The sequence below is a fragment of the Marmota marmota genome, unplaced genomic scaffold (assembly GCF_001458135.2).
Source record: "Marmota marmota marmota unplaced genomic scaffold, marMar, whole genome shotgun sequence".
In the NCBI taxonomy this organism is placed as follows: Eukaryota; Metazoa; Chordata; class Mammalia; order Rodentia; family Sciuridae; genus Marmota; species Marmota marmota.
Genome location: NW_026000037.1, coordinates 49,592,136 through 49,696,187, shown reverse-complemented (window position 1 = coordinate 49,696,187; position 104,052 = coordinate 49,592,136). Strand labels below are relative to the sequence as shown.

General features: G+C 35.1%; 2 protein-coding genes across 3 annotated transcripts in view; one reads left to right on the top strand and one right to left on the bottom strand.

Annotated features, from left to right (window-relative positions):
* Gca (grancalcin) overlaps positions 1-9,168 on the bottom strand; it is an 18,886-nt gene extending 9,718 nt beyond the window's left edge. The window contains exons 1-3 of the mRNA XM_015479257.2: positions 9,012-9,168; positions 5,813-5,968; positions 1,378-1,447 (exon numbers count right to left, since the gene is read on the bottom strand). Of these exons, the coding sequence (XP_015334743.1) occupies positions 1,378-1,447; positions 5,813-5,968; positions 9,012-9,038 (253 nt within the window). The 5' untranslated portion in view covers positions 9,039-9,168. The remainder of the gene's footprint in view (positions 1-1,377; positions 1,448-5,812; positions 5,969-9,011) is intronic.
* An 18,032-nt stretch (positions 9,169-27,200) lies between these two features.
* Positions 27,201-82,689, top strand: Ifih1 (interferon induced with helicase C domain 1). 2 transcript variants are annotated; one of them, XM_015479255.2, is made up of 17 exons: positions 27,208-28,335; positions 35,803-35,971; positions 42,493-42,639; positions 43,244-43,390; positions 54,944-55,048; positions 60,816-61,036; positions 66,398-66,608; positions 67,487-67,704; positions 68,776-68,892; positions 70,565-70,688; positions 71,195-71,473; positions 71,922-72,181; positions 75,943-76,092; positions 77,363-77,524; positions 79,689-79,879; positions 80,400-80,490; positions 80,590-82,689. In XM_015479255.2, the coding sequence occupies exons 1-17, from the start codon at positions 27,883-27,885 to the stop codon at positions 80,767-80,769; spliced, it is 3,225 nt and encodes a 1,074-aa protein (XP_015334741.1). In that variant the 5' UTR covers positions 27,208-27,882; the 3' UTR covers positions 80,770-82,689. The 2 variants fall into 2 exon arrangements, with proteins under 2 accessions (XP_015334742.1, XP_015334741.1); XM_015479256.2 differs by lacking the exon at positions 43,244-43,390 and having other exon boundaries at positions 27,201-28,335.
* Positions 82,690-104,052: the final 21,363 nt, after the last annotated feature.

The following is a 104,052-nucleotide window of genomic DNA, read 5'->3' as shown; positions in this document are numbered from 1 at the left end:
TCAAAAGGTACTTCATTTACCCTTTTTGGGTAGACTTTCAGCTTTTGATATCCTTTGAAAGAAAACTATGAGGAATTAAAGGCCGGTCAGTCACCAGAGCCTTTTTTCTCCAACCAAGGGGTGAAAAAAAAAAAAAATCTATTATTTTTAACCAAAAGGAACATGGTTAGCAACTCTCAGCTGCGTAGTTTTCTTTTACCCTGGGACATACCTAAGTATGCCTTAAGCACATAAGGACAATCCCCAGCACACATACAACACACACACACACACCAAAAAAAAAAAAAAAAAAAAGAATAAGTAGAAAACCTAGTTCAAATAACATGCAATATAGAAAGAGAAAACATCAGTGAAGAAAATTACCCATAACTAAAGTAAATAAGTTTCCAGAGTAAGCACACATGCACTGAGTTCCCCACAGAATACCACTAAGTAAAGCATTATGGAATTTCTGAATACTAGGAACAAAGAGAAGATCTCCCAAGCTTCTGGAGAACAAAAGCAAATCACATATGGGCCAGAAGTGAAAAGATAGAACAACAATGGAAGCTGAAAACAATTAAGTAATACCTCTAAAATTCAATATGAAAATGATTTGTAACCCAGGACTCTATACCTGACCTAAAATCCCTTCATTCTGAAGACAGAATTAAATCTTTTTAATATACATAAGGTCACCAAAATTTACCACTTTTATTTTACCTAATGATAAATTTCATTGAAATAAGAGATTGTATTTTTTTTTAAGTGGAAAGCAAGATGTCAGGAGATTGAGTGAAGAGGCCAACCAACTGGAGAAAACAAAGACAGCTCCAGAATGAAGGTGAAAGAATGCCAGTATGAGAATCACACACAAAAAACAGAGCACACTGGAAAGTTCCAGGTTGATAAGAAAGATAGAATACTTAACCTTATTAATTTCAAGAAAAGCAAAAAGTTATATAAAAAGGAAAAGTAATCATATATTGTCACAAGACAAAGTTATAAACAGTATGTACATACCAAAAAAAACTACTGATTACCTAACCAAAATTACCATACCACCATATTGTACTATGGGAGACTGGGAAGTATTCCTGTGTGAAGGGAAGGGACAGGGTTACCTCAAGGTTGAAAGAGAATTTAATCCTCTCAATTCGAAAAGAATCAGCTAAAAAGAAGCCTCTTATATAAGTGATTAATGTTGGGAAGAAAGGAATGTACAAGGAACAGATTATATTCATAACTGAACCATTTGGCTGAACCATCTCTTTAAACCATGTGCATGTATAACTGCTATGAAATTTTTAAATATGTACTCTAATTATGGGGATACAAAAAACTAGAAAATGAATATCCTATTCCAATTTCAACAAAAGGGGGTGGGGAAGATCTTACGAGAATAAGTTCCACTGATTCCAGACTGTGTCAAACATTTCTGAAGTTCCTCAGCATCCACTTCACCATCCTGTTAAAACAATAATGATAACCTTATTTAATGTTTAGTTATATATATAAAAGCATATTAAAATGTTAATTAACTATGGTAGCTCAATCAAGAAATATGCATTTCTCAGAATACTGGTATCAACTTCAAAATTCTAAAAAGAATTATCAACCGCAAAAGCATATTACAGAACATAATGCAATGAATCATTTCCTCTACTTCTGAAAAAAACAGCACATTGACTCTGTTCTATCACAATTCAAAACAAAATATTGTGAAAGTCATTGAATCTCTAATTAAAATAGAAAAATCCATAAAACGTTTTTAAAAAGTTCTCACAAACATTCCCAGTCATGGTCATTTTTGGAAGGAACTATGTCTAAAGAAAAACTTCATATTGAATGTTTTACTGGCAGGGAAACATATCCTTTTCGATCTAACAATTACCTCTAGTGAAATTTTATAGTCCTCTGTATTGTGTAGCTATTCTGATTAGTGTCCAAACATTCCTGTTTGAATTTATTGGAAATGACAATGGAAATGAAACAGAGTATTCTCCTTACGTTTCAGTACCTAATCCTATTTTCTACACAAATATACAGTAAGGTAATTCACTTGGAAATATCACATACATTGGTACAGATGCAAAACAAGAGCTATGAGAAAAGATTAAAAAGGTAAATTTAAGACACATGCTTCATAAAAAAAAGAAATGAACAAATACTTTAGAAAAAACTTCTAAGAAGTATTTAGATAGTCACATTCTACTAGATCTTTAACAATGAACCTGCAAACACAATTCCAGTGGTTCTAATAGAAATTTAAAAATACTGAGTAATATTCTTCTCAATGAAGCATCCTTACAGTCGTCTCTGCTTAGAATATCTGAGTGCTCCTTCCTAGGTCCTACATACTTTGGGGATCTTTATTAAATTTTAAATTCTATAGTAATAAAATTATACCTTAAAAAATACCTATTTCCTTAGACTTGTAGCTATATTACAAATACTTTCTTCCAGTTATAGGAACTTTAGAAGAACTTTGGGGCACGTTTTATTTAACCAACATTTATCCACCTCCCTATTAGAAGTCCCGAAGCAACTGTTTCAAATGATTATTATATTACAAACCTCTTTCAAAAACTTCATGTTCTGAGCAAAAAGTCATTAGTAAAACACTCTACTAATTAATTTGGAGAGCTGCCATTGTCAATACCATTTCCGTGAAATAACACACAAATGCCATGCTACTGTCAATGATGGCACACTAAATTTAAAAAGACTCTTTTACAAACCATTAGAAGAGGCAAAGGAAGAAAATGACTTACCTTTCTTTTTGATTTTTTAAAAAAATGTCTTTTAGCACACAAAAAGTGATGTAGTCATAAATTATCTTTTCTTAAACTCTTCTTAAGTGGAAAAATGCCATTCTACTTGATGATTAAATTAATGAGAAGTTACTGAGCCTCATGAATTTTTTCCCATTTATAAAAACAGTGTATCACGTAGAAAGCACAAGAATGCAAAGAATGGAATGTACAGACCACACAAACATGAAGTTTTCAAGAAAAATGTAAGGGTACTGAAAATCTACACCAATCCAATTAAAATGAAGAGCAACAAATCCTACATGTCAGATGATATTTTCTGTTCAAGCATCAGTCTATTCCGTAACATTTCACACAAAAGTTTCTCACCAGCCTCTTCCGTAATATTTCACACCTTTCCCAAACTGGGTATTTCTCTAAATTCTACACTTCTAGACAATGAAGAAGGAACCAAAAGGTGTGGAGGTTCTTTACGATGAAAGAACATTTATGGAAAAAGCAGACTTGGAAAAGATAGTTGAAAAGATACAAAACAAAATTTATTGCAAATTTTAGTTGAAACACATAAAAGTTATTTTAGGATCTTTCTTATGAATGAAATGAAAACTACAAAACAGCTCACTATTTCCTCTCCCACAAAATAAAACAGCTTTAAACTCTGTGTGCCACATTTCCATGTGCTCATTTATCTGCAAAGGCCTAAGCTCCCCTCACCCACTGCTCTGCCTAGAAGGATACACTGTAGATAAAAGTCAATTATATGTCTTGTTCTTCAGAAGTGAAGGTGTACTCTTCCTAAGAAAAACAATATTTACTATTTTACCAGGGTTAAGAATCAGATGCTATAAAATGTAGGATATCATCCATTAATTGCCTCAAGAAGTCCCATACAGTGGGACTCTGATTTTTTTTTTTCTTTAGACTTCCTTTGGAATTAGGGTGTACTACTTTCGTGGCACATCAATAGGTGAACAAGAACCTTCACATGTTCAGCTATATAGAAGTTCTCTGAACCCCGTCTTTTCGGGTTCAGATTTCATAGCATCAGCATGATTGCTAATAGACTAGGTAAGAAAATCCAGCAAGGCCTAAAATTCAGACTCTACTTGGCCTCTGTGTAGCATTCCTTCCTCCAGGGTTTGGGAGAGAACTCCTCTGGAATAAGAGTCTTATGACCTCCTGTCAGGTAAGGTAAATCAGAGAATAAAGAAAATTATGGCCATATAAGAACAGGGAAAAGTTTCTGTGACTTCCTTGGGGAAGAGAAATTCTAGTTTCTATGCCCTATATCCTGCCTCAGGGAAGGCATTATGAGCTAGGAACCATGGAAAAAAATATACAAAAATATAAATAAATATATAACACATATAAATATCAAAATGTGTGTATATGTTATCACACTTATATATGTAAATATACAAATATGTATCGCAATTATATTCTTTCCTATCTTCAATACTCAACAATTCTCTTATTAAAAAATGCAACTGATATCTCATAAAAATGGATGTGATACATACTTCCATTAAGACCACTTGAACTTTCACAAGATAATGAATATAAAATTACTTTAAAAGGAATAAATTGTGGTATAATAAACAGTAGTTGCAATAGAAATAAAGAAAAAAAACTTTGCCTGACCACATAATTACTTATTATCACTAAAACTTTGCATGCGAAACTCACGTACCTGAATTGGCAGGTTCATACTTCCCAATTGGTCATAATAAAGCCTGCCTTCTACATACTTATTCAAATTTATTAGAGAGTAATAACATACTAATACTATAATATATCATTAAGATAATAATTTCTGTAATATTTTGTTAAAAATAGAAAAATATGCCCTAATATGATTATATAGATAATCTTTTTGAAAGACTGGACAGTCATATAAATTAAAAAAATCACTAAAAATGACATAAATCCTTCTGTGGAAAAAATGTAATTGCTCAACTTGAATAAATTTATGATATTTTGAGGTGATTTCCTATTTATAATACTGTTTGACATACTTGGGTTTCAAATTACACACACACACACACACACAAACACATACACACAAACACATACACACAAACACTTCTTTTTAATGGAATGAATGGCAAAGTTAAAATATTGTTCCCTAGACTAAATACTAATTGCTGTAAATATCTCTTACCTTCCCTTAAATTTATAATAGTCATCCTTGTTTGCTATAAAAGGATGTTCAGACTAAATGTAATTAGCTTTAGATTATCAATCTCTCCAAGGGAATAGAATTCTTCTCATTGTCAAACATAGGGAAGATATTAAGACGATTAAGTGAGAGATAAGATAGTTCAAAATAAGAAAACATCTAAGTACTATAATACTTATGTTTTGATGATGTACTTAACTACTAGTAACAAAATCCCTTTGTCAAATAATGTCAGCAAGAAAAGTGTTGGTCTATTTTCTGCAGCTATATAACTGAGGCTGTGTAACTTCTAAAGAAAAGAGGTTTGGTTTTGCTTATATTTCTGGAAGCTAGGTAAAGCACAGGCATCAGCTTTTCTTTGTAAGGACCAGGTGTGAAGACCAGAGACAAATGTGTGAGAGAGAAAAATGGGAGGTGACTGACTCACTTCAAAACAATCCACTCCAATGTGAAATAACTAACCCACTCTTTCAAGAATCACCTTTATCCTCTGATGAAGATGGAGCCCACATGACCTAAAGGCCTCTTAAAGGCACTACTACCTCTCAGTACCACTGCACTGGCATGTAAATTTCAACATGAGTTTTGGTGATGACAAACAACATCAAACCTTAGAAGACATCCTACTATGTAAGGAAGAATTAGATTTTTCTACTTTGAAAATCTTTCCTCTTTCAATTGATTTAAAGTGACTTTTTAAAATAAAATAATTATGACTGCCCTCATCTCAGGTCTCAAGAACAAAACCAGCCTAGAAAAAATTTAAACATAAGTTCCATATGCATTTAAACTGATATACTAAGTGAAATACTTGACATTTCTTTTGAATACCAATCATTTTTTTTAAACTAACACTTGTGCAATAATTTTAGCACCTTACCTGTCCAGCAACAGCAGTGAAATAACTCCACATAGCATCATCAGCTGAAGAATAATTGTCTGAATATGCTGGGTACCCAGAGTAACCACCAGGGAGCATGTTTGGACCTGTTCCTGGCATTTGCATTCCTGGCATCTGACCACTAAAATTTCCAAACTACAAGAGTAAAAGAGAAGAAAATAAATAATACAAAAATTATCCATTAAAGTGGCTTCAAATAAAATATGTATTGAAAGTCCACTGAAAAGTAAAAATATAGTTACCAAAAGCTCCCAAACATAATTATCACAAAAGCTTAAGCTACATAATACTAGGTAACTAACATTAAGACAGAGTTCATTAGTATTTGTTATTCAGCATTAAAAGTAGTTAAGAGCTAGAGGTATAGCTCAATGGTAGAGAGCTTGTCTAACATGTGTGAGGCACTGGGTTCAATCCTCAGCACCACATAATAATAAATAAATAAAGGTATTGTGTCCATCTACAAGTAAAAAAATTTTAAAAAGTAGTTAAAAAGAAAAAATACATCAGCCACTAAGAACTTAATTCAACAAAAGAATATAAGGTATAATTTTTAAAGTTTACCATCATCATCAGTGAAATAAATGAAAGTAAAACGTAAGATTTCACATATAGTGAAACTCAGAATTATACCTCAAGACACATACTTAGAAAAAAATGTGGTCAATACAATGAAACTGGGACCTAATCATGGGAAACTGCTTATAGCTCAAATATCCTCTCCACCATAAAAGATTTATTTTTTAAAAAATTAAGATGACAAGAAAAAAATACAGTGACAACTCTAATAGTCCACTCCAATACTAATAAGAAAAATAATAATACCAATGAAATAATAATATTAGGCAGTTAATATTTATTGAGGGCTTTTTATATGCCATGTACCACTCTAAGTACTTCCATTGATTATTTCATTAAATTTTCACAACTCCATGAGATATAAAAGTATTTTGTTCTTTTTGCAGTTGAGGTTCTGAAACTTCAAGATCTCCTGACCTGGTCAAGGTCAAATAGCTAGTAAGAAGTAGACCATGTATTCAAATATACTTACCCTCAGAGACATGTGGATAAACCCTATCCACATTTATTTCATGCTATGGCTATGGTTTCTCTCTTATTTACTGTTCATTTTGGGACATGGCATATGCTTTTAATACCTTAGAAAAACATTTTGCTCAGAATTTTTGTGAGTCCAGAGAGAAAGAAGTAGTAGATTATAAACTCATTCCATTAAATAAAAATCTTGACCTGAAGGCTGAAAAGAGGTTGCCATAAGACAGAAAGAAAAAAGAATTTCAAGTAGAAGGAAGAAAAAAAAATATAATGAAAATATGTATAAATTAAAATTTTAAATTTTTTTTCCTGTGAAAATTTTTATTATAAAATTAGTATAATGAAAATAATACAATTTTGATTAAAAAAACTCTTACTAAACAAGTAAAAAAGTATTAGAAAAGCATTTAAAAAGATGAATCATTTACTGGGTCAGATAAAAGTATACTTTCAAAAAGGTCTAACAGCTACCATTTTATATTTTGTTAAATATAAAAATATTAATTTAGGTCTATATTGACTATAGTTAATATGTTTCATAAAACAATTTTAACTTATAAATATATTCCAAATAAAGAAATAATGCACATTTTACCCTTGGATTTTATTCAATGTATCTTAAAAGAGTTCCACTGAAAAGTATTAATTTTACTAATCTATATTGCTTTCTTTGTTTGAGGGTATTTTTGTCCTAGCTACTAATAAGGAGTTGGAGAATAGATGTGAAGAGCTGTTTTTATTAGGATAAGCAGAAAAAAAGCATTTAAATGTTTAAAATATGTTCAGATGTTTCCTTCCATTAAACACAAGCACTCTGATAAAAATGGGGGTAAGGAAGTAGCAAATCCTTTCAATTAATATGTTATTACAGATGTTTCCTTCCATTAAACACAAGCACTCTGATAAAAATGGGGGTAAGGAAGTAGCAAATCCTTTCAATTAATATGTTATTACTATCACCATCATCTCTACCACATACATGAAATTAGGATATCCAACTAGGAGTAAAAGTAACATATTTCTAACAGGGACTGCAATCTAATTAAAATATGTAGAAGGTAATGAAATTTAAACTGCCTCATGGATTCATGCTATTTTGACTAATTTTGAAAGAGATTTTACCTTCCTTAGGCACCTTAAACTTCCTTAGTAACTTAAGGACTGAAAGTAGACATTAGAAAGTAGAAGATGCCAGAGGGAATTCAGGCACGTTTTCAAGCAACTCAGTTTAGGAACAAGTATGTGTCAGAGTTGAGAGCCTGGAAATCCATTACCTTAAAAAATGATTCTCCCTTAGTTCCAAGGATTAGAATTAATTCCTTTGAACACCACTACTATACACTAGTGTCAATATCTGGATTAAAATTAATAAAGCATAATTTCCATTTTTAGGTTTAAAAAAGTTAAAATAAAAATAGAAAACAGGCTACCTTCTGCCTGCACCCTAGTGGACCATCCCACACTCTTTGTAAATAAAAAGTATGCTCCAGGCACTTTGAAAATTACTGATAAAAAGGTTGAAGACTTGGAATTCCTTTCCAAAAGGAAGGTACTAGCCACAGGATACTACAATTAAGAATTCTAACTCCAAAGGTGATGTAGAAAAAACAATTACATGAGAAAGAATAATCTTCACAACTTCAAAAACAAAGTCTAGAAAAACAGATTGTCTTTGCTCTGACAAAAGGTATCGGGGGCATTTAGAGTTCATCTTAACGTATTTGTAAGGAGTTTTAAAAATGAGAAGTGGTAAAAATAATTTCAGAAAGAGGATCTGTAACAAAACTGCGTGGAGCAGGGGTGAGAACCCTATAAGATTATTACAAAAGGAGAAGGATGTTTTATTCCTCGGTTCCAAGAAAAGAAATTTCAAAAACACAATTCACATGGCAACGTCACACTGAGGGTCGACACTTAAGGGTCCTCAAGGATCGGAACACCTGCAGTTCCATTTTAGCCCGCCCAGCCCCTGTTTCCAGCACTACTCAGAGTTCTGTTTCAGGCCCTCTAGTACCAGTCACCAGAGAAGGACGCGGAGGCAGTGGGCGGACCCGCACGGTGGCACCGCCCGTCGGGCCACACACCCAGCGAGGACCGAGGCCACGAAAAAGTAACCAGGACTCACCCCTCCTCCATATCCCGGGTAGGCCATGAAGAGCCGACCAAGTGTCACCCAATAGTCACTCTTGAGTTGGCGTTCGCCCTGGTGAGAAAAGCGAGGAAGTGCAGGTGCAGCTCAGGCCGAAAGCCACCCAATCCCCGCGCGTCGCGTTCGCGCGTTCAAGCCCGCCCCCTGAATCCAGCCCCGCCCTACCTAGTTCCGATTGGCTGAGTCCTGCCTTTCACGACCACACTGCGGGAGCCCGCCCCTTCTCGGAGTCTAGCCTCACTCTCCTCAGTTCTGATTGGCTATCAGGTCTCTTGGCTCAGAGAACCTGTTTGTTCAGCTCTTATTGGCTCACTCAAGTTCTTAACCAACTCACTCCAGATTCTCTAAGCTATTGTTTCCTAAAGTTTCTTTTCTCCCTAGAAAATCAAAACCGGGCAGCACACTTCTACTCTTAGACTCTTCTGCGCTTAGACTTAGTCATCTTTGAATTTCAAATTTTGCAGTTACTAATCTTTGCTTTTGTGTAGTATTGATGTCACATCAGAACTTTGAAGTTGTGCCCCAAGGAGAGTACTTCTGCATTAAACCCCAATTGACTCCAAATTTAGGAGTCTGGCCACAACTGTCAAACGTAACAAATAAAAACATAGGATATCTAGTTAAATTTGATTTTCAAGTAAATAATTAGGGTAAGTCTCAAATATTATACACACGTACACTTATATTTAGAATTTTTTGCTGTTTATAGGTCAGTAATGCACAGTGTCCTGTATATTATTATATTATCTGGCAATCCTACCAGTGACTCAACCTTTGGAAAACCCTTATTAAATATTATCTATACCAAAGAATATTTTGCTCTTTAAGAGTTAATTTTTAATTTTGATTTTTAAGTAATTGACAAGTCTGCTTTTATCTAGAATACAAATGAAATTTATAGCTCTGAGTTTAAAAGAACAAAATAGTCATAGTTTCAGTTTTAAGACAAAACAAAGATGATATTATTTCAAGTTATCACTGAAGAATAAGAGAGGAGCTATTTCAAAAATAAGGATGTTAAAAAGAAGTGTTAACTATTAGCAGATGAAATCAGTCTTGCAAAGCTTAACTATTGTTTAGCTACACCACAGAGGAATATCTTGGACCTTGTGAAACAGTTTTACCAGGAAGAGACAGAGAGAAAGGAAGCTTGAAAATGTACAAGCTATTCTTGAGAAAGTGTCAGTTCCTCTGACACAATAAGAAATACTTTACCAATAAAGTTAAATTACTGGGATAAATAAATAAGTAGAAAAAATGGCAAATTCTACTTGGTAGCAGAAAAGAATGTATGACTCATTAAGGTATCAAGTGATAATAGAAAGCTGAACAAATTGTTGCCAAGTTAATACACAGAATTAACTATATATTCAAATAAATACTTAGGGAAAGATTGTCCACATTTACTATGTTAGTCTAAATCTAGGATCTGAACTTTGGGGTATCTTCATTACAATGATCATACTGATTGATGCATTACATTTGGGCATACCAGGTGTCAAATCTCCATGGGTCTCTTACATTTCTGCACGTGTAATTTTTTTTAATATTCATTTTTTACTTGTAGTTGGATACAATACCTTTATTTTATTCATTTATTTTTTTATGTGGTACTGAGGATTGAACCCAGGGCCTTGCACTTGCTAGTTGAGCACTCTACACTCTACCGCTGAGCCACAACTCCAGACTTATGCACATGTAATTTTTAAGATAATATTTTCCTCCAGGACAAAGTTTGGGTAGGTTTGTTATTAGCCCTTTTAAAAGACAGGACTTTCCAAAGTATGTAGTTTCCTAAGCAGCCTGGTAACAAACCCACTGAATTGCATCACCCTCCTGACAGTTCCACTTTGCCCTGGGGGACTTTGCTCAAGCTGCTTTTGTGCTTTGAGTAATAAAGTCCTTTATCTCTGAATCAGAAATCTCATGCCTTCTGCCAATTTCTCTGAAACTTTATTAGCTTGCAAGTGGGGTAAAATATTAGATCCTTTATAGATCCTGACAGTGTATCTCTTCCTTAGAGAAAGGGTTGCACAGGAAAGTTCCTATCATGAAGATAGACACAGAGAAGACTTTGAAAACCACATTCTGCAGCATCAGCATCTCACTCCCTAAACTTAGTATTTGTAATTATAATGTTTCAAAAATAAAAAATTCAGATGATCCTTGATTTTTTTAAAAAATAAAAGTGATGATAATTTGTCTCAATGAATCAGTTTACACTGTATGAACAACAGCATTTTATGAAAATGTAATGCACAAAAAATTTAAAATCATATACTTTTATTTCAGAAAATACTTCAATATTTTGTAAAATAGCTATTTCTAGAGTGAATGCTATGTAGTAGGCATTGTTGATTGTGAGGTGCTATTCCTCAAAACAACCCTATGTGGCATGTACTATTATTAATCCTATTTTGCTAATGCAATAAGTAAGGTAGTAAATTGTATTTCACTTGCCCATGGTTGTGTAGTAGCAAAGCAGAGATTAGAACTCAAACAGTTAGGCAACAGAACATAATCTCTTAATGCATTTCCCTTTCCCTGCCTACCTCCAACTTTAGTACTTCAAATTTAATAAAAATTATTTATTATTTACACAGGGGAAAAGGGGGGCTAAAAGAGTAGAAAATGAATAGTAGAAAAACATTTAGAGAAATAGACAGGAAGATGCATTATTTTGACCAAGGTTAACCAATTGATTCACTTCTCTTACAAAGCATACATGCTTTCTGGTGATCACAAGCCTCACATGATGATGTCCACCTGTGAATTTCTTCTGAATCATGATGGCTTAATCATAAATTTAGATATTCAATTAACCAACACAATTACCAATACATTGTAAACACTAAATTAATTCTGGTTTTCTTCCCCATCTATTGTCACCGCATTTTCTCTTTCCTCCTATATGAATGAAGAGTGGGGACACAGGAGAAATAAGTGTGTATGAGGCAAACTTTAGTTGCAGTCAAAGCCTACTTCTTTCATATAAGTCAAATTATACTAAACACCACAAATAAGCCCCATCAGCTAATTGAAAACCAAAATTAATGGAGTTTACTTTCTATCACCAAGAAGCTTCATAATTCATTTATTCAACAATGATTTGTTGAACACATATAAAGTAATGCTATTTTAAACGGGGAAAAGTATAGCAATGGGAGGTAACAAATGTCCATGACCTTGAAGAGTTTACATTCAAGCAAGTAGAAAAGACAATGGTGAATAAAGAAAATAAGAAAAGGAAGGAGTATATGAGGAGATGATGGTAAGTGCTATTAGATTAAAAATGGAAACTAAAGCAAAGTTCAGGGGAGGAAGAAGACAGAATAGGTTGCAGTACTTAAGAGTGCTCAGGTTAGCCTCCTTACAAAGATGAGATTTGAGCAAAAACTTAAAGGACATGAGCAACTTAAGACATGTGGGTATCAGTTGGAAGAGTATTCTAGGGCAACACTAAAGCTAAGGTCCTCAAGCAAAGGCCTGCCTAACCTCTTTGAGTAACAGCAAGGAGGGCGGTGAACCTTGAGTAGATGGAAACAGAGGTAGGAGTGGTTACAGAGCAGACATCTAAGTCTTATAGACCATTTTGAAGACTCCTTCATGGTCTGGCTGAGAGAGGGAGCTGAAAGTTGGAACCTAAGTGGGATATGATATGACTTCAACTGGAGGTCATATCATGTCCCCTTTCAGCTGTGTTGATGATAGACTGAGACAAGTCTGTTGACACTCTAGAGTTGATGGTGATATCAGTGTAGTAGTTGAGATGGTGAGGTATTGTTCTATTTTAAGGTGAAACTTCAGGGATTTACAGATGTTTTCAGATTTGCCTTTAATGACATGGTACTATTTGGTATGAGATCAAAAATTAATACTGGGCCTATTAAGTTTGAGATTAAATAATGAGATCAGGTATGGTGTTGATTTTAGGAGCTTCTGGAAGTTAACAGCTTGACTGATAAGGGTACCTTCCAACCACCCAGCGTCTGCATCTTAATGGAGGGTGTTATTCTCTACTTCTAGAAATGGTAACAAAATATTTTTTAAGGCATGGGAGATTTTTCCAAAACGACCCTAAAATGAGGACTAACCGTTAATGCTACAAGTGAAAGTGAAAAGGGCCTAAGAAATTAATACTTCTTTGGTATCACTAAAAATTGATTAATTTTAATTAGTTAATTGATTTATTTGGCCCATAAAAATTAGTAAATAATAGAAATAACTTTATGACTTAATGGATTGAAGATAACAGTCAATTGAATATGCAAAATAATTCTGGCAAGTTCTAAATCTATTTAGCACTTGAGAAAGTGTACAAAAGGTACCTCAGTCAGCTCAGGTGACCAGAACAAAATGCCACAATTTGGGTGCCTTAAAAAAAAAGGAATTTATTTCTCACTGTTCTAGAAAGTGGAAGCTTAAGATCAAGGTACTTTCAGGGTCAGTCCTTGGGTTGCAGATAGCTGCCTTCTTCCTGTGTTCTAACATCACCTTTTGCTTGTGTAAGTGAGGATTGAGAAAGAGGAAGCAAGTTAAATTCTGTTAGCTCTCTTCTTATAAGGGCATTAATCTCATCAGAAGGACCCCATCCTTAGTACCTCATCTAGACCAAATTATCTCTTAAGGGCCTCATGTCTAAATCCCATCACATTGGGTTTTAAGGTTTAAACAACAACAACAAAAAATTGTGGGCTGAGTGCAGTGTCGCACACCTGTAATCTCAGGAGCTCAGGAGGCTGAAGTAGGAGGATGGAGAGTTCAAAGCCAGCCTTGGCAACTTATAAAGGTCCTAAGCAACTTAACCTGTCCCTAAATAAAAATATAAAAAAGGTTGGGATGTGGCCCAGTTGTTGAGCACTCCTGGATTCAATCCCCCACACCACAAACAAACAAACAAAAAAAGAATTTGTGGAAGGATACAATTCAGTCCACAACACACAAAACCTGAAAGGTGAGGAAGAATAGACACTTAGTCACAATGTCCTGTGTTATAATGTCACCTTGGATCCAGCCTAGTATTTATTTATCTGTATCATGCTAAAATGTATTATATAAATTTATTTAACTGATATACAATAATTATCAAACTTAGTCCAGAAATTATTCATTGTCTTTTAACATGGTATAATGGAAGCTTATATATGTGCTATTTGCATAATGCATAAAAATATGACATTATAAAATGAAGCCATTTATTTCATTATAAAATGATATTTTCATATAAACCCACAATAGTTTTCATCAATTACACAAAGGTTACTGTCCAACAGTAAAGACAAAGAGAAAAGAATAAGCTTTTCAAATAAGACAAAAATAAATACTCTTCACCATTATTACCTTAACCAAATGACAAAATTACCTTTCTTTACCTAAGCTTAAACAAGTTTTCTGGTTTTATTTCTAGTAATATAAATTAGTCTTTTGGCAGAAGCACAAACTTTACAGCAATTTAATAAATAGTGCACATATGAAGAGTGTCTACAGAGCTCTTCAAAAGGTTCCTGAACATACACATCCTCACTTTGATTATTAAGTCTTATTAAGCAATTGTATTACATGAAGACTTCTTGAGAAATGTTGATCACAATGTGTGTCCACAAATAATACTTAATAAGAGTAGAACACTATAGTTAATAACCTCAATAAAGTAAAGTGCTACTCAGGCAACATTGGAAAAATGTCTATCTTAAATTTTAAATCTAAGTTTCATGCTCATGAATATGTTTTAGATTACATATACATAAGATGGGTTGATAAACTCACAAAACTGACTTTAGAAATATATAAACTAAATGTTAAATGGATGCTTTTTTGGTGCTTATTGCTTTTATTAGTAACTTGCTTAAGTATAATGTGAATCAAGTGAGATAATGCCTTTTACAAAAAATTAAAAATAGTTTCATTAAAAAGAAAAGTGACCCAGTTCTTCAGTAGGTTTTAGACTGGATGAAAGCTGAGATCAACACATTTTCATATTAATCCTCAGGTGTTTTATATATGTGTGAAATAAGACACTCCCAAATTTCTAAAAATATTTGTTCAAATGAGACCTGTAATAAGAATGAACAAATTACAATTGGTGTATTTATATAGCACATAGCACGGGATATCTTTCACAGACAATTTTGCACATTATCACATTTGATCTTCATAACAATCTTGGGAAATAAGTAGCATCAATTACATTTTAAGAGAAAACTAGGATAGTAATAAGTTAAACTTTTAAGGTGGATATAGACCAAAACAATTGCAAAATGTTTTTCAAACAAAACATAACCTGGTCATTTTTCATGTTAAAATAATGACCCACAGTGCTTGTGCAGTTTTGAATGAATGATGAGTGAACAAGTAAAGTCCCATTCTTAGAGCTTTTGTAGCTACTTAAATCTGAGAATTAACTGATTTAAAACTTAATATTTTTAATTAGAAACTAAATCAAAATGAAAAGAATAATCTTGGAATCTTCCTTATAAAGTCCCTAATAGGAATTAAGATGTTTACTGACATAGATGAAGACCTGTGATCTGCAATGGTGCCAAGAGAACCCAGAGTGGGTACAACAAGCCCAGTAAACACACCACATGAGATCCACTCAACCAAGCTCACCTTGTGATACCGCTGGTTACAGAGTTCTGCTCCCTCAAATGTTAAAGTACAACACTAGAGAAGCATGCCAAGGCAAGCATATAAAGCAAGGTTTATTTAAAAAGGGGGAATATAGACTTCTCCTGAGAAGGAGAAGGGGGCCATAGCTGGTATCCTGGTATCCAAAGAAGTGAGGGATTTGTCTTTTTAAATATGTCCTAGGCTTCCTTTGTTCTCCTGCCCTCTTTCCCTTATCTCTTTCTTTCCTGCATATGTGACTAGGCCCAGGAGATGCTCAATGAGATGGCCAAAAGTTAAGAAGCAGTTAGGCTGGAGGAGCCAAGAAGGAAGGAAAAATTCCTGGGACAAGTAATCTCAGCAACAGGTTGGAGCAGGAGAAGGTTATCTTGATTAGGGTGGAGGAAGAGCTCTGAAGGCATTAGGATTTAAATACCCCCTCCAACTTCCTGGACCCAAATTGGCCTCTATAATCCTACCCGACTGGATTTACCTATCTATACTGACTGTATCTATACTGACTGCATCTTTTAATTCTGGCTTCACTTGGACACATGTCTTGCTTTCTGGTCTTTAACTATAATGCTTAGCTGCTGCCATTAAAAAAAAAAATGATGATGGCACGTTCAAAACACAACAATAAAAGGGTTGTCATACAGTCACTATTTACAAAGTTATCCACATAGGTAAGAGACACTGATAAGGGATGAAAAAGCATTCTCTTAAAACACTGAGGCACTAGTACCACCCTTGGGCTGATGGTACAAGAAGACAAGGGTGCAGTTACTGAAACCTGGATAAACTTGTTATATGAAGAGTCTCCATGATATATGACCTTTAATGCAGAGATACAGGCTGAGCCAGATGACATGAATTTGAGAGAAGAAATTCCAAAACCTCACCCTTCTCCCTGCCTTTGATCTCCTGTCAGTGCTTCTGTTGGCTAAGCCTGATCAGAAACCAGAGGAAAAGGAAGTAGTTGATAAAAAGGTCAGTCTCTCAGGGCACAGAGCAATGTAGAGAAAGATGAAGAACAGATCTTCAAGGGCGATTGAAAAATATCAAGTATATTGAAGAAAAAAGAAGTTCTGAAACTTACCTTACAACTCTGCCCCAATTTAACAACTCTTTTAATTAGAGTCTCAACCTATGTAATTATTCTGTAAGGAAAGAAAAGATCCAAATAAATTGCATAAGGTAATATTTATAGAATAATTATATTAAATAGTGCATCAAAATACATGACTGAGCAACTAGGCTATCTAGGAGAGAAAGAGAAGAAAAAAAAACTAGATTTTTATCAGCTACCATTGGATTACATACTTGGGCCACATATTACAAGAGAATTAGGCAACCAGCCCAGGAGAAAGGAGGATGTTACCTAGTAACAGAATCTTTATGCAAGAGTTTCCTATAAATTGTCTAATAAAATCATAGTTAATGATATCCAAAAATATAATCAAATGGAAAGGTACAAAAAAGGGTTCAGTTGGAATGTAGGAGGTGAAGGGAAAGCAAGGAATGAGAGACAGGTAAGCAAGAATGAAAGATCAGGCAGAAATACACAGGAGAACTTATTTGACAGAGCTGACAAATAAAGGCCATCTTTCTATAGCCTCTATAGCAAAGAAAGGCAAAACAGACTTGGGTTCCGGGACTTTAAGGGGCAGGCCCAGGAATCAGAGCCCACCAAGTCCTAATGCGGGTAGTTAGGGGTTGGGTTGGTATGAGGGAGTGGTGTGCCTTCTAAGAAAGACCCTTGGGCTGGAAAGCACAACTTTTTCATTAAAATGGCGGCTGTCACTTAAGATTGCCATCCAGATGCTAAGCAAGGACCTTATAGGAGGAAAATATTGGGCATAAGAATAAGAAAGATCAAATAATAATTTACATTAAATTTCCTCAGTAAAGTATTCCTCTGCATATTATTTTAAATAAATCTTTACATAAGTTGAGAAAGGCTTTGAGGAAAACAAGAGTGATAGCTATTGGAAAGGCATGAGCCTAAAATATGTATATCAGATTTTAACCATATCATGAAGATAATAAATTAGTATCAATGCCAGAGTTGGAACGAATTTTACTGATTATTTTAAACTTTATTAATACAGATTTTATTAATTCACATACACAGTCTGACTTCAAGAGAAGTCAGATTGATTCTAGTTATTCTCTTGAAGGAATCATAAAACAAGCATATTCTGGACTGAAACTGATTCCAACTTTATCTATTGATTTTGAAACATTAGTAACTCAGTTTGAATCTCAGTTTCTCCTGTGAAAAAGGGAGATATTCCCCATTAGTTCAGTTAATCTTTATGTTGTGAAGAAAGCCCAACTCAACATATCTAAACAAGAAAATATATTGACTCATATGACTCACCAGTCTTGGATTCAGATTAGGCTTCTTCTGGTATATCAACAGTTTCTGTCCCTCTCCCTCTTCCTTAGGACAGGAGGGAGGCCCCCTCTCAACCCTTGATTCACAAATAGCTCGGGGAATTTCCACTTTATCTCTTTGGTTCTAATTGGGGTGCATGACCATCCCTTACTTAATCACCATAACTAGAAGGTGGGGTATATTGATTAGATTAGATTAAAACTGGCCCCAACCCTATAGTTTTCCCCTTCTAAGGAAAAAGGATTTTCCAAAGAAAGTCGATTCATTGAGTGCTGCTTCTGTGTGAGGCTCTACTGCTGATGAGAGGATTCAGAAAGGATGAAGATATGTTTCCTGGCCCTGTGGAGCTTACAGCTTACTGGGAATGGCGGATAAGTCAAATAGAAGTTTCAAAAAAGTGAGGCAAGTGCTGTACCTGTAGGAAAACCCAGGACACCAGGAGATCACATAAGGAAGGTCAGGAAGGTATAAGGTGGGTGTAGTCAAAGTAGTCCTACACAGTCTCGATGCATGTTACCCTGTGCCCTACATATAGGTGCTTCCCTTCTTACCCTCTGACTTTGTAGCAGAAGTACCCTGGGTCCTGAGCAGCTTAATTTAAAATGAATTTCTTTCCAAGATTGGGCAGAGGATTAGAAGCACAGATAATGAGGGAGAAGGTTACCTTCTTTGCTTTTATTTTAAAAAATAACACTTTAAATTATATTTAGGGGAAGCCACTAAAAATATAGATTATCACTTTTCTATTAACTGCCAAAAATTCTATAATTGTACATAGCTACAATTTTGCTTAGTTGATATCAGCTTAATCACTACTAATATAGTTAAGATTTGATAAAGCCCCACAAGGTGGCGGCAGAGGAAGATTCATGTATGGGTAGTAGTACAGAGAAGGCTCAGGAAGGAAACCTCAGAAGGGGATCCCACTTAACTACCTTTCTGATAAGGCTTGAATACAACCAAGATAAAGATTTGGCCTTGACTGCTTGTGTCCACCAGCTCTTCAGAGAAGACATCTTGTTATTCAGATTTCTGTGCATATAATGAGCCTTAGGTAGTTCTCAGCCCCATCAGAGAAATTTATTCAACCTCCAGAAGTCATTTCTTGTTTCTTTTTCTTTTTCTTTCTTTTTTTTTGTGTGTGTGTGAGAAAAGTTTCACTTGAAACATTTTTATAAGTTTCACGATATAAAATGTTAATATAACTCTTAATTCTTAATGAACAGCATGCACCACATTTGTGAGCATATACCATTTTGAAATGACTAAAGCAGTTCTGAGGCATATACTAGATATCACTAACAGTCCATGCCTGCAGCCTTATTTACTTTTGTTTTTCTATTAAAACTATAAGTCATTCATCTTAAAGTACTTTTTATTGATTGATTGATTGATTCCTTTCTTTTTCAGACCCAGGAATTGAACTCAGGGCCTCATTTGTGCTAAGCACATACTCTGTCACTGAGCTCCAGCCCCCACAGTATTACTAAATAGATCATTTGAAGCAATAGAATAATTTAGACAACTTTGTCACTTTCACATAGTGTAAATATTTCCCCATTGAAGTTCTTCCTGCATTCGAGGGAGAAAACAATGAACAAAATGAAATCATCAGTGCTAAAGAAGTTCTAAAAATTTCGACCAAGTTCTAGGAATTAGAAAGGACTATACAAGCTCTGGGGGCCTTTAAATTTAAGTATTCTCAACACAAATACCCATGTAAGCAAATAAGACACATACATATTAATTAGGGAGACAGAGAAGAAAAAAATAATTATTTTAGGAGTAAGCAGGAAATATTTTTATAGTGCAGTATAATTTCACGTTGTAAAACATGGCATAATTTGTGACCTCAATAACTAAATGCAGCATCACTTCACTCATTTACCAACATTATCCATACACTCTCATTTACCACAATAGCAGCACAATATTATTGAAACCCCTTTCCCTCACTCTACAAAATGGTAAACAGGTTTCAGAGCCTGTTGGTAAAGCCAGGATCCTGTCTGGAACCCATCTTGCTACTTGTCAAGTGTGTGTGTGTGTGTGTGTGTGTGTGTGTGTGTAAGTCCAAGAAGGCTCTGATTCAATATTTCTATTTTTATAAGAATTCTTTAGACATCATGTTTTGATCTTTCTATACAGAGATTTTCAAACACCTTTTCAAAAATACATAAACCCCAAAGTTTTTAAAAATGAGAGAGAGATTTGCTTTCTTTGGAATAGGGGGCATGACCCAAAGCTTCACCAACTGAGTTTCTGTCCATCACCCTATAAGTTATCTAGCATTAAGGCACACTGAATCTTCTCAGTTTGAACATTGTTCATCTACAGCATAAAAATTTGCAGCAAAATAACTACATTATTTTGGTATGAAATTTGAATTTCTTAATAGTATCCTTAACTTCCCACTTTGTGGTTGGTAAAAGTATAAAAAACTACAGTTACCTACCCAAACAAGAGATGAGTTGCTTCTTCTGTCCCTTGTCTCTTTCCTAAACCTGTAGGCTGAAGAACAACAAAGGGTGTAGGCACAATATGACTTGAGGTAAGCAAGCATTCTTCCAAAGTACCTGAATTATATTCCTTGTACTTGCTACTTTCTCTCTAGTTCATAGACATTAGGTGGCTTTTTCAGTTTAATTATATGTAATCCATTTTTTTTGCATTCCATTTTTTCCAAATACTAGATACAAATTTATACTTGAAGAGCTCAAAGTGCTACTGCAATGAATCTACATATTTTATATAATATATAATAGGTTTTATTTGTTCCTAAGCAAATATGTGACATTGTCCAGGTCAATGGACTTGGTGGATGAATGCTCCAAACTACAGCATGTTCCTTAATAAATTTCTGAAAATACATGTCCATTTAATTCACAGCATTAGCAATACTGAATTATAAATAATTCAGAAATATGTCTACAAAACACAATCCAGTTTTTCAAATAACCCTGGTTAGGCCCTATGTATGTATGTTTGTGTGTATGTGTTTGCCTACACATACAGTTTTTCTCAGTTACTGATGATAAAAAATATGCCTAAGACTGGGTAATTTATAGAGAAGAGACATCAATTGCCTCACAGTTATGGAGGACAGAAAGCCCAAGATCAAGATGCTAACAACTTCTGTGTTTGGTGAGGGCCCCATTTCTGCTTTCAAGATGATGTCTTGAATGATGGTCCTAATATGTTAGATAGAAGGACAAAAGGGACCAATCTCAATTCCTTATGGCCTTTATAAGGAAACAGGTCCCACACATGAAAGCAAAGCCCTTGTGGTCTAATCAACTCCTTATAGACCCCACCTCTAAAAGTTGTAATCCTAAAATCCATACTTGTGATATATTTCCAGTCTTTTGCAAACGCATATAGAACAAAAGAAACATTGAATCACCCAACCCATGTACTCCCAACTGAGGTCAAATAAACCAAGGTTCTGCTTTCTTGTCTCAGCCTCACACTACAGCAAGTGACCTTTTAGCAGGTTTGTGTGTGTGTGTGTGTGTGTGTGTGTGTGTGTGTGAGAGAGAGAGAGAGAGAGAGAGAGAGAGAGAGAGAGAGAGAGTTTGTGTGTGTGTATGCTTTGTTGGTGTTTGACTGTTTGAGATGCCTTTCAGGCCCAGAGCTAAAGTACTGTCTAATGCTCCTAAACATAGAAAGGCTTCCATGTGCCTTACAGAGAAAATAAATATGTTAGATAAGTTTTGTTCAGGCTTAAGTTATAGCATTAGTCATGAATAATTTGCTGTTGATGAATTAACAATATATATTAATAAGGCATCTTTAAACAGAAATACATACAAGCCAAGGTAAATGTGACCAGAGGCTCAAAATAACAGAACCCCCAAGGAGAGTGATGGCTCAGTATTCACAATGAACTATTTGGCACAATGGTACAGAACATAACTACTCACTTTCAAGAATATTCTCCATAGGCTAGCAGAAGCTGTAATCCCTGGTTCTCACCTCAGGCTGGACAGTGAGATCACAAGTGGGTTTGAAGGGAAAATTAACTGATGCTAAAGTTTCAAATCATGGAGCTTTTGGTGCAAGGGTTAAACATCTTTCCATGTGAGGCTATTTTGAAGATAGGGCTGAGAAAAAATTTCCTGTAATGTCACCTGGCTCACTTTGTGACCACAAAAAGGGAATCAAGTGTGCTGTTTTGTGCTTCCTCTTGGGAAATACTCTTCAAAAGCAATGTGTATATTAGGAAGATAAAGAAACTGGGAAACAAATTTTCTAGAATTCTTAGGGTCATATTCCAATAAAATGCCTGAAGATCCTGTAGCATTTGTTTACTATCAAAAATCAGAATGTTTTGCTCCTTGTCATTTAAAATAGTTGCACATGAGCTGGGAACAATGCCTGTAATTTCAGGTACTAGGGAGACTAAGTTAGGAAGATAGCAAGTTTGAGGCCAGCCTGAGCAACTTAGCATGATCCTGTCTCAAATCAGAAAATGGAAAGGGCTAGAATGTAGCTCAGTAAGAGAACACTTACCTAGAATGTGCAAGGCCCTGCTTTCAATCCCTAGTACTGAAAAAACAAATGAATATTTGAATACAGACTCCTATGAATATAGATGCACTTATTGAAAAAAAAGCACTTATATGTACAACTATAATATTATAAAATACAACCAAAAACTAAAAAGTAAAGAATCAGGTGAATGAAATAAGATTTTTTTGAATGCAATTTATATAATCTTGTGCATTAATGATAAGCAATATTTTGAAGTTTAAAATGTTTCATTTTTAAATTTTTTAGTGTAATTTTTTGTTATTTAGCAATTCTGAAATTTGTTTCAATGTATTTCTATATTTTATTTCAATAGCTCATTCTATAGACCTAATATTCCTAGTCCTACTTTAAGACTATCAGTTGTAAAATTAGCAGGAGAGGAGTAAAAAATATTTAACAATTTGTATACAGCGGGCATGAAGCAATTAAAACTTCCACTTCTCAATGTCTAACCCCACAGTGACCATTGCAGGGTGAAGAAAATGGCAGTCTAATTACATTTGACAAGAGATTGCTCCTAAGCATTTCATTTATTTGTTAATTTGATACTGAAGATTGAACTCAGAGGTGCTTTACCACTGAGCCATCTCCTTGGCCCTTTTGTTTTTCATTTTCAGACAAGGACTCACTATGTCACTTAAGGTCTTGCTAAGCTCAACCTTGTGATCCTCCTGCCTCAGTATCCCATGTCATTGGGAACACATTTGTGCAACACTGTGCCTAGCCAGCATTTAAAATAAAGTAAAAGATGGATAGAGAGAAAGGATGGGAGAGGAGGGGAGAAGTAGGGGGGATAGGAAGGGCAGCAGAATAGAATAGACATTATGATTGATGTATGTACATTTCATGTATGTATTATATGTCAAAATACATTCTACTGTCATGTATGACTAAAAAAAATAAATCGTATGGTAAAAAAAAAAAATAAAATAAAGATGTTATGTCCACCGAAAAACTGAAAAATAAATATTAAAAAATTTTAAAAAATAAAGTAAAAGAAACAAAATCTATGCCTTTGAGGTGAAGTTACCATTTTAACAAAAACACCTGAAAGAAATTGTTTTCAAAAGACTTAAGCTATGGTGGAAGAATTTGAAAAATGAATGTTTGAAAAATTACCCACTGAAATATGATTTGTTTGCCAAAACTGTTTGTTATGTAAAAAACAAAACAAACTTTTAATGTGAACACTAGAAACTACAATGTTAACTGAATTGGTAGAAGTAACTAGGAAATAATTATCAAAATCAAGTAAACTTAACTAAAACTTTTTTTCCCCTATTATGGGACCATTAATGGTTTGAAATTGAAAGTTAAAATCAGTGTTACTTATTTTTTTTTAAGTATAGTGAATTTTTTTTTAGAGAGCGAGAGAGAGAGAGAGAGAGAGAGAGAGAGAGAATTTTAATATTTATTAATTCTTTTTTTAGTTCTCTGTGGACACAACATCTTTGTTTTGTATGTGGTGCTGAGGATCGAACCTGGGCCAGGCGAGCGCGCTACCGCTTGAGCCACATCCCCAGCCCCTAAAATCAGTGTTACTTAATAATAAACATTCCTGATAAATAAGCCTATAAATTTCTTGCAAAAATAAAAGACACTGAGTATAGACTACTTATTATATACAAATTATATACATTGGCTACTTATTATATACAAAACTAAATTATTTCCTTTATAGAATGTACTTTGTTTGAAAGTTGGTACAATCTCTTTTCTTTTATTTCTGTAAGCATATTGGGCTGCCGTCACTTTCTAGGCACATAAACATTTCAAGTCTAGTGATAAGTGCTTTTCGGTCCATGCTTAGAATAGAATAACTTTATGACATGGTATTGGCATTATTATTTTACAACTGAAGTATATTAGGTGATTCTCTTAATCATACAATAATTAGATCGTGCTAACTGTGAACCCTACACTCTGGGCTCAGTCTCTGTGCTTAGCCACAACTCCATACTGCTAGGGTAAAAGCATTTAACACTTTAAGTCACATAGAATTGCTCTTTATTGATATATTTTAGTAAACAAATGAAGGACTATCTAAAAATTCTTAAAGATTTTCTCATTAAATTAAATTCATTGTCAATTTCTTTGGAAAAAAATATTACTGCTTCACGTGATCATTATATTCTCATGACAACTGTGATTGTTCCTGTTACTTAAATGTAAAAAATTAAAATGAAAAGTTGGACAATAATGAGAATCAGTTATTCAGGATCTTCCTGAACTACCACAGAAAGAACAAAACACTAAACAGTGTTTTAAAACTGATGGAGGCTGGAAATTATTTTGGTGGAGGAGGCAGGGTATAAACAACAGGCAGGTCCAGAAAAAAAAGGGAAAGACATAGATCAGCAGCCTTTCCTATCTCAAAAGAGAAAGGAAACTGAAATTCACATTGGGAAAATAAAAAATGAAAGTGAAAGATATTAGAAGAAACCAGACAGAGGAAAATACCCAAAGAAAAGGCAGAAAATAAACTAAATCACCATGCAAAAATATACATGAAGAAAAAAGATTCTTTTTGAGAGACAGGGGCTTGGTTTTTGTTTCTTCAACCTTTCTCCATAAGCGGCCCTATCAAAATAATGGCAGATTCCTGAAAGAGAGATTCCTTTCTATTTCCTTTACTGTTCCTAACACACTCAGTCCACATCACTCAATCCTTATTCAACAACTTCAACTGAGAATGACTATGGATTATTGTTGGTATTATCATGTGATGTTGATAATGACAGGTAAGCAAGGACAGTTATACATGGAAAACCAGACAGAAAAACTGTAGTGTGTATTTTCATCTAGCTCTTAACCATAGTCCTCATAGCATTTATCCTTATCTGACACATTGGATATTTGTTGGTTGCTATTAATTATCTGTCTTTCCACTCCCATTTAGTATGTGGGTTCTATAAAAATAGAAACTTTTAAATATATTATTATTTATTTATTTATTTTGTATTTTTCATTTTATTAACTGCATTTAGAACAGAGCTGATCATAAAGTATTAGTAAATATTTCTTGAGCAAGTGAATGAATGATATAATTTGAATAACAAACACTTAAGCATTTAATTTTGACCCTTTCTCCACCAGGACAACAATTTGCTGGTTAAGAAAATGACACTATCTGTTTCCCCATAGAAAATAACCAATCCCTTCTCTTTCTCCAGTGTTTAGAACCAAAATATAGAAGGATAGGTGCCAGGGAACAGAATGGCTTTTGGTTGATTGGTCAATTTGTGCTTCAACATATTGAATTAAACCCACAGGTAGCTGGCAGGGGTGGGAAGGCATTGGGAGATACATTTTTGCAATAGCCCAAAATGAGATCTTTGTAGACCTAATCACTAAAATTAGTAAGCTGAATACTTCTGTAGAAACATCAAATTTGATTCTCTTTTATCTAATTACAAAGTCAACTCCCAAAACAAGAAATAATAGAAAATAAAGAACTCCACAGGGCCAAAGTTCCATTCACTTCAATAATTCTGTGTGCTAGACATCAGGCCAGCTATTAGCTAACTCAATATTCCCATTCAGAGGTGAAATCATCAAGGGCCTCCTATTCATATAGCATTTTACTGGCCACTATACATATGTCCCTTCTTCCATGAGCTTACAGTTCTTTGAAAGAGAATCTTAGTCATATACTATAATTCTAGAATAAAATAAGACAATATGCTGTAAATTGCTTATTTGTGTATTGTGTATGCCTCAGTAAATAAACCTAAAGACTCTGAAATTCCCAAGGTCCAAAGAACCACCAGGCTTCAGTGTACTATCCACATGTCACTGAATATGCTTTGCTAACATTAATTTTCCTAAATATATCTTTGATGGCCTAAATGACTCCTCCATCTACCATGTAATTCCAAACCATGAAGTTATAATCATACTACTACAACCACAGTTGCCCAGGGCTGCAGAATGCCTTCTAGTGAGCCGCAACCTGAAGCACTTGTGTTTTTGTGGCTTCTGTACTGAAATGAAGCTGCCATTTTTCAGTGTGAATGTCTTTTTTTTTTTTTCTCTCATTACATAGACAAATGTTGATGTTTACTACAAGTTGGTACATTAGTTGCTAATTAAGTTCCTAGTTGCTTCAGCCAAAACTTGCTGTATCGAATCCAAGAAAAGAATGGCAGCTATATCAAAAATAAGTTGTTGGGGATTTTGTTTTGTTTTGTTTTGTTTTATTAAAAGAAAGTTATCTATTAAAGAATATGGAGGAACTCACATGCTGGGAAATAGGAAACCTTCAGTCTTGGCTTCCTCCTGAACTGAGTTAGTGGTTAAAGTACTTCTGCATCTGTCATCAGGCCCTGGTCAAGGATATATAAATACTAGCAATCTAGGCCTGAGGAAATCAGGCTATAACTGTTTATTATTACTTATTTTTTTTTTCCCATACTCACACCCAAATTCTTGGCGGAACAAATTAGTTCTTGGGAGTCCAGAGGTCAGGTTTATTTTAGGAAGGGTGCAAAGGTAACTTCCTTCTGGGGTTCTGGGGTTCCTGGATTTTGGAACCCTGTTTTTCTTAGCTTCATCTCCTGGCCAGATCCTTGCAATTTCACCCTCTGGCTGGATCAGACTTAAGTGCCTTCACTAGCAAAGGGTAATTCCTTTCTGCTCACATCAGGGTCTGGGGCAGTCTCTCTTCATTTTCCACATGGGAAGTCCCAAATCTCACACTTTTCTGCTCTCTACATTTTAGCTGACAAAGGATCTAATTGTTGAGGCAGAACCCTGCTGAGAAGCCAAAACACAGGCCCCGGGGAAGTTTGCCATTGCTTTGCTGTTTTAATGGATCCAAGAAAATTCGCTCTCCTTTGCTATTTCCCATAGTGACCTCTACCGAAGCCGTCTCCTAACCCGCAGCGACCAAAGGGTGGCTCCTCCCGGGAAACACACTGCCGGCCCTGGGGCCCTGGAGATTACGTATGAAAAGTCTTTCGAGAAGAGAATCGAAACAGAAACCAGTCCAGCTAACCACAACAACTGCCTGGTGGAAAACAGGACTCAGCGAAGGTATAAGTGTCGCCCTGCTAGAGCCAAAGCAACACGCCTGTCAGTCGGAACCTGCCGCGTCCGCGACCGGGACACCGCGCGCGCTGCCCACCTGCCTGCCCACCTGCTCAGGCGCCACCGCGCTCTCCTGCCCCGGCCCCGGGTCCCGCAGGCCACCGTGTCGTTGGGCACAGAGCAGAAGACCCTGCCACCTCAAAGCAGCTGACAGCGATACAAACACTCAACTGTGGACCGTCTAGTTGGGAGAATCCTCTCCCTCTCTGAGAAAGAAAGATGTCGAATGGGTTCTCTGCAGACAAGAACTTTCGCTATCTCATCTCTTGCTTCAGGGTCAGATTGAAAAGTTACATCCAGGTAGAGCCTGTCCTGGACTACTTGACCTTTCTGACTAATGAAGTGAAGGAGCAGATTCGCAGGACCGTGGCCACTTCTGGTAACATGCGCGCAGTTGAATTGCTCCTGAACACCTTGGAGAAGGAAGTCTGGTCCCCTGGCTGGACTCGGGAATTTGTGGTGGCCCTCCAGAGAACCGGCAACACCTTAGCGGCCCGTTATGTGAACCCGGATCTCACAGACTTGCCCTCCCCATCTTTTGAGAAGGCTCATGATGAATGTCTCCAACTGCTGAACCTCCTTCAGCCCACTCTGGTGGACAAGCTTCTGGTTAAAGATGTCTTGGATAAATGCATGGAGAAGGAACTGTTGACACTTGAAGACAGAAATCGGGTAGGTGTCAGTTCAGAGGGAGCTGGGCTTTAAGAAAGATTTTTGCGAAGTGGGGATTGCAAATTTTTTTTTTTTTTTTAACTTCTGTGGGCAAATCTCGTTCCCTCCTTCTTTAAAAAGAGACGATGTGGGCGCTGGAAAACATAATTTTGAAATTTTAAACACAAAAGAATTAACTTTCTTATCTTTTCACTGAAATAAACTAAAGAACTAACATTAAAGCAGGAATTTGTATTGATAAATACTGTTAATTGAACACTTACTATGTACAATTATAGTAATTTTATATTTGAAATAACCCATGAAGAGTCGTAATAGAATTGTTTCTTTTCTACAGAAAACTGAGGTAAGTTAATTTGCTCAACTTCTTCCAGGAAGAACAGTGCAGAGCTAGATTCATCAAATCCTGATAGTACTGAATTTTAGTTCTTATTTAATGTGGTTACATGGAACAGAGGCGAGCAAACCATAGCCCCAAATCTAAATCCAGTCTGCTACTCATATTTGCAGGCCCAGAAGCTAAGAATGGTCTTTGGGTTTTTGAATTTTTTTTTTAATTTTCTGTGTTTATAAAGTTTTATTAGAACACAGTTGTGCTCATTTGTTTACATATGTTTTATGACTGCTTTTCACAGTTGAACAGAGACCATATGGCCTGTAAAGTCTAAAATATTTATTATCTGCCCCTTTAGAGTAAAAGCTTTCCAATTTCTGCCCTATATTATTTATTATACCATTTAATCTTGGTTCAAATGAGGAAATTATATAACACACACACACACACACACTTTTTTTTTTCTTTATTTAACCGAAGTTTCCATGTTCTTTGGAATAAAAATTTGGAGATAATTCACTTGAAGAAATATGTTGCCAGTTGCAGCTTTTCATATTAGGAAAGGAATAGCAGATTTTCATAAAGGTAGCATTTTGATAGGATGAATTTGACAGGTGATGTTACAAAACTTAATGTAATGTTCATTGTTTTTCAATGAATGAAAATATACTATGAAGTATACAAATACTGGCCTACTTGAATGCTGAATTTGTATACTTGAAGTATACAAATGCTGCCTTATTCATGGTTGTAAGTCAAAAGTGTATTTTAAAAGCTTTGTAGATAAATCACCACAAGTCAAGGGTTTTTGTCTATACTATGTTATTATTTTGACATTTTCCTTTTTCTGTTTGATTCATTAATTATGTGTATCTTCTTTACAATGTTCTGGGTATCAGACTAGTTGGCTTTAGCCTGTATTATGAGTTGGTCTTTAGTAACTAAAGTTAATGGTCCTTCATAGACTCAACAGCTACAGGGCCTATCCAAAGACTCAACATGCGTTGAATTGTGATGGCCAGTTTTCCCAACGAAGTAAATTACTTTACACTGTTGTCTGTAGCGTTTATGTCATTTTGTGTATTGAGCACCAACTAGAACGCATTATAGTAGTCCAGCTGGATATGACAAATGTGTACATCACTGTAGCAGAATCTTAATTTGGAAGAAAGTATGCAGCCTTCAAGCCAGCTGGAGATGGAAGATGGCATTTCCAGCCACAGTAGCTGTTAGGAAGTCCAGAAGCAACAGAGTCCAGTAACACCACAAAGCTGTTTATGTTTGGTGGGTATGATGTCCCGATTGCCAGTGAAACAGCACTTCTTCTTATTTACTCTAAATACTTCTGCCTATCAGCATCACTTTTGTCTTGCCTGGATTGAATTTCCGCCAGCTACATTTTATCCAAGTTCTTGATTCTGGCAAGCTTGGAGGCAGCTAGCAGTATTGCAAGGGATTTGACACAAAGAAGACTGGGAGTAAAGGGACTTTTGTGTAATGATGGCAGTTGAGGCCAAAGCAGCCCAAACTTTGCCTCAGATTCACATTTCAAAGGAGACTGGAAAGAATGAGGAGCTATTTATTTGAGACTAGGAGTAATAGGGACTCTGTGAGAGACTAATAATTGTGTGTGTGTGTGTGTGTGTGTGTGTGTGTGTGTGTACATTATCATTTCCAAAATTAAGCTATGGAAACAAGGAGAAGGAAACATTATACTTGGAAGAATCTCTAGTGATGTGGAAATCATCCATGATGTTTATCCAATAGCAGAAAGTATGATGAGACAGTCATGAGAGTTTATAATGGGAAGATGTGGATTTGGGGCTATATTTGCTTTTTACTACATAGACAACTTTGGGAAGCTATTTAAGTTTTCTAATCCTAAATTGATCCAATGAAAACGAACATTGTATCATTTCTTTTTTCATAGTGTTTTAGTCAACATCAAATGAAAAATAGTGTTTAGGAAAGAACTTACTATTTTGATATAATTATATTGATTTTATTAACACTCATCTGGTTACATTTCCATATAAAGTTTAAGCTTCAGGGATTTAGGTAAATCTCATGTTGAAATTGATATCTGCTTCTAAAAGTCCCTAGATTAAACTGATTTGAAGGGGAAAATACATCTTTCATTTCCCAAAACCTAGCCAGGACTAGGTATAGGGTTAGTATTTAATAAATACTGATTACTTGATTAATTGCTTGAATTCATTTCCAAAAAATTCTCTGGAATGAGTTGAAAACACATGATGTGTTAGATTGCCTTGTGAGGCATTGGAGAATGAATGGGTGATGTGCATTAGATTTCTAAATGTAATTTTTGACAGTTTAGAAAAAGATACCAAAAGTTAAGCTCAGCTTAACTAAGTAATCAGGACTTCTAAAAATTGATCTTTTATTTTTATTCTTTACTTGTGTTCCAGTAGACATTTCCTACTTGGACTGTGATTTTAGTTTAGGATTCCTACCTCCATATGCCAGCCCCTTCCCCCAATTAAAGCAGGGATTCTGAAAACGATCTGTGACTTAGTTTTGTGTCCAATAAGTACCCAACAAACCTATTTAGTTTATTGATTTATTCATTCATTTATTGAATTTGTTGAGTGGCATATTTGTGCCAGACAACAAGCTAGTGGAAAGATAAAGAGAAAACCAGAGACAATGATTGTGCTAACCTGGAGTTCAAGTTGCAATGTTAGAGTTCATCCTTCCTACCAATAGCTAAGGAACACCTACTGTACTCAAGGCACTATCCTAAATGCTGGAGACACAGCAGTAAACACTAGTTCTTTTACAGATCATTACAACTGAACCATCCCTGTAAGGGAGTGTCCCTGTACTGCCCTGCTTCTTTTAGGGTGCATTGTGACAACTTGGCATACCCATTGATTTAGACAGCTGTGGACTCTGTAACAGAAGTGATCATCTAAACATTTCCACAGAATCTTAATGTAAATCTGAACAACCCAAGAGAGGTACATGTTTCAACCCTGCTCAAAAGAATTCGACACATGTAGTCTTCGTCACTCCATACACCTTTTGTTTATTTGGGAAAAACAGAAGTACTAAGACTAGTCCAGCTAGAAGCTAAGTCCTATTTTCCTCAAATGAAATGAGTGTCTCAGTCAGTTTTCTCCTCATTTATTGTATTGTCAAGCAAATTAGGAAAAACAAGAGGAAAAAAAGAAATATGAATAAACTTAGCTGTCAGTTTGATATTAAACACTTATGTGATTAAAACATGAACAAATTATATGCTTTAACATAATTTTGCTTCCTAATTTACTGTTATCTAATAGTTTAACTCTACTGGATTAAAAAAAAACATTATATTTAAATAGAAATCTGAGATTATTATACAAGAAGAAAAAACATTTTTCATTAACTGTACATCATGTGGGCAAGCCAGTGCTTAATGAAAATATCTTTGGCTTTTTCACTACTTTCTTTTGGAAAGAAAAACAAAAACTAGCAGAAAATTTAGAAGTTGCTTTACCCACAAATTTTACCATATTTATTTGTTTTATATTGGTGCATTACAATGATACAGAATAGTGGGATTCATTTTGACATATTCATATGGGCACATAGTATAATTTGATTAATTTCATACCCAGTATCCCCTTCACCTCCCATCCTCCTTCCCCCTGATCCTCTTCCTCTACTCTATTGGCCTCTCTGCTGATTCCATGAGTTCTTTTTTAAATTTATTTTTTCCTCTCTAGCTTCAACATGTGAGAACATGACCCTTAACTTTATGTTTCTGGTTTATTTCAGTCACCATGATGCTTTCCAATTCCATCTTTTTTACTGTAAATGACAATTATGTTCTTCTTTATAGCTGAGGGAAACTACTCCACTGAAATTCACCTATATTTTATGTTCCATAAATTAGTTAGCAATGTTGCCATGGACATTGTTAAATTCATAGAGAAAACTTGCAGTAGGGGAGGGAATCATTCTATATCAATCTCAAGTTTAAATATTCCCCTTCTAGGAATTTCTGTTATTGTGTTTATATATTGGGGTCTAACATCTTTATAATATTATAGGAGAATAGATTAAGAAAAATGTGTGTGTATGTGTGTGTGTGTGTGTGTGTGTGTAAAATTACTTCAAAGGGAACTGATGTACTTTCCAGCACCCAAATGGGGATGATTTCTTAAAAATTCAGAATCTTGATGAAGCTACTAAAATTACACAGATGTTATATATATTTCTGCATTCAAATAGTACAAATAAATGTAGAAAACAAAAGCATTATAATATGCAAATGCCTGGGATCAATAAAGGCAAAGAAAATGTGACATATGTGTTTCCAGAGTAAAAATCCACTTAACAGATTGATAGTCAAAGAAAATTTAGTGAGTAGAAAATGCTTAGATTCTTAATAAAAGTATTCATTACAGTGCCCATTAATTCTTTTTAGAGAAATACTTTCTTATTACTTCCTTCAAGTATATTTAAAGCTGATTAAAAATGGGATAATAAAAATGGAAATGATTGAAGCCAGACATGGTGGTGCACTCCTGTAATCCAGCTATTCAGGAGGCTGAAGCAGCAATATTGTAAGTTAAAGGCCAGCCTCAGCAACCTAGCAAAACCCTGTCTCAAAATAAAAAGTAAAGGGCTGGGGTTGAGGCTCAGTGGTAGAGCACTCACCTAGCACTTGCAAAGCCCTGGGTTCAATCCTTAGCAGCTCATAAAAATAAATAAATAAAATAAATATATTGACAACTACAACTAAAAAATAAATATTAAAAAATAATAAAATAAAAAGTAAAAATTCTGGAGATGTAACTCAGTGATAAAGTACCCCCTAAGTTCAATGTTTAATCCTAGTATCAGGAAAAAAAAAAGGAAGGGTTGAGTTAAAATGAGGTGCTGAAACCAGTGTAATTTGTGTCAATAGCAATTACTTCTCCAATTAGTAGGAAATAATAAAACTCTTACAAATACCAGAGAAGTCAAAAAATTTCCATTAGGAGATTAATGAAGTTAGAGAAAAAGTAGGAAATGAGCAAGAAATTGCTTAGACAATGGTTTGTGAGAGATGGCCTGAAATCACTTAAAATTTCATAAGTTTAATTTTTAAGTGCAAATAATCACTTTTTGACAAAAAATAAAATTGAAGAAAATTTTTAGCTATGATTATAGCTCAAGAAGTCAGGTTTTAGCCTCTAAAGTCAATTACCTGTATGAAATTCTACCTCTGCCATTTACTAGATTTTTGACCTTGGAGAGAGAGCCAAACATCTTTGTGCCTCTTGGCCTTCTGATCTATGAAAGGGGTTTATGTTGGTACTTACTTCAGGGTTGCTAGCTTAATATATGAAAAGCCCTAGAACAGTATAATTACCTATTAGCTAATAGGACTAAAATGACCTTTGAGTAGAGGTCATGTAGAACAATTTTTTTTATACTAAGTAGTGTCTGCTAGTGAAATGTTTGTAAAAGACCAGGCATGGTGGCCCATGCCTGTAATCCCATTGGCTTGGAAGGCTGAGACAGGAGCCTGATCATGAGTTCAAAGCCAGGGCTGGGGATATGGCTCAGTGGTTGAGTGCCTCTGAGTTCAATTCCTGGTAGAAAGAAAGGAATTAAGGAATTAAGGAAGGAAGGAAGGAAGGGAGGGAAGGAGGAAAGAAGAAAGAAAGAAATGTTTATAAAAGTAAATACTTTCCTAGGTCATCCATAATAATAGATAATACTAAATTTGTAGAAAACATTATTTGAAAAAAGGTTAACAAATCCTTGACATTAAAAGGTCTTGGAATATATTTAAAGGACTAGAAAACACATTTTGTAAGAACAAACTAGTCTAAACAGCCGAAATTATAGATATAGAAGATTCATAGATATTGAGAAAGAACCTTGAGAATATCTATATCAGTGTTTCTCAATTAGGAGGCTGGTAAAAATCACATGAGATGCTTAAAAAAATGTTTGAAAAATGTTCTGTGTCCCCAACATAGACAAAATAAACCAGAATCCTTTGGGACAGATGCTAAACATTAGCATTTTTTAAAGTCTCCACAGGTGTTTCTTATGTGCAATCAGGATGGAGTAACACTCGAATCTCCATGGTGGCCTCAGTTTCCACATGTGGAAATGGAAGCTTAGGGAGATGAAGTAGCTTCCTTGATGCCACAGAAAGCTAATGATGGCGTCATTTCTTTCTGATCTAACATGATTTGTGTTAGTCTTTTCTCCAAATGTCAGTTACTCTATTAGAACCTATTTTAGGAAGATGCATTGTGATAATAATTATACAAATGATCCACATTACAAAAAGATTCACTAGGTTAAGCCCTGCAGCTCGAGAGTCTGAAACAAGAGGATCGTGAGTTCAAAGCCTCAACAAAAGCGAGACACTAAGCAACTCAGTGAACCTCTAAATAAAAAATACAAAATAGTGCTGGGGATGTGGCTCAGTGGTCAAGTGCCACTGAGTTCAATCCCGGGTACCCAAAATAAATAAATAAATAAATGGGAAAGAAAATGAAGACTAAATATTACAATGACTGGATATGAAATAAGTCTACTTCATACTTTACAAAAGGAATAGATATAGAAAAAAATGTCATAATATTAAATAAACAAAATTTTGGAAAATTTTATTATAGTAATTATAAATAATGCAAATATTAAATAAACAAAAATATGAATCTGTGGTTGTAATTACTTGTTTCCATGGTAGTAATAGTGAAGAAAGAGAAGTTGGATAAAAAATATTTTATTTCCCATTTACAAATTTCTTGTGTTGAACGGAAATAGCAAGCCATAGATATATAGAAAGAAATTGGTAAAAAAAGATAAAATATGGTTATTGATGAAAGATGCTTTCTTATGTTCTTCTTATTCAGAATGAGGTAAAACATGTATTTCTAAGCATCAGGTTTGGGCATCAAAATGGCTTAAAAATTACATGTTTCAAAGGGTGTTTGATTCAGAGATATTTTTCCTGGTAGACTCCAAAATTGCTGCATGTAGCATTGCTGTTTTCCTTAGAATCTGAATATAAATTTTTTAAAAATACTTACGCTTAATTGCTCAGTTTTCCTAACAGATATTTCCTGTTTAAATTTATTGATATGTTGAATTTATTTCTACTTTTCTCTTAACAGATTACTGCTGCAGAAAATAATGCAAATGAATCAGGTGTAAGAGAGTTGCTCAGCAGGATTGTGCAGAAAGAAAACTGGTTTTCTACATTTCTGAACATTCTTCGAGAAACAGGAAATAACAGACTTGCCCAGGAGTTAACAGGTGTTGCTTGCTCAGAAAGCAATGCAGGTATTTCTTATTTTACTAGGGATGATTTTCCACATTTTGCCCAATAATTGAAAGTTTAATGAAACCTATAGACATATTGCCAAACACCAAGATTTTTTTTTTAAATAGCAGTTTTCAAATGGGAAGGGATTTGGTAGATTATTTATTATACAAACAAAGAAATTAGTGCCTGAGAAAAAAATTAAATTATCAGAGCCCGCAGAATTCATCAAGCTGGACTAGAATATTGGTGGTTGACTCAAAGTCCAACCAACATTCCACTATTAGTCTTATTTTGAAAGCATGAGAATGACTTGGAATTTTTAACAAGGTACTTTTCGCATTAAAAAGATGCAAATAAATTGTGCAAAATTATTTTAGTGGTTATTAAAACTCTGCTGCATACACTTCTGAATATTTTCATAAATGTTAAGTAGTTTGAAAATTTGATGACGGGTTTGTAATTACAACACATCTCAACTTCATGTAATATAAATTTTAAAAAATAGTTAATAACAATTTTTGTAGCCCTTTTACATATATTATTTTATATCTAATTAAAACTTCCAACTTATTTTTCTTTCCTTAATATATTCTCTATGCTTTCAAAAATATCATTTATAAAACAAGTTAAAAGTTAATTGCCAACAAATTAATAATCATTGCATGCTGACTTCACCTCTTTTCTTCACTCATTCACTCATTCATTCATTCAGTGAACATGTAGTGAGTGCCAGATGTGGTGGGCTGTTCCTGGTGCTGAGGATATGGGGTTAAATGACATGTAAAGTCCTTCTTCCCATACACCATAATTTTTAGTGGAACAAGGTACAGAGTAGGCAATTTTCTGAAGTACATATGCAAAACAAAAACAGATAAATATGAGTGATAAAGTAAAATTGCTAAATTATTAAAGAAACAGCATGTTATGTTTTATATTATTTTATGAAATAGCTTTATTTTTGCCTGGCAATTTAAAATATATAACTATATAAAACTATTCGTTTCACTCTTTAAAAGTGGTCAATCTAGGACGGGTATGGTGGTGCACACCTGTAATTCAAACAGCTTGGGAGGCTAAGGCAGGAGGATCACAAGTTCAAACCAGTCTCAGCAACTCAGCAGCAACTTAGTGAGGACCTAAGCAACTTAGCAAGGTGCTGTCTCAAAATAAAACATAAAAAGGGCCAGGGCTGTACCTCAGTGGTGAAGCATCCTTGAGTTCAATCCCTGGTGCCAAAAATAAATAAATAAAAGTGGTCAAACCAGCTTTCAAAAATCAGACTTTCAAAAGTCCCATGGTCTGTTTGTCAGCAACTTCCAGGGGTTCTACTGTCATTACTTCTATGAAGTATGTATCTGTACCAATATCTATATATATATGTAGAGAGAGAAACAGACAGACAGACAGACACACATACACATACACTCAGAGTGAGACAGACAATGGGATAAAAATGGAGCAATAGACAGAGTCAACTTTCTTTACCATGGGGTGTTTACAAGCTCTAAAGAATTATGAAGTGGCATTAGTACAGCATCACATCTTTAAGACGAACTTAAAGTTCAAAAGGCCTTGAAACTGTTCTTTCTCTGAAATTATTTAAAAATTTGGGGGATTATTCAAGAATGATCAATTAGATAAGCAATTCCATGATGCATTCACCAGCAAGTTCCATGATTTCTGTTTAGACCACAAAATTATGACTATATATTAAAAGTCCTTCAGAATAAGAAGCATCTTTATCTTGCTTTGATTCTCTGGTGGGGCCTCAATAATATCAAGATCACATTTTCTTTTAGGTATTTATTATTTTCCAGGAATTTTTTCACACTATAATTCTAAGGCCTATTTGCTAAGTGAAGGGACTTCTAGCCAAAACCATACACACACACACACACACACACACACACAATGATGGGCCAATTCCCTCTTATATACCTCAAGAATAAACCTGGGCTACTCCCTAGACCACCCCCTCTCATGATGAGTACCTACTTAAGACCTCATGGGACCATCCATGATAAATCATTCCAGGACTTGACTTTCAGTGGAAAACGGCTACAGTCCAGTTTATTTTTTGTTTCCCAAGAAAATTTGGCCTCAGTATATCAAAAAATGTTAGAAAGGGAAGTTTTTCAGATCAGAAAGTCTCTGGTGAACCCTTCCCCTGTTAGAGGGTACCTGTTCATTGTATGCTCGGGTTCAGTGGTATAATTCTTTAGCAAATGGTCTATAAGTTCTGCTTTAAAGTATCTTCCAGATCTTTCTGACATAAATGCGTGTCTGGCAATAGTTCTTGCCAAGATAAGTTTTCAGTTCCACTTTACCAGGTGCCTAGTTGGAAGTTCATTGTAATATTTCAAATTATAATTTTTTAAACAATAGTCATCTAGTAGAGTATATTTAGAAAATCCTATGTAATGCCAGTATTCTAGCACATCTTATTACATATGCATTGTATTCACATGCCTCCGTTTTTACTTTTCTTATAATATGCCATAAATTTGTATTGTGATTAGGTCTCTGGTTGTCTGTTTAACAATGTCATTGGGACTAGTTTGTCCTGATTTTCCCAGACCAACCAATCATTATATAAAAGTGGGAAAGGCTCATGAAAAGAAATAAGTGTCTTCAATTATTCATCAGTCTCTCTTCTCTCCCTGGCCCCATAGCAGTGTTCTCTCACAGTTGAGGCTTTCCCTCCTTTCAACCAAAGTGCGTAAGGATGGATGTTGACTCAGAAATGAGAAAAGTGGCAGAGTAGAAATGGTTCTAGGCTTCCTTTGAAGGCTAGATGGAAAACGCCCACCCCATCTGGGGCTCACTTCTACATACATTCAGAGTCACTCTGACCAACAATATTTTCATTGCCTCAAAACATCTAGTCGGGAGATTTCAGGGATTTCAATATTATTTGCTGAACTCTGAACATTTTTCTAGCAAGCTTTGATAATTAGGACAAAGTTGTGATATTTTTCTTGTGGTGAAGAGCTACTATGAATTGAGTTGCCCCCTCCCCCATCCCGAAGAAAGCTTATAGCTCTCAATGTAACTGTATCTGGTGTATCTGGAGATTGGGTGTTAAGAACTTGTTAAGGTTAAATGAGGTCATAAGGGTGAGGCCCTGATCTAATAAGGCTGTAGCCTTATAAGAAGAGGAAGAGGGAAAGAGATCACTCTCTCTCCATTGTGGGATGACACAGTGAGAAAACCACCATCTGTAACTCAAGAAAGAAAAACTTTGTAAGCACTGACTCTACTGGCATTAGGATCTTAGACTTCCAGTCTCCAAAATTGTGAGAAAATTTCTGATGTCTAAACCAATCCTCTACTCTATTTTGGTCTGGTGATCTCAAATAACTAATACAAATTTGGATACCCCAAAAGTTGGATGCTACTAAACAAAAAACACATTGAAGTGACTCTGGAACCAGGTAATGTATAGAAAGTGAAAGAATTTTGAGGTGAATGCCAGAAATATAGGTTTAAGGGTGATTCTGATGGGGTCTTAGGAGAAAATGTAGAAAATTAGAGACTGGAAGAAAGGTGATCCTTGTTATAAAATGGCAAAGAACTTGGTGGAAGAGTGTTCTAGTATTTTGTAGAAGGTGGACCTTGTGGGCAATGAAATTGGATATTTAGCTGATGAGATTTTTAAGCAAGATGTGGAAGGAGTGGTTCTGTTTCTCCTGACTGTTTGTAGTAAAATGATAAAAAAAAAGATGAGTTAAAGAAATGAGATAGCAGAGGATAGGCAGTGGAGAGTAGAGAAAGGACAGTAAATGTCGACAAGACGCCAAGTATGAAGAGAGCCTTTTTAACATGCCCGAATGTGTTATAAGACAGTTCCTATTTCTCAGAAAAGGCAGATGTTTCCATCTTGCCAAAAGTTCCTGCATAATCTATAATCTGACCCACGTCCACTGTGGGACAATTGGAATATCGAAAACTAATCAGGAGGAGCTTATCATCTAATTACATTCCTGTAAAAGAAGGAGCATGGTAAGATGTAAATGGCACTCTTGCCCCTCCCAGGCACACTGCACCAGGAGCTCTGAATCTTTCTCTCATTTTCCTTTTTAATAAAAGTCTTGCTCCTTGTTTAACTTGGCCACGTTTGCCGTGTTCATTCTTCCATCCAGTGGAACACATATCCAACTCCTGCTGGTAACAGAAGGAATTAGTAACCAAGAAGGGACCAGAACTTGAAGATCTGGGAAATTCTTAGCCTCTTACAAAAACGTATGGCAAAGTGTGTTGTGAAAAGAACATGAAGGTACAACTGAACAAACTCTTGGTAAATAGATTGTGGATGTGACTTGCACTTAATCAGCCATTTCAGCAGGACACAGACTCTGTCAATTTGAAATAAAGGGGAAAGAAAAGGCAGGCTGGGGGTGAAGAAAGACTGTCAGATTTCTTGGATTCTGCTGAGTTAGACCATAAAACTATTGGACTATGAACCTGTGCTTTAAGGAAAGGCAAGAATGACCCCAAAGCCATTTAGAGACCATGGGACTGCCACTCCCAAACATGTCAAGGAAGCAAAGCTGTTTCCTCCTTAGTTTCAATTAGTACTACCTCTCTGATTTTGGGGAGGTGCCTCAGAAGTGGTACTCCCCTCACAGAGACCAGAAAGCTCATGGCTATCTGAAAGAGCAAAAGGAGCAAGGTTGCCCTGCCATCCCAGTGGGCCAAAAGCAGAATGTCAAACCAAAGAGAGTTCTTGAGCTGTAAGATCTGAAGGAATTTGCCTTGCTAGATTCTGGACTTTGTTTAGCTCAAATCACCTTTTCCTTCTTTTCTGTTTCTTCCTTTTGGGGATGGAATGTTGATCTTCTGTTCATTCCACCATTGTATTTCAAAAATCCCCTAATTTGTTTGGTTTCATAGACTCATAGCTGGAAGAGAATTTGCCTCTCAATGAATCACACCTAGCACCTTATCCAAATCTGAATTAGATAACATGTGGACTTTTGACTTTACATTTGATTCCAGAATGAGTTGAGACATTGTGGGTTCTTGAGATGAAATGAATGTATTTTCCATGCAACAACAAGAATATGAGTGGGGTAGGGAGTAATGAAATGCTGTGGGAGAAATTATATCTCGTCAATCCATAGGTTAGAGCCCTAACCCCTATTATGACTGTATCTGGAGATGATGTCTTTAGGAGGTCATGAAGGAGAGGCCCTAATCCGATGTGATTGTGGCCTTCTAAGAAGAAGGAGAAAGAAAAGTGTATCTCTCTCTTCCCAAGTGAGGACACTGAGAAGGTGGTGGGTGGGTGTACTCTAAGAAGAGGGCTGGCAGTAGACATCAGCCATGTTGGCACTAGGGTCATGTTTGGCCCAAGTCTAGAAGTGAGAGATGAAATCTCGGTTGTTGCAATTACCTGTTGATGGCATGTTGTAACAGCCCAAGCAGGCTGATGCAGAAGCCCAAGCTCTGTATTCTTAACATTTAATGCCTCCTGGTTTCTTTCCTGAATGTGTGATCTTTAGTTACACTCTTCACCTCCCTGATCCTCACTTTACTCCTCTGTAAAGTGGGGATATTATTTAACATCTAGGTTTATTTAAAGGGTTAATTTATTTAATATATGTAATTATCTAATATATATTAAGCACAGAATAAATTGACTATTTTAGCTATAAGCCCCAAACATGTTCAACAGCTAGATGTAAATATGAGCAGAATGTCAAGTTGGCTACTTGTCCGAAGTCACAACCCCTTCTTCAAGAAAATCTCTATGCAGCTTCCTTTATCCTTTAAGGTGGGTCAATGTGTATTAAGACCTTAATAAATTTTCTTCATGGCATTGGACTTCTGTGACAGATTGAGCTTCTTTGTCTTTCTTTGTGTCCTATAAAGGCCCTTAATAAAACAAGGCTGAAAAATAGGAATAGAGGAATGGAAAAGAAAAGAGAAAGGAGGAATACAGAATATTTCATTGAATTAAAAAAATCTCCAGGAATTCAGAATACATGAATTTAGTCTGACATTAAAGCAGATGTACAACTCACGCAGAACATACAGTGAGGGAACAAAATGGTGAGAGCACAAGCTAAAGAAAAACTATCAAATTTGCATTTTCATTAATTCAGCCTTAAATGTAGCTTAGAACCACTGAGTCATTGAAGGTCATTGTCAGACAGCAAATAATCTCACTTTATTTATGATTAGCACACACTTATTAAATCGTCTTTTTAGATAAAATTCAGTCATTACAAAAAACTACAGTGTTCATATTAAAAGTAAAATATTATGTCATAATAAAAACATGCTTTATGTCTTTAAAAATGTCAAAGATTTAAAGTATGTTACTGTAAATCTATTAGGGGCCCACATTTCATTTTCAAAATAACAGCTATTTACATTGTATAAAAATTTGCATTGCAATTCAATTTCTATTTTGCTCAGAACTTTAAAATATTTAAGAGTATTCAGGGAACCTCTATTTTAAAAATAGCAGTGGGTTATATGTACTGTATGAAAACCTGTGCTGCACTGTCATTTACATGTAATACTTTCACAGAGATTGAGAATTCACCCCACGAAGATGGTTCTGAAGTAAATGAGTTGCGTCTTTCAGTCACAGATCAGCCAAGCCTAGACAAAGAGGGCCAGAACATGGAGAATATTACATCAGAGTCATCTTTTGCAGATTCTTCTATGGTTTCAGGTACTTGAAACATTGAGATACTTTATATCCACTAATTAATACTTACAGAAAAATCGGTTGATGCACTAATGGTATGATGACCGACTAAACATAGGGAAAATTTGGGCTCTGGGATTTGTGAGCACTTTTATTATTAAAGTATTTTTACAGGAAATTAAATTAAAATGATTCCTCTTTCACTAAAATATTTTAAATGAACATAGTATTAAACTGTTGTAAATATGAACATACTTGCTTCTGATTTTACTTTGTATGAAGTCCACAGCCATTTTGATGTGATAACTAACATCATAAGCATGTGCTGTTTCTTGGTTTCTAAATGCTTTCAACATAACATATTTGGATAGAAAGTTGGGAGGTGGCATTCAGTTAATTTGTTTTCAGTTAATTATAGTTTCAAAGTAACAATAACAGCTATTTACATTGTATAAAAATTTGCATTATTATTCAATTTATATTGTGCTCCAAATTCTAAAATATCTAAGGGTATTCAGGTAACCTCTATTTGGAACCCCATTTTTTTTTTTTTCAAAATAATGATGGATTGTATGTACTGTGTGAAAACCTGTGCTGCACTATTTTTATTCTATTCTTTAATTCACAGAAATTGGGAAGTCATGCCATGAAGATGGTTCTGAAGTCAATGAGTCACTTCTTTCAGCCACAGATCAGCCAAGCCTATGGAAAGAAGGCCAGGACATGGAGAATAATACATCAGAATCATCTTTTGCAGATTCTTCTATGGTTTCAGGTACTGAAACATGTAGATAATTTATATCCATTAATTATTACTTCCAGAAAAATTAATTGGTACACCAATGACATCATGACCTATTAAAGACAGGAAAATAGGGGCTCATTCTAACACTTTTAATCACAAAGATGAAGAACCACAAAGAACCACTGCACAGGTAGGATAGGAATGAGCAGCATCAAGGTCATAGATAATAGTGAGGTAGTAAAACAATTGGGAGGTGATGAGTTTTAAATATTTACTACCTCTCTAAATAGAATTTATCTAATTGAAAATGTACATAATTTATTTTTTAATAGCTGTGCTTAGTAACTGACTCACAAAATTCCTGAAAACTTAACAATTGGCTCTTGTGAGTTAGTATAAACTGACTCCAGTACACCACTGTAAATTTCATTATTTGTACCCACAAAAATAATACAGATGCAGTGTAGAAAATTTGGAATACATAGAAACACACAGAGAAGTCTTCCATATTCTCACATGATATAAGTATTATATATAACATTTGGGTATGTGTTCTTCCAGTCCTTTTACATTCCTGGATGTGTATATATATAAAATGGCATTTCTCCTGTGTTCATGAGATATTCTTCTAAATCATGGTTTTTAATGATTGAATAATAGTCCCACCATTTGGAGGAAACATAATTAATTAACCAATTATTGAATATTTAGCTTAATAAGTTACTCTGTCATGAATAATGACATGCTGGCCCTCTTACTTATGCCACAGTTTACTTAAAAACATATAATTAGAATTTCTGGGTCAAATAATTTATACAATTTTAACACATTTGATACTTAATGTCAAATTCACTGTGGGAACTCGTGCCAATTTACTTGTTTTCCCACAGTGTAGGAGAGTGTCTTTATTTTCCTGATTCTCTTCTATGGGAGTAGGTGATATGATTTTTAATCTTTACCAATTTGGTTGCTATTAAATATGATTTTTTGTTATTTGAATTTTCTGATTTCTACTGAAAAACATTTTTGCAAGTTTATTCTTTGTTTATTACACATTCATTTTTCTGTTAGGGTATTTATATTCTAAATTTGTTTTAGTGAGCTTTTTCGCCACTGTGACTAAAAGACCTGACCAGAATAATTGTAAGAGAGGAAAAGTCCATAGAAGGCTGGTTCCATTCCTTGGGGCTCCAGGTGAGGCAGGTCGTCATGGCAGAAGAGCCTGGCAGAGGGAAGCAGCTCACATGGTGATCAGAAGTGTAGAGAGTGTCTCCACTCTGCAGATACAAAGTATATACCCCATAGTCACACCCCCAATTAATTAACCACTCCCTCCAGCCACACCCCACCTGCCTCCAGTTACCACTCAGTTATTCCCATTAGGGATTATTTCACCGATTAGGTTAAGACTCTCCAACTCAAGCATTTCTCCTCTTAACCTTCTTGTATTGTCTCACACGTGAGCTTTTGGGAGACACCTCACATCCAAACCATAACAAAATTTATATTCTTGCTGGTTTATCTGAACTACTGAAGTGTATAGGGTAATGATATTTGTCAAAAATGATGGCAATTTTTTTATGGTTTACTTGCTTTTTAGTCTGTTTATGGTTTTTTTTAATGCAATGCTTCTGAGATTCTAATGATCAAATGAACCACCTGGAGGAGAGTCTAATTGGAATGCAGATATGATTCAGTCAGTAAGCAGTGGTTTCTGAGATTTCACCTTTCTCACAAGCTCTCAGGTGATGCTGCTGCTTCTGGTCCTGGTCCATACTCTAAGCAGGAAGGTTTTCATGTGTAATACGGCAAATCTCTTAAATTTGAATTCTAGAGTGGTTTGTGTTTTTCCATTTAAGCAAGCACCTGTGCTTTCTTTTAGAGATCATGATTCTATTTGAAATGCCAAAATCCACTATCTGAAAGTAGAGCTTTATTTTTTAATAAACATTCTTGATAAGCTACCTGACATCTCTGTGGGTTACTGGCAGCTTTCTAAGTCCACACTAGAAAGAATGGAAGACTGAACTGAGGCTGGGCAAAGATCCTGCATTTCAGATTAGCAGTTTCATAAAAAGTTGCCAGGTGCATCTTATCAGTTTGCACTTTATGTAGTCTGAGTTTCAAGTGGTCCAAAAAGAAAAAAGAAAAAGGCCAAGAATTTAAATTCCTCTTTTTCTTCTTCTCCTTCTTCTTCTTCACGTTTTAAGTGTACCTTGTGAGAAAATCTGGATCTTCATAATGGTTTTAGGGAATAGAAAGGTTTGGGGCTTTTAATTTCTTTTTCCTCTCGAGATCTTCTTTCCCTTCCTTTTTCTTTAACCTCCCTGTCCCATTTCTTTCACTTCTTTTACTTAGAAAATATTAATTAAACACCTCTCGTGTGCCAGGCTCCTTCTTCAGTACTGTACAGACAGTGGGGAATATAAGAGAAATGGCTTCAGCCCCCAAGGAGCTTCCCACTCTGGGGGTGTCAGCCCAAAGTAGTCACCTTATAGCTACAATGACAGTATATCCTATGAAAGAAAAATACAGAACATTAAAGTATCTAAGTCTAAGGGCATATACAAGTACAGTCAGCTGGACAGAGGCTGAGGACCCAATCCAATTCACAACAGTCTTCTGGTCTGTAGGGTCTTTTGACATGCAGACATCTATGTGCATTGGTGAGCAGGTTAGTCCAACCCATTCTGTCCCTTGCCAGAATAATAACAAAGGGTAATTACAAAAATGTGGTGCCTTGACCCTGGGCCTTTGCTTTAGACACTGTTGCTGATACATATCATGGATCTTTCCAAGTATATGTTCATTTTCTTGATCTTAAAAACTAAGAATTCCTGGCATAAGTAACTTGTAAAATACTATTAGCACAGAGAAGAATTCTTTCGGTTGAACTTTTGCTACAAAATTTAATATAGAATGATTTTTCTTACATAAGCATTCTTAGAATTAACAATCAGAATAAATGTGAACGTGTTCCACAGTTTCTTATGTGCATTTGTGTAATTTTTGTATGTATCTTCTTGATGTTGATAATGTATAATCTTTATTTTGAATTTCAATATAATCAGTTAATATTTCAAATAGTTACCAAAGTAGCATTGAAAGAAACTTGTTACTTAAGTTGCATACATTCTGCAGTTATGAATATTTTTATGTGCAGAAAGAAAAAAAATGTGAGAAATTATTTCTGATTTTAAAGTAAAACTTTTCTAATTATTATTTCTGAACCAGTTTGTATGCCATTTTTTTCAGTGCATAAAATCTTGGTGCACTCAAGTATTTTTAATTATTTATAGTTTTAATGCAAAGATTATTCATATGTTGTTTTCTGCCCCTTTTACTCCTTAACATACCTAACCAGAACCATTAGTAACAGTGACTTACTATGAAACCAATTTTAATCATGCCACCTTCATGTAAAGGGTAATCTATTAAAATTCTCCAGGGGAATGATTAAGGAGAGAGATTTTTATCCTGTCTTCATTAAGTAGGGACTGGCATTTCTTCCTCCTTTCTCCTTATTCACTATTGACAATCAACTGCTTCCCAATAAAAAAGGTAGATAGTAATTAAAATGCACCAAAAAGTTTTTAATTCACCATTTTTCAAATTAATACAATAATTCCTCAACAACATTTGAACATTCCTTACACATTAATACTATTTTAATGCTGAAAGTGATCATTCTGCTTTCTAAAGCCATTTTATAACAAAATTATATAAAATGTTCATGTCTCTCCAGGCCATACTTCCCTGAAAAACATATCACTGTATGTTTTCCATATTTCTATATTCTAGTTTTCAGCAAAAATGTCATATAATTATTTTTAATTCACCACTATTGTTGCTTTGTTACGAGTAGTTATTTTACCTGCGCACTTTTGTTATATCATTTTAGAAATTAATGCTTTTGTATAAAATAAAACTAAAGTAAGTAATATTTAAAACTAAGTAAAATTTATGTTACATAGAATTGAAGTAAAAAATCCCGGAAATTTCTTTTATTATTCTGTTGCATCTCCTGTTGTGAATCAGAAATGCAAATACCTCATGATGACCAGAAGAGGGCGCGTTGACACTTATAAAGAGGGATTTTACTGTTCCAAAGTGGAAGATTACAACTGCAGTGTGCTGTGTGTGAATACACAGTGCGCATGACTGGGATTGCATGTGTATATTTTGATTTATATATTCTTTCACGTGAAGATTTTAAAATTCCACCCCAGCTAATGAGCTTACCAACCTGCTTGTTTTCAGACTTTAATACCTTCTTTTTCATATTCCCCCATATGTTCAACTCCTTAGGTTTATCCGGTGACATTATGCTTTGGAATATATTGTGGATATATTTTGCATAGATCATGTTCTGTAGGAGGGGTTTAAAAATTGACCTTTATAAAGCAGCCTCCTTCTCCCTGGCCCAATCTGTCACAGCACTTTTTGTTGTTGTTGTTGTTTTGTTTTGCCTTTTTATAGACTGAAGTCCAATCTTAGATTTGTTCTATACTAATTTCTGTAAAAGTGCCACAAATTTTATCTTTGCACTAGAGGACCAGAATAACATTCTATAGCACTAACCTGTAGAAATCCAGAGAATTTTTAGTATCCTTAGAAATAAATATCGTAGCATTTGAGACCACAGTGGAAAAGATAATTGCTATAGTCGTATACAATAATATTGTCTCAGAATTATACATACTGTTTCAGGATTGGTTCAAATTAAGATAGCTCTGCTTACTTGCTAAATTTTCTTATCATTAACTATTGAGAAAGCAGTACTAGTGAAGCAATTCAAATGCACGTAATATTTTGAGCTAAAAGAAAGGGAGATATTACTGCTGCTGGTATTGATGTTTGTTAATAGATTACATAGGCTTGTATTTTATTTGAAAACTATCTTGAGCTACACAGGTCAGTTACATGACTTATAATTTCATAACAGTTCTGAAAAGGGTTAGTGTTCATATCTAGAGGATGAAGATATAGGTATTTTATCAGAAAGAAACCTCCCTCGTATACAGTTGATTCAGACTGGATTTATTTTTGTGACATACCTTTATGGCTGCAAAGTTGTTTTTATTTATTTAAAAAAAATTAGTTGTAGTTGGACACAATACCTTTATTTTATTTATTTATTTTTCTATGGTGCTGAGGATCGAACCCAGCACCTTACATGTGCTAGGCGAGCACTCTACCACTGAGCCACAAGTCCAGTCCCTGCTTTTTATTTTTTAAGTAGAGTTTTACCAAAAGTGATAATTTTAACTTTAATTTGATTATTAACCCTTGCTGTCTGTATTTGGGGATGTGAATGAGGATAGAGCCAGAGTAGTAGAAAGAAAGAAGTGAGTTCATCAAATTGTATTATTGGGGAACCAAACCTTGAGCCTTTCTGTTCATTTTGGTTCAAGAAAACAAGTCACATGACCCCCCCAAAGAGAAAGAGTAATCAATCTGTAAAGACATGTGTGTCAAAGGTTGAAGAGAGCCAAGACAACTTGTGAAAGAAGGAAGGCTAATCCAAGAGAGCTTACCAGAGGAGGAACATGAGACATTTCATCCAAGCCGTGATGGTGCAATGCTGGATTTGTGAACAAATGTGTCAAGCCACATTTTGGCTTGCATGAACATCATGAGTAAATGTGTAGGTATTAAAAAAAAACTCAAAAGTGTTCAGAAGAACAGTGTAATGAGAGGGGGGTATTTGTGAAGGAGGGTGGCAAGAGACAAGCCCTCTAAGATCAATGAATGAATGGGTCTCTCCCAAGGTAATTTTTATAATTGTTTTTCCTAAGGTAAAAAAATATAGTTAAAATTAATGACTTGTTGTTTTGGTATTTATGAAATGCCAGCACAATGCATTTGCCATTGTCCTTAATTAGAAGAATGGATTTAGTGACAACTCTACTCAGGGCATCACACTGACACCCTGAATCTGGCTATGGTGGAAATATTCACACTGTGGATATTGGCAAACACTATTAAATCGTGGAGTTTTTCTCTTGCAAGGAACCAATTGTTGAACATTCCCTGGACATCCTTAAAAATATCTCTCTTGGTACTTTCTTTGGCATCAGCTTAGGTCTGCTAAACTCCTATCTTTTCTGGATGAGCACCTGAAAGTTAAAGAGGTTTCCAATTTCTTTTCTTTGATCTTGCCATCCCTAAACCTTGTTCTAGTCCAGTCTTACTTCCGTGTTATTCAGATTATCAGTCATGATTGACTCTAAGACTTTCTGCCTCCTTTACTGATTGGCAGGGAATGAAGGAGTCATTCTAGAGGGTGTGGCTGTCCTTCCAACTTTATATTTGAATAGCTATCTTTCTGTATTAGCCCATGTCCAAAGGCTAACAGGCATAGATGTTAGTATTTAAGCCAAAATCATTACATGAAATTCAAATTTAATTCTGGTTGAAATATTTAAGCAGTAGAAATTCTATAAACAGGAGCAGAGGAGCTCCATGGATAACCATGTGCGACTGTGGCTCTAAGAGAGATTTTTCTCTTTGGGGAACTCATTTCCTAGAAGCTTGGATCCAGGAGAGAATATGCAAGGTGGGTGGAGGTGGCTTCTCTCCATTCTGTGGGAACACATGTTCCCTGGCACAGAGAGAAAAATCTGACAGACCAAAATGTGTGTGTGTGTGTGTGTGTAGATCCATATACATAGAGCTGAAAATAAAAGTGATCTATTTCCTCTCAAAAAAAAAAAAAGAAAGATTAAGTTGTTTCAAAAGAAAAAGGAAATATATATTATTAGTAGTATGAAAGTAAACACATTTAAGAAATCCATGCAGTCTCTTTGTGAGTGCCCATATGTGAATGTGTGTTGCAGGCTTTGGGGGCAGTCTGATGTTCCATGCTGAGAGGGTGATGAAACTGGAGGGAAGATGGGGTGGCTAGATGTGACACTGAGAACATCATGAGGTCAGAACAAGACTCAACACATAATTACCATGAAAAGTGAAGTGAGATAACTCAAATGCGTTGGAAGCACCAATTCTCAGGAGAAGAAAGCAGTTGGTGTTCTTCCTCAGTGTCCACAGGGGCCCTTGCCCCTCACATCATTTCTTTCTGGGAGGCAAAATCACCTTTTAGGAAAGAGAACCTACAAGAAAGGAGAGATAGAGGGTATAGAGTAAACAAGCATCTAGGCTAAACGTAGAAGGAACACTACCTGGAAGGAATAGAAGTAAGAAACAATTTGTATTTTGCCTGGTGAACCTTAGCTCTTGGAATAAAAAACATATTGTCTGTCTACTACTTGTTATAATAGCACATTCCAGCAGAGGGCAGACTTTACATTAAAATAAATCTGAAAAGGCTTTCAAGAGGGGTTTTTGTTGTTGTTGTTGTTTGAAATTTTAACTTCAATATTTTTGGTTTCTAAATGATTTTTAAATATTTTAAAGCATTTAAGGTATAGGGTATGTTAAATATAAAATTTCTTGGATTCAATCTAATATTCCTGCAATATTAGCAAAATATTCAAGATGGGATTCCAGAATGAGGCAGTAGTTTTCCATGACTTATGGACTGGTCTTAGATATTTCCTGTCACTGTGAGCAAAACTGTTCTTTTCTGTGTTGCTTACAAAATTATTACAGAAAACCTTATCTCTTACTCGAACATGCATGGTTTTCTTTCATTCCAGTCGAGTTTGATATAAATTACTACTGTTTTCTAGTCTATTTCATAGTTAATTTTGCTATTTTCCCTAGAGGAAATGATACCTATATAAAAGTTAATTAAACCTATTACACAATGTAACTCCAATGGTCAGTACTCCTTTAAGCAGCAACTTCACAAGAATTTAAGCCTTATTTCTCCTGTAATTGTTTTCCTTGTTTGAATAAAATCATTTTTACAATAAATAAGAAAGTAAAAACTATTTCTTAAAACTGTTATGTTCAGATATGAAGACCGATCCGTTGGACTCCAAAACGCATGATCGGTGTATGACAACATCCTGCCTCTTATTAACTTTATTTTATATGATCTAATTTAAAATCATGTGCTTATGACTTTTATTAGGACTTAACTTCAGAATGACATGCTCTGAAATGTACAAAGAACAACACAAAATGATTCTAAAATAAGTCACTTATAGAAATTTTTGGTACATAAACACAATATGTTGGTTGCATCTTTCTTTGAGCACTTTTTTTGATTTCATTGTGTGTGTGTGTGTGTGTGTGTGTGTGTGTTTGTAAGAGAGAGATAGAAAGAGAGACAGATGATTTTTTAAGTGAATGCAGGAGGAAAACTCCTGGGTATGATCTTTTCACTGTTAAAGAGAAGTATTTTCTTTTATTATTAAATTTCTTTCCTTTAGTACTTCTGTTTCTAAGAAAGCAATATATATATATATGCATAAGAATTTGCTGCCTAGGAAACTAAATTATTTTTGTGTGGAGAAGCTGAAGATTTATATATCCTTAAAATGACAAAGAAATGGAACTCTTTCATTTTTAATAATCTCTAACAGAATTATTACAATTGATTTTGTGCAACAGGATGGAAGTGTTCCTTTATGTGCAAAATGAGTGTGGTTGCTTAAATGAAAAAAGTTAATGGGAGTTCAATGAATTAGAAGTACTAGTAAAGTACAATCATTTTTCTAACTTCTTTTGTTTTTTCTTAGAAAGATAAGCTCTATTTTAAGTTTGGTTCAAAACTTGAAATTCCAATGAAAATGTCTATTGCCTTTTTTTTTTTTTTTAAAGTAATTTTGATTTCTCTTAACATTGTGGATGTGGAATTGCTTACTTGTTTACAAAGCTCCACACAATCTTCAGCCCCTGGAACACTAGACTTGAATTTAGAAAATGGGGACTCTGCCCCATAATTGTGTGATCTGGATAAATTAACTTCTCCGAGTCTTGGTTTCTCATTTACAAAAGTGAACAGATTAATGGATATCTACCACAAGTAATGTTGAGAACTTAAATCATGATTTACATCTGTGAAAGCTATGAGCTCAGTGTCTTCCTGACACATTGCAGATCTGATTGTGAGATCAAAATTATTCAGATAATGAACTTAATTAATAACATCTTAGTTTTAGTAGCAACTTTCTCTATAAATTGTTTGTGCACAATACATAAAAACTCCCCCCCAAATTTACGCATGCTAAAATGAAGCTTGACTCTACATATACGAAGGGCAGGTTTAAGGTTGTGATTTAACTGCTAAATGTTTAGGAAATGAAGATCAAATACAATTTTCATTTCTATTATGCCTACTGGAAAACAATGTTAGAATTTAGATTATATTTGTTAGTATTTTCCAGTAATTTTGTTATTCTCTTAAGTTCTCAGTCCTACCTACATTTAAAACAACAAATGTAAAGCACATCAAAATTCACTTTTTTTGTGTCAAAATCTTGGCCTATATTTCTAGATCTAGAATTATCCTTGCAATGACATTTTCCCCATCTCATTTTACACCTTGCCTTTTCCTTACAAATCATATTCTCTTTTCATCAGTACATCTGCCCAAAATGCTCTTCGACTTGACAGTTCTATCCCACACTCGCCTCTGAGCTTCTAACAAGACATACCTCTGGGAATTGCAAAGTGCCATATTTAAAATCTCTCAGTGAGATATACAGGTTTTCCCGTGTGATCATAAGGGATTCCTCAAATCTGAGTTTTAGAGCTAATCTATGACAACTGATAAGCACAGTATTTTCACATTAGTATATTTATGTTGTGCTAATATACTTAAACAGTATGGATGTCCATTGAGAATTTTTCTACAACTTTCTTATCAGCTTTCTTTTAACTTTTAAGAAAGATGTCTTACATATTTGATTGGTATTGGCTGAAATTCCATTACATCTCCCAAGATAAATAGACTTAACTGAATTGGAGGGGTGATGTCTTAGATGTCACTAACAAACACCAAATGGAATACTGGCTTGAAATAAACAGGAAGAAATTACAGATACAACAATACAGACAAAACTCACACATCTTATGCTAAATTAAAGAAGCAAGACATAAAGGTTACATATTGCATGAATCCATTTATATGACATTCTGAAAAGGGCAAAACTGTAGGGACAGAAATCAGATCAGTGGTAACCAGGGGACAGTGGAGGACATTGACTCTATAGAGGCTTGACGTAAATTTTGGGTGGTAATGGAAATATCTTACAGAACTCTATACATTTATCAAATTCGTCAAACCATACAACTAAAATGAGTAATTTTGCAGTGTAGAAGATACACCTCATCTGACTTGAAAAAATGAACTAGTTCAAAAGAAAGAGTGTACTTAAAGTTTTTAGTATCATCTCTTTTGGAGAAGTTCTTTTGATAACATGCTATGTGTCTGTTTATCATCAATTTCTTTTCCAGCTTTAAATATATGATAGATGAGAGTGGTTTTACACAGCTAAAGGCTACCTTACTGTAACTTCTTAGTGCATTGAGGGAGGTGTAAAAGGAGATGATAATTACCTAAGATGTATAAATGTTTTGAAATATTATTAAATATAAGAACACTATTAAATGAATGCCTGCCAGTAATAGACCACCACTTGATATATTTTTTTTTCGTTTTCTAATCACCAACTAACAACAATTAATCTACTGTGCCAAAAACTTGTTGTACCCAATACTACTTAATGGTTATCAAATCCTATGAGGTAAATGGTATTAGACCCATTTTAAATAATAAAAACTTAGGATCAAAGCAATATCAATAGCAAATTTCACAAGTCCTTCTGATTCCAAAGTCTACATTAGTAACCACTGCACTGATTTTTACCAGGTTGGTGGTAATTTTGATCCTTAAGAATGATATTGCATAAGTTTTGAGAATTGAACTGTACTGAAGAAATTCTTCCCTTGAAGAAATTAAGGTTTTCAAAAGAATTGATACTACTGAAACCAGAAAATCGGATTAAGTGGAGGGTGTGCACTTGCTGTTCATGTTTGACCATAACTCTTTGATAGAGGCTTAACTTAATTATAGTTAAGAAAACATTTATTTCCAGCCACACATAAGCTCATGGTACCACTGTAAAACCAGGTTTCAGGGATTTTTTTTTTGAACGAATTTGTTTTAGATTTTAAATTGTGATTTTGTAAATCCATCTTTATCACTGAAATATTTTCATAACTGATCAGTAGATCCATGCATTTTATTAATTTTATATATTTTACTAGTTCTCTGCCATTGTACATGAAAATAGTTTCAATGCTTTTTATATAGTATTTTCATTTGAAACCTAGTATCAAGCTTGGATATTCTTTTTGGGGGGCAAAATCTACATGGTGAGCAATGACCAAAGTCGTAAGCCCTTAAGAATTTGCTTCAGTTCTTACATTGGATCACAGCACTTTAAGTAGGTAATATGTATTTGAGTCACTACCCAGCAGCTGCTCATCCATAGTGGATTTTTCCTAATGTAGCCTGCCAGAAACTCTTACCTTTTATTCATAATTGTCTGGGTGTGCCTTCCCCACTTTCATTGAACTGTATGTACTGTGTGCTGTAGAGGTGTGCAGTTAAAATACGTTTATTCTCAGAAATATTTTAAAAATATTTTAAAATGTTTTCCTTTGCAGAATCAGACACAAGTTTGGCAGAAGGAAGTGTCAGCTGCTTAGATGAAAGCCTTGGACATAACAGCAACATGGGCAGTGATTCAGGCACCATGGGAAGTGATTCAGGTACTGCCTAACTGTTGTGTAAACCTTAAAAAGTGTGAAATAAGACGCCATATAGTGGAATGCATGGGGGCTGTTCATACCCTCCCTAATGTATTTATGCAATTAAAGCAATTCTTCTCTCCAGTGAGTCGTTTTGGAACTTTGCCACTGGCTCTCTTTAAAAGTACAACTTACAAAAGTCTTAGAACCAAACTCATTTTGATCCAATACTTGTCTTTTTGGTCTGGTACACGCCACATTTCATGGAATCGTGTCATCTGTTTTATTTTTGAGATCTGTGTCGATTCATTTGACTACACCTAAATTCTGTATGCAGCTTGATATTTGTTCTCAAATGTTACTTTTTATTAAAATGGATTTTAAATAAGACATTAATACTGTCAATAAGAGGAATGTAACTTTAGATAATGATATCTAAAGATAGATAATCATTTAGCAAATGATAAACAGCATCTCTTAAAACAAAGAACTAGAACTGAAGCATATAGTTAAAAGAGTTCCAATTTGTGCACAGAGCTCTCGAATAGGAATAGAGCTTACAAAATACTTTGATCACTAAATGCTAACTTGGCTAGGTAGTTCCCAAGTTGCTTTTCCTACTGGTTGTGTATCACACCAGCAATAAATGGAAGTGCCTGTTCCCAATCCCCCCACCTTCATCAAAACTCACTCCTACCAAATTTCCTAACTTCTCAGTTTGGTAGATTCACATTATTTTTGTCTCTTCTCTGGATGTGTATTCCATGATTACTACTGAGCTAATATATTGATATTTTTAAGTATGGTCATGGATTATTAAATGTCTATTATATACCTTTCTATATTGGTCTATATGAATAATTCATAATTAAAATGAACAAATTACAAAGGGAAAGTACTATGCAATTTGGCCAGCTAAGAAGCAGTGGAAAACTGACTAAGAAGCAAATTAGTTTATCCTTCATTAATGAATTAAAGAATGTGCAATTTATATTATCCTGCATTGTCAGAATCATAGAAATACAGATGTATAATAGGCTCAGAAGAGAAAAAAATGCATATAAAAATATGGTCATCTGCCCTAATAGCTTTCTAAGTTAAATGGTACCACCATGACTATTTCTATATCCTTTTCTCACAATCATACTCCTGAATTCCTGAGAATAAGTTATTTTTAAGAAAACAATTCACCAAATGTCAGTCAAAACGTTAATTGTAAGTTGAAAGGGTTAATTCATTTTGTATTTACTTCCATCAGTGTCATTAAGTACTTGTCAGGGGCTTACTTCTATGGATTGTGTTTGTTTTTCATTATTTGTTCTGAAATTGGTAAATTTAATAATTACCATTTCTATTATATGTGATTGGTGCTACTAGAACGCAAAATATACTCTAGCTAATATTTAATACATTAATGGGTTGTTTTAAGCTTCTGGACCTCATCCTAATTTTTATTTGTCTAAGTAAGGGTTTTTCAACAATATTCATTCCTTCAATAAATATTTAAAGCATATCCTCTGTGTGCAGGGCATTTTGCCTATTTAGAGCTGTTAGCAAATGTATTTGCTGATTTTTAGTCCTCAATGTGGCATGAAAGACGTGATAAATCCGAACGCAACCTACTTTTGAAAAGCAAATACGTTTTCAAAGGCAAATACATTTTCAAAGACAAACACATTTCCAAGAGACACCCTTGAAGTTCTAGATGGGTCAGTGTTTAGAAACAGAATTACTTTGCATAGTGGGCAGTAAAATTCTGAAATGATAAAATTGTGAATTTCCTTACCTTCTGCTGCATGCTATAGCTGAAATAGAAACCAATTCTATTGAATTGATTCAATTTTATTGAATTTTATGAAAGGTTTTGGTAAACTGGTGAATCATTAAACACATATTGAGTTACTGAAAAGTATTACAGTGTTTAAGATCATATTTTAACCTTTAAGGTCGACAGCTAAAAGATCTTATTCTACATGTCCTTCATTCTCACTCAAAGGTTATATAATAGACTACAAGGATCACAGGTGTGAACCAACACAATTACATTACGTTCTTTGAGGAAGTCTTATGCCATAGCAAAGCATAATTGCTGGTAACTGTTAGAGTTTAAAGATTCTAATTATATTATAAAAGGGTTTTCCCCCCATTTCCCATTTTCAGAAAGATAAACTGTTTCTCAAAAAGTAGCAATGTTTTTGTCAATATAAACTGGCCTGATATTTAGAAAGTGTTTCCTTACTATTTCGAGGTAATGCCTATTAATATTTGTCCAACTGGAATGGTGTATTTTTCTGTGTTACATTCTATAGGTAAAGGAATACTTTGTGGATTTCGAACACATGCAGTGACAGACCTTTTCGCTCCAAGAATAACTCAGCTGTCAAAATCAATGTGAGAATGAAATTTGCCACATGGTGTAGTTCCAATAGAATATTATTATTTAAACCCAATTTGATTTCATTTTTTGACCATTTATACAGTATAATATAATCTTAAGGTCTTTAGTCATTCTTTGTTTTAGAGGGAGGGCACAGTATAATTAAAAGCCTGTGAATATTTTAAATGATATTTTTATTATTGGATGTAATTATGCTTTTCAGAGAGATCCAAAAACAAACAAACAAACAAAAATGCAAACATTTCTTTTATAAAGGAAATTGGCTCCTGACTCATTGATACCAGCCCAGTTTTCTCCTTCTGGTGACAGAGAAGAGGGAACCCTTTTTTCATTGCTTGTGTGGATAAATTCTTCCATCCCTATGTCAGAGGATGTGATAAGGCAAGAAATCAGGCTGAATATTTAGCACTCACCCAGCTCTTTTTGGTTGGATGCAATTTTCACATTGAATCCAACTCTCTCTCTCTCTCTCTCTCTCTCTCTCTCTCTCTCTCCTTATCTACTCTGTGCTTTTCTTGTAAACTTGGGCTGCCCATCAAATCTCCTAGTCATGACTCAAAAATATAGAAAGTTACTGAGCTGTCTAGCCCATTTCAATGGTAGAAGTATAGTTTTCTTGTCTGAAATCCTTAAGGAAATGGTTGTATTTTAGTAGTGCATGGCACATGAAAGGCACCCAGAAAATATTTATTGCAGAATGAATTAAGTGGTACATGACCAGTAAAGTAGCACTAAGATTTATGACTTTGATTCTAGAGTTAAATTTTGAACACGATATCTTTTAAACATTTCAACTCTTCTTAAATCTATTAGCGTAGTAAATATCTAATATGCATAAGTGATGTTGATATCTCACTCATTTGATTGGGCTTTAGGTTTCTGGGAAAGAGATTTAGAAAACTGCTCCATATTATTACCAAAGGATATAGAAGTAAGCATGAAAAACAAAAGGGGAGAATGATTATTTAAAAAATACATACAACTAAAATAAGGAAAGCAGCATTTTATTATTTTAAAAACATCTATGCAAAAATGCATACAGTGAAATGCAAAACAGAATTTATCAATATTTTTTAATGAATATCATAGACTAAATAGCAATTTAGCAAGAATAAATTCCCCCTGGATCTTGGTTTTGACATTGCTTCAAATATTCTGACTTCGCCTAACATTTATGGTGCCCTGTTTTTCCATCCCTAACACCACCAAACAAACAAACAACAACAACAACAACAAAAAAAACTTTGTTCTTTTGAAAAAATTAGGTGATATATATCCTCTGATGGAGGTGAAATATCAGAATTTTGATTACTTATAAAAGCTACTTAGTAGAGAAGTAATATTGTTCTTAAATAAATCTGAACCTTACATAAATGAGTTACAAATATTATGAGTTCAAAGTAAGCATAGAAAGAAAACTTGTAAATGTGTAAATGTCTATTTTAAATGCTGATAATCTTGTGAGTTTTTCATGAAAACCATACTAAATGAATCAGCAGAAGACCCAATGATAGCTTAAATGTCTTGCATCTGTCTTCACTCATCCATACAGAAGGCACATTTCCTGCCAGCTTTATAGATGGTTCTTCCTAAGTGGTATTTGGTGTGAAATTTCCTACCTGTTCAGATAGTACTATCACAACAAGTTAAAGTCCACTTAAATAGAACCATCCAGTTGCTGAAACAGAGCCATCAGCAAGTTTTCAAACATTAATGGGATTATGTTAGTTTAGTTTTATTGGTGACCATTGATAAGAGAAAGAACACTATTTCATGTGTGATAAAGTACTGATAAGTGCTGTCATTTCATTTTTTCTTGTGATTATATAAAACATAAGATAGACTTTTAAATTGGTGTAACATTTATATTACTGCATTCCATGTTGTAAACTGTACATTTTTAAATATTTTCTCATGGCTAATGTAGATTAAAATGGTTACTTCTAAACAAAATATATTGAAACCAATGTATGTTATAATAATCTCATTCTAACATTTAAAATTAGTGTACATTAGCAACTGCTTTACCAGTATTATCAGTCAAAAATATATATATATATATATGTTAATTTAAAATATTTGTAATATAGTGTGCTTTGGGTTTCAGGAGAAATATGAATTTGTGGAGATATACATATAAGGATATAATAAAGATCATAATTCAAACCTAAATGGCAAAATTAGTCACAATTTAGTTTAAATTAACAAAATTAGTTATTATCTTTCAATGAAAACCTACGAATTAAAGGCTAGCATGAGCAAAGTTTTTCTCCTAGTCACTAAATATTGCTTCTGCACAACTTAATTTCTTTTTTTAAATATTTTTTAGTTGTTGAGGGACCTTTATGTTATTTATTTGTATGTGGTGCTGAGAATCGAATCCAGTAAGTCATGCTAGGCAAGCGCGGGCACCACTGAGCCACAACCCCAGCCCCATAACTTAATGTCTTCAAATAGGAGAGGACTTGATACACACACACACACACACACACAAACATTTACAACCTGCCCTTCATATTCCATAACTATAGATTCAACCAATTGCAGATCAAAAATGTTTTTTTAAAACAATTGCTTGTATTGAACATTCACAGATTTTTTCTTGTTATTGTTTCTTAAATAATACAAAATAACAAGTATTTTCATAATGTTTACATTGTATTAAGCATTATGAGTAATATAAGGATGATTTGAAGTTATGGCATATGTGTGAAGGCAATATGGAAATGCTATGCTATTTTATATAAGGGACTTGAACAACTGCAGATTTTGATATCCACAGGGGCAACAAATTCCCCATAGATATCAAGGGAAAATTGTGTACATATGCTTTTTTGTCTTTTAGATGTCAGATAAAATTTTAACAAATGAAGAAAAACAGAATCAGCTGTAATATCTTCTTTGTAATAAAAAATAAGGGTGATAGCAGAAAAAGGGGGATGAATGAATCCTGCTTTCCCAGTTTCTCTTGATTTTGCATGTGGAAAAGCTCAAAGAAACAAGTAAGACATATTGGCTAAATGAAGAAATGGGAATTCTGATGCATTAACAACATAACTGCCAATCCAGCACCACAACCATTTCTGTAAATTGTTCTTGGCTTTGCTCACTCTTTGAAAACATTCCCCCCATGTTGCTAGCTTCCCAGGCCCTCGTGCTGTTAATTCACTCCTGTACCCCCGCTCCTTAAGCCACTTCCATGATATAGCACCAGCGTTTTGCAAATTTAAGAGGACACCTGACACTGATTGGCACAGAAATTAGAAAATGAATTGGTTTGGACATAGAGGAGAAGGAATTTAAACCACAAGAGGCCTATATTCAATTTCAGGCCCACTAGCCTTGATTATTTTATTGCCTCTTATTTTTCCTCTTTTCAACTTTCTTCAGATGAAGAGGAGTTTGCAGAAAGAGCATCCCCTGAGCCAGAACTGAAGCTCAGGCCTTACCAAATGGAAGTTGCCCAACCAGCCTTGGAAGGGAAGAATATTATCATATGCCTTCCCACAGGAAGTGGGAAAACCAGAGTGGCTGTTTACATTGCCAGAGATCACTTGGACAAAAAGAAACAAGCATCTGAGCCTGGAAAAGTTATAGTTCTTGTCAATAAGGTATTCAGACAACACGTAATATTGCATCATTTATTCATTTTTCATTTTACTATTCTGAAGCCTTTATATAATAATATTTGTAGCAATATAACACACAGATTAAGTTCAATTGGATGTAATGTCAAAATGAGCACTTATTTTACTTTCAGTGTTTGGTTTTATAAGTATTTCTACTAAGTGACAAAGCTTAAAGTTGGATTTCTCTATAAAATCATTAAATCAAATAACTATAACTTAGGCCTAAAGATGATATTTGTAAGATGTATTTTAAGGTCAACTGATACTGGTTTAGTTTCTCACTGCATGTGAACATCAATGACCTCAATATATCTAGGCTCAAATAATGTCTTTTAGAGTCTCTTTAAGCACTGATCCTCAATTGAATATGAAATGTCCTCTCCAGAATATATATAATGTGGCTTAAAGATAAAGAGAAAATGAAGTGAATATTGGTTTATGTATATCCAGCTAAATAGGTAAATAATGTTCAAAGAATATATACACATATTACACATATGTATAATATATGTTAATGTAGTAAGTATAATAACATTAAATGTGACTATTTTTCTTTAATACTTTATATGAGGGTATGTGAAGGGCATCTTAATTAATAGATATATGTTTTCTTCATTGTGAAACAAAATCTAGGTATTTGAGCCTTACTAAAATAGATGAGAATTTGTTAATTTATAAATTTGCAGATTGGGGATATTAGTTTTTGCCATTTTGTGGAATAAAATTGAGTATATTTTTCATGACCAGGAATAGACTTTTTCCCATTCTCGTGAATTTCTTTACAGAAAACTCATCAGTCAACTATAAAACTTCCTATATTTTTAGTATTTCTTTATGCCCAAACTTTCATCCATCATGTTGTTCCAAATGTATTTTGTATATATCTGCTATGTCTAAAACTACTCCTTTACACATTTATACCCTCTTTTACACATTTACTTTGTGAGAACTTATTTATTTTTTATTTAATTGTTGGTAATGGTGATGCATTAGAAATTATTTGTCTATAACCGTTCATATGTTTCCTTTGTGATGGATATTACTTTTTAGAATAAGTTTGAATCCTATTTCTGCCTAACAGCAGTGTGATCTCAGACAAATTAGTTGCCTCATCTGTAAAATTAACAAAATAATAATAACCATGTTCTGAAATCTAAATTAGATTGTGTGTGTGTTGATAAAAAGTCTCATAATGATTCAATAAATATTAACTCTTTCTCCCATTCATTCTCCTCACCTTTGTAACTAATGAAATCAAACACTTTAGCCAGAGAATAGGTTTAGTGTCAGATCCAGAGAAAGAACAAAGTTAATAGGATTCAAAGCTACTTAAACTGATTTTTTAACTACAACTTAGCTATTCTGCTGTTTTTCAAACTCATCCTCAACATCTACCCTGTCAAAGGGCTCACTTTTCCTACTTATCTGTCTCTTTGTTAATTATACCACCTCCTCCGAACCATACAGCCTCAAAACCTAGGAGCCATTTTTTATTCATTTACTTCTGTGTTTCCTTTATGTGGCCACAGGGGCACAGAGCAGTAGCGCTGGACAGGGCCTTTGAGATCCAGCTTTCTTCCTTGGTGGAGTCATTCTCTTATTTCCACTGAGTAACTTCAAATATCAAGGAGATCTCCTGTCTATAAGACAGCCCCAGTCATTCTTTGACATACTGACACTGTTAGAAAGCCACACATGTATTCATCCAGATTTGCTTCTCTGAAACTCATATGCATTGTTTGCAGTTTTTTCCTCTGTATTTCTGAAAAATAAATCATAATTCTCCTACCTTACAACAGCCCTTTGTGAAAGAGTCCTGTGAGTCCTATGTTACTTTTCTTTTTGTCCCCTAGGATAAATGTCCACAGTTCTTTTAATTGTTGATATAACAGGGTTTCCAGGCCTTTCATCATTCTTAGTTCTCATATTCTTCCAAAACTTTATCCAGAACCCTCTTAAAACACAGAGTCCAGAGCAGAACAAAATACTCTAGCTATGGTCTTACCATTGAGGTGTACAGGAGATACATGATATAGCACTCACCCAGCCTGTGACTTGGTTTGCTTTGACAACTACAGACTCATCTGCACCTTACCATGAACTCAGAACCCCATTTCCTTTTCTTCTGAAAATCTGTTAAGCTAAAGTTAACTTATTTTTGTGCAGTTAAGTTTTTAACCTAAATGCAAATACTTGTGCTTCTCTCTTCATATTGCTGATGTTGCCCTATCATTTCAGGTCTCATGATGTTGTACGTGTCTAATGCACTTTCCTTTCTATGAGACTTCCTTTCTCAGTGCTTTATTCTAGTTAGGAAACTTTCATCTCCTCAGATCTAGGTGATTTTTATGAATGCTCATTTATAGCCATGTTTAAATGTTAATTCATCCTCACTCTTCACATTCACTGCATTTTGTCTTGTGAAAATTTGAGGATATAACTTGAGTCCCTGAGCTTCCCTGTTGTTTTTCTCCCTAGAAATACTAGAAATCCCTCCACTACTTCTCCCATCTACGTCATAATTGCATAATTTCTTATTCCATTTTTTTATTTTAGAGTAATTTCACTTTAATTACTTTTGGTGAGTCAGGAAATCTCTGGTCCAATAAGTAAACTTAACCTGCATTCTGCTTTTAAGCCTAACAGGAAGTTACTGTAACCTTTGATCTAGAAAAGAGAAATCATGTTTCCTAATACCCTTTACTTTTATCTCCCTTCCTCCATCCTTTCCAAAGTTATAGCCTTCAAATGCAGGGAGAAATGAAAACACCACCTGTGCTCCCAGACTTTTCATTTCCTATCTAGGGCTTCAACATCATGAGAGATAAATCCCAGGTTCCTTCAGATGCTATAATGTAGCCCCATATGATTCAGCAGAAGTGGGTAGCAGTTGGGTTTGATTAGTCTTGGCAGGCACTCTGTCACATCTCAGGAAAAGGCTCCAAGAGGACCACACACCTCCCAATTAGCCATGTCAGACTTGCATCTGGCTTTCTCTGTGTCCTTCAATAGGAAGTCAATGCCACCCAGAGTGATTATCAGGACTTCCAACACCTGCTCTTTCCTGTGACAATGTTTTTGTTTTGCAGATAAGAGGATGCTGCTTCCTTAGAAGGTTTTGAATCCTCTTTTATGGGTAGAAGTTGATATGTCACTCCATGATCCAGAGATTTTTTAATTATGCCATTCAGCATGAGTGTATTTAAAAACATATCCAAAGCACATTCTGTTCTCAAGGTATCTACAGTTTAGAAAGGAGATGAGAGATGTATGCTAATACTATAACTGATATTTTATTGCACTTTATAAAGCGCTCTGTTGTACATTATCTCATTAAAACCACACAGTGACTCTATAAGGTAGTCATGATTATCCCATTTTTTTTCCATCAGAAAACTGAGGCTCCAACTTTAATTGGCCTTCCAGGGGTCATCCAGCCAATAAGCATCAGAGAAGAGAACTGAACCCTTATCCTCTAAAGTCAACCTGTTCTCTTTCCACTACTTCTGCCACTCAAATGAAAGGCAAAGTGGTGTATCAGGGAAGTTTTCTGAGTACTGGAAACATGGCAGCTTCTACTGCATTTAATTTTCACAACCCTATGACAGGTCCACACATTACCCTTAGTTTTGAAGGAATGGAGACACTTGAGACGAATCAGATCTTGTCCAGGTCACACACAATCAAGCAGCTGGAGTGGCTCTTTTCAGGGATGTTTTGCTTCTGAGACCTGCTTTTTCTTTCCACCACATTCATTTTCCATTCTCTTCTTCAGAATCTTTGTGACTCAGATTACTCCTGTTGTCTTACCCAGTGCAAACAATGCTTCTAGAAAAATGAATCAGTGACGGCTTTGTGGGAGAGACAGAAGAGTTGTGGCACTCACATTTTGAAGTCTTAAATGTCACGTGGGAGCTTCACTAAAGTGAAGAATTTAGGGCTCTGCTCTCAGGTGGTCCCTAGATACGGCAATCCTTGAATGGGGCTCAAGAGTCTGTGTTTTCCAAATCTCTTAAGTGATTTTGTGGCAGGTAAACCAGAGAGAATTTCTTTTGAAAAAAACACTGAATGACAGTTCTTCTCATTACCCCCTTCTACCCTGTGGTAATGTTTTTCACTTGCAAACCTTGATTATTGATTTTAAGTCTATTTTGCTTCCATGGATTCCATTTTTACCTCTTCCCTTTTCCCCTCCCCAGACATTTATTCCTAGAAGCCTCTATCATTTCTACTGAATAATAATAAATAATAATGAAAAGCCTTGTTCTTTGTGTGCTACCATTCTCCACCAGGGAGATCAGCCAGCCCTTATTTAACACATAAGTGGGATCACCTCAAGTAAAAAGAATAGCAGATATTCCACTGTTTGCACTATCAGGTAATCACATCACGAGGAAAATATTGTGCATTTGTTGAGGCTTGCCCTTGAAACTCTTCCTGGCAACTATCTTTCATACTACATAACCCTGGACTTCCAGTGTATAAATCCTATTAGAAAAGGACCCTCCCCCAATCCAGTGACGACTAATATGAAGCATTGCAGTGTCAATCCGGCCAACTTCAGCAGTCATTGCAACATACAGAGTCAGCTGAACAAGATAGAAAGTTGTCCCCTTCTTTTGCCAAGTGTATTTGCTCTTTGGTTTTTGCTCGGTCACTAAAGCTGTTCCAGTTGTTCATTTCCTCACTTCCTACCCAGGCTCCCAGTCATGCCTTTCCTCTTTGCTCTTGGTTTCCTGCTCTTTCTAATTGTTCAAGTAGGTTGCTTTTAGCCTGATCCACAAACTAACATTGAGGATAAATCACCTCTATACACCACTCATAAGGATCCTATGAACAGTTACATTACATTTAAAATACTCTTGTTAGTGTTCACAGTCTGGCCCTGCTGTGCAAATTAAAAATATATTTCTTATCCCATTTCAGTTTCAACTTATGTCCTTACTAACACATGGCTGAGTAGATTCGAATTCCCTCTTAAACACTTCCTTTGAGGGATTAGTTGTTTCTTCCTCTTTTCTGTCATTTTGTATTCACTTCTCCAAGAGAATTATTACATTGCATTATTTTTTTTTTAGTCTTGATAATGTGCTTAGCTAGACTGAGTTGCTCTAAGCCATTAACCATAGCCCAAACACCTTTATGTTCCAGATATGACGTCACACCTAACAAGCATGCAATAAACATTCATTGAGAGATGAATATAAGAATTGGTTGTTATGCCTAATTAACTGATAAGGCAAACATGTCTCTTAATGTTTCACACATAGTAGGCCTTTGATCAATACCATTTACTTTGATTTTGCTTTCTCTCTTTTTGTTTTTATCTTTTCATTTTTTAAGGTAATTTTAGCTGAACAGCTCTTCCTCAAAGAGTTCAAACCATTTTTGAAGAAATGGTATCATGTTATTGGGTTAAGTGGTGACACCCAACTGAAAATATCTTTTCCAGAAGTTGTCAAATCCTATGATGTTATTATCAGTACAGCTCAAATCCTTGAAAACTCCCTCTTAAATTCAGAAAGTGGAGAAGATGCTGGTGTCAGTTTGTCAGGTTGGTAGAAGTGTTTGTTTTTAGAAAAAGAAAAATTAGTAATAATGTTGATAGTAAAAGAGGTTGAATTATTTAAATAATTTTTAAAATGTTGATGAGAAGTTAGCCTTCATTTAGATTGTCTTTCATGTTTTAAGATTTCACTAAAACCCTTCACTTACTGGGAGAAACAAACAAAAAGTTAAGTTTTTCTAGATCACTTTTATCTTCATAAGAATACCATTATTAAATCAAACACTCACTGGATTCTCTGTTTACTTCTGACAAAATTTTTTTATTTGCTAAGAGATTCCATTAGAACCATGGCCTTCTCTGCAGAGTGAAAAAAACAATCCTTCCTATTTTCTGGGACGGATTGAGAAGGTAGGAGATTGGCAGGGAAAGTCTAAAAGTAATTATAACAATTAAATACAATCCTAAAACAAAATTTTCTCTTTTTAAATAGTGCATAATTTTAGTTGATGTAATAAAAATAAAGATTGCCAACCCAAAATGAAATATTTTATTAAACAACCAAAGGATAATCCTGAATGCTTAAAAAAAAAAAAAGAAAAAAGAAAAAAAAAAGCAGGCTGTAAATTTCACTTCCTAACACTTTAGCTTTATGAACTAACACTTTAGCTCTATGAACTTTCTGAAACCCATCTATTAAACAGGTATAGTATGTAACAGGTATAGCTTGGTGAATAGTATCCCATACTTAGGAATACACAGATTGAGTGAGTGATTAGATTTTCTCCTACAATTTGAAACAGAATAGTGCCAGTCTCTTGCCCAAGAAAGACATCCCCATGGCCACTTGATTTGCTAGTTTCAGGGTACTTCTCTCCCTGTAGCTTTCAGGTATTGCAAAATTAACCATTTGATTTTCCTCTAAGACTTCTCCCTCATTATTATTGATGAATGTCATCACACCAACAAAGAAGCAGTCTATAATAACATCATGAGACGTTATTTGAAACAGAAGTTGAAAAACAAACGTCTGGAAAAAGAAAACAAACCAGTGATTCCCCTGCCTCAGATATTGGGCCTAACAGCTTCACCCGGTGTTGGAGGTGCCACAAAGCAAGCCAAGGCTGAAGAACACATTTTAAAAGTAAGTCATGAACTTTACATATCATCAAGAAGCTAAAACAAATAACAATGTTTCTTGGACTTTTTAAGTAAGGTTGAATTCAAATGTCATGATCATCAGTTAAACTAAATCTCTTTGCTGTAACTATGGTAAATACACTTAATCCACAAAACAGTGATAAAACTTAAGTAACTGTGATGCAGAAGAGCATAACATTTATGAAGAGTAGATATAACTGATGAGCAGTTGAGACAAACAGAATGCCTTCTCAAATATTCTACAACTTAATGACCTATTCTATATAAAAATGTGCATAGATTATTTTATAAATTTCACGCATTATAGCGTCTTACACCATGAGTGGTAAAACTGAATACTTTCTGTGTCTTTTCGGTTATGTGTCTTTCTATGAATCTGAGCTACTCAAATTAAATGGGAAATAGAAATATGAGGATCTTTCATTAAAGATGAAATTGTCAGCTACCCCAGAATGGTGAAGCCATGTAAACCACTCAAGTGTTAAAGATCTCAAGTGTGAAGTGAATCAGAGTAGCCCAAGAATTGCATTTGTGTGTTAAGTCCTTTAGAGTTAAATTCAGTAAAAATCTTTAGAGTACATATCATTCAGAGGTGCAATTTTTGGCTTCAAGATAAAATTTATCATTGGAATTAGGGACTAACTCCAGTATAATCTATGCACAAAGGGATAAGGCTGCTTCCAACTTTGCACTGTCTTCATTATATGAAGAGGTTGGTAAAGTGTTCCATGGTTGTCAAGATGATCTGTAATACGCCTGTATAATATGATTATCTCATCTCCATTCTCTGTCAATCTCTGTAAATTGCTGTACTCTTTTCATGTCCAATTTTCCAGCTGCAGAATGGAATTTAAGAGATGAGAAGAAATATACTTTTTGCTATAATTATTCACCAACTTGATTTAGAAGCTTCTTTTTACTACTTACATGATATTTTATGCTACATATTTATGCCGCAAATTATATACTACATATTCCTTACACAAAAACTAACACTGAATCAATTATAAGGGGAAAGTAATTGTTTGAACATTTTAAAATATCTCTTCTCCAGATATGTGCCAATCTTGATGCATTTACCATTAAAACTGTTAAAGAAAACCTTGAGCAACTCAAAGACCAAATAAAGGAGCCATGCAAGAAGTTTGTAATTGCAGATGACACCAGAGAAGTATGTTCTTAACATTTTATATCTATTTGATTGTCAATGCCATATTCAATTAAAAGATGGCAAAAGCTATTTTATACTGACCATCTGGATAATACTTAAAAATTTTTGCAAACAAGTTAAAGTTTTATGCTTTCAAAACTTGGTATTGGGCAGCAAATCACTGATGCTAATTGTTTCCTCCATTCATCTTTTAGTTTTCTAGTTTATGTAAAAAGTAACTCAGTAACTGGCTACATGTGAGCCTTGGAGGGATACAGGTCACAGGCATGAGGCTAAGGAGCAGTGTTCTGAACTAGAGGGATATGACAGTGAACTTTATCCTTTTTACTCTCTTGGTGACTTCCAGGATTAGTTTTCTGACGTTCCGCAGAGCCATTTTGTTGCTACCAGATTAAAGTTGGCAATGATAATGGAAATTTTACCTAATTTGCATATCTGCATATTTACTTTCTTGGGGAAAATGCTATCATAATAAAGGAGTGAAATATTTAATTTAGTGGTGTTTCTCTAATGAATATTTTTATTGATTATAAAAATCAACTGAGAGTCAATTTGGACATTATGACCAGTAGGTTATATAAATACTATTTTTTGTAAAATGGAAAAAGCATGATGAATTTTAGCTATTTTCACTTAATCACATTGAAAATACAACTCTTAAGAATATTGAGAATAAGGGAAATGATATATGTGCAGTAAACAATACTGTGATTAAAATGTAGTAGGCACTAAGCCAATGTTAGTGACCAACCTTCATAATTTTTTCAATTCTGAAAGAGTACTATCTGTTTGAGGTGTATGCACACATTCAAATGTACTTTATTCATTTTCACTTTTTTTATTCATTCAGTTTTATTTGATATGTTTACATGCATGTTTCTACTCATAATCATTAAAAAATTCTTATGATATTTTTGAAAAGAATTTCTTCTTTCTTAGCTTACTAACTTCTTGATATACTTTTAATACACTTTTTATCAAAGTATAACACATGCACAGAAAAGCACAAATCATAAGTGTACTAATTTGTGGATTTTTCATAAACTGAACACATCAATGCAAATAAAATACAGATAAAGACATAAAACATGGCCAGTGCCTGAAAATTCCTTCCTCCCCCTGTCAATCACAGTGTCCCAAGGAGAACTACTATCCTGATTTTAAAACCAAAGATGTGTTTTGACTGATATTGAAATTTATAAAATGGAATCATATAGCATAAACTATGGCATATTTTTCTTTTTTCAAACTAAGATTTTTATTTTGATAAAAACAATATTGAAAACAGTATTAAATTTGTTTGAATTTTGAAGTGCTTCTTTAATTTGTTGACTTTCCAAGTACTTGTGACATTAATTCAATGTGTTTTTAAAATTACCTTTAATATTTAGGATTTATATCATTCATTAATTTTACTTCTGTAAAACTTTTAAATTAGAAATTACAGCAGAGGCATATGGTGTTAGTATGGGTATGGCTTGATGTTAGAGGTAATAAAAAGCTGAAAAAAATAAGTACAATGTACAAAGACGTGATTAGAGATTATCTTGTTACATTGTCTAGGCAAAGATTCTCAGTCAAATTTATTATAACATATAAACAAATTTAACAAAGATAACATCACTCCATAACAGCATAAATATGTAAGAATAAGTGTATAATTTATTTTTAGGATCCGTTTAAAGAGAAACTTGTAAAAATAATGACAAGCATTCAAAATCACTGCCAAATGAGTCCAACATCAGATTTTGGAACTCAGCCTTATGAGCAATGGGCCATTCAAAAGGAAAAAAAAGGTAATTTGGGTTTGAACTAACAGTTTATCGCATGTTTACACCAAGATTTGAGATGATTATAGCACATACTCACAAGCAAACTGTAAGCAAATAGAATATCAAATTGAGTTTCTGTATTCTGTATGGGACAAGCTTAAACATGTTCTAATCCCTTATCTGAGGAAAGAAGTACCAATTCATCCAGTTTTCTCTTTCATTTATTGTATATTTAAAGTAAGAAGATTAGTACTAACAGCTGTCTCTCATGGCAAGCTCCACTGACAGGTTTGTCATGTCATTCCTGCATGGATCAGGTACACTTTCTGGCTGATGCAGAGTTTAAGTCAGCTTGTCAAGGAGTTGGGAACTGTTTCCCCCTTTGAGAATTCATGACACATTTTAAGCGGTACCTTGATCATTTCAAAATGAAGGTGAAGCTGATTTTGGAGTCATCATTTATTTAAGTCTGCAGCACAGTCATAGGGGGCTTGCTTGCTATTTCTCTTACACAGTGTATTCTTTCACAGCTGCTAGAGAAGGAAATCGCAAAGACCGTGTGTGTGCAGAACATTTGAGGAAATACAATGAAGCCCTGCAAATTAATGACACCATTAGGATGATCGATGCGTACAAGCACCTTGAAACATTCTATAATGATGAGAAAGAGAAGAAGCTTGCAGTTGTGGAACACGACAGTGACACAAGTGTGGATGAAGATGATTGTGATGATGATGAAGATGAGGGTGATTTAAAAACACCTTTGAAGTTGAACGAGACTGATAAATTTCTCATGACTTTATTTTTTGGTAAGATTCAAAGAAACATATCTTCAACAGTCTTACCTCTTTGATACGAATCACCGCTTCTTGTAAGCAATCCCAGAGTCCCTCTTAAAAATTTATTTTCAAAGAAGAAAGCCCACTCCTAACTGATGTGACCAGATTAGGGATTACTTGCATGGTATAATCAACCACTTGATGATCCATTTTACTGTCAAAATGACTGCAATGAATTTATTAATCAGACCAGCCTGATATTAGATATAGCATAAGATCAATGATAGATAAGTCACATCTCAGTGTATCACTACATAAAATTCTCTAGTGTAATTGTAGTTTTTAAAACTAATTTATTTATTCTTTAACAAATGAAACGTATATATTCATGATGTACAAAATGATGTTTGATATATATGTGTTGTAGAATGGCTAAGTGAAGCTAATTAATATTAATAATTATAATTATTTCTTAAAGAAAACAAAAAAACGTTGAAAAAACTAGCTGAAAACCCAGAACATGAAAATGAAAAGCTGACCAAATTAAGAAACACCATATTGGAACAATATACCAGGACCGAGGAATCTGCACGAGGAATAATTTTTACAAAAACACGACAGGGCGCATATGCCCTTTCCCAGTGGATTTCTGAAAATGAAAAATTTGCTGAAGTAGGAGTGAAAGCCCACCATCTGATTGGCGCCGGCCACAGCAGTGAGTTCAAGCCTATGACACAGGTGCAAATGCTCTTTTGGACTTCTTTTCTTATGCCACTATTATCAGTCTCAAATTGCTTGTAATGCTTTTCATCATCTCTCCCACTTAAAATACTTTTACAGAATGAAACACCGGTTCTTCAAATCAAGTTTAATAATAGTCTACTCTGGTATTTGATAAGCTAAGCATTGTCTTAAGAGTCTGTTTTTTTTTTTTCCGTACTTGGAGGAAGATTTAAGTTGGGTTTCTCTTTCAAAAATTAACAACCCAATACAGTGTAGAGAAAAATGGGTTTTTTTTCAAGGTTTTTGTTTTATTTCATTTTTATCTTATTATACTATTTATTGTGTGTTAGAGTCTGTAAACAAGTCTGTATGGCGCCTGGCACTGCGGCAATCGTGTGCACAGTAAAATAACACTTGGGGAGAAAAAGACCCTCATAGACATTTCATGCATGAGTACAACAACCATCTCTTTTTTTTTTCTTTTTTTAAATTTGTGTATGACAGCAGAATGCATTACAATTCCTATTACACATATACAGCATAATTTTTTATATCTCTGGATGTATACAAAATATATTCGCACCAATTTGTGTCTTTATACATGTACTGTGGATAATAATGTCCATCACATTTCACCATCATTTCTAACCCCAAAACCCTTCCCTTCCCCTCTGTCCTATCTAGAGTTCTTCTATTCTTCCCACGTTCCCCCTCCCTACCCCACTATGAATAGCCTCCTTATATCAGGGAAAACATTTGGCATTTGGTTTTGGGGGATTGACTAACTTCACCTAGCATTATATTCTCTAACTCCATCCATTTACCTGCAAATGCCATGATTTTATTCTATTTTATTGCTGAGTAATATTATGTTTTGTATATATGCCACTTTTTTATATCCATTAATCTAGAAAAAGCAAAAAAATAAGAGACCCAGAATAGCTAAAGGAATCCTTAGCAAGAAGAGTGAAGCAGGTGGCATCACTATACCAGACCTTAAACTATACTACAGAGCAATAGTAACAAAAACAGCATGGTATTGGCACCAAAACATACTGCTAGACCAATGATACAGAATAGAGGACACAGAGACTAACCCACAAAATTACAATTATCTTATGTTAGACAAAGGCACCAAAAACATGCATTAGAAAAAAGATAGCCTTTTCAACAAATGGTGCTTGGAAAACTGGAAATCCATATGCAACAAAATGAAATTAAACCCCTATCTCTCACCATGCACAAAACTCAACTCAAAATGGATCAAGGACCTAGGAATAAAACCAGAGACCTTGCGTCTAACAGAAGAAAAAGTAGGCCCTAATCTCCATCATGTAGAATTAGGCCCCAACTTCCTTAATAAGACTCCTGCGGCACAAGAATTGAAATAAAAAATCAATAAATGGGATGGATTCTAAATAAAAAGTTTCTTATCAACAAAAGAAACAATCTGTGAGATGAATAGAGAGCCTACATCTTGGGAGCAAATCTTTACCCTTCACACATCAGATAGAACACTAATCTCTAGGGTATACAACCATCTCTTTTTAGAGTAAAATGTTCTTCTGAAGGCTGAAGTCATACTGACCCCCAAGTCTTGCTGGACAAGGAGATACTTCAGTTCTGTTATGGACATCATCATTCAGGCCAATGGAGCAAACTAAATCTATTTGAGCATGTTTTTAGACAAAAGAATTTGGGAATTGTTCACAATAACTCTCCATATACCCTGTACATGCACTTATGTTAAGTTGCCTCTAAAATTTAAAGCCAGATAAAGCACTGTTTTCTTTGGGCAACAAGCTTATTTCTTCATAGTATCAGAATCAATCTACTTAATCTTTGTTTTCAGTTAGTATTTTTTTGTTGTGGTGACCAAAAGGCCAGACAAGAGCAATTAGAAGAGGAAAAGTTTATGTGGGAACTCATGATTCTCTGGGCTCAAGATGAGACAGAATATCATGGTGGAAGAGTGTGGTAGAGGGAAGCAGAGAGCTTTCTCAACAAGGACAAAATATATATCCCAAAGGCATGCCTCTAAGAACCCGCCTCCTCCAACCACACCCTACCTTCCTTCAGTTACCACCCAGTTAATCCCTATGGGGGATTAATTCACTGATTAGGTCAAGGCTCTCATAACTCAATCATTTCATCTCTAAACTTTCTTGCATTGTCTCACACATAAGCTTTTTGGGAATACCTCATAGGGACTGTTTTTGCCCTGGCTTCTGGGTGGCTGAAAGGCCAAACAGAAGTTCAGTCGCACAGCCTTTGAGTTAATCCTTGTAAGTATTACATCCAAACTCTTTCACTCTAGGTCTTTTATTTCTTATTATATTTATTAGTTTAATGTTGAGATTTTTGTTGCAAGTGGCCTTGGCTCCTGTTTGAAAAGGGATGAGGTACAAGTGAAAATCCTGTTTTTAAACTACTTCTGCTCCTTATCCACTTCAAATCTGGGGGTTACATGCCCAAATCTGGAACCTCTTCCCTTCCTTACCCCTCTGAATTCCTCATTTCCCACCCTGGTACACTGGAGTGAATTTATACTTTAGAAGAGGAGTTGGCATCTACTTGATGTGATTTAAAGATCTGATAGTATATCTGAAATTTCATTATTAAAGTTATTGCTTTGAATTAAGGCACAGGCATCTTCTGATAAAATCCAAGGACATATTAGTTTTATCAGCAGATGTGAAGACATGAGGAAGAAATCCTTAAAGACTCAAGAGGGGCCTTACTAGAGAATTCTCCAGCAGTTAGGAATCAAATAACAACCTATGCTGCCCCTAAGAAGAAAGGGATCAGAGGCACATGGTTTATTAGATGGCTTATTTTGTTGAATGTATAGGAACAAAAGAGAGTGAATCTGTATCAAAGAGTGTTGATAAAGGCAGTCATATGAAAATTTAAAACAACACCAGTTACATCAGGCTAGGTTCATGCTCACCTATTCTTCCTATGCAGGGACCAAAGGGCATATTTTAATATATTAATATTGACTTTCAAAATCCAGAATACTTGTTATTTAAAAATACTTGTAAATCTGTTTTTAATAACCTATTCTTCCATCTTTGTTATCCCATTGAATACATCCAATATTGATCTTGCTTAAAACTAGTAAGATATAAGGCCACCATAAACTCTCAGTGTACCCTGTACCTGCACTCATGTTAAGTTGCCTCTAAAATTCATCTTAGACTCTTATCCAGTCCCACAGGAAGCCAGTGTTTTCACTTTCTTATTTGTCCTTTCAGGAACATTCTGTATATTTCTTCCCTGAATGATTCTGAAAATGACCAAATGCAGTATAGAGTGTGCATTTTTTTTTCCTGTGACTCAAAACTCAACAATCTATAAAAACATCACTACATCTAATTCTCTGAATATTAAACATTCTGAAGTGAATGTAGTGAAAGTAAAAGCCCGTTTCGGCTTCTCATTGCCATATCCTTTTGTCAGCCAACAGCACCTCCTCCTTTCTTCCTCCCAAATCGCCCATCAGTTTATTTCCTTGGCATAACTGATGATCTTCCCACCTCCAGACTGGAGGAGGGAAATATTTGTGTTATTGTGTGGTAATCCCAGATTGGAAATCAAATGTTGTCTCCCCATCATGTCTTTGTTCAATGCCAAAAACAGATGGCAGCAGATCCGTGTATGATCTAATCCTTTGATTTACACTGACCAGTTGCAATTTATTATTTCTTCTCTTAATTAGAAGATTTTAATGTGTTTAGCATCACAAAATTTAATTTATTGAAATGTTTCCACAGAATGAACAAAAAGAAGTCATTAGTAAATTTCGCACTGGAAAAATAAATCTGCTTATCGCTACCACAGTGGCAGAGGAAGGTCTGGATATCAAAGAATGTAACATTGTTATCCGTTATGGCCTTGTCACTAATGAAATAGCCATGGTCCAGGTACGTTCAGATACCTTTATAATGTGTTAAATTTTCCTTCTATGTTCTGATTGCTTTCTTTTAGTGAAGCAGCAAAAAACATTTTTTTTTTTTAGTTTTAAAAACATATTTCCTTTTCTGCTAAAAAGAGCAATCTTGAAGAACTGAGCAGTACTGTCATTTACATTACTGCTGTTTAATTCATTTGACAACCAGATACCTGTTGTATTTTTAATGAAAAACTCTTCTTAGGTTGGTATTTCTGTAACCTGAGACTTCATAGGACCATGGCACTGGCTCCATATGTAAGAGCCGAGAGGCCTCTTATTCCTAGGATGTCTGTGATCCCCAGTGGGACTAGAAATCTGAACCACACTTTCCCACAAGTGTCTGGCAGACTAACACACCCCAATCTTAGGGAACCCTGATGTTTCTGTATTTTCTTCCCTTGTTCATTCAACTTCTTTATATGTTTGAAATCTTTCATGATAAAATGTTTAGTAAGGGCAGATTTAAAAGTGTCATAAATAAATAAATGAATAAGATTTCCCAGTTTCCATTCAAATTTCACTTTATCTATATCACACCTACATTAGCAGTATTATGGTTACCTTTTGTTGAACATGTACAGGAGTTGTGCTCATTAATAGGTACAATAAGCTTCCTGTAACAATAACTAAAGGGTTTTTATTTATGCTGTAAATCATACCCTTGGATGAAAGTCAAGTCATAGAAGACTAAGATAACCAGGCAGTCATCTAATTAGGAAATAGTTTTATTTCAGAAATTTATTTATAATAAGAGTATGCATTTTTCCTTAAGGATAATATTATAGTTGATAGGCTCCTGAGCTAGGCTACATTTCTGTTACTCAAAATGTACCTGAATATCACTTTATTGAGAGGCATAAAAAAATTGTCTCTCTAATGAGCATGTGTCCATGGAAATGTGCTCAGAATCAAATGTAAGATGCCAGGAGCAGATCTGCAGCCTCACCAGCCCTGATGCCAAGGCAGAGATGCCCTTTCTCATGCATCCCTCTTGTCTTCCTGAGGACTTTCAAAGCCAGTGGGAGAGCCTCACCCTCTTCACACTAGAACACCAATTTCCATATTACAGCATATTTTAAGTTTTGAAGAGCTGAATTACAAGAAATAACTAACTATACAAGGAGTAGAGCAATCGTTTGAAGGCAAGTTTGCTGAGCAATAAATATCATTCCAGGCTCAAACCAACAAAGTTTGTAGTGAAGAATAGCCTTTCATTTGCTTGACTTTTTTTATGTTCTCAGGCCCGTGGTAGAGCCAGAGCAGAGGAGAGCACCTACATTGTGGTTGCCCCCAGCGGTTCAGGAGTTCTTGAACGTGAGATAGTTAATGATTTCCGGGAGAAAATGATGTATAAAGCTATACACTGCGTTCAAAATATGAAACCAGAGGCATATGCTCATAAGGTATTGTTTTTGTTCACCTCTAAATTTGGTCTCCATTTAAAAAAAGGCTGGATACGATTACCATTGCTATTACCTCTGTGGCTACTTTTCCAGACAAAAATTGTACTAAATTACAAGTTCCTATTTGCTAAGCTGTGTTTATTCCAGAATTATCTATAAAGAATCAAGACCTATGGTGGGCAGGAAATTTTTAGGGAGTTTTTGTTCATTATGGTAAAACCAACCATAAACTTTGATAATATAAATTCAGGCTGCCCTGGATATAGAAAGACGAAGGCAACTCACTCATTCAACAAAATCTGGTAATTTTGGATTGATCCAATCTGTTTATACAAGCACATTTTTAAATTCTAGAAATATTTATAAAATGTCCACTTTAAGACAGGCAAGTTCTAGGAGCACAGACAGAACATAGTAACAAACAACACAGATCATACTCCTGCTGAATGAAGCTTATATACTAGTGTGCCGCTGGTGATGTTTGGAGAAGAAAAACTAAGTAAAGGTGCAAAAGCAACACCTACACCATATAAAGATAATTGCTAGGGAATTTGAATAGGATGGTATAAAACAAGTCACTAGATGGCTACTTTAATGAGTGTTTGAGGAAATCCTCTTAGAGGTAGTAATACTGAAACTGGATCTGAATGATTAAAAAATTATATATATAAAATGACATATATATATTTTATATATAAAAATGACATATATTATATATACATATATTATATATATGTCATCTAACTACATCTCAGTTTATTAACGCAGTTATGTGGATTGTGTAAAGGAATACAGTGAAAGAAGAATGTATTTCTACAATATTTCAGGAAATCCTTCAAATTACTGAATTAAAGACTGTAACTACTATAATAGCAAACAATCCATTTAGAAGAAAATTCACACCCTTGCATATGGGTGTGAATGTTAGTTTCTTAACATTGGAATTGGCTCTACCCTAAATAGAGCTTCAGGAAAGGGATGCTTTCAAACTGGTGTACAAAACTCTAACCAAGTCCAAGGTTTCCTGGCCAGGTTTATATACAAACTTACATTTTAAAACCCCTTTAGATAGAGAGCAAACCAAACATTTTGGAGTGTCAAACTTTTTCCACAAAATAGTACCACTAGAAAGTTACTGCTTCACATCTAATGTCCAAAAAGAAAGAATCAAATAGATATTTGTAAAGGCTGATATTTCAAGACAAGTTATTTAAGGTGAACTCTAGGACAATATCTGGAATTTATGGGTCAAATTTTCCCAATCATTAAAATAAAATTTTGTGTTAGTCAGCTTTTCATGACTATACTGCAATATCTGAGGTAGGCTACTTTATAAGGAAAAGGTTCATGGTTCCACAAGTACAGGGTTCAAAGAGCATGTTGAAGGCTTATGGTGAGGGCCCCCAGCTATAACCATATCATGGCAGGAGTGCAAGTGTACGTTTTGTCTGTGTGATCTCTCTCCCTGTCCTTGTAAAATCCCCAGGACTCAGTAGTAAGAGTTCTGTCTTAATAACCTAATCTGATCACTCTCCAAAGCCCCACTATAGCCAGACTGTTTCATCTTCTTAGTACTATTAACATGAGAATTGGGGGATTTAACTCTGGCATAAATTTGGGTATATAAGTCACATTTAAACCATAGCAGATATGGTCTAGGTCCTTTTTGGCTAAGAGACCTGCTTTCCTAAGACTACTCCAGGTGAAAGAGCTCAGAGCAGTAATGCCAGTGAAGTGTGGTGTGACACTAAATCATAGCTACCAAGATAATGTCTCCATTCATCTCATTTGAGAATCCTTCTCAATGCAGTGCTCAGGCAACCACTAGTATAGGAGGGGAAATCTGTTTTTTATGTCATAGACAGAATTGACATAACTGAAAGCTTCTTAAAAATCAAATCAGATGTCGAAGATCAAGTTGAGGAGCTTAAACATTTCCCTGAAACTTACTCAGTAACTGTTGCTCCATTATTACATTTTATTTGACTTAGGGTGATTATAGGACAGGCTGATAGACTATATTCTTCTGGGGTCATTGTCTCATGATTTCTTTTTACTAGACCACAGCTAAATGTATATTTTTACAACTAAGATCTCAGAATTCTAGGAAACTTATTTCAATAAAACTATGGGGAAAAAATTGACTATTCCTTTCTGTATGCAGATTTTAGAATTGCAGTTGCAAAGCATAATGGAAAAGAAAATGAAAACCAAGAGAAATATTGCCAAGCAGTGCAAGGACAATCCATCAATAATAACTTTTCTCTGCAAGAACTGTAATGTGTTAGCCTGCTCAGGGAAAGATATCTATGTAATTGAGAAGATGCATCATGTCAATATGACAACAGAATTCAAGTGAGTTTGTGAGGACCCAGTTTTTCGTTTCTCTACTAGTGGTAAAGCATACTACATTGTAAACAGTCTTTCAAAATGGTGAAAATAAGGGTCTTTTTTTCAGAAATTATCCTATTTTACTCCCATCCAACTATATTCCCATTTCAAATGTCTATTTCTAAAGTAATCTATGCTGGGACAAGAGAGGAGAAATGTAAATCCCACAGCCATTTTGATACAAGGCACATAATATGCAGATGTTCATATTTGTTCTCAAAGTTTTGAACAACCAAAGTCAAGTTAAAGTAACTAATAGACTGAAAGAAGTCACAAAAGGAAACATGACCCTTGAGAGATTTGTGTGGATAGGGGACATCAACCAGATTTCCCACAATAATACTGGAAGCAGGAGGGATAGAAGGAATGAGGCATGGGATAATACAGGCATGTGGATGAGTCTAGGGTCCAGTGTGGACTTGTTGTCTGCAAATTGGTATTTTGCTAATTCCCAGTAATGACTCTAACTCCTGGATGATTTTAGGAAACTCTATGTTGTGACAGAAAACAAAACACTGCAGAAGAAGTTTGCTGACTATCAAACAAATGGAGAGATCATCTGCAAATGTGGTCAAGTAAGTAAATTGCTGTGGACTCAATTTTACTTTGGCCCAAAGGAATGCTTAGTAGATGTACATTTAATTTTTTCTCTCCTTTTCTCTTTTGTTTTCCAGGCCTGGGGAACAATGATGGTCCATAAAGGCTTAGATCTGCCTTGTCTCAAAATAAGGAATTTTGTAGTGGGTTTCAAAAACAATTCATCAAAGAAACAATACAAAAAGTGGGTTGAATTGCCTATCACATTTCCTGATCTTGACTACTCAGAATATTGTTTGCCTAGTGATGAGGATTAGCATTTGATTCTAGATTCTTTTAAAACATTATCAATTTAACATTTAATATGATTTTGATTAATGTTTTTATTATACTAAAGATCTGATGTGAGAATTAATAAAATCATCATGCTTTCATCTGCATTGAGCCCTCCAAACAACACAACATATTATGCTTGCAATTTTTCATCTTACTGGTTGACAGGATAAAGAAAATCTACCAATAATACTCATTAGGATAGAGCATATAGTACCATTAGAACAGTACTGCAACATAAATGAGAACCCAATGTGCCAATGTCAGTTCTATTACTAATTTTCAGAAGAAAGTTAGACAAAACAGTTCTGAACCTTCCTCCTATATCACTGGAATGTTTATGATATACATAATTTGCTTTTTATTTTATTAGTTTCCTATTGCTGCATAAGAAATCGCACAAATTTAGCGGTTTCAAACAACACCCATTTACTGCAGTCCCTGTTCTATTTTGTCAGAAGCCTGGGCAGTGTTCTCTGCCCAGGTTCTCACGAGGCTGAAATTCAGGTGTCAGCCAGTCTGTGTTTTTAGTTGGCGGCACTGAGGGAAGAATCCACTTCCAAGCTCATGTAGAGTTGCTAGAATTTGTTTCTCTGCAGATTCTAACTGGGGTTTCTGGGTTATTTTATTTTATTTTTTTAATTTATCTTTCTGAATGTCCACTGGGACTTGCCCTTATCGCCTAGGAACACCCTAATCTTGTGACCTGCTCAAGGTCCCTTTCCAGCACTGACATTGACCTTTTCAGAGCAGCAGGAGAAATTCCCAAGTCTGCCAAGGTGGAGCCTTTGATGTAACTTTCTGCCAAGGTGGAGCCTTTGATGTAACTTAACTACAACAACATGAGTAACTATTCCATCATATCTTTAGGTCCTGATCATACTCAGATGACTGTTCAGGGGATCACACCTGTGGGTAGGAATATGGGGACCCTAATTAGAATTTTCCCCCCTCATACCCTGTCCAGTCTCTGCCGTTAATGGCATATATGTCTGTGGGAAAGCACTTTGACAATCATAAAGCACCACAGAAAAATCAGTGTTATCAACATCTTGCATCTTGTTGTTTAAGGTTTACTTCTTCAGCCTTCTCCAAACTTCCTAATAACAGGGTGATGGAAAAATTCAGACTGGTTATTCATGCCTAGGAGATAACCTGTGTCCATGGAGAGAGAAGCTCACCTTCCTGTCCAGAGTTCACCTAAGATTTAGCAGGAAGCAAATGCTAGGTACTACTTAAGAGTAAAGAGAAAATGGCTTCCTCTGATCCTCCTTAACTCCTGGCAGAAGAGTAATCATGCCAAGTGGTGACACCTTTAATGTTTCTGAATAAAGAAAGCACTATCATATGGAGATAAATGCTGGGCCCATGGTGGTCTGTACCACAGGACATTCTCATATTAGAAAAGCAGCCTCTCTTGTCATGAAGGAGCCACAGGATTGAAATAGAAACCAAAGCTGAACATTTGAACTGACTGTTACCCAGTCTCATAGATGGCTTGCTCCATGGAAACAGTTATCTCAGTAACCAAGATGCAGCACAGCATTGGGGAAAATGAAAATTCTTCTGCCGCTTTGGTGAATTCAATTTTATAGAAGACTTGAATCTTTTCTTGATAAGATCTCAGCAAAGATGAATATTAATTAATCTGAGCTCTGGGAGTACAAGAGGACAAAAATTGTGGTTTTCTTAAAATACTTTTTAAAACTCTAACAGACTCCATTTAAAGTATTGCTGTCTTCTAGGATGTTTTGGAAACTATGCAAGAAACCAAATGCATAAAAAAGCTAAATGTACTGCTGTAACATATGTAGACTGGTTTTGAAACATCAACAAATATCAGGTTTTTCCATCTATGTTTTCTATTAACTTTTTTTCAATAAAAAGTGTTATTTCTACTTTAAGAGTTTAAAATACATGTTTCAAATAGTATAAAACAATATATGAAGGTACCTAAAAACTTGAACTAAGATGCATATGTCATTTATAAACAAATGTAATTGTGGCATTTTGATTGATTGTTACTGAACAGTTCAATGGTCACACTACTGTTTTAGTGTCACTTACAGAATATGCTGATGACAAGAAGACATCAGTATGGAAGTCAGAAGTTTTAGTTCCCATTTGATTGAGTGACTTTGAATAACCTTGTCACACAGAACCTGTCCTGGAAAACAAAGGGTTAGATTTAACAATATTCAAAGTACCTTAAAACTAAATTGTTATCATAGTACATGCTTCTTGCTGCCTGGTTGCTTATGTTTAAAGATCTTTTCCAATAACTTGTGGTAATATCAGCTATGGGCTGAATAGCTGTTGAGTACACTACACAGTTGAATGTAGCTCATGTCTGTTAAAGGGTTTTCTAGGGATCCCACAGAATGGGTACACTGGCTGGAGTCATATGTCACAAAGCAGGTTCAAAGGATCCAAAAGTGTTAGAAAATTTTAAAACAAACATTTCCAAATCAGTAGAACTTCAGGAGACAATGTGGGTAAGAAATGTAAGGCATAAATCCCAAACAGTCTGAGATCTTTTCAGAACAAATGAAATAAAATATAGTAACTTGGAGTGTGTACAAATATCCTGAATACAAGATATCGAGACAACACGAACATGAATAAGAAATAGTTTCCCAAAGGATGATTAGTACATGTCACAAGTCATTGTTGAAATGTACAGAGCTATTAAAGAGGCAAATATTTTATTCTTTGTAATTTAATAGTCCCTATAGCAGTATAATGCCATGCCTTGGAGAAAGAAGTTTAAGAATTCAATCCAGTTAAATATGAAAACAGAAGAATTTGGAGTTTCTTTCTGTTATTGTTGCTTTTAAGATACAAGAGACCAGAACAGCCTTAGCTGATATTGGAGAAGAGCAATAGAAAGAAAATATTATCTTTCTCCACCCTCGAAGTAATTACTCATTGGCTGTTATTGATATTTTCTGCCAAATGCTCTTACTACAATCTTTTCTGGTCACTCTGGTCTTTGCTCAAATAGGCACGTGGTTAAAAGTCATTCTTTGCCACCTCTTCAGCAGATATCCCATATGATCTTCAAAAACAAAACCCAGATGTCACTTCCTAGTACAAATCAGATTTCACAATTTTAGAAATGAAGTACGTGGAAGCAAAGGATCATTTGCTCACCCTGAGCAGAATAAAATACTTGCATCCAAAATCTGGTAAACAATTGCATGAGTCATAGTAATGAAGAAAAATGAGAATTCTATTTCCTTCTAAGAGTTATGATGTTATTTTAAAACAACTATAAACTTCTGCTTTTTTTTTGGTTTGTGCATTTCTCTTTAATTGGTCTTATTAAATATGTGACTTTATGAATAAGAACATGGAGTCTGGAGTGAGTCAAACTTGGGTTTAGATCTTCACTAGCTTTGTGACTTGGGCAAGCTACTAAATGTCTCTAAGGCCAAGGGAACTAATAACATTGAGAGACTGTTGTGAAAATTTGGATATTGCACAGAACATATCCTACAATTGGCACTTAGCAGGAATTATGTATAAAATATAGTAGCTGCAGTTGCTAGAAGAGTATCAGCAGCATTAGTCATCACAGGTGTCAAGGATACATAATAATATCATTAAATTTTAGACTTATGTTTAATGTTTAAGTAGGACATTGACAAGATTGGAATTCTCCACCTCAACCGTTAACGTACAGCACTAATCCCAAGAAGTTAGCCGTAGCTGTAAGAAAACATGATTATTATGACTATGCTATTCAGTGTAGCTCAGGAGTGAATTTGATGTCCAGATCTCCTATGCATATAATTGAAAAATATGTATCAGTATGAATACAAACACTAACTCGTTAAGTGGCTATTAGACTTAACTAGGTCCATTACATAGATGCCATTTTAATTAGATCCTGTCTTCATCTTCAAGTAAGCATGATAACGTTTTTGTTCTGATTCCAGCAACTGCATAAAAGAAAGAGAGAAAAACTGAGATGTCAACAGCAGTTTTTATCTGACACCAATAATCGATGTCTTTTGCTTCTAAACTTTTTCATAGGGCCTAGGTTATAAAACATGGAAAGCATTGAAGATTCTTTATAATTTTAGAAAATTTTTGCAGTGTAACACAAAGTCTGTCTTTACATGAAATTAATCATTCCATATGCATCTCATTTGAAGATGAAATGTGACAGAACTGAGCCCTATTTATTATTTTAAAATCCAACAATAGATCAGATCTTATATAGGACTGTGAGAAGATGACCGTTTGTAGGAAATAATATTTAACCATACAATTTTTATATTATACTCAGACCGCTACTTAAGTTGAATCTATTTGAAGACCTATTTCAGTTTTTGATATACTAATTTAAAAAATAGACTTATTTTGACACAAATGGAAGACAGATTTAAGTGATTGATTTAGCGACCTGTATAAAATAATAATGAACCAGAGATGAGCATTTTTATATATCTCTTTCAAATCCTGTCTCCTTCTGTCCTCTTTGAGTTTGTGCATCTAACTGTGTACATAAAGAATGACTGGATTTCTGGATGGCTAGTTTTTCTCATTTTGAATCCCTTAACATGTCATGCAAATGAGCTCATAATTCATCAATCTGCAGATTTGTACAATACTAAAGTGACCAAAATAATTGATTTACAGTTATTCTGAACTCATTTGCCATCTGAGATTAATATCAATTCAGTACCACTCTAACCTTCCTAATACCAAATTTATCCTTTTCTTTGAATTTGACCCTGATTTGTATTTTCATTATTTGACTGTGCACAATTAATTCTAAATGACCTGTTGAGTTCAAAATTACAAATTAATATAATTTTTGTAGGATTTATCTCTTTTGGTAAGTGTATCTTTAAATATTAGCATCTTTTTTGTGTATGACTTTTTTATTTGTTCTAATTAGTTGTACATGATAGTAGAATGTATTTTGACATATTATACATATATGGCTTTGGGAAAGTGACTTTTAATAGAGAAAAAAGATCACATTGGATGGTGCGATACCTAGAAGATTTCTCAGAGTTCTTCTTGGTGGTTGGATGTGTCAAAGATAGATGTTGTAGAGATAGGAAAAATGGAGAACAAGTGATAACCCATAAATGATAATTTACTATCAAATATTATTATGCTTTGAAAAAGCAAGTCATTGGGACTACATTCAGAATATAATCTTATTTGGTTTAAAGAGTATAAATTGGAGCTGATTTTATCAATGTCAGCAATGTGTAGATAAAATAATATTGACGTAAAGGATATTATTAAACTTGCCAGGCATAGTGGTGCATGCCTGCAGTACCTGCAACTCAGGAGGCTGATTCAGGAGGATCTCAAGTTCAAGGCCAGGCTCCGCAACTTAATGGACCCTGTTTCAACATAAAAAATAAAAAGGACTGGTGTTGAGGCCCCATATCCCGAAATCATGGAGAGTGCACCCTGAAGAACCCAAAGGTGGAGTTCCTGTGTACTAGCTGAAGCCAAGGAGGCTGGAATGCTAAATGCGGCAGGACAGTAATAACTCCTTATGTTAGGCTAATTCTTGTGGGGCACGATGACCCTGGTTAAGGAGAAAAATAAAGCCTCACCTGTACTACCTGCTTCCTACTTAGGTGTATGTTTCCTAGAATTTTGTGAGAACATATCCTATTTTGACACTGGGGGAAATGTTTTCTTAGTACTAGCAAACAAGTTAGTTGTTTTCAATGTTATACCATAGTTAAGATTCAACTTCACACTGCCCTATAAAAGATGTATTGTGCAAAAACAAAGCAGTCTGCAGCTTTGTGGGCTCCCAGCTTCCCCCAATTAACAATTTGTCAATTTTAAGACTCAAGTCTTCATGCACAATTGCGGGACCCAAAGCTTAGCAGTTCACTTGCAGCAGACTGGGAGTTCAGTTGTAACAGCCCTGGTTCAATCCTCAGTGCTAACAATAACAGTAATAATAAACAACTTTACCTAAGTTATTATAGAGTAGTTAAATTAATATTGATATGATTCAACTGTTCTGTACGTTTAGAAGGCAATGAACTAATGAAAGAGAATGCTAACTTCTGATGTAATAGTGATGGAGGAAGTTGGGATTCTTTGAATGAAGTTCAAGGTGAGAGGAAAAATTGTGGGTTAACATGGAAGAGAATGAAACCAAGAGAACAGAAACAGATTAAGGTTGGACAGAAAGGCTGTGGCTGTGGCTGCTACCACTTCTGCAACAGAAGAGGAATAAAGATGAAGGAAAGATAGAGCTTAATGTAAAGCTACAAAAATAGAGGATGGATGGCATTTATTCTCCTAGAATTAAGCTCTATACTATCTACACAGAGTTGGACTTCAGATTTGATGGGCATGGGGATGTAAGGAAGTAGAAATGACATCTAAACCTGCTTTGATGAATACCAAATGGCTACTCAGGAACTAAAACTTTGCTATACAGTATTAGGTCCAGCTGAATTGGAAATAATAAATGTGGAACTTATGATCAAATAAATATTTACATGCAAGATATTAGAATAAATTCTGTTATTTTTAATATACTCAAAAAGGTTTAAAATGTTATGGTTCTTGTAACACAATAAGGTGGGGATATCTTAGCATGTGGGGTTTTATTTAAGAAAAACTAGACCTAAATTAATTAAAACTAAACTTATGTATTTATTTCGGGAATGTAAAAAAAAAATTCAAAAGGAAATTACATTTTATGCAAATAATTTAAATTCTTTTAAACTGTGTTTATCAAGGAGCCATTCAGTTTAGTATAATTACTACCTCTCTTTATCTTTCTTTTTTTCAAAGCTACTCAAATAACTCTCTAAACTTATCCTGCATTTCTTTTTATTTTCCTGACCACTTCTCCCAGGTGGTTTCTTTTATATAGTAAATCAATATGGTTATACTATGTTTGATTCTTGGCCTTTCTCTATTCATTATCTCAGGCTTGATGGATGCCTGAACCACAAATGGTTTTCCACACTAGAAGTGGGGTTTGGATGAGTAGGAAATTTCTTTGACTATTGATATTACTATTTTTATTATATCAAAATATCAGAAAATAACATTTGTAATCAACTTATTGTCTTTTTATCTCCAAATTCCCCTTTATGTCTGCTCTCAAAAAATTCATTCGGGTCCTTTAAACAATTTTGCTTTTGTCAACTGGCATGACAGTAGGCTTTACCAGTAGCAAGTGTTGGAGAGACAATGCAGAATGAAAGGGATTTGCCTCCTAGCTCTTGGGTGCTTGCTTGGTCAGCTTTTGCAGTGTGAGTGGCTCCTCCAGCATCAGTTTCTGCACGGAATGTGATTTTCTCTAGCATCAGGTTCTCATAGTGCATGACAGCCAGTAGTGCCCGGTGGCCAGCAGCTCTCCAGGGACCTCCTTAGGCAGTTTTGTGTTGAGAACCCCAAATGAGACACCTCCTTTGAGCAATTCCCTTGGTTCCCAGGAGGACACATCCCAGGACTTTCCAGTGGCACCACAGCAACTTCACTGTTCAGTGACCCACAATTGCTTCTCCAATAAGATCTGCATCCCAGTTTTGGGTGCTCTATCTCAGCTTTAAGGGTAGTGGCTGCTTCAGATATCTGCTGTTTCTATAGCTTTTAGAGTTCCTTTTTCTTATTATAAGCTAATGGTCTGTTTCTTTAATCCCCTTATAGTTTTTTACATTCAAATTACCATATGATTTCTCCCTCCAGATTGGACTCAGACTGGTAAAATAATAAGAAAGATAAACCAGAATCGGTTCATAAGAAGTTGTAATTTCCAAATACCAATTACTTTTATGTGTAAGCACGAGGTTTCACATAGGAAATGACTCAAACACATCTGACCAATTCTCTAACTAAATCATTTAGAGAGAGGACAGAATGTATTTTATAACTGGATAGTTTCATTTTCTGGATCTGACCAGTTTTTTAATACCAGTAACTAAATTCAAAAAATCCTATCTTGCATGAAAGACTATGTTGCTGCATTTCTACACATAGGCCCACCACTGCCACTGCTACTATGTGTTCAAAACACACATTATTTATAAGGGGAAAATAAAAGTATAGGATACTGAACTCTCAAAACATGATTAACAGAAAGGGAACCAGGTGTGGTGGCTCATGCCTGTAATCCCAGCAGCTCAGGAGGCTGAGGCAGGAGGATCACGAGTTCAAAACCAGCCTCAGCCAAAGTGAGTCACTAAACAACTCAGTGAGACCCTGTCTCTAAATAAAATACAAAATAGGGCTGGGGATGTGGCTCAGTGGTTGAGTGCTCCTGAGTTCAATCCCCAGTACCCTTAAAAGAATAAAAAGAAAAAATAAAAGAAAAACAGAAAGGGAATCAACATGTGTTGAATGTACTTTAAGTGCCAAGCACTACCCTTAGTATCATACACAAATTAGTATTTAAGGATTTTTTTTTTATCAATGTATATCAGTGTTCCCCTTAGGATCCCAAAGCAAGCAAGGATCTCTTCTCTTTATAAAGAATCACAATATAGTATTCTGGTTTAGCACAGAAATCTCTTAGGGAGTGCTGACTTAGCCAAGACTGACAATTGATGTATAACAGAAGTACTTCAAATCTTATGACCTAAGTCACAAATGTAACTGAGAAAACAAAACAAATAAAAAACAGGAAGAATTTTCTTTTTTAAAGAAATCACAGAACCTATGTTTATAAATGAGATTACGTTCCCCTACCTTGGGAGGTTATACTGTACTTCCTGAAAAGGTCTTGGGGTATCTTCGATTGTAAGACCTTCAGAGCAAGCTATGATTAATAGATGAATATATAGAGGCAGATAGAGAGAGAGATGCATAGATAGCTAGATAGATACATAGGATACAAAGATAGATGGAGAGCTAGATATAGATGTGGACTTTGATCATTAGAGATTAGATGAGTTAGATTCTAACTTTGATCCTAGACATTAATAACAGTTGATCACCATTTCATCCACTGGGCTTAGCTATATGAAATTACTTGTTGGTTTTCAAAAATAACATTAATCCAGAAAAGTAACTATTTCCAAGAGTATTGAGGGGGAAAATGTATATGGTACTTTCTATACCATTTCACAGGAAACATTGAGAATATTTTGAGTAATGACCAACAGCAGTGTTAAAGAAAGGATAATGCTTCTTTAAAAGTCAATCACTAGCATAAATTGAAAATTGCTATATAATATGTCACTTCTTTTATCTATCATAAACTGAAACCATAATGTTCTTATTACTCTCCAATATAACCTCTCTGTTTTTATCAAGTTAGTTTACAGTTTACCCCTATGCAGAAACAAGTTTTGCCAATCAAATCCTTGTAGTGTTCACAGTAAAATCTTATTATTCCAAGAACCCAGTTCTGATTAACCCCTACATTAATCTTCCCTTATTTATTTGGGCTTCCCTCACACATCATGTATTTAATCTGTACATAGTGGCAAACAGAGAGAAAAATAACCTTAGAGTTGTTCTCTTATCATTTTCTGTATTTTTGCTATATATGTCAGTTCATTTCATCTATTTAGCATTTCAAAATTAATCTATTTCACATATTCGTTCTCCAGTGGGTTGATTCATCATTTATGCATTACACAAGAAACAGACATGGTCTGACAGAGAAGTGAAAGATGAAGAAGGGAATCTGAATGTAGGTGGCATTTTAGGCAGTGACCTAGAAAACAATCTTGAAGAGTGGAAGGATGAACTGTACTAGACAAAAACAACAACATAGGCTGAATCCCAAATGAGGAAAATTTGGTCTCTCCAAGGAACTGAGAAAATGCCAGTGTGGTTGAAGTGGGATGAGTAGGAAGAATGACCTGCAGTAAGGTTGGAAAGGCAGGCTGGGCCAGGTCATGCTGGGCCAGGTCATGCCAGGCCCCGTTGGCCACTGTCTGGAGATGCATTTCAGTCTAAGGGTAATCAGAAACCTCTAGAGATTTGCACTGGGGGTTTGAATTGATTTATTCACCAAGAGACTTTGATGAATTGGTTGGAAGGGACAAAGTTAAAGCATTTAGATAACATTAGGCAAGTCTATTGATGCGAATTAGGATGATAGAAATGGAATAGACTGGAAAGGGGCATACTGTGAGAGATTCGTTGGTATACAGGACTTGAGGGAATCAAAGAAAAAGAGGAGTCAAAGATGAGTTTTCTAAAAGAATGACTTTCCTATATATGTTAGTGAACTTAGCATGCAGTTAATTGCTTCACTTGTCAGGGAAGCCACACGTAGACATGGAGGAGACCAGAGCAATGCTTTCCCAAAGCAGGGACTGAACATCATGCTCTGGTGCCTAGGATAAGGAACCCAGCCACATCAGTTACCATGACTACAACAGGTCACTTCACCTCACAGTTTAATTCTCTGTGAAGCAAGACAGCAATATCAAGAGGAATCAAGGTTTTAAATTGTTCTTTGCCTGGTGCAGTGGTGCATACCTATAATCCCAGCAGCTCGGGAGGCTGAGACAGGAGGATCACATGTTTAACGCCATCCTCATCAACTTAGTGAGGCTCTAAGCAACTTACAGAGACCTTTTCTCTAAAAAAATATATAAAACGGGCTGGGATGTGGCTCCATGGTTAAGCGCTCCTGGGTTCAGTCCCCAATGCCAAAAAAAAAAAAAAAAAAATGTTGTTCTTTTACTTATTCTCTGAGTTCTCCTAGAAAAAAATTGCTTACCTTGACAACTGATCTATAAAATATAAAGAATAATAATACCTCCCTTCCTCTGTGTTTAGAGGGCAGGTTTAATGAGATAATTTAGATTATACACTTAGAATAGTGGCTTGATACAAAGTAAACACTCACATGTTTATTGCTAGGTGCTGTGATATGATTGTTAAGAAGGTTAAGTGATACAACTCGTATATGACAGAAAAAGAAAGAATGCCTATGATTTGCAGAAAAACTCTCAAAAAGAAAGAGAGAACTGTCTTGGTTTTAGAAAAGCTCTCATGAATGCATTTCTCTATTAAGATGAGACCTTCTTATGGCTCTGTGGGAATGAATCAGAGAACTAAACTGTTTTGCATAAAGCAGGATCTGCTAGAAAAGAGGGGAGAAAATAGTGATGAAGAAAGGGGGGCATCCCAGAAGCCAGGCAGGAGGCTGCAGCCCAAGTAGAAGAGATGACTAGTGGAAATCCCACCGGCATTGTCCCCAAACACCAGTAAATCTGCTACTTGCTTACTTGAGTTGTTGTTATTTGGCATTAGTAGTCAGGGCTGTCTGGCAGGGCAATCTGGAAATGATGAAGAGAGAGCACAAACACACAAGGAAAAGTGATACAGAGAATTCTGAATAACAAATGTTGAACACATTTTACTGTGACTGGCACAGAGTAAATATTCAATAAATATTAATTTCCTTTTCAGATTTGAGGTGTGAGATGTAATCTCTGACCTTAGGCATGCACAAATTGGTTGCGAGTTCAGTAATTATGGGCATGAAACTATTGAAAAAAAAAAGATGAGCATACAGTAGCATGGTATAAAAATTGCAGTTGTAGAGTTCAGAGAAGTAAGGGATTAATTGAGAAAAGCTCAGGATTATTTGAGAAAACTTCTGAATTAGAATGGATAAGGAATTTAAATAGCATCATATATATTAGATGTTCAATCCACATTTATTTGAAATAATTTAAAGATGGAGAAGGGTAGAGAAGTGTGTTCTAAATGAGGAAGACAGAAGAAGAAAGACTAACATATTTTACACGTCTATTGGAATGCCATACTGTGTCTGGATTTGATGGAATGCCATACTGTGTCTGGGTTTGCCATACTGTCTGGACAATATGATGTCATTCTAGTTTCTTGAGCAAGGAAATGACATGTTGTAGGAAAAGAAAATGACATGTTTCTTGTTCTTCTAGTTTCTTGAACAGGGAAATGACATGTTTTGGAAAAGATGACCTACAAGGAGTTAACAGGCTAAATCATAGATTGAAGAGAAAAAAAATTGGAAGGGAAAAGATTAAGGAAGGAGCTGGATGCAGTCATTCTGGCTGAGGTAACGAAAATCTGGACTTGGTCATTGGCAATGGAAACGGAAGGAATGAGTGGTTCTGGATGATGTTAAAATCACGAGCTGGGGAAAATATGGCTGGCATGAAATTGATGGCAACATATAAAATAAATACAAAAGTACAGCACAGTGGGTGATAGAAACAAATACAAGTAATTTCTTTGCATTACCTTATTTTTGCCCTAAATATGACTCATAGTTCTGCTTGGTCGTCATCTGGTGCCACGTGTAATCATATTCCTGGCACATGGAATCACTACTGCATTGCACCCACGGACTTGCTCATAGGCTTCAGCTGTTTCCAGTCTACCCATACTCATCACTGAGCTAATGATGTATACAATTCTCCTGTCCTGAGGAAAAAGTTTAAACTGAGTCAGAATCTCTTTTAGTTGTGAATAAAACAAACCCTTTGGCTTCCCAGAAACTATGGTTCCCTAAAGGAGTGTCTCATTGAATCTTGGGTACTTCCTATGTTCCTTTTCACTCTAACAATGGAGACAAACTAGTTGTATGACCAGGTGCTATCTTGGTCTCTGCTGTGGATTGAATTTTGTCCCTATTGAAGTCCTAAATCCCACTGTGATGGTATTAGAGATGAAGCCTTAGAGGGGTAATTGGGTTTAGATGAGGTCATGAGGGCGGGGCCCTTGTAAGAGTGCTTCTCCAAGTCACCTGTCATGTCAGAATAAAGCAGGAAGATGGCTATCTATAATCCCAGAAAAAAAAGCCCTTGCTCTCAGAATCCAACTATGCTGGTACCCTGATCTGAGACTTCCAACATTCAGCATTATAAGGGGAAAATAAAAAAGTTTATATTTTTTAGGCTGCCCTATCTATAGTATTTTTGTTATGGCAACCTCAGTTGACTAATAGACTTTCAAGAGCTAAGTGAGGAGTTTGGGGGTTACCATTCTAGAAAGGCCAGGAAATATATCTGAGAAGGTAGATCATTTCTGCACTTCTCATTCTGTGGCCACTTCCAATCTGCCTTAGGTTGTGTCCTGAGATAACACATTATAAAATTTTAAGGGTCTTCTAGAGTGGGGATGGGGGACAGAAGGGTGGGGGAGCTCAGTGTTAGAACAGTTGTCTAGCATTTGTAAGGATCTTTTATTTTTTTTTTAATAAAGATATAGGTATAGTTTAATCCCTAGTACCATGAGGGAGGAAGGATTTTTCTAGACCAGGGATCAAATATATAGTAGTTTACAAATAACTAATTTAAAATTTCCTAATAGCTATATTTTTAAAAGTTGAAATAAATAGGAAAATCAAATTAACAAAGTGTTTTTAACTCAGTATAGTAAAAATGTGATCATGTAGGCATGTTATCAATTTAAGAATTAATAAAATATTTTAAATTTTATTTTTTCCAGGTCTTCAAAAATTGGTGTGTATTTTATACTTACAGCACATCTCAAATTGGACATGCCAGGTTTTAAGTGTTCAATAGATTCACGTGGCTAATGACCATGATAGTTCTAGACATTTTTTTAAAATAAAGATATAGGTACAGTTCAATTTAAACATGAAGTTCCAATCACATTCTTTTTCTCTTAATTCTTCAAAGTCTCATCTTTTGGGTTGTGCACATTGTTATAGTTGGGCCAAGGTACCAATGCCCCAAGTCTGTGAATATGCTTGCTGACAGCTAACAGCTGCCTCTTCATGGGTACTGTCCTAGGTTTGGAGGAATGCCTCCCCTAAGATATATCTTTTCGGGGAGGGTCTAAAGCCAAAGTGATGACTGGAGGGGACACAGGTCTACACCTTTCACTCCATTAGAGGCTACTCTGAAAGGACACCCCTGTTCCTGGGTCCATATAGGGATGGATGAGACTTTTCATATTGTACTGCAGTCCAGCATTTCCCTCTGACTACCTACCCTCCTCATTTCCTTATAGGTTTACCTCCTGAAAGCAATCTTCCTCCTTCAAAACAAACAAACCCTGTTGCATCTCTCCATCTTAGAGACTGTTTGCAGAGATCCTCACTTAAGAGGAAAAGTAAAGTAATCTCTCTTTTATCAAAGCAGAACTATTAGCAGTGTTTGAGGTAAACGTTGAATAGCAGGAGCTAGTTTTTAATTCATTTTTATGTCTTAAAATTACACTTTTTCACATGCGGGCAAGGCCAGAGCTCTCTCTGACCTGCCCTCTCTTCTTTTCTATTTATTTTCATTATCATTCTTTTCTAGCACCACCTCTTTCTCAAAGGCCAAAGTGACAACTGAACAAAGGATATGGTCAAAACTGAGATTCAGCAACAACATTGGGTTGATATGTAAGTAAATTATTCTGAAGCAGAAAAAGATATTAATTAGTGGTATGGAAGCCCTTGCATTTATTGCTGCTAACAGAGTGCTGCCTTTCCTTTCCTCTTCCTGGCTCCTGGATGCATATTTGCATGGGTGGTGATGCTGAGCAAATCTGCAGTTGACAGGGTATCTAGCAGTTAACATTAGCATCTGCATCATCCAATGCAGTCTTCCCTTATACTTCTTTTTTCTTCTCCAGGGAAGCTCCACCTTTCTAGCCTTCATATTTATATTCCCATGCTAGGTGGGTCTCTGCCTCCCCGAAACACTACATTCACTACGAGGCCTCTAAAGACCTTAGGTTGGTAGCCTGATCCAGCCTTTTAAACATTAAGGAAAAGGGAAGATCAAGATCTCTTTTGTCTTAAAACAAGCTTCTCTGACACAAACAAATCGGCCAGAACTGGTAGCAGTCACTGCATAGGATAACAAAATAATGTCCAAGAGAACTGTGTGGTCCACAGAGTCCACCATCTCCTGCTTTTCCTTTCTCTTGACTTTCTTTCTCCATCCCTCACAACTCCCTCCTCTGTGATGCTTCCATCAGTTTAAGTCTAGAGGAGAAGGAAGCATTAAAGGAAGAACTTGCTGCATTAGAGTTTGTGCCAATGGGAGGAACAGCCCAATCTTTCAGCAGCCAGAGAGTCCAGATGTCCACATAGGCTAAAACACTTTGTCTTCTTCAGGTGAGCAGAGCACTGCCCCTACAGAAATTAAAGTTTTACTAAAGTCGTCCACCAAGAGCATGGTAAATTGCTAGTCAAAAGAGTTCCACAATTTTGGCACAAAAACACCAGAAAGATTTTTCTAGACTTCTACCATCTATAGAATTTAATCAAATGATTGCCCTTATAATTAATTATAATACTCATACTACTCTAATTTTTTTAAAAAGTACAAGTTGCTAGAAAAATCATCACAGTGGAACACAGTAATGATTAGATTATATATTCATTGAAATTTCACTAATTAAAATGTCATATGAAGGAGACATGGAGTTCAACTAATTCTCACTTTACTAATCTATAAAAGAGATACTTCTCATAAATAGCTGGTAATCTTTCCTCAGTTCTCAGGGGAAAATAACTGAATAGTTGCAGTGACGTCTCCTATTACTAATTCTCCACATTATAATAAAAACCCTGCAATCCATCTTGAAAGGCACCCTGATGCAGTAGCACAGGGATTAGATGACCATTGTTAGATAACAATGGTTAATATCTGGTTGCTTCACAAACACGAGCTTGACCCTTTACTGGCCATACCTGGAAGTATTGCCCTTCAGTGTTACCCAGCATGGGCCCTCACAGGGCGGAAGGAGAGCTCCATGTCCTCTACATCTTTTTTCCTTTGTTCATTTATTCATGCAACGATATTTATTGAAGGGCTGGGTTTGTGGCTCAGCTGTAGAGTGCTCACCTAGCATGTGCAAGGCCCTGGGTTCGATCCTCAGCACCACATATAAATAAATAAAATAAAGGTATTGTATCCAACTACAACTAAAAAATAAATATTTAAAAAATATTTATTGAATACGTACTTTATGCATTAGAGTTTGTGCCAATCGGAGGAAAAGCCCAATTCCTCAGCAGCCCAAAGGTCCAGATGGCCACATAGGCTTTCTGGAACTCAGAGGCCCCCATACAAGCATTGTTCAAAAGCCCTTGGAATATATGAACAAAACAAAAATACTTGACCTAATGGAGTCCTATGAGGACAAAGAGGCAATAAGCAAAAAATAATGTTAGTACATTTTAAAATGTCATAGAGGGCTGGGGATATAGCTTAGTGGTATGCTCTCTTAATATATCCTCTTAATATGCAAGAGCCCCTGAGTTCAATACATACTAAAACACACACACACACACACACACACACTGTTAAAGGATTCTGGAAAGTGGTAAGTTATGTGGGGGAAAAAAAAGAGTAAGAAAAGGTAGTAAGTAAGACGCTTCAGCTTTCCATAGGTAATTAGGCCTTAAGGAGGAGGTGACATTTGAGCAAGGACTTGAGCCTATTTTGGTTATGTCCTTGTAACTTTCTTATCCATAAACTTTTTTTTCCCTATTTCTCTCCCCATGTTTCCTGATGTCTTCTACCAGACACATAGAAAGTTATTTATATGTAGGTTAAGACTGCATAGACCTCAAGTCAGGCCAGTTGATTTTTTTTTTTCTCATGATAGTAAAGACTTTCCTCTTAAAAACCTAAAAGACTGGACTCACTCAGGGTAACAAGAAGTAGAAATCTGTATGATGTGACATAGAATGTGCTATAGAATGTCCTATCTCCACTTCTGGTCTCTTTACTACTTTAAATCTACTTCCAGAAATAGTTACACAACCTTCCTATTGGCCAGCCTTGATATCTGAATCCATCACAATCAAGACCATTATAACTTTTAATTAAATCATGGTATTTTAGCACAATTCTTTTAAAATTCAGACTAGCTATGGGAATAAGAGTTAAGAAAAAATATGCAAGTTCATGAAGGATAAGGGCTGTGGCTGAGGCATGGGCTGGCAGGTAGGTGGATAGAGGGTCTCAGGTTACACTAGTGGACCAGGGACCACAATGGAGGACAGAAGTGAGGCGTGCAGAGTGAAACAGGGCAAGGATTGGAAGATCCGATACTTGGCCTGATATACTTTGTACAATGAACACACAGGAATATTTTTTACTTCCACAATAAACTATGTTCCCATACAGTTTTCTTAATCAAATAGCCCTCAGATCTAATTTGATTAGCTCACTGGGAGACCACTTTTTGACTTCTGATGAAATAACATACCAAGGATGAGGTATGGTGGGATGGAGTGTTCTGCTTCATCTGAAAGGAGTATTGAACCACTAAAATTGTTTGGCATGAAGGGAATAAAAAATAAATATCTGCATTAGTGGGATTTATTATTGTTGCTCATAAATTTGCTATTGACAATGCTCTTCCCTTCTTATCTGTTTCCTGGGTAATCAATACACACCAAACCCCACTTGGTACCCATGTCTCTGAGGTATATATTTCCACAGTTTCTATGATAAATACACCTACAAACATGTCTTTATCCCCTTCCACAAAAATGGAATGATATCATGTACATTAAGCAATAGGTTTTAGATGTATTATTATGTCAGCACCTTTAGACCTGCATCATTCAAATTCATGTTACATAATTCATTTTTCAAATTTCACCAAGATGGACTTTCAAATATTTTCATTTCTAAATATTATAAATCAAGTTTCAACAAGTATTCTTGTATTTTCATCTTTGAACACTTATCTAGTGTTATCTTTAAAATGCATTCCTAGAGACAGAACTGTAATACCAAATATTCTAAACGGTTTGATATTTACTCTGAAATTGTGCTCCAGGGTGTTCTTCATCTTTCTTCTACCAGCTGATTATGAGAGTGTCACTTACCCTGTAGCCTTGCCAACACAGGGATTGTTTCATCTGTTTAATCTCTGCAACAAATGAAAAGTATCCACTTGAGTATTTTATTTTCATTTCTTTGATTTGGTAACATTTATCATTTTTATTTTTAATTTGGTTGAATGTGTGGATTTTCCTGAATAAAAATCTAGCTTTTTTTCCTTTACTCATTTTTTTTTCTATTGTGCTAGGCAGCAAATGTTTCAAAAGGAGTAGAAAGAGGGAAGAGGAAAGTCTGTGTCTGAGGGACCCAGGAGATTAGAAACACACACACACACACACACACACACACACACAAACACAGCCACAATATCCCAGCAGATACTGATCCAAGGACCTAGGCTGTACCTGACTGAATGTGAGAGAAACTGGAGTGGAGTAGACTGTACCTTAGGAGATTCAAGTTGTAAGGGAAAATGGAAGCCTAACTTGTTTCTTTGTGTCAGGAGGCTCAGCAGACCAGCTGAAGTGGGTGAATACACTCAGGGGCTAATTTTCGGAAGGCTGTGTTCCTAGGCAGCAGTGAATTGAGGATCAGTCCTCACTACTCCATGAATGGATTTCTTGAGGGGCTTCTGAAAATCAAACCTGCAGAAGAGATCAGCTACTGTCTAGCCCTAGGTGCAAGTCAATCTAGTCTCTCCAAAGAAGACCCCACCCAACAAAGCCCCTGAGGCCTGATTAGACCTCTGAGCAAACCTGCTAGAACTCTCTCACAAAATTCTTCACTCCTTGGGAATGCAGTGAATTGGTCCAAATGGACAAATGTCAACTGATAGTATGTCTTAACCCATCCCACCTGATACTGATGAGAAGGGAAGCTGAGTCTTATATCAAACAGCTGCAATCTTAGGATGCTCCAACTGATATCTCAGACAGCAACACAAAAACAGAATGGGGTTAAAATCCCCACCCCTTGCTCTATCAGTACATATCTCATGAAAGAATTGGAAAGAAAGACTATTGGACATAGACAATGACTACCCATTCGGGTCAAATATTTTGACCACCTCGGTGTGGAAGTTTTCTTCAGTCTTCACTAAGATACTGGGCTTTTAAAATTTAATTTTTAAGGAAATTTCAACTGTTTTATTTATTTATTATTATTTTTATTCCGTGTGTGTGTGTGTGTGTGTGTGTAAGAGAGAGAGAGAGAGAGAGAGAGAGAGAGAGAGAGACAGAGAGAGGTTGGTTCAAGGATAAATAAACATACACTTGTCTCTTTTCTGTTATATTTAATATTTTTTAAATGCATTTTTCCTAGTATTGTCTTGTGAGGGTTTGGAATTCTTGGATTGTATACCTTGGTTTGATTTTGTATTGTTTTCATTTGTTTATTTCTGTTGTTCTCTTTCTTTTTTCTGCTAATGGCCAAATTCTATTATTCTCCCTCCCAATACCTTACTTCTTCTATTTTTTCCCCTCCATCTGAATAAACATCACCTGCTACATCTCTTTTGCATTCTCTCAGTTCACTTTATGAAGTTGTAAAGTCTTTTCTAACTTCTTAAGACATTTCCTTTCCCCCTAATTAACTGTATTTTTACTACTGTTCAAACTAATTAGTTTAAATAACTCCTGCCCCCACCATTAATACTAATACAATCATTACTGCTGTGGATGATATAGTTGACACCTGCTGTTTGCTTTAAAGCTAGAGCTAGTTCATGGTTATTGTTGACACTGTTGACAATTGCTGAATCCACCATTCTTCTTTATTGGTGGCAAATTAATGTTGAAGATGTCATAGTAGGATCTGGGTATTTACTTTAACACTGTTTGTTATCTGCAATAGTTTTTCCTATTTTTTTTTTTTGCCCCCATTCTTTGAGATTCTGGGATCCTTGAGGATACTAAAGATCACAGTTTAGAGACGAGACTCTGCTGCTGGATTAAACATTCCCTGACATTACTCTAACTCAAAGAAACGAGGAGACAAAGGCCTCAAACCATCAACAAGGACCCAAGATGGAACAACCAGAGCATGAAGTCCCAGAACAAATAAGATAATTTTGCACAAAAGGACACATGTAAAAAAGAGGTAGAGGAATCTACCTCATTTGATGCACAAGACCAAAATCTCTGAAAACATGAGGAAACAGGTGAAGAAATATCCCCCCCAAAACTACAATACCCCAACAAAGGATCCCACTGACAGTGAGATGGGTGAAAATCTAGAGAACAATAATAAAAAATATTATTAAAATGTTAAATGAACTAAAAGAAGACCTAAGGAAGTAATTAAGAGACCAGTTACAGGAGATGATAATTTCCTTTAATAAAGAAGTAGATCAAAATAATAGCAAGTGACAGAGTTAAGTTTGTAACTCATACATGTCTTAAAATTTCTTGTCTACTGCTTCTCCTATGGTCCACATGGTATTGTGATTATTTTATTAAGGTTAAGTATAATTTATGTATAATAAAATGTACAGATCATAAGTGTAAAATGCAATAACTTTTGAAAAACAAAAGTTTTTTTGTGTGTGTGTTCAACAACCTACTATGTTATAAAACATTTTCATCATCTGAGAGGTTCCTCCTGCTTCCTGCTAAAGTTTGGATCTGAAATGCTCCCCACAGGCCCATGTGTTAAAGGCATGGCTCCCAGCCTGTGGTACTATTAGGAGACAATGAAACTTTCAAGAAATGGGGTCTGATTGGAAGAAGTTTGGTCACTGGGGATAGGCACTTAGAGGGGATACTGAAGCCCTGGTCCCTCCTCTCTTTCTCTGTTCACTTCCCATCCATGTGGTTAACAGCTTTCTTTGCCATCCACTATTGCCATGATATACTGCTTCGCCACAGGCACGAATCCACAGCCAATGAACCGTGGACTTAAACCTTCGATCTGTGAGCCAACATAAACCTTTCCTTTTCGTAGGTTGATCATCTTATGTATTTTGTTCTAGTAATTGAAAGATAACTAATAAACCTTCTTCCCATAGATAACCATTGTTCTGATTTATATCACCACAAATTACTTTGGCTTCTTAATAACTACTAATAAATCATACACATGTAAATAAAAAAAAAGTAGAAATATTGAAAAGACATGAAACAAAACTCCTAGAAATGGAAGACACAATCAATCAAATTAAAAATTCACTTGAAGGCATCACTATAGATTAATTTGTATAGAAAATAGAACCTCAGCCTTTGAAGACAGAACTTCAGGCATTGAAGACAGGCTACATGATCTTTAGTACAGAGAAGGCAGCAAAGGAAAAAGATTATAGAACATGACTACAATATAAAAGAACTCTGGGACAACTTTAGAAGAACAAACTAAGAATCATTGAGATAGAAGAGAACATGTAGATACAAACAAAAGGAAAAAAAAGAACATTTTTAATTAGATAGTTACAGAAAATTTCTCCATATCAGAAACAAGATAGACATCCACCTACAGGAGGCTTACATAAGACTCCAGATAGACCCAGTCATTTAAGAAGCTTGCCAAGACATATTATAATCAAAGTGCCTAACATGAAAATAAGGAAAGACTATTAAAAGCCTCAAGAGAGAAACATTACGTCACATTACAAGCAAACCAATAAGGCTCACTTCTGATTTTTCAGCTCAGACCCTAAAATAAGGAGGGCCTAAAATGATATATTACAAGCCCTAAAAGAACGCAACTGTCAGCCAAGGTCAGTATGCGCAGCAAAACTCAGTTTCAAACTTGAGGGGGAAATAAAAACTTTCCACAAGAAAAAACAAAAAGAATTAATGAGTACCAAGTCAGCACTACAAAGAATACTAAAAGATAAACTGCACATAGAGGAACTAAAGAACAATCCCCAAGTCCCACAAAGAAGTTTAATAGAAGATAATCCACTAAATGATAATCAAGACAAGATAAAAAATATAAAATAAAAACCCAAATGGCAGAAAACACAAACTCATATGCATACTAACATGGAATGTCAATGGTCTCAACCTCTTAATTAAAAGCACAGATTAACAGAATGGATCAAAAAAACAAGACCCAACTATAAGCTATTTACAGAGACTCATCTTATAGGCAAAGACACCCACAGACAGAAGGTAAAGGATAGCAAAAAATATTCCAGGCATGGAGTCCAAGAAAACAAGTAGGAGTAGGTAGTCTCTTAACTGACAAAAGAGATTTCAAGCAAAAATTAATCGAAAGAAACAAAGAAGGTCACTACATACTAATGGGAACAATCCAACAAGAAGATAGAACAGTAGTAAACATTTATGCCCCAAATATTAACTCACCCAATTACATGGAAAAAATACTTCATAACACTAAATCTCACATAGATCCCCAACACAATAATACTGGGGGATTTCAATACAATCTTATCACCAATAGACAGGTCATCAAAACTTAAAATCAAAAAAGATATTTTCAACCTAAACAACACTATAAATCAAATGGACCTAACAGCCATCTATAGAATATTCCAACCCCAAACAGCTGAATTTACCTTTGTCTCAGATGAATATGGAAATTTTCCCGAAAAAGACCGTATCTCCTAGGCCACAAAGCAAATCTTAGCAAATACTACACACACACCTACACACACACACACAAAAAAAAAATCTCCATGTAGTTATCATATCAGATCATTATGGAATGGAATAAAGCTTGAAATCAACATCAAGAAAAATAATAGAAACTACATAAACACATGTAAATTTGAACAACATTCTCTTAATTAAATAATGGATCAAAGAATAAATGAAAATAGAAATCAAGAAATTCTTAGAAATGAATGAGAACAAAGACACATCATACTGAAATCTCTGAGACAGTATGAAAGCATTTCTAAGAGGAAAGTTTATAGCACTAAGCGTCTACGTTTAAAAATTAGATCCCAAATAAAATAAGCTTGTGCTCCACCTCAAGGCCATAGAAAAGGAAGAACAAACTAACCCTCAACTAGTAGAATACAGGAAACAATTAATATCAGAGCCAAAAATCAATGGAATTGAGAATTTAAAAAGTCAATACAGAGGATCAATGTAACAAAATTTAGTTCTTTGAAAAGATACATAAAATTGACAAATGCTTAGCCAAACTCACCAAAAGGAAGATTGAGAAGAAAAATCAATAAGATCAGAGATTAAAAAGGAGATATCACCACAGAGCATTCTGAAATTCAGAAGATTATCAGAACATATTTTGAAAACTTATACTCCAATAAACTGAAAAATCTGAAACACATTGACAAATTTCTTGACACATATGACGTGCCCACATTGAATTGGGAAGATATAGATAACCTAAACAAACCAATAACAAGTAACAAAATTGAAACAGAATTAAAAGCCTTCCTGAAAAGAAATCAGGACCTGATGGATATTCAGCTGAATTCTACCAGACCATTAGAAAAGAACTAACACCCATCTTTCTCAAATTATTCCACAAAATTGAAAGGGAGGGAACAATCCCAAATACTTTTTTTTTGGCGGGGGGGGGGGTCGGGGGTTGATCTGGCATTGGGAATGCATC

Coding starts and splice junctions, on each gene's coding strand:
- Ifih1 (XM_015479255.2), top strand. CDS start 27,883: ATGTCGAATGGGTTCTCTGCAGACAAGAACTTTCGCTATCTCATCTCT. Junction 28,336..35,802: donor CACTTGAAGACAGAAATCGG/GTAGGTGTCAGT, acceptor TTCTCTTAACAG/ATTACTGCTGCAGAAAATAA. Junction 42,640..43,243: donor AGATTCTTCTATGGTTTCAG/GTACTTGAAACA, acceptor TTTAATTCACAG/AAATTGGGAAGTCATGCCAT.